This window comes from Lepidothrix coronata, unplaced genomic scaffold, assembly GCF_001604755.1.
Source record: "Lepidothrix coronata isolate B3197 unplaced genomic scaffold, Lepidothrix_coronata-1.0 Scaffold313, whole genome shotgun sequence".
Taxonomy (NCBI): Eukaryota; Metazoa; Chordata; class Aves; order Passeriformes; family Pipridae; genus Lepidothrix; species Lepidothrix coronata.
The window spans coordinates 1-132,745 of NW_016690493.1; the positions used below are offsets into that span (position 1 = coordinate 1).

At 40.6% G+C, this 132,745-nt stretch overlaps 4 protein-coding genes across 21 annotated transcripts; 1 reads left to right on the plus strand and 3 right to left on the minus strand.

Annotated features, from left to right (window-relative positions):
• Positions 1–8,322: 8,322 nt before the first annotated feature.
• LHCGR (luteinizing hormone/choriogonadotropin receptor) lies at positions 8,323–31,423 on the plus strand. The gene is given in 13 exon segments (XM_017837836.1): positions 8,323–8,504; positions 14,454–14,573; positions 17,156–17,230; positions 18,791–18,865; positions 19,415–19,489; positions 19,582–19,659; positions 22,336–22,404; positions 23,066–23,140; positions 24,350–24,535; positions 27,768–27,848; positions 30,113–30,451; positions 30,453–31,296; positions 31,298–31,423. Coding segments are annotated over 13 exon segments (2,325 nt in total).
• A 4,963-nt stretch (positions 31,424–36,386) lies between these two features.
• Positions 36,387–48,093, minus strand: GTF2A1L (general transcription factor IIA subunit 1 like). Of its 5 annotated transcripts, XM_017837864.1 has the most exons (10): positions 47,985–48,037; positions 47,183–47,245; positions 46,128–46,229; positions 45,699–45,822; positions 44,252–44,307; positions 43,145–43,238; positions 41,363–41,958; positions 39,571–39,843; positions 38,680–38,769; positions 36,387–37,296 (listed from the first exon to the last, which is right to left on the minus strand). In XM_017837864.1, the coding sequence occupies exons 3-10, from the start codon at positions 46,224–46,226 to the stop codon at positions 37,189–37,191; spliced, it is 1,440 nt and encodes a 479-aa protein (XP_017693353.1). In that variant the 5' UTR covers positions 46,227–46,229; positions 47,183–47,245; positions 47,985–48,037; the 3' UTR covers positions 36,387–37,188. The 5 variants fall into 5 exon arrangements, with proteins under 5 accessions (XP_017693353.1, XP_017693350.1, XP_017693352.1 ...); XM_017837861.1 differs by lacking the exon at positions 47,183–47,245 and having other exon boundaries at positions 47,985–48,093; XM_017837863.1 differs by lacking the exons at positions 47,183–47,245; positions 47,985–48,037 and adding an exon at positions 47,515–47,921.
• Positions 48,094–54,820: 6,727 nt separating this feature from the next.
• STON1 (stonin 1) lies at positions 54,821–82,284 on the minus strand. Of its 10 annotated transcripts, none has more exons than XM_017837852.1 (4): positions 82,200–82,284; positions 68,439–70,417; positions 59,368–59,570; positions 54,821–58,992 (listed from the first exon to the last, which is right to left on the minus strand). In XM_017837852.1, the coding sequence occupies exons 2-4, from the start codon at positions 70,366–70,368 to the stop codon at positions 58,918–58,920; spliced, it is 2,208 nt and encodes a 735-aa protein (XP_017693341.1). In that variant the 5' UTR covers positions 70,369–70,417; positions 82,200–82,284; the 3' UTR covers positions 54,821–58,917. The 10 variants fall into 10 exon arrangements, 8 of the variants coding, with proteins under 8 accessions (XP_017693341.1, XP_017693342.1, XP_017693345.1 ...); XM_017837853.1 differs by having other exon boundaries at positions 82,211–82,260; XM_017837856.1 differs by having other exon boundaries at positions 82,189–82,216.
• Positions 82,285–88,979: 6,695 nt separating this feature from the next.
• PPP1R21 (protein phosphatase 1 regulatory subunit 21) lies at positions 88,980–125,198 on the minus strand. Of its 5 annotated transcripts, none has more exons than XM_017837841.1 (22): positions 124,909–125,198; positions 122,174–122,242; positions 121,651–121,797; positions 119,636–119,737; positions 118,779–118,943; positions 118,620–118,678; positions 116,177–116,271; positions 113,835–113,887; positions 108,284–108,433; positions 105,076–105,177; positions 104,912–105,000; positions 103,921–104,057; positions 102,810–102,902; positions 100,820–100,947; positions 100,290–100,442; positions 99,422–99,514; positions 97,951–98,178; positions 96,542–96,577; positions 95,243–95,359; positions 94,212–94,310; positions 92,029–92,157; positions 88,980–90,220 (listed from the first exon to the last, which is right to left on the minus strand). In XM_017837841.1, the coding sequence occupies exons 1-22, from the start codon at positions 124,969–124,971 to the stop codon at positions 90,191–90,193; spliced, it is 2,337 nt and encodes a 778-aa protein (XP_017693330.1). In that variant the 5' UTR covers positions 124,972–125,198; the 3' UTR covers positions 88,980–90,190. The 5 variants fall into 5 exon arrangements, with proteins under 5 accessions (XP_017693330.1, XP_017693334.1, XP_017693333.1 ...); XM_017837845.1 differs by lacking the exon at positions 124,909–125,198 and adding an exon at positions 123,532–124,079; XM_017837844.1 differs by lacking the exon at positions 124,909–125,198 and adding an exon at positions 123,343–124,079.
• Positions 125,199–132,745: the final 7,547 nt, after the last annotated feature.

Consider the following 132,745-nt stretch of genomic DNA (forward strand, 5'->3'; position numbering starts at 1 on the left):
AGAAAAAAAATGTAGAAAAGTGTTCCAGTGGAATGCACATCTCAGGAGGACATTAGCAATAGTAATACATACAGAGAAAGGCAATAATGCCACACCAGCAAAGACCTCTCAGCTAATCTGAATTAGAAATCATAAAGAAAAAATAAGAGCAGGCAAAAGTCATAGCAAACTAAAGGACACAAGAAAAATTACCTCTTACCCTCCTTTTTGCAAGGCAGCAGTTTAGAGGTGCTCAGGCCCCAACCAAGAGCTGCACCACTCATCTGGAAGGTGGAAGGCACAAATCCAAAATCCCCTTAGAATAGGGAAGACACCAAACTCATGCTCCCATTTCCCTTACAGGAGGCAGCATTTTTTTCCCTTGTGGAAGCTCTTCAAAAGACAAGAATGACTTTTCAAGAGTTTCCTCCTCCCAAGTGATAGGTATGGGATTTGCAATTCTGGATTCTGAACAGATGCAGCTGTTTGCCTCCAGGAACACAGCTCTAATGGGAGCTGGGCTTCATATTCATGCCTCTGCCCAGAGCTCCCTGGCTTACTCTGGGTGGGTCTTTATACAATTTACATTATTTGGGATCACTTTTTTGGAGGTGTCTAATTCCTTCCATGAGCTTTACAAGAAGCTTACAGACCAAACTTTGGAGACAGGTGCTGCTGCTGCAGTGGTTCAATAGGTAAAGCTAGGCAGCAAATTTTTGTGTCAGCCCCTGTTCCTCAATCTCAGGTGATATTATTGACTTTTGCAAACACACATCACAGCTGAGCCCAGGTAAGACGTGAAGAATTGGGTTCAGTCACCTCCTGTTCCCAAGCATTACAGTAACTCCTTACACACAGCAGAAAAGCACTACTGAAAGAGAAAAAAGGAAAAAGAAAAAAGAGACATATGAGGTTAATCACGAATAAACCAAAAGTGCTTGTCATTTAGAACTTGGTTCCGATCTCAGTTCATAAATGTCTTTCATTTCTCTTGTATTTCTGCCAGCAATCATTAAAAGGTTTTACAAAATGGTCTTTCTTTAAGGCTACTAGGCACTGTATATTCAGGGAGATAATCTGCTTGTCAAGATGGTTGAAAACTTTCCCCTTTCTGGATTTTGGCCTCACAATACAACACACACATCTCCTCCAAAAACACAACATGTGCTCTAGCTCATTACCTAAACAGCTGACTAACTCCATTAATTTGACATTGACTTGGGAAAAAAAAAGAAAAGCTGTATACTTTGTAAGTCGTATGAGGGCAAGCAGAAATCATTCCCCCATGCTTTATCATTATTAATGCATTTTCTGACTGATGGTCAATTACACAACGTCCTGCACCCTTGGAGAGGATCACCCTTGGAAATATTGGCCTTGAAATAATGTAACCCTATTGGGTGTCAGTGGAAGAGGTAAGAAAGTGAACACGTTGAAGATGGCTAGCACTACTTCTTTTTGAAATGAACAGTAAGACTTGGAATAATTTCCCCTTCTAAAACGACATATATTTGTCTAATTCAAGAACATCTACTTTAATGAACCCTCAGAAAAAACAAATATTAACTACTTTCCAAACCACTTCATAATATTTACTAAAAAATTAGTATCTTCTAAATCAATATAGTATGGGCAGTTCTGATTTTTTATCAACAGATTGTGAGCTATTATTTTTATGTAATGAACTTGTATTAACTATTAAGCCAATATTTAATTATTGAAATTACTACAGTCAGTCTTTTAGACTCTCCCCTATCCATCTCTGCATTGTCAGAATCACACAAGCTGGCCTGCATTATGTAGCAAGTGAAGCTCAGCGTAATTGCAGCCCTTTTGAACCCAAAAGTCCATGAAATACTTGAACCGAAAATCTCAGGATCTAGGCAGCATGCCATTCTTTTCTCATGCAGTATCCAAATATCATGGAAATGGCAAAGGGTCGAAACTCAGTGGAATTTTACTAATCTGGCCACAACTACTGTTAGAGTAAAGCACACCCATTCTGACTAGGACCACTAAAAAGAGATCAAATGTGCCACGGGTATTTTTGTCCAGGGTGACATGCCACAGCACAGAGTTGGTAAGAGCATACACATAGAAAAAACTAACAAGATTGGGTGCAAAACTGCTTCTTACCTTATGAACTTCAGAAGTCACATTTTGGTCTCATTTGCAGCAATGTTAATCCACAGTTCAATCAAATTAAAATTTATGCCATTATAAACGTGAGCATAATTTGGCTCTTAAATTACAGCAGCCAAGCACAACAGATTTTGTTTCCCTTGGAGTGTTTTTAAGCTCCTGATACAGAGACAGCTTTTATGTCTTTAATAATCCCTTCTTCCTGAATTCAATGAGGTAAGCATCAAACACAATTCAGAAGTGCAGGGCTTCCTGCATTTCTCATGATGGCTTTAATTTATTTTAAAATAGTCTTTAAATCAGTGCGTAATACATACTAAAAGTGACAGTGGAATCAGGTTCAGACCTCATTGTGAATGGCTCAGACCTGATTGCAAATGGCTGTACCACCCTCTTTTGACATTTTGAGATAACAGACAAAAAATAAATAAGAATGTGAAAGAAAGTCTTCAGAAGGGGGAGAGAAAAACTACACTCTACTTAATTATTGGATTTATCATCCAACTGACATACGGATTACTGGATCAAAGACCAGGGGTTTTGTCATCTAGTGAATAAAGCTTACAACTCATCCTACTTCAAAGCTTACCCAGCCTTTAGGCTTTGCTGTGTAACTTTACATGTATAAATTCACAGCCTGCCTTTTCAGTTCTGTGCCCCTTTCAGGTACTCAGACATTCCTGCAAACAAGGTGCTCCACTAGCCTCACTTCACACCTGCAAGTGTGCTCTCACACAGAGTTATAAATAAGACTTAACTGGTGGATCAGTCAGTGAACCAGTACTATGGCCCAAGTGAGAAAAATCTCACTCCCTTGACTCCCCTAATTTGCCCTCCACTGCAGCACTGGTCCCATGGCAGAGACCCGAGGGTTAACTCCCCATTGCACTCACAGCCCCCACATAAGGATGTAAATGCCCACAAGATGGTCACAGTCCTCTAATTCATAAAGGCACGAGCAGTAACCATACGACATCACATTCATGAAGAACCAACAGCTCTAGCACTTCATTGAAAGCACACACAGTAAAGTGCTGGGGCACAGTTAGAAATGTACAGAGACCTGACCAGAGCCAGAGTCTTTTCCAACTGCTTATGGAGGAGCCACAGGCTTCCTTCCCTCTCAGCAGCCTTTCTTCAGGCCTTGCAGGAGGTAAACCACAGGTTTATATGACCTGGCCAAAGCCCTTCCCAAAAATTTAATTATTTTTTTTTGTCAGGACCTGCCACAGATCATAGTGTAAGGCTGCCAGATGAACTGGGAAGGAAGAATTGATCATTAAGTAATTGGCTAAATAACAGAGACACACTTTCCTTAAACAAACTCTCCTATGAATCAGTACACAGGAGGATGGATGTGGTCCAAAGTTACTTACTACTTGCTGCTTTGCAACTATAGTGACATATTTTTAAGAGTGTCTTTACAAATGCATTTCTTTTTGGAGTTCTGGGACTGGTTAAGGCAAAAGACAGTGAAATGTTAAAAATGTGACGATAAAAAAAATAAAGTAATGGAAAGGAGCTGAAGGTTTGTGGTAAATCTGAAGCAGTACTTGACTAAGGTGGATCAATCTCTAATTCAACTGTAATTAACAGAGCTCAGCATGTTGAACAGTACACTAGCAGGGCTATATCAACTATTCTGGAATGTTTTGGACAAGGCTAAGTTAATTTATAGGATAAAAATAATGAGCCACTTTAGATTTAGTTCACTAAACAGTACACAGAAAAGCACTTCATCTTTCCAATACCGCAGTGAAAAAAAAACTCACTCAGAAAGCAGCAGTTCATCTGGTTTATGTGGTAATTCAGTGAACAATGAGAAACACCTCAGAGCTGAGCACAAACTCCTGTGATGCCACACTGCCTGATACTTCTGGTCTGCTCTTGGTATGACACCTACCCTTAGGATGAAGTGTGCACTCAGGAACGAAGGAATCTGAATTTCCAGTGCATCATTGTAAGTCTGTCTGCATGAAGGAGTCTGAAGCCAAAAAAAAGCATAATTCCTCATGACAGATGTATGCAGCATCAGACATTTCTTACGGAGTTCGGGTGGAAGAAATCCTGGAGCATCTGCGGGCTGCTCTGCTCTTCAGGCAGAAAACACAATCCATGGCAGTGTACATGCCCACTGTTATCTTCTGGAAACTAGAAAAGCATATGTTACAGCAGATGCTTCAGCATGATTTCCCCCCTTGGACTCTGTTAAGGGCATTCAGCTAATTGTAGCACCGTAATTAGCTGTGTTCTGTATCTCAAAAGCAATTTTTTTTCTACACATGAGTATTCCACTGGCACTGCTTCTCTGAGGAACTGTAAAAAGGCATGTTAAGGTTAATAAATGGGGAAAGAGAAGGAAAGATAGTAAATTAGAACTGGCCTAAACTGAGACTACAATGACTGCAGGTTCTGAGTTGCCCTCAAGGAAAGCAGGTCATCAGGTTGCAGCCCTGAGTGAGAAACCTTGTACTAGCTCCTCCAATCCAGATCTCTCAGTCCTTGCTCCATCAACCCCACATTTCAGATCAGTGGAAGATCCAACAGAGTAAGGACTGCGGGGTTTTCCTGTTTGCATTTTTCGCCTGTGCAGAGCAAACCTACAACCCACAGCTGCAGCCCCGGCAGCTGTTATCACTCCTGACAATTCTGTGTGCAGAAGGGCTCACGTACACTTCTGCACAGCGGCCTTGAGGCAAGGATTCAGGAAAGCACTCCAACACGTGTAAAGTAATCCCTGCCTCTGCCAGCGCTTGAGCAGAAGAGTAACATCAGGCATATCTTTGATTCCCTGTGACTTCAGTGAAACCTATCAAAGTTAAGCTCCTGCTTAAGTACTGACAGAACAGAGATGGTTCCCTGAAGTGTTAAATATATGTGTTGCCATTCATCATGATTATATAGCGAGGTATGAATGTAGGTATAAGACTCTTTGTATGTGCAGTTACAAAGCCATATAAGGTTCCTCCATGTATGAACTGCAGTTACTCTTGAATCTGTTAATTTAGGTTAAACACCATGTGTTTATATGCCTCACTTATGGATAATTACTGCTTCATTTTGGATAGATATTAACTCAGGACCAGATGTGCAAGACAGCATGACTAATAATTGTGTGTTTCCATCAGAAATACAGGGTTTTTTTGCTTATAATTCTAATTTGATGATAGGGCATCAAAACATTTTTTTATATAGGGCTAACATTTCTAAATTTAAGGGGGCACGGGGTTTAGAGATAGGGACACTTTCGGCAGGAGAGGAAGGTTGTTAATTTTCTTCTCCCTATGTGTACAAGATTCCCCGCAACCTTAGATGAATTAGTGGGCTGAATGCAAATCAATGGGCTGAATGCAATTAAGGGTGTATGATTGTTACAGATCATTAATTGGCTTTTGCACTCAATCACAAGATATATATACTCTGTACACACATGAGCATAAAAATGCGTAAATAACAAACTGATTTATAATTTCATGGCCAATTGCGATGCTCTGCCAAACTTGCTGAAAGAGGGAAGGGGAGGCTCAGAGATCTGATATGTCTTTATATCCACACAAATCCAGCCCTCAGGGAGCCTTAAGTCACAAAACACCTCACAGCTACTGGCACGTTACTTAGAGGTCAAAATGCTCAAGGCAAAAGTCATTCAGGGAAGGAAAGATAAATGCCTGTGCTGTGTAGACTAGACTGCAGCTTGTACCCAAAAAAGCTTGAGCTAGCCGGCTCTCATACGACTGCAGCACACAGGACAGGCTGAATGATGCCCTGCAACCACCACTGCCTAGAAAACCCCCTTTACCCAAAATGGCTAGATCTTAGCTAGTTCACTCTGTCCCTACAATTCACCATCACAACCTGGCTGTTATGATGGCCCCAAAGGCCACAGGGGCTGTTCACAGCACCATGTCTCCCAAACATGACACAGGCAGAGCAGCGCCACCACTCCTGTGCTCCTGACAGGGACTGTGCTGAGAAAAGTAGTCGCGTCCTCAAACACCACACACTGCTCTAACACCCTTGTTAAAAATATCCTCAAAGGCATCTGAGCATCAGTGAAATCCTGCAAACCCACAAATGTTGCAGATAATGTGGGCAACCCATGACACCTGCCAGGAAAAGAGTGACAGCAGGTGTCACTCAGCAGTGCTGCTCCCCATGCTCTTCCAAGATGTCTTGTCAAAGAAATTTTTTTTTTTTTTTTTTTTTTTTTTTTTTTTTGACAATGCACCATTTTGCCTGATTTTGGGAGTATAGGCAACCTAGTGGACAGACAAGCTATCTGGCAGCAGGGAGTTTGCTTCTTGACATCAAGTACACATGCAGACAATTCAGAAAGCAAGTTGCTCCTTGGGAACTAGCGACTTGGCAAAAGAATTCTGGAGAAGGGACTTTCCTGCTTGCCCTCTGACTGTTTCCTTCCCAAATCAATGTATACGAGCACACGGAAATAATGCAAAAATATAACCAGACTTTTCCTCACTAATTGCTCCTCCTGTAGGAAACCAAGTTGCAGGATCCCAGAAACCTGTTACTGCTCAACACTGGCAGCTGAGTGTCGGAAAAGGGTCAGCAGTACCGTATGGACAGATTTCTAGGAAATCGCAGGTCCTCACAAGGGCACGATGTTATCCCACGTTTATCAGCTGACATGGTTCAGTTGGTCCCTCAGTTTCACAACCCCATCACTTTCCTTGATTTGAAAGGTGATGGGGAGGTGGAGAGGAGGAGAACAGATCAATATAAAGTCACATGCTAGCTGGAATTAGGTAGACCATCCATCAGATTAACAGTGATGTACTGGTGGATAAAAGGGTATCCCAAGCATAGCGGAATAAAGTGACGGACCACACCTCATAACCATTGCAAGTCAGAATAAAAGCTCACATCACTATCAAAGTGGAGCAGATGATGCCGAAGGAAGAAGGTTGGGTGGATGGTAGGGCTCATGGAAGTGACAACAGAGCAGGGCTTTGCCACCCTACCCTCCTGTGCAAGATTCAGTTCCAGTTCCTGATCCAGATGGACACAGGTCACACTATTGAGGCCAGTCCAGAGGAGTTGCTTAACACTTGCTAACTCTCTCCAGCACTCAGTGCTTGCTGAGAATACTGGGATGCCCCTGGGTCGCACACGTCTCATGCCTCAATCCTGTCTGACATCTTATTCCTAGTGAACAAAAGGTGTATAAGGCTATATTATTTGATATCATGATTTTAAAGCAACAGCTGGAAGTATTGTGTCAAGCAAATCCCATGTTTTGTTGTGCCATTCCCTCGACTCTGATTTTTTCCTGGGTACACCTGAAGAAAGGGATAGCTTTTGATGATATACCCATACCTTTATACTTGTTTTACAAAGCCTACTCTGGAGAGTAATTATCTTTTTTGGTGGCTTGCTCCATCACTTGCTCCATCACCATAAAAAAGGTCTGTATTTCTAACTATGGCTTCTAGAAACTATAGTTGTAGTAATAAACAATAATAACAACAACAACAGCAATAATTATAGTTACATGAAAACAGTCCCTTACAAAATGAATGGACCTTTGTGAAGATAAATAGTCTTTAGAATATGATTACTGCTTTCACACAAAGGGTATAATTGATCATAAAGTAACAAGTTACACACTCTGAAATGCCTGTCTCATCATTCAGTAGGCAAATTACAATCCTTCATCAGCAATACAGTGACAGTGCACGGAACCTTAAGAGAGCGTTTGACATGGACATTTGTATCCCAGCAATTTCCATCCTCTAATGAGGCTGCTATATCTGCACAATAAGCATTTACCCCCGTTAAGGGAGCTGGAACACATATTCCCCCAAAATATGTTAACTCTCAAAGCAGTTAACAGCCAGACGAATGAGTGTTTCCAGGGCCACAGCTCCACACCACCAGCTTTCACACTAGGAATGGGGAGCGTTGAGGAGCATTCCTGTAGGAACGGGAAACAGAACTTCTGAAAATCCGAGGAAACCTTCTGCCGGCCACCTGTAGGCTTCGCTGCCAACTTCACCCGCAAGCACACGCCACCGCAGGATGCTCCCCGGGCAGCCCTGGGGGCCGGGGTGGAGGGAGGGTGGAGGGCAGCGATCCCGCCCCGGGGCGGGGGGCGGGAGAAGGGCGGGGGCTGCGGGCGCGTCCCGCGGGCTGCGGGCGGGCGGAGGCGAGAGAGGCGGCGGAGGGGAGCGGCGGCCGGCCATGGTGCCCGCGCTGCTGCCGCCGCCGCCGCCGCTGCTGCTGCTGCTCCCGGTGCTCCCGCTGGCGCTGCTCCCGCTGCCCGCGGCGGCGGGCGGGCGCTGCCCGTCCCGCTGCGCCTGCAGCCAGGGCGCGCTGCGCTGCCCAACCCCGCCGCAGGGGGCGCTGCCCGCGCCCGCCCGCGCGTAAGTACCGCGGGACCCGCGGGGGGACCGGGAGGGACAGCGGTGCCTTTCCCGCCGGGCGTGCGGGGTGCTTGGAGCATCCCTCACCCCGCGGAGGAGGGGAGCTTGGGTGGGGAGCTTGGGGCTGAAGTTTTCAAACTGTCAAACTTTCAGACGAAACCCAGACGCGGAGTTTGGGTTCCCCCCCCCCCTTAGGAAGGATACGCACGTCCTCTCGGGGCCTCTTCTCGGTGGGCAAAATGTCCCGCTCTCCACTGGCCTCAGTGACAGAGGGAAGGGGTGCGGGTATCAGGGCTTTCTGTGTTCTCCCGCTGTGGCAGGAGGCATAAACTGCCTTTCCTGTTTGAAAATCAGCGCTTTGTAGTGGCATGGTTATCTTTTAAGAAATCTCATTAAAAGGTTGAGATATGGTCTTAAACCTTCCATCAGTTCTGGGGTTTGTTTTTTCTTTCACAAATCTGTTGGACTTCTTGCAACCTCTTCTCCCAAAGTTTGTGCAATTAATTGTCCTGCCTATACTGAAGCATGAAAATCCTCCTCACTGTGCTCGTTGCCTCTTTTTGAGGTCCAGCTCATTGACAAGTTATTGACTAATTTCTTTTCCCTCTCTGTTAGTTAAAAAGCTGCTGTGAGTCTTGACAGCTATTTGGATCCCTGCAGAGTGGTCCATCATATCTTTCTACCTAATTCTTCTCTGGGAATTAGTATTACATTATAGCAACAAGGAATCACGGGCATTCCCTTTCCCTGCTCCCACACCATACTCCAAGCTCATGGTCTAATAGACCACACCAAATAATTGATATATGTAGGTATTCAAGTGTTGTTTTGTTGTTTATGGGTTCAATTACAGCACTGATCTAAACAATCATGGCGTCAAAATATGGGATTAGAGGAGCAGCAGATAGGACAGTTGCCATTTCTAGGATCCATTGGTTATCTGTGGATTAATTGAGCTGCAGTTTTCTTATTGTGCCCCTTTTGGTAACAAAGCCTGTGTTTTCCATTTTCATCTGATTTGTTTGTAAATTTAACATGCTCTTGAAATTCCCCAGGGATGATACTAACCCTGATCTCCTCTTTCCTTTCTCCCTAGCTCAAGAGTTGATAGGAGGAAGAAAAGCTAATTTGTGTTAATCCAGAGCCATGTGAACCATTCCTCCAAAGTCAGAGGTTTTAGAAAAATCTCTGTCCTGAGTTTGTTTTCTCCGTATTTCCCTGTGTTACCTTAGTGTCAGAGAAAGCAGAGCCCCTAGTAGAAGCTGGATACACTTTCCATAGTTATTATAACAAGCACTTTTCTTCACCGGTATTTGTACCACACGCAGAGCCAGCAGTGGATCGATCAAATCCACTGCCTGCAGCAGCAGAAACAAATAGGGAGGATAGTTTTTGCAGGGATTTCACATGTTTATTAGGACAATGCAGGTCACAGCCCAGAGAGGTTATCAAAATCTCTAAACTTACATGATTTTATTTTCCTTTTTGGTTTACTCTTTTATTTCTCCTTTTTCCATCTGCCACCCCAAGAAGAAACCACATCTCAACCTTAGTGATCAGGTTAAGACAGATAATGGGTTTATGGCTGCTGCCAGTTATGTTTCACCCAGAGCCACAGGGCTAGGGAATGGATAAAAAAGAAGAAAAGAATTTTTCCTTTCAACCTTTAAAATCACCTTTAATCGTGATGATTGTACACAAATTCCAGCTATTAGGCTGGCTGTAGAAAACAACTTTATAGTCAGAAAACAGTTCAACGAAAATTCTGCTCAATACTCCTACAAAGAAAATATTTACACTTGGTAAAAAAATCCCTGTCTTTCAGTCTGCATTCACAGACATACCCAGCTCCTTCTACTTCCAAGTGACATCTAACCTGATTTATATTGAACCTGAAACTATATTATTAAATATCCATTTCTTTGTATTTGGGTTTTTTTTTTTAACAGAAAGCTTATGTTCATCATGCAATTACAAAGGTGTAAAGGTGAATGTAGTCACTAACCCTACAGGTGTACATGTATTCTTGCTCTTTTTTTTAGTTCTTGTTCAACCTCTTTTACTTTCCTTTCATCTCTTCCTTTGATTTTCATGCTAGTGTCCATTTAGCTGTTGTCTTCCCCTCTCTCTTATTCATACAGCTTTTTGAGCTTTGTTAGTACTGACTCCCTCTCTTTCTATACTTTACCAATCTTTCTAGCTCTCTTCTCCCCCTGCACAGCTCTGTGTATGAGAGACAAAACAAAAGAACGTTAATTTTGTCCCCTTATAGTCACACGTCCCTGGGTGCACTTTGGTGCTTGCAAGTGCACTAGTAATTTTGGGAAAAAATGCTATTGCAGGTTGTTCCAGCACAGTTCTTGGGGTGCCCATGTTCTTTCACTGGTGCAACTGTAACACAGAAACCAGGCCTTAGAAAAGTCCTTCTTAAAGGTATGGTCAGTAAAGAAAATAAACTCCAATATGTAACTCCAGTTATATCTGAGCAATTCAAGCCCTGGTGCTGTAATGAGCTGTGCTTCCAAGTGTACTTCTGATAATTTGTTATATTCCAAGTATATGTCCTGTAGGGAAATTTCAGCTATTTTTCTTTACCCAGGTTTTTCTTGCCATGTCATATTATTGCTGAAAAGGGCTTTCAAAATTATTAGAATTCTGTCAGGTTGCAGAATTATTTGTTTTATACAGTTCTTAATTGGCCATACTTTTCTCAAGCTCCTGTTTTTAATTTGGACATTACACAAACACTATAGAACTTCCATTATTCAGACATCTTTGTATGCCATTTTGGCTATAGCAGCTATGTGTCTTCTTAGTCTCAGCAGAAAAATAATCTTTAATACACCATTACATTTTGAAACAAAATAAGATTTTCCTTCTTTTGAAATCTCATATGTACTTTTGGGTTTTTAAGCAAAGTTTAGGTGGAAAGGCACCCAACTCCAGCTCTACAGCAATGGGCATTGGATACCTAAGACCTTTTTGCCCCTTCAAAAACTTCCTTTCATAGTGATGTTCACTTTCCTGTGCCTGTGTGTGCCCCTCTATGCAGAGCTTCTGCAGTAGGGTGAGTGGCACATGATTAGGCACCAAATTACAAGACATCAAATTCAAAAGTTTATAGCGAAAGCCTAAAGAACTCAGCAGTTCTACCATGTCTGCACTGGGGGCATATTTGGCTCTTTGGGATTGTCTAAAGAATTCAGTTTCAGGGCCAAAGTGTCTTTCATAGGAGATATTGTGTCACCCATCATCACCTCATAGAAGGTACTCTTTGGGTGGTTGTGTGATATATCCAACATCATAGTTCGCGTTTCAGGTAGGTAATGCCCAATATACAGGGCTTTAAAAATCAATACCAACCTTTTACACTGCCCCCCAGAAGCTGATGAAAATCCTAGGAAAACAGTGCATTTCCAGCTGTGGTTTCAATCAGTGTTCACAATCCTCCCAAGTTAAGTCTAAGGTCACCACAAAATAAAATGCTTGCCAACAAGAGTCTACCCTATGTGTTCACCTTTCGAGCATTAAAAATACAGGTAATCCTATAAAATAGAGACACTAAAATATAGCAGCCAACCCAGCTACAATAAGTCACTCATACCTATTGCTATTGGACTTGTGGGGTTTTTTAATTATTTTTATTATTATTTATTGTCAGTTCAACTAAACACTTTTTGCAAAAGGCCAGTTTTGTAACAGAGATTTCCTCCAGTGGTGTGAGTGGGCTTGGGCTTTGATTCCTGCTCAACAGGACTGGAAATAGTCCTGAGCTTTTGGGGCATCTAGGGCTCTCGAAAGCTTCTCTTGGAGCTTGAGCCTATGTGGTGGTAGCACAGGAGCAGAGGCTTATCTTTTAGCGCATAAAAATTGTTGTCAGGTTGAATCAAGTTGCCTCTGCTATATCCCAGAAGCAAAAAATTTACAAGAGTGATTTTATGCCACTGCTTCCTTGGGATAGACTGCCCCATGAATATTTTCTAAAGAGCTCTTACTGCTCTGTTTTGTGAGATGCTTAATGGGATGAGGTAATGTCAATGCATATAATTTCAGCTATCAAGGTGAAATCACAAGAATTAAAAAATGAAAACCAGTGAAGTTGAAATACAGAATGGATTAAGTGCCATCATGCAGTTTAACCTACATTACATATTAAAAGGGCTGGGTCATCCCACTTAAATTAAACCACATAGCTGAGGTGGCTAAGCTCAGATCACTGTTGCCAGAGGTTTTCTGCAGGCAGGAAGAGGGGACTGGCACTCTGGGGAAGCAGGTCACTCCCGAGCCATGCACTGTTACAACCAGCACACTGCTCACCAGCACATCACAGGGAGGTAGGAGGCTCATGGGCTGATATAATTAAAAGCCAAGACTTGGTTTTATTTTTTGCGCTTTCAGTCACATTTCTATTTCTTTTTTAAATGATAATACGTTTGCAAGCAGTTTCACAAAAGGTATGCTTTGTTTTCCAAGGAACCTGAGCTGATGGAGCAGTTATGAGAGGTTCCTGCTACCAGGGTTATAGAGTAGGAATTTCTCAGCTTCTACTTTTTACTTCTTCCTGAAGTTCTTTTCCTTTCAGCTCAGAGTGTCAAGCCCTACTGCAGGTTATCTCTACCTGTCTCTCCCTTCACGGAAAAAATACCTTCTTCAAGCTGCATGACAGTTTCATTTCTGATTTAACCAAATCTCACACACAACAAAACATGCCAGCATCGATCTAGACCCAATCACAATAGTGTGAAAAACATATATATCCTTACAACACTCCTTTTAGGTAGGGAAGCATTGTTATTCCCAGTTTACTGACAAGAAGACAAGGTGCAAGGGAACTAAATTATTTGCCTGAAATCATACAGACTGTTTGGAACATAGGTGGGAAGTGAGTGCCAGGCTCATTAGTGCATCTAGATTTGTAACCCCCAGACATATGTGAGTGTGAGAGCCTGCCATTATAATGTGTGGGTATGACATATATGTACATATAAAAAAAATACATACATACATACATATATAAAACTATAAAGATTTAACATAAACATTGATCAACATAAACATATGTCTTCATATAAAGGATTATGACAAGAACAACATAAAAAGCACATTATATGAATAGCATGGAAACATTTCAGTCAAAAAGCCTTGTGGGGGATTTTTAAGGATGGGAAACAAATGTCTCTGACTAGATATTTGTAATTATAATGCAAAATGGAGCAATTATCTGTTTGCACAGAGATAACGTCTTGAAATATGTTAAATATTTTCCTATGGCCATTATCAGGGAAAGTGTGGTCATTGCTAGATAAATTTGCTGGTAAAAATACTGTGTTTCAGATGTGGACTAGGGTGGTAAAATGCAAATCTGTCTCCCACATCATTATTAACTTCCTAGTCAGATTAACTAAAAATTAAAAAGAAAAGTATTCACTCGCTTTGAATTAACTAACCACACTGACGCAATTTATTAAAAAAAAATAAAAAAATACACTGTATCAGGCCTCATTTGGAGCTCTTCTGCACGTTGTACACAGCCAGAGCTTTGCCAGAGAATTTGGGATGCCATGTTGCAACATTACAGAGATACTGCTGGGCAGAGAACATGGTCCAGCAAATGCAAAGATACTGTTTTATAGAGAAAACTTTACATGAAACCCACTTCTGAGGATCTAACCTTAAATAGCCTATTGCTTCCTTTGACTGTGAATGTAGCAGCCCATTTTCATCAGGCTATAAATTTCCTTAGTAGGTTATGATTATTATTGATTTGATGGTGATTAGTCTCAAATTTATGCTGTTGAGGAACTGACCCAATATCCTTTGAATTCCATTTAACTGAGATCAATGACAAATGGATCAGGCCTCAGAGGTAAAGAGAACTGCAGGAAAAATGAAGTGGCATTATGCTTTATTGGTTTTCTCCCTACCCTAATGGTACAATCTATAAACAAGGAAACCCCATGCCTTACAATCCTTTCCTCTGTCTCTTCTTTTTTTCAGATCCTTTACTCATCTCCCTGTAAAAGTAATCCCATCACATGCCTTTGAAGGACTTAGAGATGCCTTCATCATGTAAGTTGTCAATATTTTCCATAGGTTTTTCCTTAATTTCTTGCTAAAAATTCTATCATAAACCCCCATCCCAAACAACATTCTTTTATAATAATATGAAAACGTGTAACTAAAACATACTATTGATGAAAAAAAACCAAACCACTGGAGAAGGATAAACATAGCATTTATTTCTTATAAATGTTATATAAAAGGTCCTTTGGAAAGGTGGGATTTTTGACAATTGTTTGACAGATCACATAATGAAATATTAATCTTGTCGGAGATAACTGGATACAGCTTAATAAGTGGTGAGAGGAGCTTTTGATTAGCAGAGGGAATAGATTTCTATCATCAAACATTACCACTGCAATGATAGCTTTGGCGTTATGTAATACCCAAATAAGATACTTCTTTGGCATTTTGCAGTGAAATATAAGCTTGGCAGAGCATCAGTAGATCTGCGCTTTTTCTTTGATCTTTCAGTTTGCAAGAGCTGTAATTTTACACACTGGGTCTCTGTTGCTTCCCGACCCTTGGCTTTGTATCTATTTAACATCAAGGACTCAGGCATAAGGCTCGTGTTACCCCTTTTGCCCCTTTTTCTGTTGTTACCCCAGCTGAAAGATGGCATGTTTGAGACTCCCTTATTTATTATTTTTTATTTTGTCTTCATTGAATGGCCTCTAAAGAACAAAGTTGATGACACACCAATGCAATGAAGAACAGGGGAATGACCTCCCCCAGAACCTAAGCAGCAGCACAAATGCTGCTGCTTTCTTTTCGAGATGCACTTTTTGTTCTTCTCTGCTGCATGTATTCCCCTGCAATACAGTGTTGTAGCAGAATCCAGTGGCACTGTATTGTTGCATCCACTTGCATCTGAATGATTAATGAGAACTTTACCATTTTCACGCAGGAGACCAAATTAAACCTACAAAATTTCTCCTACCTGTATGACTTGAGGCTAAACTTTCCCAAAATGTATGCATGTCCTATTCTCCACAGAGAATGGCTTGTTCATTGACACTTTCCCTTCCACAAAGAAAATTTAATTTGATTTCTTTGTGTCCCTTTAATGAATCTGTCCAAATGAACAGCGTAGAAATCAATGTGTTTTTTATGAAGTAAATCTATAGAACACTTCATAATTTTATTGAATTTAGTATTGAATTTGTATTGCTTTTTAGAATGCATATTTTTAAATTACAAACCTCTAAATCATCTGTTTGGCAGCACATCACCCCCTGCAAATGAGATGATAAATTATTCTCACTGCCATAAGTCATTCCAATATATGTAAATGGAAAACCAGTGGCAGACGGGGGGATATTATGGAAGACACAAGTTTCAGACACCAAACCCAAGTTCTTCAAGTTCTGTGAGCAGGCAGAACTTGCTCCCTCTCAGCCTGTGAGTCTCTGAGGACCAGATGCCCAGCAAGCCACTTATTCTACATCCATCTTTCATTTATAAGTAACTAGTGCAATACCAAAAATAACATTCTCACTGAATTTGATGATGAAAAAAATCATTAATATTTCTGTAAGAAATACAAACATATTTACTATATGATTTCTAGTGTGCATCCTCCTTTGCCCCTACAAGTGAAATACAGAACTCATTCTGATCGAAGGAGTTTTATATCAACAGCAAGAGAAGTTGTTTTCTCATAATTGTAATTGAAATAAGCTAACTCTTAGATCTGTGACAATACTGACTGATTTTGTAGATGCATTCCAGTTGTTCAGAAAATATTTTTTTCTTGACAGTGTATAATCTTAGGTTTGCTTTGTGTGCCCTTCTAGTCAATTCAGTCAAGAAAAACACTGTTTTGAAGATCTTTCCCATATATATGCACCAATATGTACTACTTACTTTCAGGCTCAATTTTGCATAGCCCCACAAATCTTAATCTAACAGACATTTAACAAGCATTTAATAAGTGGATTGCTTTTCTCTGTGTTCAGTATTGGTTACTCTTGAATACAAATGGAGAATAGGAGCATCTGTACATCAAAATCCAAGAGTGCCGACAAAAACAGTCATGTTGGTCACTGTAATAATGAAAAAGAGCCACTTCCTTTCAGTTTGCATGCACGTAATGAAAATGGCATTCAAATCCAAAAATTATTCATAAAATGTGCTGAATCCATATTTATGCATTTCTACATCTGTGGATTAGATGACCGTAATTCTGACTTGATAATAGCATATGAGCACCGTGAACATTATCTATATCCCTACCCACGGAAATAAATTCACTAAGCGGGACCAAAAGGCTCACAGGCTTGGGCTCACTCTATTTACATTAGTTCTGGCCCTTAGTCTCTACCTTACCTACAATTTACTGAGAAAATGGAGATTGGCTGTTACAGAGACACTTATTCCAAAGGGTTGGCATTCCCTTTTGCCAAGGCAGCAAAATGTTGGTCTGTCTCAAACCCCACTGGCATGGGCTCCCACGACGTCTGAGTGGAGGCACTGCTGCCAAACAAGAGGGGTTGAGCAACTGTGTATAAAAAAAGCAAATAGAGTGGAAAGCCCATTGCTGGTGGCTTTTCTGTTAATATGTTGCTTTGTGTCTCCCCTTTTCATTGTAGTGAAATCTCTCAGAGCGACTCCCTGGAGAGAATAGAAGCAAGTGCATTTGACAGCCTTCCCACCTTGTCTGAAATGTAAGCATCAGTTAAAAAAAGGCATCCATGTCCTGATTTAGGATCATCAAGGAGTAAACAGTCTGCAGAGAAGTATTCTTGGACCAAATCTGTCTCTACTACTTTGGTTGGCTTTAGTTGAGATCTATGATGAGAAACATTTCTCTCCAAAGTACCATATAAAATAGGGAGCACTCTGTAAGGCCTGGCCTTGGAGATCTAAAGCATGCAAAGACATCCATGCCCAGAAAATCCCTCTGCTTTCAGTGACTTCGATGACAGGAGTGCAGCTCTATGTCTACTTCTGCTGGCATTGTCAAGCTTTCTAAGCGGGGAAACAATTCGAGATGGCAACAGATGAGAAAAATCTTTCTTTCTGAAGATGCAGTTTTCAAAGCCCTACAGTATTTAAATTCAGCTGCTTAGTATGCATAGCTCTTCTTTCAAGCACTAAAATATTACTCAAACAGAACATGTACTGATTTTAAACTTGACCTGCATAGCACAGGCATATGAGAGAGTTAAAAGCAATGACTAGGAGAATGCTCTGAAATATTTAGTGAAATTGGAAACTATAAATCTGATTCAGTATCTCATTACTGCCTTTTTCGCACAGCATGACCAGTGAGTGGCTTAAAATTGTGCAACTGAGGACAAATCCATCTCTTTTTTTTTCTTTTTTTTTTTTTTTTTAATCTTGTATGTGAACATCCCTGAAGCCAGTTACTCACATAAGCAAGAGATACATATTTGTCCACCCCTGGTTGGGTCCAACTTCTACTAGAATCAATGGTGGGTTTAGGGAAGGAATAAAAGATCTGACCCCATGCGTTCACCTACAGTTTATGGATAGCTTGCCATATGCCTATCATCCAAGACTAAAAAGCTAAGGAAGACCATTAAAGAGCTTCAGGAGGCTAACAAGAAAACCTGTTTGAATCTCAAATGCTCTACAAGCCTCACATTGCAAGGGCTTGATGTCCCAAGCTGCACTCAAGTCAAAATTCAATGAGTGCTCTGGGTAGGTGGGTTCAATGGCATTCTTGAACTTCCAACTTTTCTTGCAATTTCATGTGCTAAAACCTTTGAATTTTGTAAGTCATGCATAGGGAGGGAGTTGAACTATAGTTACTGGACTTTAGGCAAACATAGATTTACCAGATAATGTAGGTGCAGAAAGTGCTCCTTGATAAAGAGATCTGCCTGGTTTTTGAGCGGCCACTGGCAAACAGGATTTGTCATACACTTCACTCCAGCTGCCAGTTTCTGCAGATCCATGCAGGCACCTGGTACTATGAACAACTATGAACAACTGCTCTAAGGAAGTCCATGGTCCACTTCCACCAGTGACCAGGATATCCAAACCAGATCATCTCAGCTCAGTGAACTGCAAGAATTCAGGCACTGTCTTTTTTTGACTGCCTGACAATTATGGGCCATTTTTAGTACCAACAGTGCTTCAAAATGCACCCAGTAGCATATTTGCAGACTGTTTTCTGAGAAAGCAAATCACAAGCAAAATTCAGTACCCTCCCAAATCTATAATGATTATAGCACTGAAATATTTTTCCCTTATTACAGATTGATCCTGAACACGAAAAATCTGCTGCACATTGAGCACGGAGCATTCAGAAATCTTTCAAGGCTAAAATACTTGTAAGAAAGAGCTGTATTCCTTTGCTTTTTGCTTTATTTATTCTTTTCTCTGAAGCAGACAAATCATTTAAAGGACTGTAAGGAAGAAAGAAGCTTTTCATGCATTATAGTATACTAGAAGTACATACATCATTTACAATAGCTTTAATGTATAGTTAACCAATAGTGATATCTTTCAATAGGCAAGAAAATAAAGTAAGCCAGGGCAGGGCAGGGCAGTGATGGACAAAACAGAAGTCTGCAAAGTAGTTCTGGTAAGTGCTTATTTCTAGAATAAAGCTTTCAGACTGACAGGGCACTATATAAAAGGGGTAACTAAAATCTGTTTCTCGTGCTTAATATAGAGAGAAAGTGCTTCTCCAGGGCACTGCTTGAGAATTCTACAAAACTTAATTTTTGTAGGTCTTACTAACACATTTGAAACATAATTAAAAATTATATTTGTCACCTTTTAACGCACTGTTACACTCAAACCTACTAGGTCAGCTTCTTGTTGCATCCACTCTGGTAATATTTCCTCCTATAAACAGGAATTATGCTTTTCTCTAGGAGCATTTGTAACACTGGAATAAGACAATTCCCAGACCTGACACAGATCTTCTCATTGGAAGCTCATTTTATTTTGTAAGTAGAGACACAACCTAGCCCAGCTGTGAGTCTTTTCCATCTTCTTCCCGGATTGCTGACAAAAATACCTCTTTTTCTTTCTTCCAAAGGGAGCTCTGTGATAACTTGCGTATGACAATTATACCACAAAATGCTTTCCAGGGGATGAACAATGAATCACTGACACTGTGAGTAAAACAATCCTAGCTCCAGTTCCTTCTGCGAGGATAACACTTCTCTTGAGAAAAGCAAGTTGACTTCATAAAAATTTTGACATTAAGCCCCATAAAATATATATCTCTATTGTGAGTTAAATTTGAAATGCTTAAGAAACATAGAGGTCTTCTTTAAGCTGAAGAACAGAGTTTTATGCAGAAGATAACTTCACATAGGAAAGAAAATAGAACAAGGGATCTAAATCTTCATCTTTGATGCAATGTTGCTTTTAAAAATACCGTCAACAGGATATAAACTCCAAAAGCTGCACTGGAGGCCAAAGTCTCTCTTCTTCCCTCAGGGGTGCAGTTTCATGAAATAGCATTTTCAGGGGCCAAGGAGACTGAGAGAGCTGATTTAATACTGCTGAGCTTCAGCTGCACGGGATCCCTCTGAAGAAGAGGGACAGAGAGAGAAAAAAAATTGGTTCAAAGTACTGATGCTGCTTCTTACCCTGATTTTTTTGACTCAGCTTACATTGATTCCTGTAACTCTCCACACTCAAGACTTTCCTTTTAGCCAACCATTGCTACAGCTACTTGTGAGATAGGTGGGTTTGATGCTGTGAGATGCCCCACCTGAGGAACACAGAAAGCAGCAGAAAGCCAAGGTGAGATGTCCTCTGCCAGCACAGCACAAACCATGTATGAATTTCACAGTGCCCTTGTCCTCACAAAAACTTCCATAAAATAGTGTTGAAATTGGAAAAAATCACAGACTGAGCCTCTTTTCAGGATGTGGCCAAAATTTGGGTCTCCCAAGGAAGGACCCGCTGAGCAATAGAGGGCAGCAGCAGGCCACCTACTTCGTGCTGTAACCACAAACACCAGTGTGGAGACCAGTAAAGCACCTTTGTGGACCAGACTGCAGTACACATCCAAAATGGGAGCTTTGCCTTGAGACAAGCACGTACCAAAAGCCCTGCACAAAATTCCATGAATATTTGCACCTGCAAATGAGCTGTGCACACCAGCAAGAACTGCAGTTGGTGGACCAGGCTCTTCATCAAGCTGATGTGTCAGCATGACAGTAATTTCAACACAGATTTTATGTATTGACCAATACCTTCTGAAACCAATAGAGGAAGTGGGCATAAATGTGACTGAATGCTGCTCCTACACGATGCTAAAGAGGAGCAATTGCTTAGATCAGTACATCATTTCATCTTATGACCCTCTTTCTTCCCAACAAGTTCTCAAAATAACTTCAGCAAAATTATGATTCTGCTAATGGTGCAGGAAAATGAACATAAAAGAGATGGAGAAAGGTGCTTAAAGTTTTTACTGTAACCCTAAAGTGTATTAAGTGGGAGTGAGTCTAAGTCATGGAAGAGCCAACAATCATTTTTTTTCTCCCATCCTTTTGTGATAGGGAGCTCATCAGAAGAAGAAAAGAATTATCTTAGCAGCGGTTTCCTAATTGTAGAGCTACATGTTAACTCCACCCCATGCAGTTAGCTGTAATTAGCTGAAGTAATTCCTCTTGTTACAGCATGGTCTGGTGAAACACAAGTAATCTATGAAGGTATAAAGTCAGCCTGCAGTAATACTTTGCACTACAAATAGCTAAATTAGCCTTTTCAATAGTTAATGTTTCATGTGGATGGGGAAATCGATCCTACATACGGTTGTGGCTTTTAAGGGAATCACTAATTTCAGCAATGTGCTTAGGTGCCCTCTCCTATCAAATGTAGCCAGGTGCTCCACACACTTCAGTTATTCTTGGGAGCAGGCTCCATAGGCCCACTTTGTGCTCTCCCAAAAGCAGGTGGAAAAGCAATAACAGAAATGTTGTTTAATTTATAAACTGTGCCAAGTTTTCTATTATGACTTAATAATAAATAAAAAATATTTATATACAAGTGACTATATTGAATTTGTATTGGAAACATGAACTTAATATCACAAATGCATATTGATAGACCCATAGGTTAGATCTCCCAGTGAAGGAAAAGAGCTGGACTTCAGGTGTAGGAGAGCCCAGCGTTTAGGTATCTGGCCCCAGGGTGGGGAATCAAGAACAAAGAAAGGCATCAAGGGTCCCTGTGCAGTGCAGGGGACAGCAAGGTTTCCACTGCACAAATCAAGCCTGGCAGCAGCACTTTGGAGAAGCTGGTAGCTCCCTGACTGCTGGATGATGCACAACTTGCCCCTGCCTCTCTACAAAGCTGCCTCTTGGGCTGCTGGAAGATTTGTGTGTCCACAGAGGATCTAAAATCCAGCAGCACCCTCCAGGCTTTAGAGTTGCTTTCCACCTGACACTTCTCTAGCCCTGGATTTGCACTTGCTGATACCACAAAATCCAGGTCTTCTGTCTCCAGGTTGTTGTCTGTGTGCCAGAAACAGCTTACCTGGAGTAATGTCTTATTTCTGGATCTCAGCCGCAGGTAGGCACAGACAAACTCCTCAGAGGGGGGAGGATCTGAACATCAGCAGAAGTTCAGCAGCTAAACAGGAAGGTGCTTAGGGAATTTAAACTGCAACTTTCTTAGAGTCAGCGTAAGTTGTGCTATAGTTACCTCTGTCCTTTATAAGCAAACCCTCTAAACATTAAAATGAATGCAGCATTAAGGTTTGAAACTTGCAATACATACCATAATCTCGCCTTTACCAAATCCTTTTTCCTTACGCACTTTTTTTAATCCCCAGCAAATTGTATAAAAATGGATTTGAAGATATCCACAGCCATGCCTTCAATGGGACAAAGCTGAATCAACTGTGAGTATGTTTTCCCTCCTCAGTAATAAACAGTTCGGTAAATAATAATTCAAACACAGTCAAAGATTCTTCCTTCAGCTTAACTGGCTGTGTCTTGTATTTCCTAATACTCATGAGAAAAATACATCTTTCAGTGTTAGTCCTGCAGCTCTTACTGCTTTGTCTGAAACACCATCCCTTAGAGTATAGCAGTTTTTATGAGAAAAGCTCATAATTTTTAATAAAATTTCATAAACTCTGAAATTTAGCAGTAACAGTGGAAAACTTGAAACCATAGCCAAAACTGAGGAATCTACAGTTTATGTCTGGAAACATCAGTAGTTTTTAAATCCCTCTCACATGCTCTGGGACTAGCCTCTTGGTTTGGGCAAAACTTCTGCTGCATTTTTGTACACTGCCACCACAATGAAAGAACTAGCCTGGTCATCCCTACTTTAAGTGAGGAAAATTTGGAATTTATCAGGTTTAACTGTAGATGATAACAATCTGATGGCATCAGCAGAGGGAGAGGTCACATGGGAATTACAAGTACTCCCCAGCCAGGTATTGCAAAAACCACCTGTGTGATGGGAGAAGGAATTGAAATAGGTGCGAGAAGGAAAACCAAAAAAGGGGTATTTTAAAAAACAGATGTAAAGAGAGTTCATGTTTGAATCCACAGAATTCTGAAGGACAATAAGAACCTCAGGCGGATACACAACGATGCTTTGAGAGGGGCCACAGGGCCAGATGTCCTGTAAGTATCCACTCTGTTACCTGAGTGTCCCATGGGAACTGTGCTGTGCCACATGGGCTGTGACATCCCAACAAACACAAGCTTTGAGTCTGGAAAGAGATTTGATCTCTTACCCTCTGTTTATGAAGTGAAAACATGTCAATGAGATGCCATGAAATTACAGGGCAAAAGGCTCAGTTTGCACTGTGACAGACACCTATCAGCCACTTCTAGTGTTGGGATTGACCTCCACCTCTTAGATATTTTGGGCTTTGCTTTATTTATGTCAGATTCTCGTGATCCTTTTCCTGTGTCTTATATTCTAACATTGCAAGGTAACTTGTTCTTCGGTAGCATGGATATTTTTTACAATGCATTATTTTAGAATTTAGTTATAAAAGTGAACTAGCTGATTGCATGCTATAAGGTTGTGCTGAATAAAACACATTATTATCATCTTCATGATTTATTAATCAAGTACTTATTGGAGGGCTGCACTGGCTGTAACTCCATGCAGTAAAACACAGCATGTTGTTCTGTAAATAGCACTCAGTGCTGCACGTGCCTTTTTTGTTCCTTTCATTGGTACTTTACGGTACACAGCATTACTAATATCATTTTCACAACTGTAGCCTTTTTTCCCTTGTTTAATGGCCTGACTCTGAAAATCCTTAGTCCTGTTGATGGCCTTTCCTCACACAAAGAGCCCCTCTGAAGTTACTCCAAGCCAAGCTGCTTAAGTTTGTGTTGGCAAGAATGATGGATTCTTTGGGGGCTTTAATTGGTAGCTGTTTAATTAAAACACCTAGAACAGCCCTTCAGAGCCAAGCAGAAAGCCAGGAGGGTGTCCTACCTGTTAGCTGGCTGGAGAGTCACATTTTCCCACTTTCTTCTCTCCGTGTCTGGCTTAGAGAGCCATCTCTCACTCTGTGCACAGTGAATTTCAAGAGAGAGGTCAGGGCACAGCACCTGGAGTGGTGGGCTTCAGTTTTTCCAGGACAAAGTGAGCTCCTTGCCTTGCTGGGGGCTCCTGAGCCACAGGCATACTCTTACCCCACTGCTCTGTAGTTTCACCGACCGTGTTTCTGAGCTGGGCATCAGGTGCTGAAGCGGCTTTGTAGATTTAGACCTTTGTGAAAAGTTGAGTTGCTGTTGCCTACTGTCCTTTGGTGCTTTGGTGGCATTTTTATAGGTGTGAAAAGAAAAGAGAATGCTCTCTTTGTTCCACAGAGATATTTCTTCAACAGCGCTGGAGTCCCTGCCTAGTTACGGGCTTGAGGCCATTCAAGTCTTAAATGCAACATCATCTTACTCGTTAAAGAGACTGCCACCACTGGATAAATTCAGCAGTCTCCTGGAAGCTGTTCTAACATATCCCAGCCACTGCTGTGCTTTTCGAAATCTGAGGACAGAAAAGTAAGTCCAAATAGCACATTATTGTACTGCGGTACTTCAGAAGCTCCAAAAGGCCAGTTCTTCTTTATTCAGCTCACAAGGTTTGATTATCTTTATTCCAGTAGCAGCGAAGCTGTGGTGTGTAGCAGGGCCTTGCATGAAACAACAGATCTCTGCTAAAGTCAGGAAAATGATGTCCGTTTATTCTAGAACAGAAATGGATCCCATCCTGTGCCCTGGATCTGCCAGCAGGAACATTAGTCTAAGTTTGCTTAAAGCTTAAATATTTTTCTTGGTATCTCAATTAAAAAGCTTACTGGCATGCAGAAGGTAGATCTTGATCAACAATATGTTGCCTTAAAAAAAAAAAAAAGAAACCCTGTAGCCTTTAGCTATATAGCTTAATTAATACAGGTGATATGATGACATAATAGAAAAGGCAGGCTTCCAATTACCCACCAAAATTAGGGCCTGACACAAGTTTATAGAAAGATATTACTTGGTTTAGTTCCAATCATTTCAGATACTAGACAGTATTGTTCTCCCCACAATTGGAAATCATGGCACAGAGAGAGTTTTGCATCAGCTAATTTGAAACAGCCAATCTGAGACAACTGGAGCTAATTTTTCAGCATTTATGTTTCAAAGAAACCAACCCTCTGTTGGCTTTAGGCAGCCAAAGCTACCCCAAATCAATTTAGTTTGAGCTGTGAGGATGCCTTGTTTCTCATCTGTCTCAAACGAATTCTACAGAAAAAACATACTGAGCAGTCAGTTGTGAGCAGCCTGATCTGTGTCACTTGGATGTCTTCACTTCAGGACTGTCTTGCAAGGGCAGAGTAGAATACAATTCTTTAGGCTAAAATTAGGGGTGATGCTATGCTTATTCTGCCTACCTCATTTTACTAAGGGGTCCTTGATTCTGCAAGAATAGAGCAAAGATTCTACTGTCAAGGGTTTCCGTTGCTACTGAACTCTGATTCAGTCCCAGATCAAGACTCTGAGTGTAATAAATGCAGAAGCAACTCTGGGACAGAAAGAAAAAAAAAAGTGTTATGATAAAGAAAACTACATTTCTGATGAATTTTCGAGTACCTGATTTTGCAACATGACCATGCTCTGTAAGAACAGGGGTGCTATAGAAAGTCACTTTCTTATATTAAGTGACTGCTTTCTTAGTGAAGTGGGGGTGGGGAAACTCCATGCATATCAGGAAACAACTGCTCCCCTACCTGTGGCATCAGCAGGGTTCAGAGCAGTGCTAATGCATTACCTGTCTGCACAGCACTGCCTGCTGGAAAAACCCTGTACAAGCAAGAGGCTGTTATCTCCTATATGACCAGCTACTACAAAGGAATAAGAGGCCTATCTCTGTCTGTTTTTCCTTGTCATCTATTGATGACAACAGAAGACCATGGAGACTGAGATCTCCCAAGACCTTGCCATGTTACACAGGGAAGAATCTGTGTGGTTTTGTATAATCATGGTCACAGAGCTGCAGCCTGTTTCTATCTCCTTGTACCTTCTTCTGTTGCCATGTACTCTACATACAGTCAACCCACCAGTTCTTACTCCCCATGTCCCAAAAAAATATATATAGCACCTAGAGACTGCACTCTCTAATCGGTGAAATATGGTGACAAGATAGGAGAATAAAGTCCTCAGACTAAATATTTTTGAGATTTGTGAGGTTCAGTTGTGGTGTACTTATTCCCTGAGCCATGTAAGGGAGGTGGAAGGTAGCATTCAGTTCCCTAGACTTTCTTATACTTGCCGTCCTGTTGTTATAACCATCACATAGGGGCTTAGATTGGTATCTTATTTCTCTCATTATACATAAAAGTTCCTATAAGTTTCCAGGTGTCTGATTCTCTTAAGAGTACACAAATGAGCTCAGTGTTTTTGCTGGTTCTTTCTACTGCTGTTGCAGCAGTGAGGTGAGACAAAGCCATTTTCATTCATACTGATAGAGTACCTGATCCATACTTTCAAAGCCCCAAAATCAGAGATTTTGCCAAATACGTCATCTTTCAACTTGTTCTTTTCAAACTGCTTTACTTGAAACATTAAAGTCTACATTCAGATCCCAGACAGTTTTTAAAATAGAGTATTCACCTGGGGAAGGATAACCCCATGCACCAGTATGGGCTTGGAGCTGACCTACTGGAAAGCAGCTCTGCAGAGAAGGACCTGGGGGTTCTGATGGACAACAGGCTGTCTATGAGCCATTAGTGTCTTTGTGGCCAAGAGGCCAATGGGATCCTGGGATGCCTTAGGAAAAGCATTGCCAGCAGGTGAAGGCAGGTGATCCTGCCCCTCTACTCAGCCCTAGTGAGGTGCATCTGGAGTGCTGTGTCCGGTTCTGGGCTCTTCAGTACAGGGGGGACATGGAGCTCCTGGAGTGGGTCCAGCAGAGGCTGAAAAAGATGATTAAGGACATCTCTGTTACCAGGAAAGACTGAGGGAGCTGGGCCTGTTCAGCCTAAAGAAGAGACAGCTCAGAGGCAACCCTCTCAATGTCTATAAGTATCTGAAGGGAGGATGCCAAGAGGATGGAGCCAGGCTCTTCCCAGTGGTGGTGAGTGATAGAACAAGAGGCAACAGGCAGAAACTGAGACACAGGAAGTTCCACCTGAATATGAGGAAAAACTTCTTTCCTATGCAGGGCACCATGCACTGGAACAGATTGACCAGAGAGGGTGTGGAGTCTCCCTCACTGGAAATGGTTCAAGAACTGTCTAGATGCAATCCTGTGCCATGTGCTCTAGGATGACCCTGCTTGAGCAGGGAGGTTGGACCAGGAGAGTCACTGTGGTCCCTTCCAACTAGGCCCATTCTGTGATTCTGTGTGATTCTGTATTGGGCCAGTTTCCCAGCAGCTGTTAACAGTCACTTCTCTAAAAGCCAGTGTGACTGCTACCATTCATACTGGTGGAGAATCTGGCCCACTTCAATACAATATTTCAAAACATACCTTTTAATTTCAGCTTGAGTTATTTCACTATAAAAGAATACATCATAAACAATAAACAAGCTGAAAGACCATCCTTACAGCCCTCAGTTTGGTCCTGCCTATTGTCACAGTATTTGGAGCCTTCTCCTTTCTGCTTCCAGATGTCTACGTGAATATTCGTGCTGCCATGACACCAAACTCTAGCTTGCCTTACATATCTGTGAAGATCACTTGCAGAGAAGACAGGATTTTGGCCAAAATTCAGCTTGAAACTTAACTTTCTTTTCATCCTTCTTGCAGACAAAATTCATTCCTTGCCATTTTTGACAACTTCTCCAAAGAGTGTGAAAACACCATGAGGAAACCAACTAATGAAATACTGTGAGTACCTCTCTGCATACAGATGCTGGAAGTAGCAAATACAGACTTCCCCCTGCTGCTGTTCATGAGTTTTTCTCAAACAGCATGTCTTTGGCAGCCAATTCAGTCACCCTTACAAGTTGCACAGTGGTAATTTTACTATCATTAAACCAAGATTTGTGATTTTGATGCTCAAAAGAAAAGGGAAAAAAACCCTTTGTGATGTCATGAGCTTTACTCACTCCAGTTTCTCTTCTGAATTCTTGAAAGGCTTTCAAAACAGTTATTAAATATTTTAAAAAGTTAATGGCCTACATGGAGACTTTCCATGCCCTGAGATAATTGCAGTTGTTAGTGTGATTCAAATAAGAGCTGCTACTGTTAATACTTTTATTTTTGCCTATTTAAAGGCTAATTAGAAGTCTGTATATCAGTAGTTTTCCATGGTAGAAATAGAGTCCCTGAGTTAGAAGTGTGATGACCCCATGCCAGTGGTTTACTCGGTCTAAACATGTCTTTTCATATCATAAGAGTTTTGTCTGAGAGTGTTCAGTGTGACAATGAGAAGGGCTAATATCAAAACTGTGGTGTTGACCATGCTGGATTACACAGGCTCTAACCCAGTATTCAAGGGAGAAGTTTAAGGATTTGCTATTATTCACCCCTCTACAGCTAAATGGGAGACCTTGGGACTTCCCAGCAGCCCTGATGTGGCGTCAAAGCATTGTAAAGTCTAGAAAAAACAAGGTTATGGTCACAAAATTTCAATGGCTAAATACAGCTGAAATGTGATTGATTCATTGGAGTAATGGCTTCCGTGGACATTATCTTGTTTGCTGGTTGATGAGGCCTCCTACACTTGCCATTTGGTTTTATCTGTCTGTTTGCTTTGGAATGGCATCTGTTGCACTCCTCCTGTGCATTAAATAGTCTGCCCAGCCTATTGGGACCTGAAGCTTTTTGCTTTGGTAAATCCCAATCCCAGCAATTCTCTGAGCAGACATTATACTAAGCAGATGGAAGTAAGCTCATGGTTCATGGTCTGAATGGCTGCAGAACCACAGCAGAAATCATCTGAAAGTCCTGAGTTCTTATTCTAAAAAAAAAAAAAAAAAAAAAAAAAAACCTGCTTGCTCATGGCAGCATGTTTACACTGCCTCTCAGAAAATCACAATCATTTTTTATTAATAAATAGAATCAAATGTATTCCCTGCTCTTCCAGTTTAAACAAGGCAAGTAATTGCAAGACATTGGCCAGTTTTTCATATACGAAGAGTTAGGATGACAAGATTTGGAAGTTATTTGCTCAACAGGAATAGCTGAAAAGCAGCTCTGCTTCATTTGCCAGTTAAGACCCTGCTCCAGAACTATCATTTAATGTACATGCTTCAGTAGATGTGGAAGCTTAAGCATGTATTTAAGTTATCCTAAAGCTACCAGTTTTCTCTAGAGTTGTCCCTCAGAGATGCTTTCCATGTCTCATGCTGCTGACTGAGTGTTTGACCACCAAACACTCACAGTCAGGATGATTGGGAAGTTGTGAAATAGGTACCTTTTATGGCAGGGAAATGCCATAAAAGACAGTGTTTCATTTAAAATATTTCTTCTTAGGCGGCCTTATCACCACACTCTTGATGACCCAGAGATTAAGGAGGTCTCTTTTAAAAACACCTAAAACGTTTATAATTAGGCACTGGGTACAGTCTAGATTTAATAAACTCCTAGCCATCAAAATTATTCAGTTAACATGCACTTCTGCTCCTTGCTTTATAATACTGCAAATATCAAATTCCTCAGCACTTCCCAAGTCATACATAGTCTCAGGAATTCATTTGCTAAGTGCCTTTCCTAAGGGAGGTAACTGCACACAATTATCTTAGGTTATTTCAGTGTGGCTTCTATAACTGTCTGATAAACCTATATGCTTCAAACTTGTAATCCATCAATTCAAGTGTAACTGTAGTTTGGACTACAGTCAACTGACAGCATGAGAACGATGGCTCACTTACAAAGCAATCACAATAAAGTACTTACAAATAAGTGAGTTGTATAAGAAAGCATTCCCATGGGTATGACTGTGACCTCTGCTGCTCTCCAAGGCTGCTACCCAAACACAAAGCATCCTTACAAGGCTTCATTATTTGTAAACACCCTGTAGAAACACGTGTAGGAAGTCACTGTTTTAAAACAACTGTTATCTGTTGTATTTTACAAAAGACTGCGAGCAGCATGAAACCAATAATTCACTTCTATTCGGGGGGGTTGTGTTTTTTTGATGGTTACAGATACGATTCTAACAACACATTGCTGTGGTCAGCAGGAAAGAACATACATTCCTTCACAGATGAAGAAAACTCTCCTTACAGCTACTCAGCCATTTTCGATGACAGCGAAATGACCGGCTTTGACTTTGAGTATGACTTTTGCCAGCCGAAGGTATTCACGTGCACTCCAGAACCAGATGCATTTAATCCCTGCGAGGACATCCTGGGATACAGCTTTCTCAGGGTCCTGATCTGGTTCATAAACATCCTTGCCATTGCCGGCAACTTCACCGTCCTCCTCGTTCTCATAACCAGCCATTATAAGCTCACTGTTCCTCGCTTCCTCATGTGCAACCTCTCCTTNCATGGGACTTTACCTGCTGCTCATCGCCTCTGTGGACGCCCAGACGAGCGGTCAGTACTACAACCACGCCATAGACTGGCAGACGGGCAGCGGCTGCAGCACCGCCGGCTTCTTCACGGTGTTTGCCAGCGAGCTATCGGTGTACACGCTCACGGTGATCACCGTGGAACGGTGGCACACCATCACCTATGCCATGCAGCTGGATCGGAAGCTGCGGCTGCGGCACGCCGTGCCCATCATGCTCGGGGGCTGGATATTCTCCATTGTGATAGCGGTGCTGCCTCTCTTAGGGGTCAGCAGTTACATGAAGGTCAGCATTTGTTTGCCCATGGATATTGAGACGGGTCTTTCCCAAGCCTACATACTGCTGATCTTGGTGCTGAATGTTGTTGCCTTCATTGTCATTTGCGCTTGCTACATTAAGATTTACGTCGCTGTTCAGAACCCAGAGCTGGTAGCTGCCAATAAAGATACCAAAGTGGCCAAGAGAATGGCAATACTGATATTCACGGACTTTACCTGCATGGCCCCCATCTCCTTTTTTGCCATATCCGCTGCCTTTAAAGTTCCTCTCATCACAGTGACCAACTCCAAGATCCTGCTGGTTTTATTTTACCCCGTCAACTCCTGTGCAAACCCATTTCTCTACGCAATTTTCACCAAAGCATTTCGAAGGGATTTCTTTCTGCTGATGAGCAAGCTCGGTTGCTGCAAGAGCCGAGCGGAGCTTTACAGGATGAACTATTTCTCTGCTTATGCCTCCAACTGCAAGAATGGCGGCTCAGCCACAGCCCCCAGCAAAGCCTCACAAGCGCTGCTGCTCCTGTCAGCATTAGAGAAGCCATATCCTGCAGTGCGAGACAAAATGTCTTACAAGGAAAATTAAACCAGAGTGCCAAGAGATGCAGCACTTTGCAAGGCCAGTTGTGATTATTCTAGTAACTAGGGATTATTTTCTAATGTCCTGAGCATTTCGCAATAAATAAAAATGCCAGTCAATAATTCTTAAGCAACATAACTGTTCTGATGTTCAAAGTGGTATTTTCCTTTTTCTTCCTTTGTAATGACAGGTGTAGAAGGTGATTATTAGGCAAAACTCTTCTTTAGTGGGGACCAGAGGAGCCCAGGAGTCATCAGGTTGCTCTTGATGTTAACAGCCACTGCAGTGATTGCAGTCTGGCTTCTTTTTCTCTAGATCTGCTTCACTGGAGTATTTAAAGCCTGTCTGCTACCTTTCATGCTGCCTTTTTCGATTCCTGTCAGCTGTGCTGGCATTGTTGGGTTAAAGAAAGGGGCACTAAACTAGATGCCTCCCTTCGTTTCATCAACAGAAGATTCCAATTACACAGCCACCTACACCCAGTTAAAGTGTTCAAGCAGTGGGTTGTAAAGATGTCACCAAGGAGAAAAGTTGATCTATTGAACCTTTGTTACTAGCAATTTTGCAGTTTATATTAGATCTCAGTCTGAGCTGGTAGGTAATTTACTTAAAATATTAACCCATACACAGCCATGTATGATCTGGAAATCACAGGAGATCCAATAGCTGTAAAACCCCACCTGCTGCACGCAGGACTCTATTTTGGGTATCATATGTGCACACACAAAAATCAGGTAAGCTGTAAAGGCTCTCTCTCAGCAGCAGAATAACTGCCCCCTGCACAGGCAAGTGCTGCTTTGTTTTCTTTCCAGGACAGTCTCATGAACCATTTTCATCTGTCCACTCTCTGACATCCCCTGTGCCAGAAGCATTCAGGAATGCACTGGGGCTCTTTAGCACCTACAGTCCAACTCCATTCCCACCTGATGAAGCAGAATAGTTCCTTTTTAGTGACTCTATTTTCCTATTAAACTCTCTCTTTTCTTTCACCATGCATTGCCTGACGCTAGGTGCTCATGCTAAATGCCTGATCCAGATTTGTGGCTTCATTCCTAGTTTAAGTAAGAACTGAGCATTCCTTCATTATTGCAGCATATTTACTCTGTTATCAGCGAATAAGCTGTCACCCTTACGCAGTTCACTTACCATGGGCCAACACCACACTGCACTGAAGTTACAGATTCATATGTGTGAGCTCTTACCTGCATCATATGGGCCAAACAATCTGTACTGGGCAACAAGCTGCAGATTGCATTGAATGCCAGGCAGGATCCCTGGGGGAGTCTGCCCCAGGCACATCCTAAAGAGGTTACGTTCTACACTGAAAATTAGGTGCTTAGCTACTAGAAAGTTCACCATGTCCTGCGAGCAAAAACATACAAAAACTGCAATCTCCAGATCAAGCCTCTTCTTATGTTGCTTATTCTTGACAGGTTGGTTCCATTGCCTCTGATGGGATGAACACACAAGTGCTTACATTTCATCAAACAATACAGTAGCATGTGACCTACATGTGACAGTTTAGAAGATAAACCAAATGGATTTTACATGGACTTGTAGTCACAGTTTTAGCATCTTAGATCACATTTTGTAAATGATACTCACAGTATCTGAAGACAGTTCTTCAGCTGGTATAATACTCACCTACCCTGAACTGAGTGGAACAGTGCAGCTGTCTGAGGTCTGTGCTGCCTCCAGAACAGGCACAGCCCAACAGTTCTTGATGGCCACCAAAAGTGCAGACTGATACATATGAAAATGGTATTATTTGCAATCACTTTAAACGTTTTACATTATCCTTTTCAACTGAGTCCATTGCTTTCAAGTCTGTGACAGCAATAGAGTTCCAAAACACATCTCTAGTTGCCCAAACACTGCACTGCAAACTAAATTTGGTTCACATTAATGCAAGCAATTCTTTGTACTAGTGACTGGTCTATCATTAGTTCATAATTGTAATAATTAGCAATAACATCTCTGACCCACTCTTACCTTCAGCTTAATGCCATTATTTCAATCAGTTCAAAAGCTCTATATGTAAGCACAGCTGTACTCACAAGCACTTTGCACAGGTGGGGAACAAAGCAAGATTGAGAACAGAGGAGACTGTTAAAACTCTTGGGTTTAGCAACCAGTAAAAATTCCATATGATGCACTGCTTTATACACACCAGCTCCTAAGCAAACAGGGCTACAAAAGGATATTTATCGATAATACAAACTAAAGACAGAGATGTAAAAAAGAAAACTACCTGGCCTATAGAGTCTCTATCACCTAACTCAAAATTGAGTTTTGAGACTCTTTTTTTCTGACATCACGTGGAAGAGTCCTGCACGCTATTTAGGACATGAGAAAACAATGTCTTGAGTGGGCAATAACTGATTTACCTGCATTATGTTTCAACAGGACAAGAACTTGCAAGCACACCCTCCCTACCATGTAACATTGTCAGGAAACCGCACTGTACATGCTGTAAGTTGAGTGAAATCCACCTCTTACAAAATTGAGGATTTAAGGAAAAAAATAAAAAGAAAAACCACAGACAAACAACAAAAGTAATTTATATACTTAAAATCTTTCTACACACAAAAGTAAGCAAAGAAGTAAAAGCAACACTTTAATAAGGGTTTTAGATTCATGCTAGAGTTTCTCATACAAGTTACACTTTTTATTCTGTCTCATTATTTTTGGTAAACTTACCTTCTTTCTTGTATAAAGTTTTAGACAGCCGTTTACTGAAGTATCTCATCCTGTCACATCTGCAGCAATATGTTTGCTAAACTGTAAGTAGCAGCAATCAAAAACATTAATTCATAAACTGTTCAGATCAAAAGCACTGATTACTGCTCAAGTCACAGACTACAGTAAATAGCTACATGAGCTTACATTTTAATAAGAAACATTTTTTTTCAGTATAAAAATTCCTGACTTCAGGTATATATAATTGTAAAGGTCTTATTCCAAGCTGTAATTCTTTACCAATGTTCATTCAAGAACACTGGAAGCAAAATGCAGGGGAATTCTTGTATGCTTAGACAGAAGAAAATGAAAGTCAGCCCTACTGCAGGAGTCCAAATAGACATTTCATAGCTCTAGACTGAGAAACCCACTGCAAGCACTCCTAAGGAATATCTGCAGTGTTATTAATTTAGTAGCCATTTTCTCAAATATGGCTACTAAAGGGGTTGAGATAGCGAGATCAAAACCCTATTCTAATTCTTAAAGCTTCTATATGTGCTCTAGAAGGCATGGATAGAGCCCATGCTAGAGTTCCTTCATATCAAGAAGGTACTGGGTTAGAAAATGCAATTAAATAAAAACCCAGGAGATGCTTGATGGTGTAGCTAAGTCGTCTTCAGCATCCCTTTTGAGGTAGGTCAGCTTTGACCAGCTCTGCATACTGCCAGCAAAGCTTCATGAGGAAAGGTGGCAAACAGTCCTTTGAGATTTTAATTGCTGACAGTACACATGATTTATGAAAAAGCAAAAGAGGATGAAAAATATCACCAATGCCCAAGCCATAAAACTTACAAGAGGCTTGAGATGTAAAAGACTGGTGTTTAAAAAATACTTCCAATCCCTGATGTGCAGCCTATATAACCAATATCATGCCTGGACTGCACAGAGGTTGGAACAAGCTATCATAAAAATTAAGTTGCAAAACTTCAAAGCATAGAAGCATTTCAAGAACGGAACAAAAGAAGCAGATGCAGCTAACAGGCAGAAGGCATGTAATAACGATGAATTGGTGAGGCTAAGAAGAGATGGGGCAAGAATTCCTACAGAAATACCTTTATCCCACACATCTCAGCATCCATTCACAGAGGAACAAGTTCTAGGAAGGGACAGGGATTGGCAGTTACAACAAAACTTAGAGCATGGACACCTCACCTTCATGTAGAGGCAGTCTTTTAACACCACAAGATGCAACAAAGAAAAAAGCTGCTCGTCTTAAAAACTAGCTACAAATTAAGTGCTCTTTAGCCACTTTATTTTATAGTGACTAGCAAAAACAAGTCAAATTCAGGAGCAACATTTGGAGACTGAGTGGTGCTTAGTGAATGGTGTATATCTGGCCCTGTCCCATGGATTCCTGTGCCACACTACCTCTGCTTCCATTCTTTAATGGAGTTGAAAATGGTCCCGCAGTTCATAACGTGCACATTTATAGAGCATGAACACCAGTGAGAGAGTGCTGAAATGTAAAAGCATCTATCACATAGTAAGAGCTGCATTTCCTGTGCATTTATGGATCTGAAACCTAGCACCAGAGCAGCTACAAGTCATCTGAATGAGGAAAAAGAAATCACACACTGTAATATTTTAACCATCTCCGAATACACATTCTTCACATCCCAGCAGCAATATCTATAAAAGACAAAAGAAATGCCACACTCAGATCAGATGCTCTAGTTCAGTGTCCTGATACTGTCTTTGATACTGGAGAGCAGCAGATATGTCAGCAAAAGCATGGAATAAATAGTTGTTAAAAACCTACCTCTTGAGGAAAGCATCTCTTCTGTTAATGCCATCAGCACAAGGGTTGGCACCATTATGAAAAAGGGCTGGGTTTTTTCCCCTCATGTCTTATATATACTCAGTCTCTCCCCCTCTTCCATTTCTTTTCCTTCCCTTCTCAAAGCCTCTGCATCCTCTCAGGGAGTAGATATAGCCAAAATGTCTCATGAAGTCTTCTCTCAGCAGACATGGGAGCAGCAGCCAGGAGGGAGGGTCACCATATGGTACTGCCCTTCCAGCAGGATTATCCTGTTCTGAGGCTTTACCATTTAGTTCCCAATATTGCCCTACAAGGAACAGGAGCTAGCCAGGAGAAAAGCTGCAGCTCTGAAGGGCTAGGACACAGAACTTCTTTCTGACCTTTGTTTCTAGACAAACTAACAAAAATCAGTGTTGAGGACTGGTGGGAATGCAGTTCTCATGGCAGGGTGAGCTACTGCCACATGCATGGCTAGTACACGTTTCTCTCAGCAAAGTTTATATTTAGGGAACACAAAAACAACTCTCTGCTAGAAATATATATGAGATGACATTTTATTATTATGCACAACTTTTGTCATTCACAGCTTACTGGTCTGTAGTCCTGAAATGAAGTGAGTATGTACAGTAGCAAACTTAAATGATTTTCCATTGACAATGAAAATAAATCACATTTTAGTGTTACATCACACTATTCATTGCATCTCAGTAAACACAGATGGTATAGAACAAGCAATAATAATTCTCATATATTGAGAACTCCAGGATCTTCCACCCCCATTTCCCTTATTCAAATCTAAAACGCCTGCCCTTTAAACTGATGTCAAAAAACCACAAAGCAACAAAAAAAGCAAAACAGGAAGGAAAGACAAGAGGTTTCAGACTTGCACAGATGTGGTTTTCCTTTTCTTTTTTTAACTCAGCAGTCTTTGAAAAGAAATACATGGTATCAACAACAACTGTGTAGTTTTATATTTCAAGTCATACTTTAGCTCTTAAGAAGTTGAAACAAACCCAACAGAACTAGAATTTACTTTGTAATTCAAGAAAGTAAAGAAATACTAACATATACAACATTTCAAACTTTAAAGCTAATCATTCCAATGATGTTTCTTGGTTGGAAAAGTGTTGAAATAGTCAGAAAAGAACCGCAAAGACAGCTGAGTAGCTAACAATACAGTGTTTTACTGTGTATGTATTAACTACACATATTTTGCATATTTTTATCACAGCTTTGTTGTTTTATTATTTGTTGGGAGGTTTTATGGCAAAACAATAGGAAGCCCAGTTGTTTCACAACAGAAGGTTCATAAGGGAATAATGCCACAGTCTTAAAGTCCATGCTTCAGTGAGGTTTCACCACTCTGCATCTCCAATGGCTTTTGCAAAAACATGGTCTTTACCCTCAAAGGACATCACTCCATCTTTTAAGAAGAACTTCCATTTGTTCTTAGTTCGATGTATCTGGTAAAAAGTAAAAATCAAAATCAGTGCCCCCACAAATATGTATTAGACCATCCATTTAATAAAAAAAAAAAAAAAGATTTCAGCACACCCTGGTTTACACACCCAGTTTTTCTTTGAAAATCCTGATAGCCCAAAATATTCAGTGGAAGCAGTATATTTCATTTGTCTACAATGAATTCCCTGCTCTCTCAAGAGAGCAACCTCATGAATCTTAGCACACCTTCTCCCACACTCCTTCCCCACCCTCCCAAGAAAATGTGAGCTACGTGACAACACCAGTAGGACAAGACAACAGTAATGGAGCAATTTCATGAGAGATCAGTCTGCCCCAAAACAAACTGCACCTTGAAAACAAGTACAGCTTAACTGAAATGCAGTGTTTTCCTTTTTCCATACACATGGCAAAGCAATGTTGCATGCACAGCAGTGTAAGAATAAGGCTAAAAGCATGAAAACTTTGCTTAGGAGCAAATACTGCCATAAAAAAAAAAATTATATTGTTTCTTTTTGGAGGCCTGCAAAATAATCCCTACTGCAGAAAACTTTGTTTGATACTAAAAGAAGGCATTTTAAACAACTCTAGAAAATTCCTTGGATTTTCAGCAGTCTAGTTTCATCTCTAGAAAGGAAAACAAACAGGACAGCAATTTTGCCAACAGCATTCTTTTATAGGTAACGAGGTAACAATAGAAAAATGTTTTTATCCACTTTTCACTATGCCTAGTTACTAATCACTTTTGAAAGAATAAAAGTCAAGGCACATTCTCAAGCAAACTATAGCCATATTGTTCCATATTTGTTTTAAAATAAAATATGTACTTTGTTTTGTTATCTTTTAAATTACTGATATATAAGCATCCAAAACCATACCAGAGTTAGTACTTAATCTGATCTTTGGAAGTTCAAAATAAGGTTGAATTTTAAACATTAAAATGAAGGACAAAATGGCCCTTGACAACCAGTTGGTTTTTCAGCCACAACAGAATTCTGGTATGAAAATCTCCCAGTAACCACTTCAAAGACAAAAAATGTTAAACACTTCTCTTTCTGTTACCCATTTCAAAAGTCTTAATTCATGGTTGAATATGCCTGTGTACATCCATGAAGATGTTGCTATTACTTAAAAGTTAAGGAAAAGCACCTTTACACATTTTAATTTTGCAGGACTTGTTCTCTTTTCCTTTAACAGGCCATTCTGATTATCCTCATTTCAGAAAACAGCAGGAAAGTTTTCAGACTATTGTCAGCTAAACACATAATATAAACACTCGATTATTACAGCATTAGATTTTCTTTAAAAAGTATTGACAGTAGAATAGACACAGATTTGCTGAAGATATTATTTGGAATGATTAAGGAACAAAGATAAAAACACTGTACCTTGTCGTACTGACAAACTATCACGTTGTCGGTGTCAAATAAGTCTGGAATGTCCTGTTCACTGACATCATCACCAGAGTTCAAGGGGTCCTAGAAATTAAAATTCTATTTTATACACTCTTTCATAATAGCATTGAATATACTTGGCATCAAACACACCTAGAACAATAAGGGTTACCACTGAAAAAAAAAAAATCAAGACCTAGAGGTTGTGAAGACCGCAGTACACAAACTTCGTTTATAAGCACCTTTACATGCTTGCATTCTCAAAAACAAGAACAACCTAAACAAAAACACAGGTCAAAAAGCAAGACTGCTAAAGGATAAAGTGATTCCAGTCACTGGAACACTGATCAACTTGTATTTATTTGAAGTCCAAATGTTACAAGTTGATTCTCTTGTGAACAAATCTCCAGGATACAAAAATCACACACCTTTAAGAAAAAGGTAAACCTCGGAAACATATGTACTTGTATCATATTGTTCTCTGTTAAATCCCCTGTGGTTCTTCAGAAGGAATGGAAATCTAGATTTGTATCCTGATCTTATTTAAATATATCTTATTTAAAATCTAAATTTTTTTAATTATATCTTATTTAAATAAAAAGCAGAACTCCATTCCTCTGAGGCCAGGGTTTTACAATAGATCTTTAATTCTGATAATTTAGCACTTTAATTAATCCAATAAACAAATGACTTTTCAACATTTCTTTCATTTGTCCACACTCTTCATAATGAGCTTTCTCAGCAGTACCTCCTATCTCCTGAGGCATGTAACTTCACTGTGCATGCTCTGCATTAAACTAACCAGGAATTGTTCTACGTCCAACAATTCAAGTCAAGATACACCTACTATTGTTATGTGCTTCACAAGGCTAAAAAGTAAATTACCTCCTCAACTATATCTATTTGGAGGTCTTCATTATCACCACCACTGCAGCTAGACTCCATATTTGAAGTACTGTCACATTCTTCATCATAGTCTTCCTCATCATCCAGAACTTTTAGATCCTCTGATTCAATAATTCCAATGAATTCATTCTCTTCCTTAACTTTTGCACGTGCTATTTCTTCCTTGGAAGAAACATCACCAGTACCATCCAGCTGGATTATGCCCTCAATGGCACTGCAGGTATCCTTCTCCGATCGGAAGTTATATTCTGTCTGCTCAGTAGGTTCCATGTGACAGGAATAAAAGAGACCAGAGACAGCTTGTGAATTAACACCACAACGAAAGCTATGTTCAGTACAAAGCCTGAGATTTTTGTTCATAAACCAGCGTGTTTGGGGCACTAAAATGAGAGTTTCAAGTCCTACTACTTGTAAACCCTGAGTACATTTGCAAACTGTCATTACATCTAACCTTAAATTAAACCCATGTCAAATATTCCTCAGCAATACAGGAAAAAAAAAAAAAGAATTCTCTGACTTTTCTTTAAGCACTCCTGTACTCAACTCTAAAAAAAAGGCAATTAAGTAGGCCTTTAGAATTTCTATTGCAAAAAACCTTCAAAGGAAAAAAAAACAAAACCCAAGCTACTCCTCTGACTCAAAAATAGCATTTGTCATTCTTTAAATAAAAGTCAAGATGAACTGATTCCTCTCTTTCAGCTCAATCAAAATGCTTTGTTTAAATAAGATATAAAAAGCTGGGAGAAACAGTAAACATTTCACTACTTCAAGTTACTGTTCATAAAGGTGCTAGAACTCCTAAACAGAGCATTCACAGGAGCATAAAAAGGCTTTAAGGTTTTGGCCATCTTCAGTTACTCATTAAATCCTTATTATAGCACTTAATTCCCATTCACATACACTTTCTAGTTCAACAAAATAACACTTTGCTTTGACCTTCCATTCTTACTGTGGACAGTCTTCATCATCCTGCCATCAACGTTCAGATGAGCAACATAACATGCTTTCTATTTTCAGACATTTGGCATTATTGTCATTAAATCTGCATTTAATAAATTTGCCTCAATCACACATAAGCACTACAACTCAAAGTGAGCAAGCCAGTCTGAACTTCAAACATCTGCAAACAATTTCTGGAACAAAAATTAGATGAGGTCAGGAAAGTGGCTTGTTAATAAGTCATTCAAGTTTTCCACACAGCTCTAGCTGAGTTCTAGTTTGTTCAGGACTTTTTCCCAAGGAAATACATTTTCTTCCAGCAGATTTTCACTTATCAAATCTGATTTTTCATCCTCAATGCAATTTAAATGCTCTTCATACATTATAAGCTCAAACTAATCCTAGCTGATACTGCAAGCACTTAGTCCACAGCTGACCAGTATCCATATGCTGATCAGTGTCAGAATGATATGGAACTTCTCAAGAGGTCATTCATGTCTGTTTAGTCACCAAAACAAAACAAAAAAAAAAACTATGATCCCCAAAAGTAATCAAGAAGTCTAATACATTATATCTATCTGTTATCCATTACACTTCATCTTTTTAGATTGACATTCTCACCCATCACAGTATTTTAGCAGTATTTTTGACAAATTCTTAATGTAAAAATAAGCAGTTAGCTACTGCTCTTCTAAACAAGCTCAAGAAAGAATTTTAAGATGAAAATAATTTTTATTCTTACAACTGAGGTGCTATTTGTCATTTATGGATGTGTTCAAACCACCATCTCCAACAGATATATTTTCACCAGCTGAGAGACAAAAGGCATTACCTCGTCAGAGGAAGCAATGCTGCCCTGACCTTTCAGGAATGCATTGTCATCCAAACTTTCACTCGAGATAATCAGGTCGATGATATCATCAGACACTTGCTGCTGCACCAGGTCCCGAGGCTCCATGTCCAACTGCCCCTCCACATCCAGCAGTACACTGCTCGAGCTGTTTGCCAAGGATTCATCGAGAAAAAGCCCAACAGAGGATTCTGGAGTAAACACAGCTGTGTGAAGATTGTCGTGCTGGGAGTTTTCTGCAGAGCCTGCACACCGATTCAACACTGCATTAGTTGCAAGTTCCTGCTGACTCGCAGGAGGCTGCTGGACCAATGAAGCAGAGTTCTCCAGGGGTTTTTTTTCCGCAATGTTTGGTTTAAATACCATAGTCTGTTGGACAACAGCCTCCTGGGGTTGCAATGTTTCACCAGCTGCCTGGAAAGAAGGTGCGTTCATCTGTGCAACACCGGCAACGCTGGCTTGCAGAACTGAAGGTTGCCCAAGGGGATGAATTATCTGCTGCACAGGAGGGTGTAGAATGCTGCTATCTGCTGAGGCCTGTGTAACCATAACAGGCACATTGACTTTATAAAGTTGCCCTACAGAGAGAAGAGTTGAAAACTGCTTCAGCAAGTTAAACTACAGGTTCATCCAGGCCACTGACCTCTCACCACTAAAAACCAATAGCAAACACTCAGGCAAACTACAAGAAAAGGGATGTTTACAAAGTAAAACTTTCCTCGAGCACAATTTCAGCCCTTGAAAATTAAGCATTCAAAAGCTTTCTGAATCATGGCTTTCAATCCAGTCCATCATGTTTTACACCCATTTTTAGTCTTGGCCTACACAGTACCCTGTGTAGTCTTGGCCTACACAGTAAGTTCAATAATTTAATTACGTACTAACTTTAAAACAATACATAAATAAAAATCCTGGTTTGATTTTTTTCTATGTTATTTCAGAAACTAACAAATACAAGAAGAAACAATAAATTATTCTATATCTACAGGGAGAGTTCAGGACCTTTAGGTATCCCCTCTAAAAAAACTACCCAATTAAGTTAAAAAAAAAAAGAAAAAAAAAGACCATTCCTAATTTCTGTATCTTCTCATTCTATGAAAACCACCTCAAATACTGAATTCTTAAAGTCATTATTATCAGTGTTAGAATTACAATGCCAGAGCCAAGTTCCAAATTCCATTTGACTTTTCTCCTCCACACACACATGCTCACACACACACAGCCACTGGTACCAATCTATAGGTCTCAAAACATCAGGAGTTATACCTGAAATAGATAACTAGTGACATTAGTTCACAAAGAACAGCTGTTTGAGGAAAGATTTAATGACTGAAATAAGCCTTCCACTGATCACACCTAAGCAGCACAAGCACGTTTTTGTACAAGCAGCATAGGCAATTTCATCAGCAAATGAATGTGAGCAAAAAGGTTAATGCTTGATTTTACTTTATTTGAATAAGAAATCAATTTGTTTCTGAACCAGTGGAGTGTCTTTACCTTTTTATAACATGGAAGATTGTCCCTCATATAAGAGAAGGAGATACCTTCTTGATCTTGCGAGTGTACACAACTGACACACTAACTAATCCATGCAATTACTTCCCCCACACGGCAATCATGGACACAAACTACAGAGGAAGAGAAGGGTAACTGGCTTTACCCACCTTTACTTTAACTTCACATCTGTTTTATCTCCTGCACTTGGGACCAACTTTCAATATCCACAGTGCACTGTAACATCTCACATGTCCTCTTTAACCTTACCTGGGGCTGTCTGTAGTGTCACTCCAGCTGGCAGGTGTATGGGATAAGCAACAGCCGAAGGGAGAGCAAGAGTTGTCCCTCCTTGTGAGAGCCCCTGGATACATGAGAGCTGGCTTTAGTAAGAAACAGTGCACACTTCATCCCCTGGGCCCTGACTGCCACACCTAACACACCCATATGGAACACCAATGAGGACCTTTCTGTGGTCATCTTCACTGAAAAGTTGCTTCATGCTTTTGAGATTCAGACAGATGAAGAGTATTCTGCATTAACAGGGTAATGATTTGCCCTAAGTGTTTCCTACTTCCCACCTATCACATTCCCTTTTTGTTAACAGAACACTTTTCCATACCCATACGTTTCTTCAACGTACCCACCATCCTGAAAGGTATTTATCCACTTAGAGTCACTTTTCCCTAAGTTTATGCATTACTCCACACAGCACAGACTCCTTTCCTAGGCCTATGAAGTCATTTCACATTCTCTTTTCCTCCTGGAACTCCTCCAAGAGTTGGATTTATGGCTCCCTTTCAAACTAGCTGTTTCAGGGAAATCCAAATTTTAAATCAGGAAACTCACACGTTGCAGAAACATCTTCCCAATATTATGTTCAACTTCACAAGCTAATTAGCTTGAGTGTCAGGAGGCTCTCAGTAAGTTCATCAAGCTCTGACAAAGAGTAGCCACTCCTCAAAGAAATTTTGCCATTCCCAAAGTTTAGAACTTGTCAACTCTAAAAACATCCATTTGCTTCTGGATGATTCCTACACCTCACAGATAATGCTGCTCCCAGCTTCACTAGTGCTAGTATTTCCCAACCATGCATTATTTTAACACCCAGTAATTTATTTTTTTTAAGTAACTGTAGATGTGCATTTCCACTACACTTCCATCCTATGGGCTAAATACATGCAGCCATGTCTTCCAACACACCTCTGGCTGCACTGCCTGCAAAACCAGCTGGTAGATCCCTATCCTTTTTCACTGCTCAAATAGAAGCAGAAGTGTTACAGTTCTCCCCCTTTAAAACTATTAATAACTGACAAACAACCCTTTAGGAGTTCAGGATAATCAAAACTGAAGTAAAATATCACTACAGCTACATACCAGTTCTGCAGCTGTGAAATGCTGAAAACCTCTGCCAGCTGGGATGACAAAAGAAGCTATAAACAAAACAAAAAAACCCACTACTTAACAAAAACCATTAATTTCTTGGACACAGTTATCTTTAAATAATTTACCACAGTTATCTTTCAATAATTTACAGCAAGTACACATGAAACTAAAGCAATATAACTTCAGCTCATACTCATTAGATCAACAACCAAGAGAGCACAAGTACTGCCTTGTCAACATGAGGAAAACATGCAAGTACTTTTCTGCACCAGAACAAATCCAGTGGTGCTAACAGTAGGAACAGTAGGATAAGATTTTTCAAAGCACTTAACACTGACTTCAGTGGGAGAAAAAAAAAAAAAAAGCCAAAGGGAAAACTTTCCCAGGCTTCAGGAAGCAAACAATTTAGGTAGTCCTAAATACTTTGAAAATCTCTGGCCATAAGGCAATTCAAATCCCATTTTTAAAAAGAAATAGATTCACTGGCTTCAACAGATTGTTTTGCCTTAGTATTGTCACTAAAAACTTAGGAGTAACAAGGTAATGCTCATTAAATATAAGACCACCAGTAGCATGCAAACCCAAAAATATATTCCCTTTCAGCACATGGAATAAATAAAACATCTGCCTCCAAAAGCAATTCATTCAACTATGAAGACTGTAAAAAAAAAAAAAAAAAAAAAAAAAAAAAAAAAAAAAACAGATGAAGAGAGCCTGCCCAACCTTGAAGTGCACTACAACACAGATTTAAATTAAACCATCTCATATGGGTTTTGTCCTTTATGGGCAAAGGTCCTAACGGCCTCACACTTTGTGATAAGTCTCAGCTGAGCATTACACTCCACCACAACAATACCACAGTGGTCAGCTGGACTTAATTGAGAAGAATAGGTCCTGATGTCAGAGGCCGTGTGAAAGTCAAGTACTTCTCTGCAACAGGAGCGCTGCTTTTAGAAAAACTAACTGAAAGAAAAACCAAAAAGCTCCCTCTCTTCTGTTTGAGCAAGAGATTACATTTCAGCATCTGGAGAACCAGATTAAACTCCAGCACGACAGCAGACCTGCATGGCACAAACGTGCCATATAACCTCTGCACACATCAGGACACACATTAAACGGGGAAGCAAAAGCTTAACCCTACAAGTAAAAGGTGCAGCTGAAGGGCTACACTTTTGGACTGCAGACAAGAACACTAAAATTCTCTGCATGTTTTGCTACTGGAAATAGGCAGCAGATCAAGAGCACATACAGAGAATTCCATTAGTTTATCAAAGTTTAATTCATCTTTTATTGGTCAAATTCTGCTTTCAAATAGTTACTGTTCCCCCTCGTGCTATTTACAGAAGGATCACAAACCAAGATTATTGCAAGTCTTCCAAAAATATCCCTGAATCACAGAGCTATTCTTAAATTGCTTCTGTTGTGTCCAACACCTGACCTGCTGAAGCCTGCAGAACACTGTGAAAATTGTGTGGCAGCTGCAGGGTGAACTGTGGAGAACAGTGGCCATGCCTGAAGAAGCCTTCTGTTGCTTTAGACTCTGTCACCTTGGTTTCCCAAAGCTGCAGAAAGATTATTATTAAGGTCAACAAACATCAGCTTTGAAAACAAACTACATCTAAAAAGATAATCAAGTAATCCGTTTTTTGAGAGTAAAGTGACTGATTCTAACCAATTAACATGGTAACAATAACTAATGGATTTTAACTGCCCGCAGCCAACATATCACTCACAGGATACCTGTAACTCTAAGTTAAGGTAAAAGTTTGTATGTTTTGGAGGGCAAAGAAATGAACAGGTACATCTTCTCAAACAACAACAACAAAAAATCCCACAGCTGGTATTAACACAGGGGAAGCAAACAAACCTGCTTCAAGTCTTTCAGAACCTGTTCCTCTACCCCCTCTTCTGCAAAAAGTTCCCGCACACCTTCAATCACATCTTCGATAATGGACTTGTACAGCATAGACTAAATTAAAAAATATATATTTTCAAGTTAAGATGAGCATTAAGTCATTTGAAAAGATAGCATAAATTCTAATCTCACTGCATAAACTATTGTTATGAACTGAACAGCAAGAACAGATCAGTTTAATAAACTGACTGTTAAACATGAAGGTCTGCAATTCCACTCATTCTTTTAAATCTGACATCCCTAGAAAAATACTGGATTTGAGCAGCAAACTATTAGTTAGGCTACAGAAACGTTCAAGAAAATCACAGAAACGTTACAAAAACAATTGCTGTGCTTATTTTCAAACAAGCAAGTCCAACCACTTTGTATTATTCTATAATCATTGCCCCTAACTTAAAGGCCAACCAACAGTACAAGCTACTAAAAATGAGATGTGCCTATTCCATCAGAATCGGAATGTAAGGAACCTGCAAAAAATAACAAAGATTTTTTTTTGTGTGTGTGGAAACAGTTTTATGCTGTATAATGGATTAGCTAAGGAAATTTTAACGTTATCATTATCAATACATATCATTATCTTATATTACAATAGGACTTCAACAGAACATTTTATTTCTTCTTCTGCCCATATAAGTGATTAAATTCTAATGCTCCAGTTAGACCTGGACAGCAGACACACATGAGCTTCAACGTTCATACACTCCAATGTAAGATAATTAGCTTGTAGCAATTTAAACCTTATTAATCTTGATTATCATCGTCGCCAGAATAGCCTACACAAGGTGAAAGATGAAGCTAAGATATTTTAGGAAACACAGGAGTCTGAGTTATTAATTTTCATTTTTTTTAACATCAAATTAATATTTTACTCCTCTAAAGTTATTCTAAAGTGCAGATGAAAAGTAATTTCATTTTTTTAAAAAAAATAGAAGTTATTAAGAAGTAACACATTACACTTTTTGAAAAAGCAATCAACACAATATAGCACTACTTTAAAATAACCGTACTCATGTATAATTTTTTATCTGGGATTAGTGATCGCCAAAAATTCTCCACCACATTTCAGGATACTAGGAAGATGAGGAGGAAAAAAAAGTTTACTCTTGTGCCACTGCACTAAAAGCTGTTGATCAGCCCATATGTCAAATGCTCTGCCTTCACTGTTAATCCAGAAAAGAAACTGAATGTAAATCTTTCAACGGGCCTATTCCTCTCCCCAGGATTGCCAGACTAGAGTGAGTACAAACACTTATTATGCTACGTAAAAACTGAACATAGCGACTGTAAAATTCAAACACCGCATGCTTCCAAATTAGAGAAAAATGGTTACAGTGCAGACATTGTTGTACTCCAGCTTTATCCCTTCACACAGGCACTCTTTTGCCGGAACCAGGCCATCCATATCGGGAACCGTCAAACTCCAGTTTTCCTTGCATACAGCGAGGCGGCAGGAAGGGATTGCGGCAAAGCCCCAAGTGAGTCTAAAAGGGAAGCCTCCAAGGCTCCCCTGGGATTACTGTCCCCTGAGGGACCACCTGAAGCCCACGTACGGAGAGACAGGAGCAGATGAAACCCAGGGCGGGGGCAAAAGCCGCCGCTTCCCTCCCTGGCACTGCCGGGCTCGCACAGCGCCTCGCTGGAGCTGCCCAGCGCCTCACGCCAAGCCCGGACACGACCCTTCCCCCCGCGCTGCCCACGACGTGTCATTTTCAACAACGACGACGACTACGACAAAAAGGGGGAAGGCAGGGAGAGGGAGGCGATTTCCCCATCCCGCAGGGAAGGGCAGCCCCCGGCCCGGCCCCTCACCACGGGGCTGCCGTGATCCATGCCCGCGGCCGCGCCGCCGCCGCTCCCGCCCGCCTTTAAGGCGCCGTTGCCATGGGGACAGCCCGGCCCCGCCCGGCTGTCCCGGGCGGGCTCCTTGCCCTCCCACATCCCTGAAAATCCTGGGGCCCTGGGAGCGCTGGGTGCTACACCCACACACCGAAAGCAAGACCCGAAAAGAGGGACGGGCCGAAACGAGGTGTGGGATCCAAGCTCTGGCCTGGAGCTTACCCTCATGAGCGCAGGGGAAAGGAGGATTTCTCTGGAGAACCACAGCTGCTCCACGGTGCGAGAAGGCACCGAGGAAAGCTGGATACAAAGGCATATCATTTTGCTCTAATAAACCCCGAAGTCGTGATTACCTCCTAAACAGGGGGATAGCTGAAGCTACTAGTTAAGTAGCAGCAATCTGGCACAACTACTCAAATTATTGCTTACATTTGCAGCAATCTGTTCATATGTTAATACAGAGATTTACCAATTTAGCAGTTACTCATCTGGAAAAATGTTCATTAATCCCATATATGTAGTAGAATATATACTTCGGTCTTTCTGCACCTTCAGTCAGTGTTGCCCTGGTGATTCTGAGAACCTAGAAACATAATCTTCTTTTTTTTCCTTTCTTTTTCATTTTTTAGGTAGCTATGTAGTTACAATGCTGTCTGGCTTGTGAAGAGGAGACTCACCCATTAAGCTTCCATTTTTAAGGCTAACTTACACATCCTGAAAAACGAAAATATTTTAATGAAAGTACTGACAGACCCTTAATTATACAGCCACACTAACACCTACAAAAAAAAGAAGCAACATCCATAACCGTATTCTAAGCTGCATTTTCACAAGTGAGACAAATACAATTTCCTATTGAAGTAATTTTGTTCCACCAGAAAATATGTTTAATGACACTGTCTGGGTCTTGAATTAAACAGCAGTTACAAATGCAGCTGTTCTGTATGCCCTGCATCTTCACAAGGAAAGGAAGAGCCATGTTGCTTTTATTTAAATAATAAAACATGTTTTTTTAAACCACAGTGCTCATTTGAAACTGTCTGGGATAGTGCATACCAAGAGTGTCCTTATTCTTCTCCTGTTTTTTCCCTTCAAGTTAGCAGAGATAGCAGGAAGGAGCTGCAGCCTTGAGGATCTTGCTGGGCCCTGAAGGTCGCAGATGGTGATCCTGCAGCTGGATTCTGCCTTCCTCATCAGACAGATAGACCTTATGCAGAGCCTTCTCCCTGCCAGCATACTGTACAGTACTTCTAGAAAGGTGGAAGTGCAGAAAAAAGATCTATAAATGAGCTCCCTTCTTTCTGCCTCTGTTTATCTAGGGATTACGAAGTGCCTTGAAATTGTAACAGTTTGTATGCCTAACTTCAAAAAGAAGGAGAACTGGGGAGCTTGATATCAAAGGACTTCCCAGCTGTCTCAGATAGTGGTCAGATTACTTTGCCTATGTCCACATGTTGCAGACCAAAGCAAATTATCTTCACCTGCACTTCAGGTGGAGAGCATGTCTCTGTATTTGTACTCCCACAAGGCGTGTGGGCATACCCCATCTGTTCTAAATTATACCCTTTACATGGCAAACAACAAAGATCCTGTCACCAAGGTCAACATGTGAGTTCCCTTCATGCAGGGGACAGCAGATAAGCCTACTTATAGTACACTGCTATTGCTGAGGATAAAGTAGAAACTGGGAGAGGGAATACAACTTTCCAAACTGCACAGGGAGTTTGTAGAGGGCACTTCCTGCTAACCAAGGTGCTTATGCTTTCATCTGAGGTCTAGCAACATACCTTATATACTTTCTTTTACAAATGCCTAGGGAAGTTGTTTTTTCACCTAAGCACTGCAAATAGTATCAGCTGAACAGCATGAGAAAGCCCGGTATGCACTGAAAAAATTCAATCATCTCTCAACAAAGAAAAAAATATTAAAATATCTGTGAACAGCATTATCCATACTGACTGCCTAGCTTTGATATGGTGATCTTAACCTACTATCAGTGTCCTGCAGTCATTTTCATGCTTATGGACTTTTCTAACACTTAAACTCTACTTTCAAGAGAAGAAACTAAGGCACAGACACAGCAAATATCTTGTCCAAGCTCACAAACAGCAGTAGGGAACAGTATCCAGGTTTCATCAGTCTTGGTTCAGGTTCCATCCCAGCTCTCCCCATTGCAGTCTCTAAGATCTCACAAGAGTTTTAGAAATGAGACTATCAAAAAGATTAGCATGCTGTTCAAACCCTCCTGATTTTTCAGGGATTTTGTCAGCATTTGGGATAGTGCTGCTTAAGGACACCTCAAACATTCGTTTTCTAGACAGGTTTTAATTTGTAATTATTTATACTACTCTTGATACATGATGTCTAGAGAAGATTTATTTTTGGATGATGAAGCTTTATTAATCATTTAAAAAAAATGTACCTTTTTCAAATATCTTCCGTCTAGAAAGAGAAATCCCTCAGTATGCTCGGATGCTTGGTCATGACTGCCCTCTCCTGTTTAAATCCAGCATTGCTGCTGTAGAGGAACACAGCCACTCAACCGCAGGACTGCAGAATTCTATCTCAAGGCATATTTTACAAATATCATCTTGCCTTTTCTTTCCAAGTAAAAGCAATCATTCTTAGGAGGAACCAGTTGCAGAATCCAGACAGTCCTCATGGAGATACTGTGACATGAGCAAAAGTGTAATTTCATTTTAAAGATATTCTCTAACATGCTCCCTTTGTTTTTAGCTGTTGACTCATAGATATACAGCACTCCAGTCTCATAACCAATTTTATTAACAGCATGATTTTGTTACAAGCTCCATCATCTCCCTCAGAGTTCTGAGACAGATAATACCGGGACCTGTGATTTGTTCCTTTTTCATTTATCATGTGTGACTCCTGTTTCTTCAAGAGCCTCTCTTTTTTTTTTTATTACCTGATTTAAACCACTTTATCAGAAGAACTATAGAAAGACCTGTCTCTTAATTCAATTTAATGACAAATTTTCAGGACATTGGGTGGCTTATGAAGGGCTCTGACCTGTACAAACTGCTATATAAAAATGGCAGTCTGATGGATTGAATATACTGAATGGTACTGTATATCTCAGCTCCTCGGCAAGCCCAGAGACTTGTATAGTATGAGTAAGCCTAATTAAGGATGAAATAAGCCTTGCCTCTCCTAAATACTCACTCTGATACATATGCCTTATGTGGAGAGAAATTCTCAAAGGGAAAGAGCAGCCACCAGTCATTTCACTGTCCTTATTCTTGTCCCTGCTTTCTATCACACTCCTGCTGCTGTACAGCTCAGTGCTCATCCCCTGTTCCCACACCTCCTTTGCTGTCTGCCTTGTTTCCCTGGGTGTGACATACAGATGTTTTTACCACCCTTTTCTCCCACAGAGACCCCAAACTCCTGCCCTGTGTCCCCAAGAAAGCCGCAGTCCAGCTCCCTCTTTTGTCCACTGTCTTCGCCTTCTCTCCCTCTAAGGCCCTTCCCTGCCATCTAGTTTTGCCCCTTTCATCAGTGATTGAAATCCCACTCCTTCCTCACCTGCCTGTGATTGCCACTTACCTGCTCCTGGGCTCCTTGACTCCACTGGGGAGGGACGAGCTAACAGAAACGTGCAGAACCACTCAGAGACAGGGTGCAGTGGGAGAGTAAATGCCAGAAACATCGTTTCTCCTTATTTGAGTTAGCTGATGGAAGTTCAGAGTGGAGCAGACTATTGAAAAAGTCCGGCAGTTTTAGTGCGAATTTAAATAAGAGCAGAGCAGCATGTTTAGGGCAAGGCCAATTTGCTCTGTCTAACTTTGCGTTTGGTAATTTCAAGAGGAATAAAGCTGAGTGATGACATCAGCCCCTTTCACCAGCATTGGGGTTTACAACACCAACCAAACCACTAAAATCATCCAGCAAGTGACTGAGAAACAGGCTGAAGCACATCTTAGCCGTCAGGCTCTCCTTTTTACTGCCTAATTGATACCAATATAACTCCATTAAAGAACAACTCTGATGTATGGAAACTAACCTGCATTGCTATATTGGGTGTGAGAAGCATTGACGGAGGACCCCAACATTTGCTCAAGATCGTATTCCTGATCTTCCTTTTCTGAGCAAATGTGGATGGGCTCCTGCTGTCCTAATTCTTAACTTCATTCTTCTTTGGTTTTTTATCTCTTTCCCCTGCTCTACTTTTGTGTAAATCTGCCCGAAGCAGATCTTTTGCAGCCCCCTTTTGACACTATAATCACACAATTAACAGCAAAGATATTCAGTAATGGTTTTCCACAAAGGGGGCTAAACAGCCTTTCCCTTTTTCTCTCCAAGTAGTGGATGGCTCCCTCCATTTCAGATGAACTGTCGTCTAAATCCTGGTATCATTTAGACAGTAAAATCTACTCCATATTACAGATTACTTGACAGGTGAAGGTCCCTTCCTAGATAGCAGTCTAAGAAAGTTACAGTGGTAGCTTACCTCTGGGTATCACCAGGATAAAGTCTAAGTTCTTGCTGTATATCCTCCCTGTTTCACTTCTGGGTTTTGTTTGATATTTTCATTGCATCGCTTTCAGCATGACTATCTCATTCCCCTTGCCTGAGCAAGATTGCCCTGTGCAGGAAGACGGGTCACCATTACCAACAGCTGTGCAGAGATGACACGGGGATGCTCTAGGGGCAGCAAGTTCTGCTTGGTGCACGATGGCAGCACGTAGTGGATGAGAGCAGGGCCAGCTGCATGGCATGGTGCTGCCTTGAGCTGCAGCGCGCCACAAGCAGGTACGAGCTTGGCTTGTTCGGTGAGGACACCTCTCACTGTGCTCCATCAGTTTCACAACCACCTGCTGTGTCTTCAGTGGCTCTGCCCCTGCCTCCCACCCACCCCTTCTTCAGCTGCTTCAGCTCCTCCTCCCCACCCCAGGAGATCACCCAGTTCATTTTGCTTCACCCCCCGCAGCTACTCACAACTTTGTTCTCAACTCCTTCCCTTGACAGCACTTCTCTACATGGTTTCCTCACCACTGTTCTGTTTCAGTCCTTCTTATAGTTAAGCTTTTCAACTTGACTTAGAGAGGCATCAGTTCTCCTTATCCCCTGCAAACAAGCTCTGCCTGTTGCCCTTTCCTTCTTGCCAACTCCCTGCTCACTCCCTGTTTCCTCTGTCTTATCTCCACTGCTGGTCACTCTTCACAGGTCTCTTCTACTCCCAACCCATCCCCACTTCTGATTTTCCCCCCTTGGACTTTTCTTGTTGAAAATGGAAATGGAAGTGAAAGTTCTTCCATATTAAACTGAAAAGGTCATCATAGTGCAAAGTAACATTAGACTGTATTCACCCACAATCAGAAACACCTAATCACAATAGGGTTTGGGATGGCAAAACAGAATTTAAGTGAGTGCTTTTTTATCAGTAAGGCTTCAGCAGGGAGTGTGAGCACCACTTACAACATGTTATGATTGTTATTGTAAAAAATTACAGGTTGTTTTTGCTAAGGAAAGAGCAGCGCTATAAAATAGCGCATACTAGGCATAACAGAATCTAGGAAGCTGTCCCAAAATAAATGTTTTTATGTTTTTACTTATACTCTAGTAATTTGTCATCTCACTTTTCATGTACCTGAATCATTTTGTGCACTGATACTTTTAAACATTGCAAAATGTTTAAACTCTGTAAGGGAACTGTACTTTTGCTAGACACCTGCTTTCCATTTGCAGGTGCTCACTGAAGGATAGAACACCACTGAAGTGAGAATAGATGTTAACTCTATTTCCCAGTGTTTCCCAGAATAGCTGACAGCTTTGCTACAGACGCAGCAGCATAGGACAAGTGGCATAGTTATTTTATTCTTTAAACCCATTCTTTGAATGCTGCCTCACAAACCTCTCGCCTTATTCCCATATTTCCCCACAGAGGTTTCACTGTTTCCCTAGTAACAGCTCATTTCAAGAACAGGCTTTGAAATTTGTGAAAGTCTTAAACAGTTGTCGCTACATTATATTCGAATACCCCAGAGAGATTAGAGGGAGAAAAACCAGGGTATTCTCTGGGTTACTGTTATGCAAATAAGGCAGGAAAAGGGTCTGTCATAAATGATCATCATGAGACCTCCACCTGGAGTACTGCATCCAGCTCTGGGGCCCCCAACAAAAGAAGGACATGGACCTCCTGGAACAAGTTCAGAGGAGGGCCACAGAGAGGCTTGTAGTGCTGGAGGACCTCTCCTATGAAGAGAGAGAGCTGGGTTTGTTCAGCCTGGAAAAGAGAAGGCTCCAGGGAGACCTTATAGCACCTTCCAGTACCTAAAGTGGACTACAAGAAGGATGGAGAGGGACTTGTTACAAGGGCATGTAGTGATAGGACAATGAGGAATGGCTTTAAAGTGAAAGAGGGTAGGTTTGGATTAGATATTAGTAAGAAATTCTTTACCATGAGGGTGGTGAGGCACTGGAACAGGTTGCCCAAAGATGCTGTGGATGCCTCATCCCTGAAAGTGTCCAAGGTCAGGTTGGATGAGGCTTTGAGCAACCTGGTCTAGTAGAAGGTATTCCTGCCCATGGCAGGGAGCCTGGAACTGGATAATCTTCAAGGTCCCTTCCAACCCAAACCATTCTATGATCAATGGAATATACTGCATCATTGAGCTTCCTGCAACTAGGTTTATCTAGTATGAGGAGTGGTGTTACCCACTCACAGAGAAGAACAGTTCTTTCTAATAAACTGCAATACCTGATGATTGAGATCAACCAGTTAATTATAGTAAATGTAAAACTAGCTTGATAAATTTCTAGTGAGGGGACAAGAAACTGCTAGTTTGAAATACAACTTTATTTTTTTAATCAATATGCAATCTACAAAATGTTATTACAAGATTATCAGCATGATCTGTTTGTACTTATACTGACAAAGAGACCCAAATAAAATTATAGTTTCCATTAACAGTAACAACACTGCTTCAGAGTTATCAGAATTATTGCTAAGAACTACTAACTGCAGCAATTAGTTAGTGTGTTTAGTTAACAAAAAGACAAATAAATGCAAAATAGAAGTATGGACACCAATACTGCAGCTAAGAAGCCTGTCAAGTAAAATAAACACAACCAAAAGTAATATGTGAAAATATGTTTTCAGATGTAAAGTACTTTTGGACAATTAATACAGAATCTGGGAAAAAAAACAAGGAGCATAAGGATGACAGTGGCTTGGCACCAAGTTCAATGGAATGCATCATCATCCTCATTTCTCAGGAGCTGCTACACAAGGCCAACTGGACCATTGTTTCCAATCACTGTAAAGCTTCAGCTTTGACACCCAGCAACACCTCTTTTCCTATCTTTTATGCTCTTTTCTGGTTGGAATAAGCACACACTGCAGGTTGCTTACTAACATCAAAAATCTTCTACAGCCCATTACCACGATTTCTTTCTTCTTTTTTTTTTTTCCTCCCCTTAGAGATTTTGATGCAGATCCCATTTTGTCAGTTAAAAGACTTCCATTGACTTCAATGGGTGTTTGAATCCAAAATTACATCAAGTACCATTTACCTACAGTAATACAATTAGTTTGAGAAAGATGAACGCGAAGATAAGGTCTGTCGGTTTCAGCTAATAGACGCTTTGTAAGGCAAACACACTATAAAAATAGCTGTTCTCATTGATTTATGTTTTAAACACAAAATATCCCAAACCCTGCTGGTCCTCTCTGAAGGAAACACAGATAGTATCTAAACACTGCCTTGTAGTAAACGTTAGCAAAATGTCAGCATCTTAAGTGACCCAAACAGTTGGAAGCATTGCAGTGACTGCAGGCACTCGCTGCGGGAAGCAGAGATCAGATACGTGTGAAACCTGGTTCCTCACATGATGCCAGTGTAGCTCATGGGTTATTTAAAGATCCAATCCTTCTGCTAGCTGGACACTGAGCATCACAACAGCTTATTGCAACTGTTCTTCCTCTCCATTCCCCCTCCCCCCCCCAAAAAAAAACCCTACAATTAGACTACTTACAGCCCAGATTTTTAAAGAATCAAAGCCGGTATGTTTACTCACTATCGGCTGCTGTCGTGTTCATGGAAAATGTTAGCAAATGAGTAGTAAACATTGAGAATATTTGCTCAGTAGGTTATACTCAAGGTCACCAGACAGTGCAGAAAAAAGGGGAAGCCAGGGTGTTTCTGCTTAGGCATGTTGCAATAGAATAGGAAGTTAGAATTTGAGGGGGAAAAAAAGTCAGACAACCCAAACTTTCCTTCATTAAACTGCAGCCTATTTTTAAATATTCTGACACTAAGGCATATAAACATCAGTTTGAGACTGAACAGGGCAATTATTCAACCTTAGGCTGCACTAATTGTCAGGTTTAAACAGAAAGCCATGTATTAAACAGAGTAACTTTCAGTGTGGCAATATTTCTATGGAATTAATTCCCTGTGATCCTGATCCAATTCCTATTAAAGTTAATAGCAAGACTTGCAAACCTCAGATGGAAATCCAAGATTTTGCAACATATATAAAGCTGTAGCTTGACCTTTTTATGTTAATGAGTTCAGTAAGTCTGAATGACCATTTGCACCATACCAGATACAATACAGATTCACCAGGAGGAATGATGACTTGTAAGCTGGTTGTTCATCATTTAGGCCACTCACTCAAAACAGCAGCTCATATCTTGAAGGGTCAACACTAGACAACCTTCTTAAACACATCCTGAAACAAAGCAGACACCTGAGAGAAGAAAAGCAGCCACTGCTTCTGTAACACCACCGGCTACTAAATGCCCAGGAGATGAGTGCTGTGAATGGAGGCACTAAGGTGAAAGAGTTCCTCCTTCTCAAGAAACAGAAAAATGGGGGCCAGGTGTGCAAGACAGGCTTTGGAGAGTAACCACTGTTAATAGGTTTACTAAATTAGATGTATTAATGCAAGTCAAAACAAATCAGCCTCAGACAAGGGTTTGCAACACGTATTTTGCTTCCTCTACCTCATGGAGCAAAGAGATACATAGATATTGTAGCTCTAGTATAACCATGGACTTCAGCAAACTGCAGAACTTGTCATGGTGCCAAGTACAAACACTTTGCCCCTTAGTTCAGCCGAGCAGTATATAAACCAAAATTAAATATTAATAAAACAAAACAAACATGATTTGAAGGTGCTAATGGTTTCTCAATTCAAAACACGGATGGAGGATGGAAGAGCTGAGACACATTTGGATCACTACTATACTCCAATGCTTGCTTAGATTTATAACAATATAATCTGCTAATAAAAAGGGATATATAGAGAAGCCCAAATACCATAATAGTCTATTTGGAGCTTTGACAATGCAATACCCATAAAAAACCTGCCCTCAGGACTTACTGTAGAATCTATTACCCATTTCATTCTCAGCTTCCAAATGGGGGGAAAAGTTTATTGTGATGAACTAGGTTCATATTATGGCCTTCTGTTTCCTCAGACTGGTAATTTTCTCAGTGCATATCCCACATATTTCTACTTTTGGGGAATAACATTTATCTGTATTTTTACACAGTGTTCATATAAACAGTTACAAGCTGTACAAAATATAAAGTGAGGCAGTGCATTACTATATTTTTGTTATCCACTAATTTCAGTTTGAAGTAAGGATAGTTTTAGGAAAACTGCAGCCAAAAAAAAGTATCAGGAGCATTTTTTCAATTTATAAGATTTTTTTCAGACCTGGAATTACAGCCTGCAGAAAATGATCAAGGGGATAGAGGCTGAGGGGAAGTATTAGAGCCTTTCCCTAAAAGACGATTGTTTGTTGAAAACATATTTAACACACTGATGTGATTAGTAGCTCAGGCTGCCTGATGAAGCATCACAGCTTCATGTCTCTTGTGACAGTCCATTTCTGCACTATTTCCCCATGGAAAATGCCTTTAAAGCCAGTAGCATGAAAACATCTCCATTCCCATGTATGAAAAGACTGTCTTAAAAGTTACTCAAAGCCACAACTTCTGCAATTTCCAAACCAACATCTGGAATTTGCATCCTAAAGGAGACCCAAAGCAAACAGCAGCCATCAGCCTTTTCCTCAGCTTGTGGGGGAAAACCTCCTCTGGCGTATATTCTCAAAGCCTCATCAAATGAAATGGGCCTGGACTGATTTACACTTGCTGAGGATCCACCCCTTACCTCACTTGCTACAGTAGTGAAAAAGAATTGTCTAATGCTGGCACAGAAATTACAATCACGTGTGCCATATGTTTTTTTTCCCCTCGAGATTACTTTGAGCGAACCTATAAAGTGCTGGGGAGGAGACAGTCACAGCCACAGAAAAATGAAGAGTGTTATTGCAGAGGAACTTTTCCCCTTTTTACCAATGAAATCACCCAGTTTCCAAGTCATTAATTAAGGCTCTTGTCAAGAATAGTGTTTTGACTTCTTCTGTTCACATACATCAAGGGGAGGAGAAACATGAGGGACTTGAGTTTTCAAACAGCACTAAGAAATATAATTGGTCCTGTTGGACCTTACACAGATGCTGGTCTGCATATAAGCAGTCTGGAAGTTTTTATTACCAAATATTACATGTCCAAGTGACATGAATTCTTTAAGTAGTGCCACTAGGTTTCAACATGGAGTATGAGATCATTCCCAAGTCATAGATACACAACAGGAAAAGAATATATTACAATCAGTCAATTAAGTGCTCACATCTTGCAGCTCTTTATAAGGAGAGCTTACTCATACCAGTATTCCCATGACAGGAAGCTTACTTGAATGCAGGCCAGTCAAATGAGTACTGATTTGCAGAATCAAACCCATAAGCATTAAAAAAAAATTCAATGACCATGTTTATCCTAAACTAGGTCACTGCGCTTCTTCTAACAATAGAATTTCCTATGTAAATTGATTCCTACTAATATCCTATGATGATGCCTCTTCTCTTTCACTGCATTAGGCAGTTGCCAGCCTTATCTGGGTCTTCTCCATCAAGCCTAATCCACTTCTTTTCAATTTCAACCTGTAGTTAGAAAACAAAAAGAACCAGGTAGAATTAGCAAATAATTGGACACTGAAAATGTGAACTGCAGCAATGACATGAAAACAAGATTTGACAAGAACCAAAACATTTCCAGACCCAACAGATTTCAAAACCACTACTCCCAAAAATAGCTCAGCTGAGGAAAAACAAGGCTGCATTCACAGTTCTGTTTTTCAGCACCATCTTTGATCAGACAAGGAATTATTATTTAATGATTCTTTTGCTCAAAATCATTATCAAAAGTACATGCAAGATATGTTTAGAATATAGAGTACAATTGCTTTTCAAACACTGTATGGGGGAGTAGGGAAGAAGAAGAGGAGGAAAATATGGAAAGCATAGCCCTTAAAGTACCTGGCAATTATAAAAAGCTTTCTGAACCACGTGTTTCTGGGGCTGCAGATCACTCTCTATGCCCAGGGACTTGACTTCTGTTCCTGAGGCACAGGTATCATGAACAACAAACTGGACAGTAGCAAATGGATACCAGTCAGATGGTATTTCCTGGTCTGATCCAAGTTCCAACTTATAAGACAGGCTGTGTGGATGATCTGAATCTTGAAAACAAAAAGAAAACCACCACATCATCAGTGAATTATCTTTTCTTTGTTTACAATATAAGATTCATCTCCTAGCAAGAGAGCACAGCTCTATTTTTTTATAAATACAGAGCAGTTGTTATGATACAAGATTATTCTATCTATAACATTTTGCTACTTGGACATAAGGTGCCCCTTTACTCATTTTTTTTCTGCTTCAACACACTTTTCACAATCATTGCAGTTTTACAAATTAATTTACGCAAGATTTATCAAATCCTTCCAGCTTCTAGTTGAGAGAAGAATGTTACAAACTTAGGGCTTCATTGCTATATTCATACTGTTTGGAAGAATCTAAGTTTTCTCTTAAAAATGCACTTCTTATGCTCATAGAAAAATAAAAACTGAAAGGAACCAGTGTAGCTAAGGCAGAGATGCTGCCCTGTGTGCAACAAGCCCCCTTTCCAGAGATCTCCACTGTAGGAATTTTACTGGAGTGTTTATTTCAAGTACTACAGCTATCTTGTGTAACATCATTTATTACAGTATGTCTACAGCAGAAAGATAAAGGCACAGCTCAGAGTGCTGCTCAAACAAGATATATCCCAGCTGCCAGGCTAAGGGCTACCTGGACTCCCTTTCTAGCTTGGTTTGTTACAGGAAAAGAACATAACCCCATGTCTTCAGAAAAAAAAAGTATTGCTAAAATAACTGCCATGTTATAAAGCAGAGTCATGAAGCCCATGTGCAGGATATTCTGGAGCAGTGTAATCCAAGCTTAGATCCTAGGGATCAGTTGCTTTAGCATTTCTTACATGTGGCAGTGATATGGGAAAGCACTTTTGGCACAGAGGAACACCAAGGTGAAAGCCTGCTTTCCAAAGCAACTGAAGTCAGTAGGCTCACTGTGTGCATGAAAGCAGTACAATATAACATAACAAAAAGAATCCTCTCCAAATTCTTTAGGGCAAAACGTCGTAATTCTGTGTTTCTCCTTCTCTCCAGGATTTTAATCATCAGCACAGACAACTAACTATGCTTTGGCTGCAGGCAGGAAAAAAAAGCAGAGAAAGGATTGGCTGTATTTTGTCAAAGGCAAACCTGGCAGTGCATATTTGGTTTTCATCTATTACAATGAATGGCATCTCAAAGTTCAGGCAAAAACGTTCCATTCTTTATGTACTGGCTTCCTCTGGTGACAGGAATCAATTTCATATCAGAATGAAGGAAATACTGAAGATGGAGTTAACACACACTGAGCTTTATCCATCCCATGGGAAAAGTCATGGTAATATTCCACATCCACAGGCTCACAGGCATTTTGTAAGGCAAAAATAAATAAAAAAAGCTACATCTCCATTGCTCCTAGGAGTCTTGGATCATCCTCTGCTCTGTGCTGCAGGTTTTCCTGGAATCTGCCTCACAGCCTGCCCAAGAGTTTAGGAAATAATTTACATTTGAGCAGTTTGATGGGCAGAGTTCTGTCACACATATCTCTGACTGCATTGGAGCAAAGTCTAATTCAATAAACCATCCTCCACATTTCATTTCAAGGCTGGCATAAATCAAAAGGCCCCCAAAAATCAAGACTTGAAGAGCATGAAATTCATGTTCTTTATTCTTAATCATACTAAAACAATTCATATTTTTTTACTAATTACATAATTAGCATAATTAATAATTCCCCTCCCTCTTCTTTGCTGTTTTGCACAATTAAAACTCAACTGCCTGGAATAAAAGGTGAGGGAAAGGGAGGAAGGAATAGGCAGAGTCCTTTGTATTATCAGCCCCTAAATTTCAGAGGGGGAGGCCTCTGACTCTTTACTCTTTTTCTCCACCCTTCTTTTTAACACGTTTAATAACAGCAAAAATCAACAGTAGCTTACAAAGCTGTTTGCTGACTGCAAGTGTTCGATGCCCCAAAGACACACACACACAGGAACACAGCAGCATTTACAGCCACCACTTCAGAGAAGAGACTTGTCACTGGACAAGTGCAGTCCTTCACCAGCTGGACTCCATATGTGGCTGATTTACAAGCATCCCCTGCAGACTTGCTCCCAGCAGTACATCGCATTCCATCCTTATCCTAAATGCTGATTCTTTACATGGATTTCAGAAAATAGTGCTATATGCACACCAGCTCGGATCCTGCACCATGGAAGAGTATCAAACTCTGGCCATGAAGTCTCCCAGGCGCCTCTGAAGAAACATGTATCACAATGGAGAGCCAGCAACCACTCCCCATGTGGGAGCAGATGCTTCTTTCTATCAAAGCACAGATCTATTACATGCTCATAAGGAAATGGTGACAGAAATTGAGGGAAGATGTCATGCAACTCACACATAAATGCAAGGGCAGGTCCATAAAAGGGACTGGTAGGGATCACTGCAACAAAAAATGTGTAGGTCCCAAGTTCTGGGAACAAAGCTCCCCTAGATATGTCCAATATAATAGCACCTTTAAGGTGAGCGAGTAGGCACCCAGCAATGGCCAATGCCAGCACAGAGGGAGGGAAGCCAAAGCAAGCAGGACAGGCTGGAGAGATCAGATGGAAGAACTTCACCCCTCCTTGCAGACCTTGCAACCCACCCACCTCATCAGTCAAGGCACAATGCTTTACAACCCACCTGCACTTAAAAAATGATAACCATCACCCAAACCATGGCCCATGACCAAAAGGAGCAGCACTATCATTTCCCTTTCATACAAGAGCCTGCTGTTTAGTGCACTTGTGCATGAACTGGGCTCAGTCACACACAACTAGATAGCAAGGCTGGTGTGGGGGTGGAGTAAGAGGGACTGACTGCAATTTGAGCTAAATTAGGGCTCTCGGCATGTGTGAGACATTGCTCACACCTCTGAGCACACCACAAGACAGGGTCCTTCAGGGCACTAAAGCGAAGAGTGCCATGCCAGGGGCATGCAGCATGTGGCTGAAGTCTCAGGACAATAACACAAAACACAGAGACCAGTAAAACTATAACATTAGGGATTTTATTTCAGAAATAGAGGGAACAAAGTCAGAAATAAGGGTTAGAGACACCCGCCAACCCCTTCAGAATGAAGCTGCAGCACTGAACAAGTGTGAGGAGGTGGCGTTTCATCACTCATGTACCCACGGATGGGCAGATCTCTGTATCTGTGATGTGAGCCTTGTCCGTGATCTGCTGCTGCTCCTCTCTTGCTGTGTCCAAGCCCATTTCTCCTGCACTAACACTCTCTTGGTCCACAGTCCCTCTTCCAGACATCCTGGATGTGGTGGAATGAGCCCCTGTCGAGGTGTGCCTCTCCATCCTTGAATCCTCCATCATCCCAGCAACAGCTGTGGTGACAGCAGCATCAGCAGTGAAGGAGGCCACAAGGAGCACACCAGTTTCAGAGCCAAACCACGAGATGTCATCCCATGTGTGCTGTCACAGCACCACAACCCACCTGAGCTGTACTCCTTTTGGCTCCCTGGGCCTGGTCCATTCTCCTGTGGTGGTGCCAGGATGCAGCTTGGCAACACACTTTGTTGTCCTGGTCTTTGTGCTGTTTGCTGGGTTGGGCTGTGCAGACTGCACATCAGACACAACTGAAGCATCCTGAGGAAGATAGCAGGGGTTGCAGCACCAAGATGGCATGTCATGTCTTGGCTAGGGAAGCAGCACTCTCTGCCTGTGGGTCTATGGTTAATCAAGGATCTGTTGTTTGGAGTCCATTTGTGGTAGAAGGAAACCAGTACAGATCTAAGGGCTTTTGGAGATCAAATTCAGCATCTTCCAGCTGGAGGGGGGGGAGGTCTTTGAAGAAACAAACAGCAATGGGAGTTGTCTGGATAAGTATTTTGTCTTCCCAGAAATGGAATCCAGAAATAATCACTGCTTGGAATTTTCCTAGGCAGAGCTGATGGCAAATGTTGGATGATAGGTGTCCACTTGAGTCCAGGCATAAATGGTCCACAGTCCACAGCCTAGACCATTCCTCTTGGTCTGCTGATGTTAGTTGTGATTCAGTACCATACAGCCCTTAAAGAAACCTCTGCGTTTATATTCCAGCTGACCCACACCCATGAGGTGGTCTTGATGTTGGGATGCAGTGAGTTCTGGGATGCTTCCTTTTCCTTAGGTGGTAACCTGCAAAGGTAGAGACAATAGTTTTGGGATCTCGGTAAGGCTACTGCCTCGGGTCCTCTGGAGCAGCCTCCATTAGACATTTTTGCATGCTCCTAAAATACAGGGTTCCTCCCAGCCCATCTATCCCTTGTACCAATGTCAATGTCAGAAGGAGGTACTCACCGCTTCACTTGTGGAGAAGTCCTGAACTCCTAGCAATGCTGAACTGTGTTAGGAGCGTAGAGCAACTTCTTCCCATAAGATGTCAGATGACAAAGTGACCAGCATTGGTTGACCAAACATTGCCTTAGTTTCCACCTAAAATTGGCCAGTCCTTATCATTTCTCCTCCATGAAACTACTGCTTCCCAGGCCTTGTATTACACTGGAGTTAGAATAACAAAGAGAGGCTGCATGTACAGGATCCTTTTGCAAAACAAACTGCAATGCTCTAATGGCCAGAAGGAGAGAGAAGGTAGTTCTGTGGAAAGACAAGTGGGTTGGAGTAGGCACAGTGTAATCTGCATACCATGAGACAACATAGCCAGATGCAAGCCCAGCTATCCAAAATGTGGCCCAACAGGCATCATGGAGAAATGAGCACCTGGCACGATGAAACTGAATCACTCCTGAAAGGCAACCAGATAATTTGGGGAGATAATTGAGCTTTCACTAGCTGATTTAGGAGACAGAAATCCTACAGTTTAGGTGCCTGTGCAACTTGTTAAGACTTCTGTGAATTGAGAGACTTTAGTCTGTCTTGATTCTTCAAGTCTGGCTCTTGTATCCTAAAAAACATTCCAAATTCTTGCTCTCTTTCTCTGAAGAATACCAACAAGAAAGCCAAAACAAACAAACAAAAGATCAGTAAAACTATGAAACTAGATTCAAAATATCATTTAACACTCATATGGCATTTCAAAAGCAATTAATAATCTAACTTTGCATCTATTCACAGTGTTTAGACCTTATTTATCTCTATAAGTAACATTCAAGCAACCTTGATCTGAGAAAGGTTCCTGAAGCCAGGCAATTTAAGCCAAAAAAATGTACTGGTTATTTCATTTAAGTGGTAATTCTATTTTTGCCAAAATTGGTCCAATTATAAAAGTCTTATTTTGAACACGAAAACACCAACAATTACTAAGACACAGATTTATAATAGGATTGTTAAAAGTTAATAACTCCTGTAGCTATGTCTAAATGGCTGCATTTACCCAACCTGCTGGGAGAAATCCACAGAAAGTAGGGGAGTGGGAATGGTACCACCACCAAGGAGCAGCTTGCAGTGGTGCCAGTGCCAGAAGGAGGTGGCTGGGCAGGGATGGAGCCCACCTGACAAAGTCACGGCTTGGGGTTTCCGCCTAGGCAATTTAGAAAATAAGAAAAGCAGCTGCAGTTGCTGGGAACTGCATCACCTCCCACACTCCAGAGTCCATGCTCAGATGCTAAAGGCAGTAAAGGGCTCCCAGCAGCCACAAGCTCCCCTGGCTCTAATTTGCTGTGTTGTTTAATCACTGCTTCCTCAGTGTGGCTCCAGGATGCAGAATAAAAGAAGAAATAATCAGCTGAAGAGCTGTTGCTTTACACAACGGCCCAAGGAAGGAGGTGTCCTAGCAGGAAACACCACAGGACTCAAATTTACACAGCAAGCAATTAAAACAGAGCATTTCAAAGTCTCTCCCAGTCCCTGGGCAAGACAGGTGCACACAATTTCTCCACTGCAAAGACTGGCCCCAGCACTGTGCTAAAATCGTAATATGTTTTGCATTTCCTTACAAGTACCCTGACTTCAGAAATACAGAATCAATTTGCAGAAATTTCATTGGATCAGGCCTTCAAAGTCTGTGGCTTTTTTACTTTTTTTTTTACTTTTTTTTTTTAAATAATGCTAACATTCTGACTCCAAGCTCTACAAACTCTACCTATGTATATCTGAATAAGCATAGGCAGCTTTTAAAAATCTAGAGTATCTCACAGCTCATATCAACTTCACTTGACCACTTTTCCAAGGAAGTGCTTTAGTAGAATCCAGTGGATAATAACATATTTCAATGTCTATTATCGAAGCCACAATATAACTACAGGCAACCTTCCCTTTTCTTCTTTTTTTTTTTTTTTTAAGAAGCCTTGGGCAAAGGCTTTTTGACAGCAAAAGCCTCAGCATATTTTTCCCACTGCGATAAACATATTATGAAAGTTTACATATTTCTATTAGTCTGACTGTTTCCAGATTTTTGGCACGGCCTGGGACAACTCTATTTTTAAACTCTTAACTGTGTACGGAGCACTTGATAAAGAGGTTTAAAATTTGACCAGGCAGCATTACTACTAAAATGGTTTTTCAAACACATGAACATTTCAAGGATACAAATGATTTTGCAGGTCTCAGCCAGAGGAATTATTCAAATGTCAATAGTTTAAGCTACTGGTAGAAAATAACGTAAAGCTGTAGAATGCCACAAAAAAACCCAGTTTTTACTTTCAAATAACATAACTTTAAAGTTAATTGTGCACACCAAATCTTAAGGTGAAAGAACTGTAGGGAACTAAAAACTTTGGAAGACTTAAAATCTTTAAAATTTCCTAAATTGTTGACTTGGTTTTGCAGAACCAAACCTACCTTAAATAGCAAAGAATACTAAAAGCTTCCCAAACAGTTAGTCCAGTAAGCCTTGAAAAAATACATGGGTCATAGCAGCATTTCAAGGTGCAAACCCTTGAAACCTGGAGCACAGGACACCCATATCTACAGATCTGGAAGACCTGAAGAATCTTTTTCTGCCTACTAATTCTCCAACACCTCTTCATCAAATCCTCTGCCCTCCCTGTCCATTTTCTACTCTCCCCAACCCCTCCTTTACTGCCTCCCCTTATCTTCCTTCTCTCTATCATTTCTCTCCCCCCACCATTACTTCTGGCTTGGCTCCCTGCCTTGTGTTGGCACGTCTGCTGATGCTGCATCTCCTCCTCTCTCCCACTGCCTTGGCAGCCACCAGCATCCTCTCCGAGCAGAGCAGCAGAAACCCAGCATGTAAAAGGGAGGGCTCAGCCAGTTCAGGGGGAACTATATATGCCATTAGCCACAGGTCCAAGCCAACCACAGCTTCCTCCAAAGCAAAAGAAAGGGAAAAACAGAGGTGGCATTAACACAACATAATTTCTGATTGTGACCTCAGCGGGGCTTGGGCTGTTCCTCCCACCGAGCGTATCATGGGGAAGTGAAAGGCACAATCACTCAAGCCTTGAGAGACCTCAGCACCTGAGCAAGTCCCAGTAGACACGCAAAGGGGACAAGCATTTCCATGCAGCCTTGTTAGTAAACATACCACCTCTCATCTCTTGATGCAGGATGATTACAAATGCTGTTCTAATCCACAGGCAATTTAGTTCACACACAGGCTCAGGATAATATTCTCTTTTCATTTGCTCCTGCCTCAGTCAATCTGTTACTTTTGTCACTGAAATATCAATCTTAACTCAAATATCAAATTGTAAAATAATAAAATAAAGTCATAAGTACCTAAACAACAGGTCAGATTAACTATAACTTAAAATTAGTTAAAAATGAGGGGGAAAAAAATCCTTGGGAATTTTTTTACCTTTACCCTTCTTTTTTTTTTTTTTTTAATACTTTTGAATGTTAACTCTCATGCATTTAGCTGTCAGAACCTGGGAGCTTATTACTAACATATCTGAATACAGGACTTAAGAAGATGAAATCTTTTCTGGACATTTTAAAGAGGTAGTTAGGATAATACAAGACTAGGACAATCCATTTGTTAGTAACACACACTTACCCCCTTTTTAAAAGTACAGATTATACAGATATTTTAGGCAAAATGCTTTAACAGGTGCCCTTGTCTTACACAAATTCCCAAAGCCCAAAGTACGTATAATGCATATTCAAGCAAAGGATCAAATGCCTTCACTCTACAGAACTTAAAGCAGGATATTGTATTCCTCAAGAATTTTTATGCCTTTAGAAAAGTATTATGCCTTTAAAAAAGTACTGGTAACATGACTGAAAATTGGAATTTTAAAACCAAATATTTATATTTTTCTTCTCCGAAAAGTCATATTTTTTCTGGTAAATTAACTACTTCCATGTATGCAACTATAAACACAGCTGGTTTTATTGCTGCAAGTTTTCAGTGAGGTACCACCACCAGAAAAAATTGAGAATAAAGTGGGAGGCATTTTTCATCAGTGCAGCTATTGCCAAGAATGTACAGTCTCAATGCACAAACTAATGAAAGAGGTACTAGATATCAACCTTTGCAAAAGCACAGTCACCTTCCTATGGGAAATTTGACCATAGAATTTTCTAATTATGTATCATACTTACCATTTCTTAAACAATGCTGGAAAGCCACACCCAACAGTGACCTTTCCTATTAACTGTGTGATATCGGGTGGACGAATCATTTTACCAAAAGACTTTTTCTTCCCATCCCACCCATTGCCCAGCTGATATACAGAAAGAACAAACCCTTTCCTCTGTCTTACTGCAGACTTGATGTTTACTCAGAATGATGAGATCCACTTCCATGATGCTGCTCACTTAAAATGATTGACAATAATACATCTGTCTCCATCAAATAAATTAGGAAAATATCCTTTAAAAAAAAAAAGGCTATATTCTCTTTTTCCTAAAAGATTACTCCAGCTTCTACCAATAGCAGCACACAGATAAAAACCCAAAACAGGCAGATAATGGAGGTACACAAGCACAAAAACACTGAAGACACACACCCAATCCCATAACTTTATAGTGCAAATTATTTACTTGAATTTTTATCTGGAAGCCTGTCAATCTTCCACACCACAGCCCTGTAGGCACTCTCGTATTTTGCTGTTCCAACTGAGACTTGTATTACAGGATCAGATTCAACCTCGTGCAAAGCGCCAAGGCATGCTCTCCTATTCATTTTTGCTTTTAGGGACTTCTGCCTTTGGAGGTTCATGGTCCAAAGTGCTTTGATCCACTGTGTGGGAACAGGAAAGCGTATCATAACATTTTCACAGTATTTCACAGAGGGTAAACATGTTGGGATCGGAGCAGTTGAAGACATATTTATAAAAGCCTGAAGTTCAATGTATGCCCCCTGAACCACTACCGCAGCCTTCACGGAAAAGGGAAGGTCTTGCCCATTATACCGTGTCCTGAAACGCATCAGTTCCAGCCTACAGGCATCCGGAGGTGTAAACTTAATAATCCGTGACTGCTCGAATTCCTGCGCTTTGACACAGTTATGGAAATGGCAATCGAGAATATCGATCCACTTCTTCTCCTCCTCCTTGTCGAAGTAACGGTCGTCCCTCTTCTGGAGCTCCAGGTCATTCAGGGTTAGAAAACAGTCGGCACCTCCATTCACAAAACAGAGGCAGTAAATGTGCGTGATGACGGCACTTTCTACGAGTTTTCCTTCTGCCTTAGTGACTTTCCCCCAGAAGTTATCCACTATTTCCAGAGTCATTTCTTGCTCTTCATAATTCCTCTTTTGTCTAGAAAGAGTAGGAAGTTTCATAAGCTCTTCCTCAACTGTTACGAGGAAATCAGTGAAGTCATTATAATCTGTGGTGCCCAGTTTTAACATCTGCTCAGCCTCTGGCTCATGGATCACTTCTACTTTGGGATGATACCTCCTTTTCTCTGTGTATGACACACACTCGATCTTCACGGTATGGATTTTTCCCGAGACATTGTAGCTCTCTAATTTGGGTTCGGATAGCTTACATTGTGGCTGCAGCTGGAATTCCTTGAAAGGTTTCTCCAGGCCCTTTTCGTAATACATCTGCAACACACCTCCGGGTAGGACGCTCAGGTAAATAGGGCCCCATTGCCGAGATGACATCATGTTCTTCTTTTCAGGAATCCTCAGCATGAATGGCCACCCATCTGCTTTCCGGCTCCTGAAGAGGCTGTGTGGGATAGTGGGGGAGAGCTTGTGCCATGCGTGAGTGCTCGAGACGGGTGGGTTTTCCACGGTGTCACAGCTATCAACCTGCAGGTGTTCAAGCCTCTGACAGATGTAACTGAAGGAGCCCTGGTTAAGGCTTTTCTGATCGTGACAAGTTTCTTCGTCTTTAGGATGATAGATGCTCCTGTCGAGTACTCTGTCCTTCTTGTGCATGCTAACATTAGCTGGTGACATGCTGAGCGAGCACCCTTCCTTCCAAAAAGGACTGGAAAAAGCACAGTCGCTCTGGATGTATGGGAAGCGCCCTGGAGCTAACTCCTCACAGCTTCCTGGTGAGTTAGGGCTTCCTTTGTCTGCTGATTTGGAGACTGAAATCTTAACTGGATGGTCATTAGGTGAGGTGTTCAAAGGAAGGCTACTCGGTTTCTGTGAGGCTAGGGATGAGCAAATCCCGGGTGATGGAAGAAGGTTAACGTTTGAAGGCCATTCAGGGATGGGATAAAGCATGTGAATCCCAGACTTTGGGATACACGGGTTTCCTGGGTACTCTCTGGTAGGTGTAGTAAGTGGAGAGTTGCTGGGAGGTCCCGGACTTAGGTAGAAATCAACTACAGGAGATGAGAGTGGAGTGCTGCCTGTAGAAGATGACCTACTTGAAGACTCATGCAGACTAGACAGATTGAGTTTAAGGCCATTTGCTTTACAGCTACTCTGAGTATCAACTGATTTCTGAGGTGACTGGAAGAGCGGCTCATCATCAAAGGTGACCCAATTTGCTGGATTTGTGGAACACATCTTGCAGGAGAAGCTTGAGGCACTTGCACACACATCACCCGCACATCATCTATGAAGAAACAACAAACACGAGCAGAAATAAATTCTCTTGAAAGACAAAACAAACCTAGCCCTTATAAAATTCAAATCACACAAAGCTCAAATTTGCAAGCAGTTCACAAATCCAGTGTACTTTGTGTTTTACATGTATAATCTGGCATAGCTGTGTCGAAACAGATAAGCTGCCCAGGAATCCTCACTGCTCTCTCATGTTGGGAGTTCTAAGCTCTGTGAGTTGCTCAGAGCATCTGATCAACGCAGCCTCTCAGTCAGAGAGCAGAAAGCCCCAGAGTGGTGTAGGACTGCTTGCATAATACTTTCAGCTTAATACTATACAGCATAATACTATACAGCTTACGTGTATTTTGCAGTATGGACAGAGATTTTCCATACTAGGGATCTGCTCCCCTCCTTCCCCTCATGAAACAAAACAGCACTTTACTAAGAATGGTGCAACTGTTTCCAAAAAGAAAATCGGGAAGGTGAGAAGGGATTATTTTTTTCATGAAAAGCTGTAGCAACTAGGTGCTGATGGTAAAGGTACGCATACTACTGCTATCAAGGGCAACCAGCCCACCAAGATAACACACACACTGAGCAATCAAGGCAGGCATTCTCCTTCTGCAATGGACATGAGCAAACAGAGCAGTTCGTGAGCATCCACAGGTGAGAGGCAGCAGGAGCATGTTGTGGCCACCAGAACAGACCTGGGACTCATCACCCACTCCATGCTGACATCTGAGGTGCCTCCTGTCAGGAACAGCATGGGTAGACTGGCCCCAGATGCCTTCTGGACCTGGACAGGAATCTCTTTACATCAGTTCCTTCAACCCAGACTTATGCTCTCAAGGACTGGACATGTTAGAAAGAAGGGTGGAAAGGCATAAACTTATAAACAAGAAATTAGCCCTAAGAATGAGCGATACGTTCCCGTTAAAGGGTAGACTATGAGCATTCACTGCAGATAAAACACTGGTGAAACAGAAGTCAAGGCCAAGTAACAACATATCTGCTAAGCACTGAATTGGCTGATGGCCTGGAAAAAGGACAGGTCTTTAATCCAATTAATAAACTACACTCCATCAAACAAAGTGTCTTTGGTAAAGGGCTCAGCTGGATGTCCTCAGAGCAGGACTATAACCAGTAAATAATTAATCTTGCCTTCGTGGTTTTAAATCATGCACTGAACTTTAAATATGTTCACTGCATCCTTATGCAGAGTATGCTGTCCCCAAAGTTTTTCCTCCCCACTGCTCCCGACTGATGAGGGAGTGAGCAATAAATTGCTAATGCCTCAGGAGGAATCGAGTACAATGGAGCACCACGGGGCACATATGAACATCGCTCATTTGATAAAAAGTTATTCTTGTTGTGTCAGAACACATTCACATTTGCCTGAAAGCACAAAGAAGGCAAAGTTCATATAGACAAAAACCACCTGCACATACATTACTCCGTTAATTAAGGTCAGCTAACGATGACTTAAAGCTATTCCCCTTCATGCATAGAAAGCCACAGTTAGGCCATTTATTAATTGCACAGCGCTACAGCACACAATCACGTAACCATAAAAGCCATTCTTTATCTGTAACATTTAGAGAACAGTTAATTTCTAGACATGCCACAGTTCAGCCAAGTGAAATCTTACGCTACGAGTCATTATTTTACCATTTCTCCATTATTTCTTGGCCAGTTTATGGCCGTTAAGAAAGTACCATAAACCATGGCACAGCCCACTCTCTCTGCAGCTGAGCAACTGAGGGCTTGCAGTGGAGGAGGACTCTGGTCCTTCATTAGTTTTTGAACTCTCGACCTTTTAGTTCAGAAAAATATTTGCACTATGCTAGTTATTTTATAAGCACTCTCCTCTCCACTTACAGAAAGAGAGAGAGAAAAGGAACAAACAAGTTACAAATTACTATCATAGCTCAGACACACACAAGTACCAGTGTATCATTCACCCACACAATCACATCATCAAAATAAAGTGCAACAATGGAAAGAAAAATCACAGCTATTTGTTCTTGGACTTGGTCATCATTTTTGTCTCCCGTTCCACACCCTTCTCCTCCTCTCCCTCTGGTTGCCACCATGCCTCCTTCAGCAGTATATATTGATTATTTCTAGATTAGGAAATTTCAAAGTTTTCAGCCCTTGTTTCATCTTTAACAAGTGTCATTTGTTAACAGCAGCTTACGTGACGCTGTCTCGGGTAGTGGATTTTTTTGTAACAGCCAGGACCGTGGGGCAGCCTGGTAGACAAAGAGCATAATAGAAACAGCCTCAAAGGCTGCCACTAAAAACTCCTCTGGAATTTACAAGAGATAAGCATCTGCCAGTGAGAGAAAAAAACCACACTGTGGATGGGAGAGGGAGCCTTTCTCTCCAGAGGGGTTCCAGGGATGATCCTGGAGTACTGGGTGAAGCTCAGTGGAACTGATGGTGAGCTCGGCAGCCTGACAAGGCACAGACCTATGGTGTGACCACAGCCACACTCAGGGGGCAAATCACACAACACTGAGATGTGCCAGTAAAAGAGAAATCATAAAATGGGAATGTAAGTAAATAGAAATGTGGCTTACAATAAAGAACAAATTTTGCAGCCTGTTTCCCTTTCTTGTTAGAAATGAAGCTTTTCATTGTCTTTTATTATTTCGAGATGTTTGGGGTTTTTTTTTCACAATGTTACTATTCACTTTTTAAAATGTGATGTTACAGATTATTTGGCAGGTTTTTTCCTGTTACAAAACAGGAAGACATTTGAAATCCACCTGCCAAATATTTAATTTCAGTCAATAAGTGTCAATGAAGAAAACCACTTTCCCAGATGGAGCTCTCCTCTGCAGTCACAATACCCTCAATTGTACCTGTCTGAAGCTGAAGCTTTGACCTTTTGTTACTGTTCCAGATACATGTGAGGTTTTTTTAAAGGAAAAAGGTACTGATGATAGCAAAAACACACAGGCAAGAAGTAAGTGTTGCAATTGATAGCAGTTCCCCTATTGTTGCTCTGCTGATCCCCAAAACTGACTACTAGGAATGGAGGAAAAAAGTCCAAATGGATTTCTACAAGCTGTTTGAATAGTGTCATGGTAATAAAAGGAAATAAACCCTTCATCTAGTATTTAAAAAAATACAAAATAAGTCTTATGCTACATCACTTGTTCTCTGATGCTTTTACATCTGCACAACACAATAAAGGAATGCTTTCAAGTTCTATTTTGTCCTAAACGGTTCTCCGGATTCCTCCTTATGAATTGGGATGTTCTTCCTTGAAATTGCAGTAAATCTGGGTTTCAGGATGGATGTGTTTTGCCTCCAAATAGCAAAGGGTCCCCATGGGATCCCCATAAATGTAACCCAAATGCTTTGGCTAAGAGGAAAATGATACAAGATGCCATTGATCTCCATTACCATATAAGTTATGTGGCCCATAACATTTAAATTACAAGCACGTGTGGTATCTCCTTCAGATATGTGACAGGAAATACCATTTTTATAATATTGAAACTGCCAATAAAAAAAAGCTGGCTGAAATAAAGAGTTGCTCCTAAATGCATTAATGCCAGTGAACCCAAAAGTTATGACTCATCTCAGTTCATCCTCTTTTGCTGAAAATGGTCTTCCCATTTATTAGATTAACACAGTCCCTCAGCATTTAATGAACAGTAGTTGCAGCTTAATTTCTTCATTTTAATACCTCAAGGAAGGAAGGAAAAGAAATTCTACCCTATTATTGAAAGATTTCATAGGCTGTAGCTATTACTGGGTCCTTTGTTGCTTCAGAAATCCCAGATCAAATCTACAGCAAAAATACTCAACTTTTGTGCCTTGCTGGGGAATACTGTAAACTCTTCCTACACTGAACACTAATAATAACTTCCTACTCACTCCACAGTGCAATTCAAGGTATTGACTTTGCTACTTTTAATCCTTTTAACACCTCAGTCCTCAGCAAGCTGAGGATGCTCAGTTGTCATCAGCAATATCCCCACCACCCTGATAGTGCAGCCTTGCACCACCTCCTTCACAACAGGGAAGGAGCAGAATCTGAACCAGCATAGTGTATGATTGAACCCTCTGTGCATCTCACTCCCAGGGTCTTCCCTAAAATTTGGCACCAGTTAAAACCCTCAAGCATGTCCCTTCTGACTTAAACACAAAGGTCCTCTTTAAAAATATTGGAGGAGCATGGGGTCAACGAATGGGGAATGATGGGGAAACACTTCCCTTCTGCAAAGCATAAAGCAAGTAAACACAAAGTTTAATACACAGTACTCACATTCCCAAACACAGAGGAAAGCATAATTTTATGAATACATTTCTTCTTGCCTCTCTAGCTCCAGAGGCCATCGCGGCTTCAAAACTGTTAAGCCATACATCCTCTAAACAAATTGTCTTTTTAACACCTGAGCACATATCTTATGAGAGCCACTTGCACAGTGGGGTTTTATTGGGCAAATATCAGCCTAACTAATTGTTTCAAGCTCAAAAAAACCCCTCAGATTTATATACACTCAGTGTGACAAAACAGCTAAATAAATCCTTCAAAACAAGCTGAGCTCTTCTCATGAGCTACTCTGTGGACAATGCCTGGACATTTTATTTCCACTCTTCCAGAAAAACTATGGACTCCATACACTACTACGTGCCAATTATATTTCCAGGAACAAGGTCATCTGTTGCATACAGGCTATATAGAAACTTAATGCAAAACTCTGCATACTGTGCAGGCTATGGTGAAGCTGTCCCATAACGATACCATACGAGTTGTTACTGCTTCTTGAACACATATGTAGACAATTCCTCATGCATTTTGCCATAAAGTGTAGTAGTCTTGCAGGGAAGTACAAATTCTCTGCGGATTAAGCAATAAAGAACATATGGTATATAAAATACCCTAAACGTTTCTAAGCCCTTGTGATATCCAAGTATAATATGGCAGATTTATCTCTGTATTTTACAGCCATATTCTTTGTATCACTGTTTCAGTTATTACTTAACTCCAGAAAAAAACTTGAAGCACACCTTCTACATAAAATAATGCTTGATTTATGATGATTTGCCTCAAATTTTATTTTGATACTACATATGGCTGCACTTTTATTTAACTCTGCTCTGCCTCTCCTAGACACACCCAAAAAAACTTCTCCAACATATAACTCTGAAATAAACATAAGCAAAAGAGACACAACTGACGGGACACAGGAATTTCTTGGCTCTCACTGGTATTTGGGATATATACATGGATTAAGCCTCCCACTGCATTACTCATTTTAGAAAAAGGAATTGGTGTAATAGTCAAAAATATACAACTTCAAAGTGCAGTGTGACCTTATATTTACATTGCCTGCTCTCTGGGGCATAGGCACAGCTGGGAGAATTTTGGAGCTCACAGCTAATCTGTTTAATTTGGAATTCCTTACTCTTGGCCCTGAGAGCTGGAGGAATTAAAGCTTTCAGCTTTTGACAGTGAGCACGTCCCCAGAGCAAAGGCAGGCGCAGCTCTTGCAAACACCTCTCGCCATTACCTGTTTCTGCCCCGAGTCAAAGGGGAGGTTACAAACAAGGTGGTTGGTAGATGCACACACAGGCTTGAGAAAACTGACATTTTTAGGGGCATCAACACAAACACCACAGTATGTTCACAAGTGGAGACAACTTCCCTTGATAGGAAAAGGGTATGGCAGAGACTGAAACAGTCCCTAGTGAGGATGATGTCACAGTTTGGGATGTGGGGGACGCCCCACCACGAGGACAAGTACTGACAGCTACAGCACTGACAGTCTCTGCACGCCGGGAAAGCATCCAGCATCCAGCTCGGGAGGGATGCTACACACAGGAACTGGACAAGGGAGGCCTGAAGAATTGCCGACTCCTCTGCCTCAGTCACGTCTCATGCTTTAAAGGCTGTAAACAGGTATGAGGTTCACATGGGAGGGAAAACCTACGGGACGCTCTCAAATGAAAAATGAAAAAAAGCAGCAGATTCACATCCCTGCTAACTATCCAAGCCTGCTCAGCTGGGGCTGAAGTGGGTCTTCCCCAAAGAAGTAGCTCTTCCTGCTCCCAGCAGGAGGAGGTTAGATGGTGAGGACCTTCCAGTTTATATGAAAATTTAGCATAGCTATTTAGAACAGTTCTCATCTTTGCCATGAATAATCACCCAAACCTCAGCTGCTATGCACTGTAAGTAAACTCCTTTTCATGTCCAGATCCATTCTAGGAGACCTTCCCTAACACTCAGATGTGAAGTCATTCCAAAGCTGCCTCAAAAAGACAACAAAACATCATGCATGACTGGTCTTGTGTGTAACACCATCAGCTTCAACCAATCTTCCCATTCAGAGTAAGCTCCAATTCCCACACCCTCCCTCACCCCACTCCAGCAGCCACACCACCACGGGTGAGTCAGATCAGCTTTGTCCTTCAGTGTTTTCTTAGTGAGGAATAACAATTAAGGCAGCAAAGCATAGAGACAACATTTTACTGAAAGTTTTCATATGATTTTATGGAGACAAGCCAAAGGTATTTTCTATAGGAGCTGAGAAATTTTTAAAAATCATGGCAACACAGTCACCTGGGATCTGCACTGCCATTCCTCTCAAGAGTTTTGCAGAGCTTGCTATCAGGAACATAACTTTCAGAATGGAATAAGGTAAACTAAATAGAATAAACTAAAAATAAATTTAAAATACCATAAATAAACTAAAATAGAAATAAACTAAAATAGAAGTCTAATTTATTTGTCATTGGGAAAGATCCCGGAATGGAGACCTGAAGCCACTCTTGGAAGTCACTCAAGAACTTCTCCATCAACACACGCAGCCAAGCATTGAGCTGCAAAAAACAATAGCAGTCCTCTTACCCTTCAGGCCACCTCTCTCTCCTGAGGGGAACTATAAGGTTATTTGCAGAAGTTCCTACACTACTTGCTGTGACTTAGTAAGTAAGTAATGGCCAGTCTTCACGAGCGAAGATTTGGGAAAGGTCATTAACCCTTCGAGCCTGCGCAGTGGATTTTTTAGGTGAGACACAGCGTGCGCTGAACTGAGCCCACCCTTTAATCCTGAGGTTCATCTGCCGGGGCCGAGCAAGCTTGGACAGTGGCAGTGAGGGTCTCAGGACGTAGGTTTGTTTAGAGTGACCTTCTCTTAGATGGATTGCCTTACAGGGCTGACGAGCTCCATCTGCCCGGGGGGCTGGGAATCGAACCCAGGTCACAGCGGTGAAAGTGCTGCACCTTAACCACTAGACCACCTGTGACTTAGCCCATATGCAAACACATTACAAAACACGAGTCAGTGAATGTGACAGCACAGAGAAGTCAATTAAAAGCCAATCTCCAGCTACAAAACATTCAAAGATCCCAGGTTTGCAACGAGCACTTTCTAACATGAAAGAAAAAAAGTTTTCCCGATCCACAGCTGCACGTAACTATTTTGGTTCAGGAAGATTCAACCACATCTTACAACACAGCACCAACTCCAGATAATTCTGGCACATAAGAAAGAGCCGGATACAGGTACACTTATAACCTGTTTCGTGGTTTTTTTCCATGCAATCAAAGTGACTAAAACCACACATCTCTGGCATATCTCTTACTACAAAAATAGCAAACACCATTACTCGACACAAGTCTAAGCATCTCTGTTGGGTACCTCAGTTCTAATTTCTCAGTCATTTCTTCCAGATGACACTCAGGAGTTCCATCTCGGATGTCCCGCATTTTCCTGTTTACAGGGTGGATTTCCTATCTCAGAAGGTGACAGACTGTTCCAGTTCCAAGTAACATATGTCTAGTAGCATGTGGTTCTGTGCATCTTTGGACTCCAGGCTGGTAACGGAGAAGGCAAGACAGGGTGTACCCGTGTTTGTGCCCCATTTGCTGGCAAACGGGATGGTCACGAAAACCCTCAAGAGGACACAGTCTGCTATCAAAGACAGTGGGAACATTTTTACTAGCTTGAATGAGAACATGACTAAATCCTAAAAACCAAAAAAGAGTTCTCTATGTTTTACTGAACACCTTTAACAGAGGAAAACTCACTTTTCCTAGAAGAAATAACAAAAAGGCTAATCAAATGAATATTGACTACTCAGTGTTGTTAATCTCTTCCTATCTGGATATCTAAGACACATTATTTGTGTGAAGACGCGATTGCAAGTTGTTACACAAGATGCAACTGCATCTCCTGAAAACAAAATAGTTACATGCGACTGTGCGTTGGTAAAACTTTCTTCTTTTCTTTTTTTGTGTTATAAAGAGCCATTGCAAGATTGCGATCCTTAAATGGTTTTTAGCTGGAAACTGGCTTTTGACTGACTACTCCGTGCCGCTGCACTTAATTTCTTCCTATCATCAAGTTAGACAAGATATTTAAAAAATTCTCTTCACTGCGTGTATGTGTTTCTCTCATTTATACAACACAATCCCTCCATGGGGCCTTTCTTCTTTCTGCAAGTAAAACCCCCTGTTAGAAGAGGGATGGGGAGAAGGCAGAGGTTGCTGGTCAAGCTGTGGGGAGCAGTGTGGGCTCACTCCTGAAAGGTGCTTCTGTTCCCACTCCCATTCAGTTTCCTGGCCCAGTCCTGCTTTATCCTCTCTGAATCACACTCCTCTTCAGCATCACCATAGTGACTGCATAACTTACACTCTGTAGGCAGATTTCAGAGAGCCAAGGGACAATTGCAGTAGAGTCTCATGTAAACTGTTTATTGACATTAGCTGACATTTTACTGTAGGGAAGGTTTGTTGGGTTACTGTAATTAAAAAAAAAAAAAAGCCAACCAACCTTCAACACAGTGCTCTGGCCTGTGTTGCTCTGACAGGAAAATAAGACTATTTTTATTTACAGCACTTCTGCAGGTCACTAAGTTAATGGATTGTTACTGCATCTACTGAAGCAATTTTTAGCTGTGTTTAGGAAACATGTTATTATTAGGGATGCACGCACATCCCACAAAAGAGCTCTGGTCACGGCAGCTCTGCAGAGTGCTCTGGCAAGTAGTTTAACATCCCAAACCTCCCCCTCTCCTTTCCCCCCACGAGCAGAATCAGAGATTTATAATAGGCTACCAAACATCAGAAATGCAGTTATGGGTGGCTGTCCCACTTCTGTAATATCAAAAGCCTTTTTTTTTTTTTTTTTAGGATTAAGCAGCCCTCTGGATTAAAAAAAAAAAAATCTGGAGTGCTTTGGCACACAGATCACACATCAAAATACTAAGCTGTCTGTAGTTAGACACAAATTTAAACCTGGTCCTCTACTAGTGTTTGCAGTGTCCAAGGAAAGGGATGGATGAAATGCCACAAAGAATACATGACATAGAAGCGCACTTCAAAACCTTTGCCACTAATCTCAGAGTGAATATTAAAAGGTAAGGAAGCTGACAGAAATACTATATTTAGCATATTCACTGAACAACATAATATTCTCCTTTTTTAAAAATTTATTTTTGATTCAGAGTCAGTTTTTATATCTGCATTTAAAACTACCTCATGCTTTAGTGCCCAATACACAAGTATTAATACTTTCCTGGAGATGACCTAAGCTTTGCAGAAGTCTCTAAACATGAAAAGTACTGCCAGACAGCTATTAGTAACATTTTCTCACAAATCAATTCTCACCTTCATTGCAGGATACTCCCCTTCTCCCTGCCTTAGGAATACTAACACTAACGAGAAGGAGCGTCCCAGCTGAATCCTTGTTTATTTGGATAGAGGTATTTTTTAAGAGCAACTGATGACAGTCATGTCAGAAAGTATAATTCATAATGCAGACACCAAAAAAAGCCTCTTTTGGGTTCCTCTCCAAAAGCCTTTTAAGACAGACATGTGGGTAGCCTGGTTTCCTGAAGCAAAAGACATCAACTTATATTTATAACAATCAAAAACATAAAAAAAGGAGTGGTGGACTAGAGGGACCTTGTTTACCAAAACACAAAGTAAAACACTGTCCATAAGAGTGCATCTCTATTTGTGTAGTTGTGTGCGTTCCATGTTGGAGTTAATATTCACACACAGACTAATTTAAAAGCTTACATCAATTTGCTATTCAGAGATCAACAAGCTGGGCCATTAAGCTCATAAATCCCAATAACTTTTAAAGTGATAGAAAATAACATTTATTATATACTCATTAGGAAGAAGGAAAACAATCACACTGAGCATGAAGCAAGCACCTCGTACCTGCCTTCGGGCATGTTTTCCCACAGGTGTGACTTACAACTCCAACATCAGTTAAGTATAATCTCCAGCCACACTTCCTGTTGTACAAACTACTTCTATGCTTGACCACAAGTAGTTACAGAGTGCAGTGCTAAGTTCTCCTCGACTCAAACATGTAGTCAAGAAAGCAGTTAATCTTTCCTCACAGCATTTTCTCCCTGCAGATGCTTCCAGTGCATGAAACCAGGCAACAAGTGTTGCCTTCAGCTACTGCTTTTTCTTCTTTTACAGATAGAGAAGAATCTCAGTCCCCAGACAGGCAAAAGTGAGTTAACAGCAAAATAAACAGTTCATATTTAAGAGCCTCAGGCTCCAAAACTTCTGTCCCCTCCTCCCCAGACCGTCATTACCACTCTCCCAAAAAAAACTAAGTCCGGTTTGCAGAGAAATCTGTCAGGGTTTCTATTCCACTCCACCTCACAGAAAAAACACTGGGGAAGCACAGAACTGTGCAATTTAACTTTCGCTTGGCTCCCTAAAATACCTTAGTCAGCAGTTTTCTCAGCACACTTATTTACAACAAATGTCAGGACATCTACATCTTTAAAAAAAAAACTCACTGCACAGTCTCCCTTCAGTGAGTACTTACCTAAAGCCAGAAAACGAACACTTTCTGTATTTTTTCCCATCTACGGTACGTTTGAAACACCATCTCTGGGATTTGCACTACGGGTATATATGGTAAGTGCAGTCTAATCATTTCAACCCCATGTAGCACATCATTCTGCATCCGCTCCGGTTGTTTTCCCAAAGCCCCGGCTGGATTTACGGGAGAGATTTCTGCAGCAATGATTTCAAACACCATGAGCCTACGTGCATAGTTTAACATCATCAGCTGAACCACTAGGAAATATGAGAAAGGCTCCAGGAATTCACTTAACTTCGAGTATTAAATAAAAAACACTCCTCAGCTGCCCCAGACTCCTCCCTAACAAGGCAAAAGTCATGGGAATGTGATCCAGCAGGATGCCCGGCACCCAAACGCTACCGATTTCCGCTGCGATTCAAAGCTCCGGGCAAAGCCATCCCCCTTTCACCACTTCTACTTTAGAAAGAAAAGGAAAAGGGGAGGAGGGGAAAAGGAAAGGGGAAAAGGGGAGAGAAAACGAGAAAGGGGAAAGGAAAAAAGGGAGAAAGAAAAGGGGAAAAGGGAGAAGGAAAAGGGGGAAAGGAGGGGGAAAAGAAAACGGAAAAGAAAAGAAAAGAAAAGAAAAGAAAAGAAAAGAAAAGAAAAGAAAAGAAAAGAAAAGAAAAGAAAAGAAAAGAAAAGAAAAACAGAGAAAAAAAAAGGAAAGTGGAAAAAAAAAAGAAAAAGGAACCAAATATTTTTGTTATATGTATCATGTTCTTTAACTAAAACAAAGCAGCTCCATCCACCGGCCCGTTTCAAGTCAGAAGAACTTCGGGGCTGCGCCGCAACTACCGGGAAAATTCCACCTCGGACGGAGCCCCCACGGGCCCCGCTCCCCCGCCCCGGTCCCCAGGAGCGGCTGCCCCCGAGGCAGAGCCGCCCCGGCCCGTTCTGTACCCGCTCCTTACCAGTTCCTTACCAGTTCCTTACCAGTTCCTTACCCGCTCCTTACTCTCTCCCTGCCCGTCCCGGTCCCGGTCCCGGCGCCGGCACGACCCGCCCGCCGCCGGCAGAGGCAGCAGCGGCACCGGGCGGGGGGAGGTGGCAGGACAAGCCCCGCCCGGCCACATCCCGGGGGAGCATCCCCCAGAAAGGGGCAGAAGCTGCTGAAAGATGGGAGACTCCGAGGTGGACCAGCACCGTCAAAGTTCCCCTGGGAACAGGAGTTCCTCCAGAGACATACAAGGCTTGGAAAATGTCTTTATAACCAACAGGATAATATAGTTGTATTATCTTGAGTAACAGAAAGTCCTTTTTATACGGTGCCCTGTGCATCTCTAGAGTGCACCTCCCAGAGGCGACAAGGTACCATGCAGAGAGAGTTCTTTCCTAAAAGGAAAGAACACACAGATAGAATAGAACGGGTAGGATGAAGAGGGGGAAAACACCTATAAAACCCTCTCGAGCGTTCCCAGGGACATGGAGCAGAGTTGCCAGGGACGGCAGACACCCAAATTGCCCATATGAAAAGCTATCAATAGCTCACTTACAGAAGTGAGCTCATTTCTTGTGTAATTCATCCAAAATTGTTTGTAAAGCATCATCCATCCATTTTAGCTCCACTGCTTTTCAGTGTTGTTGAAATTTCCCTTGTGTTTTAATACAGAGGGATGTCCTTCTGTAAATAGTTTTCTTTTGTCCTATTTATCTTCTCTGAAAAGTTTTCTTATGTCTTCTCTGAAAATTAAGCAATACTACTGCTTTCCTCTATGCATGGGTAATACTATTCAGGCTCTGTCCATCTCCATTTGCAATAGAAGTGTTCAGTATGGTTTTCCCCACAAATAAATTTTTCTGTAAGCTTAATGCCATTATAAAAATTGCACTAGGATAAACATTGGCCATCCATGGTTTAAAAAAATCTGGGTTTATTGTCTTAATTTAAAAAAAATCCAGTGTCAAATATAGTTAGACAGTTCATGAGTATTTATAATGTCAAACCAAGTAAGATACTGGTTGTTAAAATTATGCTTCAAATTAATTTTACTTTGGTAATACAGAATTTCACCTGGGGGCTTTTTGCCTACCTGTTTGTGGCAGAATCATGCTGTTGTTCATATTTCCATCTCAATATCAAGAAAGGGAAAGGGTTTAAGGATTTTCTACACAGACAGATAGTGGCCTTTTCTTCGAATCCTGGTTTGGGTTGGAAGTGACCTTAAAGATCATCCAGTTTCAACCCTGGGCAGGGACACCTTCCACTTGACCAGGTTGCTCAAAGCCCCAACCCCGAGAGCCTGAAATTTTTTGACCATAATGTAACCTGTAACTTGCAAGCCAGTGAACTGTAACCTTTACATTTTTCTCTCCTTAAAGGTTTTTCTTGAGTATTGCCAGCCTGAGGCCTCCAGGCTCAGACTGCAGTACTGCAGCTCTGGCTAGCATGGGATTAGGCAGCTCCACCTGCCATCCTCAGCCCAGCATACAGCCCTGGAAGTCTCAGAACCTGATCCCAACCTCTTTCCTCTGGAATTCCATCCCACTAAAGTCTTCTGCCTTGGAAATTCAGGCCTGATGTCAAAATTGTATTTATAGTCTCCCATAAAACACAGTCTTTTGCCTCCTCCCAGGACACACCCAACTTCTTAGCAGAGGGGACCAGAGGATCAAAACCTCTTGTTTTGCCAAAAAATGCCGGGAAATTATAAATACTTTCTAATTTCTATATTTTCTACATACTCCCAAATGAGTCCTTCAGACTCTCACATACTCCTGCACAACAGTCAATAAAACCTTTTCCCTGTTTAGCTTCCACATTAGCCCTTTCTAATGGGTTTCAAGTGGGAAGGGTATTTATTTCTCATATCTCCTTATCAAAGTCAGCATGTCCAAAAAGAGATCAGATTTTTCCTTTGTTAAGTGTATACATTTTCAAGACAAGACTTTGCTATCACTTTCTCTTCCTCCAAAATAATTCCGTGCAATAGAACTCAAGCATTAGTGAAAGAAACCCTGAAACTGAGATTTAAAAGTCCTTAATAAAATTTTACTTTAATGAATAGCATATACAGAATGGATTAGAACTATTAAAATTATTTGTACTGTAAATACAATTTGAAGAGCACATACAGTATTATATATTGCCACACACAGTTATTAAACTCATTCAACCTTTTACAATGCTAACAAATTCAGTTTACATTGCTGACTATATTTAAGTTGATCTTAACATGATTTGCAATGTATTATCCTTTTTATAAAATGTTTACTGTATGTGACTATTTTGTCAAAAGTGAAACCTGTCAGTTCATATCTGGCTAAAACCAAATATAACTGGAGACAGAAGAATACTTGTTTCTAGACTTATATTAACTCTTTGCTCTACTAGTTCACCTTTTATTTTAGCAAGAAATTTCTGCAGAAGTTCATCTTAACTGAGAATTACTTTTGTGTTTTGGTTTGAAACAGCAAATTCTTCTCCTCCTCCTATTTAATAAATTCATCTTTCACTTAGCACAACTGCTATTTAAAATTTACAAGCCTTGTATATTCTCTATTTAAGTAATATATATTTACTACACATAAATTGGTTATAGAAATGTAGCATACTAATGTCCTTCCTGTGAGAAATTGAATGCTGGTTGGATTCAGGTGCTCTTGACCTCCTGGGCTAGATCGATAATCCAGGAGAAACTTTTCTTGTCTACTTCTTTGGACTAAAAATAAACCAGATTTTCAAGACTTCAAAAGAAACCTTTGGTAGAGTTGATTTGCCCCTCCCAAGGTTTATATTTTCTGTCCAGCCCTGCTTATACTATATACAATTTGAAAGTCACTAAATAGAAGTATATTACAGGTGTTCCTTATGACAAAGGCTGCAGTTAATGAAACTGCACTGAAGTTCTCAGTTCAGACTTCTTCAATCTCCTAACTTCATTAAAATAATCTTTCTTGGATAAAATGTTCTGCATTTACAATTTCAGCACAAACTGAAGTCTTTTAAGTTCGAGAGAAAAGAAATTTGAAGTTTCAGTGGGAGGGCAGACAAGGATGAAGACTCTCTTTGTAGTAGAAAGGGAAGTGTGTGGAGATTTAAGGTGTTCTCATATTCATTTAAGAAGCAAAGAACTTTATACAGAGAAAGTCTGCAAGAAGCTACATGCCACCACAGACTGGCTTCCAAGTCAATTCATGAAAGAATCCACAGTGCTTAAAATAACTGGAAATTACCTAGACTCTTAAATTTTGTGGGTTTAACTCTTCTCAGGACCAAGCTGTGTTGTTTATGGGAGAACACCAAGACAATTTTGACACCAGGCCTGGATTTCAAAGGCTTCTTCATTAGTTAAGACCTTATCAGCTTATAAGGCTTCAAACTCCCAGGGTGAATTAGATTTAAACCCAGTACAGGTAAATCATGATCTCTTCTGCACCTCTGCTATTTCACATATAAGAAGTTTTTAACTAGAATTCTTTTAGGGCTCTTAGCATAGTAGCTTGTCATGCAAATTAGGCCCAACGAGAATCACATTTCTCCTGTTGCAGCTCAGCTGCAAAACCCCAGCATTGCAGCAATGCAAGTGTTTGCCTCTGCAAGAAGCTGAGTGATTCTGAATTAGCATTGACATGTCTAAAGCTGCCTACACACAGAGCAGAGGCAGATAATGAAAACTGCCCCGGGCAAGTTTCCGTGTGGTTTAGTTCACAGCCCCAGTCAAACGGTAAACCTGGTTTACAAAGGTCCCCAAAAGCTCTTCTCTGTCCCCCTCTGTAACCAAGCCAGCAGTTCTGCACACACAATTACAGTTAAAGCAAGTTTCTGACTCTCTGATTAAAAGAAATATTCAGGAATTCAGGCAAATGTGTCCCCTTCTAAACAAACATGGTTTTAATTCATAGCTGAGCAATTCTGCAAGTAATAACAGAGGCAGAAAATGCAGAATAAGACAGAACAAGCATTCTTAATCGAGCAGCATCCAGCCTTTGTGGGAGGAAGTAATCAGACCTCTGGCAACAATTACCATTTTTTACTGCACTAAGCTTTATTTTTATTATGACCCCGCTGTTGCTAAGATAGTGCTCTCAAATTACCTTACATACAGACTGTATTAAATAACAGGTTTGCCCAGGTTACAGGGCCAGATGGTTCTCCAAAGTTTAATATATCAGTGGATTTATATTATTAAAAAATCCCACAGCTTTCACATTGGTCACCCAATCCAGTAAATAACTTCTCCAGTCTAGGTAATATGTGGATACAAAATTTATTTCCTTTCCTGTTTGCAACTGATGCTTTATATATGTCCAAACAAATCTGTTCTTTGGAGTCCTAGTGAACACTGTTAAACAGTGTGATCACTGTGTCCAAAGTCAGCATCCAGGAAACATGCTGGGCCAAAGACCTTCACACCAAAACTTCAACTCATCTGTCAGTGAGGGAAGGCAGAGTACGTGGAGCAGCATCATCACAAGTACAAGAAATGGAGCTGGCTTAGGAAAAAGAGAAAATAATCCACAAAAACAGCCAAAGTATTTCAACAAAGATGGGAAAACCAGGTGCTTCAATCTCAATACTGATCCTGCTTGGAGTGCTGCTAGATCACATCCATCGTGAAGATCCAGCCTCCACTATTACTGAAATGTTGAGCTGGTTCAGAATTAATCTGAAGGAACTAACACAAGACATGACAAACACCACCATTTTTAAACCGACATTTCAGATGATCGTTGTTTAAATTACAGATGAATAATTATGTAACAAAATAAGCACATGATCGTTTAAACAGCAGTGAGATGAGACCCTTGCACAGCTTACAACATCAGCCTAAGATTCCTGTTTTAGAATTTAATCTCTCAGGCAGGGAAACCTCTGACCTGTAAGAGCTTAAGGTCTGTTAAAATAGCCAATGTATTTGGTGCTTCTTGGGTATTTTCATGACTCATGAAGCAGTAGCTCTTAAAAGGGCAGTTCTGAAGTTGAACTCATTCGTGATTACAGCAAATATTTATTTTGAGCACACAGAATAGTTACTGGGGATGTGTTTTCAGAAATCTAGGATAGCTGAACATTTTAAAATCCTTACATATGCTATTATAGCTTCAAAAACAAAGTTCAGAGAGAACTTCTGAAAATCCAGTTATTAAAATCATTAAAATAGTGATGTTTCCTGAGTTATTCACTTATGCATGAGTGTGAGAGACTACTCACGAGGTGCCAACATTATGGAGACATGAATTAAACACTCTAAAAATGCTTTAAAAACTTGTGTATTACAGTGAACTGTCCATTCAAAAAGTTAACTGTCATTAGGGTTTTTCTTTAAACTTGGTTTTACACAGTAATGTTCTAAATTTTTTTCCAGTTCGCAACATTTTGTCATTAGTTTCCCCAATTAATCAACCAGTAAGACAAGCATTCACACTGTACACTTCTGAGGATTAATTTCAGTATTAGTAACATTTCTTTGCCCAAATTTTGTACACTCCATGATAATCTGCACATACTATTTCATATGCACAAAGTAGTTCGATTTCTATTTCTGGACAACTTTGCCTCAAAGATGAATTCTTCACTGCCATGTTGAAGTCAGCCTTCAGTTGCATAGCCTTATGCAGTAGCAATTTAAACATTTAACAGCATTTGAGATATTCAGAAACAGATTCAGAATCACCTGGTTAGCAGATAATAAGCACAAGCTAGTTGGGCATTTCTACTTGATCCAGCTTCTAATGCCACTAAGTTAAATGTAACGTACTATGCCCCTTTACAACATTACTACAGCAGTATCCAAAATACTGTTTTAAATGTTTTTCCAGATTCTATTTTCGAGTATTGGTAGTTTACAGTTTTCTAAAGCTTAATTCAAAACATTTTCCTGAAAAACTGAAGGGAGCTTGAGTGATCAAAATTGTCTCTCCCTAAGCATGTTTACTGCTGATTGGTGAGAGGGACACACAAACACACTCCCAAATAATACTGCAAAGAAAAAATGCTGATAAACTAATGTACATTGGAATTGTACCTAAATGCCTGTACATTCTGTATGAATTCCAGTTTGGATGTTGAGATATATTCTGTTGTAAAACCAGTTTGAGATAACATTTTATGCAAGCTCTAAACACACTCTCTTCAAAGCATATGTTTTAATTAGACATGTCAAAAATGCCTAAGCAAAACCTTTTTCTGAATGCAGCTACCTATGAAAAGTAGCATCAGTAACACGTCTAGTAATTTGATTCAGAGAATTAAAATAACTGAATTAGCACCTCCACTGCAAGATAAAAGTCTTCAGAGAAGGTAGCTTCAAAAGAATTGGAAGAAAGCACCTTCCACGCTAACTGAAACAGGTGAAGCTGTATCTGCTTCCATAAAATGGTTTGAGAGAAAGCAAAGACTTCCCAACTCAGATTAGCACCAGCACCCAGTTTTAAATTCAACACCGTGCTCATAAGAAACCCTGCAGGCTCTCCCCATCTCCTCTCCCTTTTCTAACCACATCTATTTTGCATTTCTAAAAGGAAAAAACAACAGAACAGTTCCACAGTGGTGATCAAGCAGACCAGGTGAGAAATGCTAATGTGGGCTCGATGTACTTTGCACAGAGCAGCATTAGGTACAGAAATGCAGCCTGGCTCAAAGAAAAGCACTATTAAGAGTAACTAGACCGATGTAATTACCTCAGCTCACCTCACCAGCAACAGCTGTTAACACCCCACCACAATATCACACCATGCAACCTGGGCACAGCCAGAATTAAGAAAAAAGTCAGGCTGGTTTCATGTAGTTGATTTTATTATTACATACTGATAATACATATCAACACTTTCGATATCGGAGTAAACCCTTACGGGACAAGTAAGTGCCATAATGCAAATTATGGAACAGAAGATCAGTGTAAAGTGTGGAGCAGCACAGCACCTGATTTTAAAAAAAACAAAACAAAAAACCCCAACCAACAAACCAATGCTGTGAAAACTCGTGGTATTAAACTTCACTTAAAAAAAAAAAAAAGTCTTAGGAGAGGCCTAAAGTTCACAAACTTCTGAAAACACAGGAAAAGCCATGTGCATCCCCTCAGTGAATCCATTAGGACTTAATTCCATTAACACCTTTTGCAAATTCAGTGTTTAAATCTTTCACATATTTTGTATTCTTCTTTGCTGTAAGAGAGCACAGTAAGGTGATCTATTCTACACATATTGTTTCACTCTTTTGGGGTAAATGACAATCACAGTTTCCTCTAGCTTTAAACAGCTGTTTCAACCAATATATATATACATATACGTGTAAACAAAATGTTACTGTAAGGGTTTAAAGCAGTTTCATAGAAGTATCCCAGTTCAGCTGTTTGTGCTCTTTACTTCAATATCCAAAGTGCCAAATGCAAGCAGAAAAAGTTTCCACTGTTGTAGTCTAAAATAATGATCCCGTTTACTTGTGTGAATTTGTAAAAATCCTTTCAAGCCACAACTCCAATTAATTCAAAAGGGCTGAGAATAGGAATAATACACTTACAGTAACTGCACAGCTTGCATGGCCAAAAAAAGTCTCAAAACTTAATTTTTAAACTGTTATTACCAAGTAATGGAATGTACACATATTGACAATGAAATGTGTAACTCAAAAATAGACAACTACTGCACGGATCCAAATTTGTTAATACATACATATATTTGAAAATATACAAAATCTGAAGTTATTACATGAAATCAAAACCTGGTTTTAAAAAGTGCACAGTAAAAACTGAAGGTAATTACTATATAAATTATCCACAGAGTGTGTATTTCCTGGTTTAGAGCCAGCATTAAGTTCTGTTTTATCTGTTACAAGTTCTAAATATTTTAAAGCCATTTACAGCACCAATTCAGTTTTTACTAGACCCAATACCAGCCTCTGCTTCCTGGAACAAACAGGTACTGGGTAATGAATGGTCACTATCTGCATCCTGTGCAGCAGCAGCTTCCAAAGACTCAGCCGTAAACTATCGACTTTTGTTCTTTTTAGAATTTCCCTGCAACAAGAAACAAGTGAACAGAACATGTAACTCAGATAAGAAAATTTTGACAGGTAACACACAAAACCTGATGTCTGATAATTTGTGCCTACAGCAAAGAAAGTACAGTCAAACTGAAAACAGACTACAGACTTTTAATAATGGCAGCTTGTAGCTGCTTGCTCTGAAAATCCCACTATTTCTATAAGTATAACAGAGGCAAATACCAGATATTTCAAATGAAGTAAGGTACTTCAACTGAAACCTGTGAAAGAGACATGTGAGGTATGTCCCAAGACACTCAGCTGTATTAACACCAATATTGTAAGGGCAGTGAAGGCAAGTCAAATCACAATTCACCTTTAAGTGTTATTTCAAATATATCCTATAAGAATAATTGCCTCAAATAGAAAAATCAATCCCCCATCCTACAGCTTTTCTCCAAAACATATTTTAATTTGGTCTGTGCAGATTACTCGTGGTTTAAGAAAGAAATTGTTCCACAGCTAACCAACTCACATTTGACTTGCAATAGTTCCACAAAGCAAACATGTAGCTTAAAATAAACTTTATTGCAATAGTTACTTGCTGGCAATTCTTCACCTTTCTATTTCCTTAAGATAAAATTTGTTTTTAATCTAACCAACAACTCTCTCCAAGTGATAAAGGTTTTAACTGCATCATTTTGATTTCAACTGAATCGCCTTCTACATTGGGTAACATCTGAAAACCCGTGCGGCTTCTGTTGTGAGATTCTGAGGTACTTCCTTACAGACAGAGTACCACTTCAAGTCCTAAAAGTATGGCAAGTGAAAAATTCCAGAAAACGTTCTATAAAAACATGAAGTGCTACGGTCAGTGTGCAGCCAAGAGCTTTCTTCGAAAAACACAAGAGCTTATACACCCAGAAGTAATTTTAAAGAATACAGTGCCAAGTTAAAACACTTAGATATCTGAAGAAAAACATTTCTGTAAAAGGAGGGGGAAGAGCTTACTCTAAAAAAACAAAAATCGCCATCTTGGGATCTTTAACCAAAACACAGATTTTTTTAATTAATTTTTTTAACCCTTCAGTAAAACCTGCTTCCATGCATTCCATGATTAAGGAGAATAATGGTAATTTATTCATTTCACAGCCAGACGAGTGAAGGGCAAAGGCCTTCACAACACCTGCCCATCCCTAGAAGCACCAGAGTAAGATATACCATGGTTTAATCACTGACTGCTCAAAACAACAGACTTCTATATTTTTCATCATTAAGATAAGTCAGAAATTTATTTCTGAGAAGTGGGCAGACTCCTTGCTTGGAAAAGGACTTAAGTGTGCACTTCAAGCTCACAGAAGAATGTAAGTAGTAACTTTCTCATTCCTCCATGAGAGACAGACAAGCTGGAATATGGAAATAAAACAGAGAAAGAGATCAGCTGCCGAGAACAGAGTGTGCTGTGACCAACAGGGGTGCAGAAGGGCTGCTCCTACCCAGAAGTTAATCATAACCACCTGATATCACCAGCTGGATTTACAAATAGTTCTATTTTCACCACATTTAAACAAAAAAAGGTGCTGATCTGCCATCGGAGGGTACACTTTGAAAGCCTAATGTGAAGCAGTGACACAAAGAGTTTGTTCTTTCCCACATGTATGTTTTGCAAGAATTTTTTCTTCACTGCAAAGTGCAGGAGCAGGTTTGGAGTTTCCTTTCCACTTGGCTGAGAGTGAGAACTATAGCTTGAGAACTGGATAGTTAAAAGGGCAGCACTGCAGGAACACCAAATGCAACCTCCAAAATGCAACCAGTGCCTAAGGCCAGCACCTGCCAACTTACCTTACTAGCCATCTTTAGAGTATCAATTTCTTCCCTTTGTTTAGTTAAGGTTTCATTCATGCTGCAGAGATGGTCACTCATCATACTTAACTGATCCTCATAACTTCTCTTTGTCGTCATCAATTCATCCTAAGGGAAAAATAACACAACCAGAAGCCTTTGCTCAATATTAGTGACAACTGGCAAAGCAGCCAACTTCTACCTCCACTTGTGATGCTGAATGTGTGCAATTCAGCTAAAAAAACAATTGCTTTATCAAAGAAAGTCAATAACTATTTTTCTTTTACCTGAAGTCTCATGCATGGTTTATTCCCCTTATTTTTGTGCCGTTTCTGTTAGATTTTCCCCCCCGTTTTTTATGGCTTACATAAAAGAGTAACAGCCAAGTTTTCCAACATTGCCTCCAGCCAGGAAACAAGTAACATTTATAGGGTTAAAGCACGGCCTGGACATGAACACACATGGCATACAAAGCTGAAGGAATCCACATGCAGTTACAGAGCTATGATCTCCCTTGGATTAGAGAGACGTGGGGGATGGTGTGCATGACTAGAACACAGCAGTGACGGGATACACACACTTTAGGGAAGACAGGATAGGATGGAAGAAATCATGCTTTATGTGAAGGAGTGTCTTGAAGACAATTAAGATCTCAGAAGTAGGGATTACAGGATAACAACAGGGTGATATGGCAGGCATCTGCTACAAGCAGATAAAAACCTCTCATCCACAGCCCCTGATCCTCATTAGGGATTTTAACTACTCTGACATCTCCTGGAAGGGCAGCAAGGTGGAACACAAGCAACTCAGGAGTTGTCTTGAGTGTGGCAAAGAACTTCTTGATACCAGTGATCAACAGGACTAAGATATGATCTCTGCTGGACCTGTTACTCACAAATAAGGAAAAGCTGGTCAGGGATGTGAAAGCCAATGGTGGCCTTGGCTGCAGCAACCATGAGTTAGTGGAATTTAAGATCCTGAGGGAAGCAAGCAAGATGAATAGCAGAATTACAGCAACTCTAGATTTAAGAAGAGTAGATTTGGGCTTTTTTCAATGTCTGCTTGATAAGTTCCCAGGTAAAACTGCCCTGGAAGTTACAAGGGCCCAGGAAAGCTGAATGATCAAGGACAGAGCAAGGAACAGTCCAACGCTTAAGAAATGGAATGACTGCGGCACAAGGCCAGCATGGCTGTACAGGAAATATCCCATTCAACAGCTTGACCTGAACTCTCTCTGCTCTGACCAAAGGAGGGGACCAAGTGACCTTCAGAGAACTCTTCCAACCTAAACAGGTCTATGATTCAATACTATGCAGACTACTAAACATACAAACACCATGCCTGCTATCTTTTTTTAGGAAGTTTAATATGTACTCGGAGATTAACATCCCATGCCCAGTTGGATTTTGATTGTGGAATTTCTTGGAGGAAGAAATCACAAGAGTGTTTAAAGGAATTGTTCATGGATACAACTGTTCAAAGTTTATAACATTATGTTCACTGCCTGTATGGAGCAATTTCAATACCCACCATCACAGACAGGTGAGCAATAAAGTTATGAACTATATGTAAAGAAAACATGAAGGAATTTAGGAACCGAGTATTTATATATATACTTTATTTAATATTGGCTCCTTTCTCAGCTGTGTGGAGGGGAAGGACAAACGGACAGGACATCCACAAGATCTGGCATAAAAGTCAACTATTGTTAACAACAGCTTCTTAAAAATTAGCCCAAAGTTATCATTGCTTAAGATATCTATCTATCTCAAAAAGAAAAAAAAAATTCAACCTGGCATCTTTTAAAACTTTCAGGCCCAGGTGCAAGAAAGGATTAAGAATTCCTTGTATAATCTGAAAGTTGTCACACAACCACAGCTTTTGACATTAAAACTCCCTCATTTTCATGAAAATCCTTTACATCAAATGCGCTAAAACACGGGCCTGGCTACTACAGCCTTTTCCTTGCAAGGATGTTCCACTTCAACTTTATATCTGGGATTTAAAATGTATCACTTAAGGCTCTTCTCTACATACCATTAGAGATTTTACATCCCATAACTAAGAACCTACTAATGGCATGGCCATGCTAGATGGCTGTAATTTTTCTCCTCCAACTTCAGCTCACACATGATTACAAAAAGCATCTATTGCATTATTACATTATATAACAATACACTTGCCTGTAATCTGCTGATGTTTTGACTGGCTGCCTTCAACTCTTCCGTGAGCGATTCCTTGGACTTCTCTGCTAAGGACAGTCTTTTGGCAAGTGCTCGACACTATCAAGAGGAACAGGATAGGGATGGGAGAGGGAAGGAAACTTAGTTCCAGAGTATTGGAAATACTGCGCCTTGTGGCATTTTTAGGTGACTACTTCGATTTTTCCATCTTTCTGTAACATTTAGATTTCAAGAAACTTAATCAGAGCTTCTGCACATTTTTAAATGCAAAGGTAGTGTAATAGTTAACATGAAATGTTTCACTTTACAGAATTACCATATTGCCAATCCTCTAAATATCATATTTTTCCCATAATTGCTAGGAAATTTTTCATAAGTAAAAATGCAACACAAACAACTCACTTCATACCTTGATCAAATATGACAGGAAAGATGGCTCCTCCACTCTACCATTAAAAAATATTTTAGATGATTTGTTCTGTTAACCTGGAGTCTTGTTATATTCCACATCAGTTAATTACACAAATCAAAACAGCCACTGCTTTCAAAAAAAGTTACCTTACAATTCTAAATGAAAACAGGAAACTATGGATACAATGAATAATTTTGTTAATTCTTGAAGTATAACTTATGTCTAAGAACCAATTTTCTCTGAAGAGAGTTGCTTTCATCACTTCATGATACACTCATACATTTTTGAATGACATCACCATCACCTTAAAATTAAGTCCAAACTATCTAGGTAACTAAAACCAGCTACTTCAGCTTACATGAACAAATCTATACATGATACACATTATACTTCTTAATACCCCCAAGACAAGGCTACCAAAGAATTTATTTTAAAAAAGTCGCTCTACAGTATCCATTTTCATGCATACTAGCCCACAGTCAAAAAATAAAATACTCCAGGAACAGATTTTTAAAAACACTATGCTCCATATATTTAAACTCACTATCGTAGCACTTGCCTGGGGAAAGCTGAAAAAGAGATTTACTGTTTTCAGCAGAGCCACTGCCTGCATGCTCACCTCAGCATGAAAGTGCACTGATTTGCTGTCAGCAAGCTGCAGATGAGAGGTAAGTTCTGCTATCCTTGCCATATAGTGGGTTTTTATCAGGTCTTCACGAGACTCAACATCTGGAGCCTGGCAAAGCAAAAATTTAAGCAGACAGTATTTAAGTTTAACAGACTGAACACTTGCATCACAACATTGCCTCTATACAGACTTCTCCCCTCCTGAGGCCTGGCTGCCCTACCCGAAAGTATTAAATTGCCCAAACACAAGAGACAGATAACAGCAGGTCACACTGCAACTTGCCACTCTGATGGTGACTCTTAACATCAAACTTCCCTGAAGGACAAAGAGCTGACTGGAGAGGTAAGAATTTAGCTTGATTTAACATGTCTGATGAAGACGAAAATCCACTGCAGAAGTGCTTTCACCCACGTAAAAACATTCTATCTTTTCCCGACAAGGAAGAATTCCTTGACATCACTAAATTTCAGCAGCTCACAAAAGTCAAAACTATTTCTAATGCTGCATGTTCCCGAAGTTTCTTTAGACATGTGAATTTTAAAAAGAAAAGAAAAAATAAAGAAGCCAAACAACTTGCTAGTTAACTATAAGTTAACTGTATAAGTAGCCCGCTGGAGGCAGCTTTCACATGATCTGTCATTACCTTCAAGTCTGGCACTATGCTGAAGCTTTTAAGAGCTTGTATGAGTTATTCCCTGGCCCCCTAACCCTTTTTAATCACAGCTTCAGAAGAAAAGGAAGCATAAACTGAAACACATATCACTTCCTTCAGCATCAGAAAAGGGAAAGCACTGAATCTTATTCTGCGGAGTTCCTGTTGGGACAAGTGTTACATTATAGCAGTGCTAAATAAAGTGAGAGCAGGTTCCAAGTTTCTTTCAGTATGACCGCTGGTTTGGGATAGCCTGTACACTAAGCACTACAGTCAGGGACTTATTAGCAGCTTGAGCCCTTCCTCAAGAGATAAGAATGGAGGCTTGGAATGCATTGTGGGCTACTGAAGCACAAACAGACCAATGCTTTCCTCAAATTACAGATAACAGACCTGGATCACAGCTCTCACTGCTTCAAAATGCTTAAATGGGTAAAATAAGAGTTCACTAACAGAAGAAAAAAATTAAGAAATACATGGATTTCAGAAATTTGACTATATAATATATAGAGACTACCCAGGTGACTCGTGCCATTATATGACACTATTCTTGGTAATTAGACCTCTGGAGTAAGTTTAACAGCATCAGAATTGAAGTACTTAGCAGATGTACTTTGATAATGCTTAAAACAGATTACCTTTTCATTATCAGTAGTTATAGTCAACATTCCAATCTAGAACAAGGAAGAAAATACACTTAATGAGGACTGCAAAAATAGATACCATAACTGCAAGTCATTATGGTTTCAGTCAAAGAAGAACTTTAAATTTAAAAATCCTTGCAGCAGTTCAAACTGAAACAAATTTAAGTATTTCCACCTGTAACATAAACAAGAGTGATTACATGGATGCCTTGAACAGAATTAAAGCTGACACCAACTCTCCAAATATATCCCCTGCCTTGCTGTGCACAGAGGAAAAGGCAATAAAAGCAACAAGATGCAGCTGGGCTTGTATGATTATGCAACTGCTTGATCATATGAAACTAATTCAGAGGTACTTTAGTGCTTTGAAACGTTACTTGTCTTATTTAAGAGCAAGGAAAGACGACTTGGATTTACTGAGTACCTTCCGAATTCCTTCCTTTCCACTTAGACAAAACTCTACAAGAGGGGTGTATGCCAATAACTAGTTTCATGGAAGAATATCTTCACAGAGAATCAAAGGGTTTTTTTCCTCTCCATCTCAACAGGACTAGAGATTGAGGTTTATGGGAAATATTTATACGATATGTTGACCCATAATTTATGTTAAGCATTGTGCCTGGAAAAATTCTCCTCAAACTCCTAACGATTCAAATAGAGGATCAAAAAGTTAAGGTGCCAGTTTACTTCAAAACTGAGGACTTCAAAACAATCCACTGATTATTTCTTCCTGGAGTGGGACAGTGGGGAGTTAAAAAAAAAAAAAAAATTCTGTTGAATGCTGAGCTGAGTAGTTTGATTATTTCTTACAGATGACATTCCTGCTAATACCACTTCAGAAGTGGTAATTCAAGGGAACAGCCAACCCATTTTAAATACTTGTAGTAAACAGGAAAAAGCCATTTCCCAACACAGAAGAGCAAGGACCGAATCCATGCTACATCCAAAAGCAATTGCTGAACCCCAACTGACATGTAGTAAATCTTATAACCCATTTACAAACACTAGTTACCTACTTTCATTTGCTTTAACATACCTAGAGATGAATAAAAGTATTGGAAACTCAGAGCCAACCTGAGATATGTACCAATTGCAAGGCTTCCCAGCTACTGAGTCAGAAAAATCTAGAGGTTAAGCACCTAATATTTCCCCCTCAGTCACACAAGTACAGAGCTACAAAAATATCTCTATGACAGTTATAACAGCGAACAAAGTCTCAAAATGCAAGAAGTTCCAAACTCTGCAGAAAGTATTCACAGGCAGCTCTGCAAACACAAGGACCCCAAGCATGAATGCTCTTCAACACAATCAAAAGGCTTTCATTATTAGTGTTCCACTGATCAAAGAGCACTACTCCTAAAGAAAGTGGATTTTTCTCTACTGAAGTAAAAAAGGTCACTTACCAGACTAGTACTCTTAATGGGTTCCCTCTTTTCTGTGGTTTCCTTCTTTTGTTCTGTTACATTTGGCAAAGTGGAATGCTCCTGCATAGTTTCAGTTAAATTTCCACTAAGAGAGTTCTTCAGTTTCTGGTTTTCTTTCTCTAGCTTTATTTTAGCTAGCTGGGCCTCCAACATCCAGTGCTCTTTTTCTTGTTCAAGTTTTGCAATTTTCTCCAAACTCTGTTGAACCTTTAGGAGGGAAAGTTTACAGTCCAGGTTATTGAACCCAAGGGGAAAAAAGCCACACACAGGAAATGTTTGAGGACAGTATTATTTTAAACCATTACATAAGTGAGCTAACAAAGAGTGCAGCAGGTAAACAACTACTGTTTCGAGCTGTACAAGTAACTACGGTCCACTGTCAAAAATGACCATGTTTTTAATTAGTTTGAAACTTGTGTCACAAAGTTATAGCTCATAAAACTGGCAGCATTGTATGAGGTGAAAAAATCAAAGCAGGGAAGAATTTTATAAAAACTTGAAAGATGTGTACCTGGCACCAGCATTATAATTTTCTACTCTAGAAAGACAAACTCTCCCCTCCAGCTGCACCACCTCACCCAGACAGAACCACCCACTTTGTCTAGTTAAGAAAACAACCGTGGAACAGAACATATCCAATCACTCCACACATTTGTGCTGAAATTTATTTCACCCCTACTAACACAGTTTGAGTACTAGCCACTACAAAAACAAACTCACAAAAAAACCCAAACCAAACTAACTAACAAACAAGAAAACAACTCCAACAAAACACAGAAAAGAAAAACCAAAACAACAAAAAAACCCACATACACACCAAAGTATTTTTCTTAAAGTTCAATGACAATGAGTCAAGCACAGTCTGAGCATTCAAGCTAATAAAGAAGTTTCAGTATTAATCAGTCAGTCTCATTCATATGAGGAGATGGGCAAACTGTGTAGGCCTTTTAAATACCATGTAACCTTCCCCTGTTTCAGCTTCCAGAAAAAAAATAAAAATATATATATATATGCACACTGGAAGACAGAAACTGGATTCTATTACTCTAACTGAATAGAAAAATCATTGTTCTTAACCAGTACTAATAAATCCTGCACAGTCCAAAAAAAAGGACTCAAAACAAATTAATCCTTCAGTACGCCTTATTTTTGTCTTTATTTTGCATTTATTTGAATAACTAAAGATTGTTTGACTTCTTGTACTTACAAATAAAGCTATCAATGGCATAATCCTGTCTTTTATAACTACATGTACATTCTGCAGGTACAGGAGATAATCCAGCCTGACAAGGGTAAGCTTTACTTTCAAAACTCTACAATACATCTACAGGCTAATTTTAAGCTTCAATACATGCATGACCACAGACATAAAATATGTGGAGACTATTTGATATTACTTTTCTCCTACAAAATACATTATCATACATTAGTAAAATTTATACCAGAATACCTGTTGTGCAAGACCTTCTCTACTTTCCGTAGAACTCAGGAGAACTCTGCGATTGGCTAAAGCCTCTTCATAAGGCACTGAATCTGCACAAGGCTGTAGAAGAACAAAAGAAACCTCAAAACATGTTACACAGTAGATCAGAATACATATTCTACATTTATTTTCTTACTGCCTTCTTTACTTCATAGTAAAGGGAAGAAAAACCATGTTCCAAGTGCTTACCAGCCATTGGGAAAAAATGGTTTGAGCTCACAAGAAATACTGCCCCAAAAGGTGCAGTTGTTTAAAGCACTCAGAAAACTCAAAGTGTTTAATTAATCATCAAATACATCTTTACAGACATTGCAGTAAAGTGATTTACTAACAACTGTTAAGCACACCATCACTTAATTGTTAATTTTAACAGAGACAACAGAGAGATCTGGCAGCATTCAATCCTTTGGTTCAGCACATTTTTTCCAGTGCTCCTCCTTTTCAGCTGCCTTTTTTTTCTCCCTGTTGCTCTCCACTCTGTTCCAGTGAATGCAAGTGTAAGAATATGATATCATTTGCTCCACATTCGTGGTGGATACGGGAGGAAAATTAAATAAGCAGCTACCCTCTTCTCCTTGGAGTCTTGGCATAGAAATAATTAGTGGAAATGGGTAATGGCAGAATTGGCACATACCCTCTGTTGTGAGGGCAACTATGCTCTCTAGTTTTCAACAGCATTATTGCTCTAAGCATTCCATTCCCTTAGCCAAAAATTCTCATTCAGAGAATCTAATCCATTCCAAATACTGAAAATCCTTAGTTTGTATTCTCTGTGGCATAACCAAGTATCAACAGAACTGCACTTTCTCTGTGCAAGCACAGTAGCTGAACAAACCTTCTTCAAAGACTTCATGTAAGCAGCTGCCTTTTTCTTGTACTGCAGCATACACTCAGCTGAGAGAGGGCTGATGAACTCTGTTCCTCCTTTAGGGCCATAGCTCAATGAAGCAGTGAAGTGATCCAAGTTGTTGCTGAAGAACGAGGCGATCTACACAGATCAAGAGAAGTCACTTTTTGAATTAAGTTGACCAGAAAGATTCATCAGAGCAATTACTCTTTCAAAAGACAAGTATTCAGTCAAACTGGATTTCACAACAAGAATTTGAAACAAGCCACAGGCCCTTCCACATAACCTAGACCTTACTAACACAAAGCATCCTCTTCACAGTACCCACTCTTAACCCTCATTTATGAGGGGGTTTTTAACTCATAGCCTGAAAATACCTTAAGAACAAACCTGATACTATAGATTATTAATATCAGAGGCACACACAGATTTTTCAAATCATTCAACTAAAGATTACTTCTTTTTCTTAAAAATCTGCACAACTTAGGGCATTACACTGAAATCATAATATCCAGTACCTTGCCTGCTCCATTTGTTAAAGCCGCAACAGAGGATAAAATACAGTCATTTGTAGTTATGAGTTTCTGTGTGGCAGTTGGAACATCTTGTTCTAAAGTAGCTTTCTGACTGTAGTGTTTGGAAATATCTGGAAAAGGAAAAAAAAAAAATCACATTTATGTCAAATTACAATTCTGGTTTATTTCAGCAACCATTTTCAAATTCAGCTTTCGACCTCAGGCTTCAAACACTTCTCCCCTCTCTAAGTTGTATAAAAGTTTAGTCTGGCTACTCTTAGTTCTTCAGTATGGTGCCTTAGACAACTGTCTGTGATCATAAGGAACAGACATTATGGCTGTTACACAAGGCAGAATAAAGGTGTATATTTAAGTGTACTCTGTGTTCCAAAACTCAGAGCTATACAGGGGATTCAAGCTCACACTGACCTAGTGTTTCATCTCACAAATACACTTTTCATTTCCATGTGTTTACATCAGGACACTCAAAAGGAGAATTTTTTGTCACGCTCAATATCCAGGTGTTAAGCTCACATAATTTCTAAAGGAAGAGTATTTTAATTCTGTCAGAGCAAATCTAAAAGACTATCAGAAGTTTAGAATGTTACTTTCTAATATTCTTTCAGGTAAAATTAACAGAACAGTCTTCAAGGGGGAGCCAGGTGCGGGAGCACAGGGAGGAACACACAGAACCTTTTTGAAGTCATTCACAATAACATCTAGGTATGTTGTTTGATTTCAACAGCACCAAAATTTAAAAAGAATCAAGTCTTTATTACACAAGAGCAAACATTCCCTACTTGCCCTAATTAAAAAAAAAAAAAAAAAAAAGTAATTGTTTGATAGATGAACATTTTGCAGCTATTTTACAATGAAGTACTACTGGTACAGAACGAAGAAGTCCCAGCTCATCAACACCACAAGTTATAATCTTAGGCAAGCTTAAGCAGTTGGAAATTAGTTTGGATCAAGAAAGAAGAGAGAAGTGACAAATCAAGCATTCTGGAGTGTGGGAGTGCAAAATGTTAAGCACAACATTTCTGTGGACAGCTAATGAATTCTACTGACAGTTTTCTTCAGTACTTCTATTTTCCTTATTTCTTTTAAAGTGTAAGTTGGGTTGATTTTACATTGCAGTAAACATACTAAGAAGTAGAAAGTATTTATCAATAAACTTATCTATTCTCTAAAACTCTTGGTTTGAGGTATAATCTTTAATATAATTTTTTTTTAACAAGGACTCTGCAGAATGGAGCCATGCTATTGATGTTATTATTAAAAAAAATTTGCTTAAAATTACAAAAGCTTAATGTTTAAACAGCTGACTAGGAATAAAACAGCTCATCTGTAGGGATTATTTTCTCCCTGGGAACAGTTACATGGTACAGAAATTCTAGGACATACAGAAACATCAGTTTTTTAAAACTGTGAGTTTTAACCAAACATCACTTCACTGAAAACATATCTATGTTCTTCTGATAAAAGGAAGGTAAGCCATTTTTCAAGAGGAAATTAAGTTTCAAAAAGAACCCAGACTTCTTTGTAAGCTTTGGTAATATATTCATGTTAAAAATAGTAACCAACCTAAAAATAGTAAGGAAAAATTCCACTTTGAAGACAGGTACTAGGTCAACGGTATGTAAGCAGGGGAAAATATGTACCTTTAATAGCATTCCAATCTGTATGCTTGTTTCAATAGAGCAATGAAATTCAGAAAGTAAAGTGATACTGCTCAGAAAGATGTGGTGAGCCACAATTAAATAATCCAGCAACTTCAACTAACAAAGCTAACAGAACGGAGGAATGAAAACCACACATGAATGTTTGAAACAAGTGGTTAGTAGGTTTAGTTTCTCATCTTCACTTTTAAAGGCAAAACAAACCAGATTTATCACATATTATACATTCAATATTGTTACAGAGAGAGTACATCTGTGCTATGTTAAACAGAAAGAAGTAGAGCTGAAACATAACAACATTCCTGTACTCTCACCTTTTAAAACGTCATGAAATCCATGAAGACTTGCAGCAATGTTTGTAAACACAAAGTTATAATTTGTCCTAAGTAGTCCTTCTGGTTTTGTACCTAAGAGTGCCACATAAAAAGGAAAAGAAAACCACAACACCAAGATTTGACGATGAATGAAAAGAGCCACCTCTGAACATAATTCCATTTCCACCTACTAGAACCATTTGCATAGAGCGTGAGTCATAACAGATTCATTTACTTAAATTTCCCCTTCATTATCAAATGTATATATACATATATATATAAAATTTTGCCAGAGTAGACAGGTAAAAGACTTTCCAGTTCCCTAAGTTTTATTCATATTTTACAAATATCAATTGGTTTGGTCTCAAAAACCACTTACACATGCAGAAATACTTACATGTTCACTGCTGTAGGAAGGAGCATCTGGGCTCTTCTAAAGAGTGCAGACTGAAACAACCTGAAGCTACACAATAACCATTTCCTCTTGTTATTTACAGGATGCATTTGGAGATAGTTTCCCCATATATATAGAAGTTTTATCTGATTTTATTTAGTCATTACCATGACAGTTGTAATAATCTTATGAACAGGAGGGCTTGGAAGTGATGATTAGTAATAAAATGTAGTTTATTAACAATTTCCTAATTAAAGGATGACAAAAGACACACTGTCAATCACACTATAAAAACCCAGAGTCATTTCTTCTCCTCTACAGCTAACTATGACTATCTAAAATCTGGTACGTGTGACTGCTTGGTAATTTCCAGGCCTGCACCATGCCCACGTCTGTCCAGAAGGAGGAGTGTGGAGCATGAAACACTCTACTGCACACTCAGTTTCCCAGCCTGGATAAAAGAGGCTCATGACAGAGCACACTGCAGAACTCACTGGCCCAGAGTTCAGACTGCACCAAACGAGCAGCATTCATATTGTTTTCTTCTATCATAGACGTGGCATTTGGTGTCTGTGTGTACGGCTCAAAAAAAACTCAAACCAAACAAAAACAAAACAAGAAAAAACAAAACCAAAACAAACCCACCCAATACTGGTCCAAAAATAAAACCAGTACCTTCCAGTCAGTGTAACCAACCAAGCCAAAACTGACACTTACTCGGTAAGGCCAGAAGACTGACATACGTATGTAGCTTCTCAAAGACTGCAGTCAACCTTTTCATGTCTCTGTGTAGCTCCATATTTCTAGCTCTTAAAGCAGCTGTGCAAAGAGAAGACTCACACTCTTCTTCCAAACTAGGAATATATGAATTATTTTTTTTAAAAAACAAGCAATTATCTTAAAAAACAAGTTCACGAGTTTTGGAATAGATAAGTGTTCTCTACGTCCCCAGTCCAAAAGAACAAGAGACTAGGAATTTACTTTAGAATGGTTAACATAGCAGAGTGACTTAGCAATACATGAAAATTACTGTGTGCACCCCCACTCTTAGGCATTTTAGTCACAAGCCAGGAATGGTTTACGCTCACGGCAAGGAATTGACCGCATCTGTTTAAAGACTTTTTCCTCCACTAGATAAATTATTTTATCTTTTGCTTCCTAAGGAGCATGAGAACAGGTGTAAAGAAGACATAAATAAAGCTTTTTCTTCTTCTGTAGTCCAAACCCACTTTTTAAGCAGTTTTTTACATCTATAATTCACCTCCCTTCGACCAACTCAGGAACAAAGATTTTTCAAAGCAGAAGGGATGTGCATCTGGCCAAGTTCTACTGCATGTACTGAATGATAAATAATCCTCAGACAGGCTCAAGGCATTAACAATTTCAGTGTACCATACCTGAATAATATCAACGCTACTGAATAACATTAAGAAACACTAATGAAAGCTGCACAGATTTTTTAAAGTCTCATCTGGAAGGGGGGGAAAAGAGCCTTAAAATACATAGGTTTAGCTCTAGCACCTTAAAAGAAAGATGCCTAACCTCAAGGCTCAGAAACCAGCATTTAAAAAAAAGAAAAAAAAAGTTCTGCCCTTTAAGCCAGAGTGTTTTTTAAGGGTTGACTTAAATATTAAGTTGTAGGTGTTGACAATGCTGCATACCTGACACTTACTGCACCTTTAAATGAGATCTATCAAATCAAAAGTACCTTTTTAACTGATAAGGAAGAATCTTTCTTAAAAAGCACAAGTAGGAAGCTAAATGTTCTGAGAAGGCCTTCAATTTCACTGTTGTTTCCTGAAAGGAAAAACAACATATAAGTGGTTTTGCTCTGTAAAAATATTTTTCAATACTAAAAGTAAGAAATCTTACCAGGACTGTCACAGTATCCTCCGTGATGCTCTCGAACAAGTGCAGCATTCCTTCCTCCAGAGGGCGAACGTACGAAGCGTTTTCATGGAGGTATTGTGAGAACTGAGAACAGAGAGATTTTAAAATGGTGCTTGTTGAAGGCTCTTGTAAAATCTTTCCAAGTTAACAACTGAACGGTCCATTTTAGCAAAGCACCTGTCATCTTAAACGATGCCCAAGATGTCATTAATAAGATATAACAATCATGTGATGTACAGCAACCACTTCTACAGGACACACAAACATACCCTGAGGGAAAGTGAGAAGTAGTGGCAGTCCAGGCAAAACCACATCTAGGGCTTTGCCACTGCACCCTATCCCATTTTAATTGCCATGCACAGCACACCAAGCCCTTACTTTTTAAGTTTAAACATTCTTGCATTCCTTCCTCAAACCCATCAAATTAAGGCTAGATCAATGCACCATTAAGCCACCAGAATAAACTATCCCACCTTCCTCCCAGCTGTTGTTTGCCTCTCAGCCCTGTGTGAAGTACTGAAGAACTAAACTGAGTTAAAACTGAGAGCAAGAGATGTGGTTTTATCTTTAGATGTGGTTTTATCTTTATCTGTGTCCGCTGCAGTTTTCAAAATGACTCAAAGCATGCTTATACCAATGCAAAGGATGGAGCACTAACTAATCAAAGGAGAATTCTTACTTCCAAAAACTATGACAGCTCTGAGCAATGATGAAACTTCAACCTCGTGGAACTGCCTGACTTTGCTGAAAATTGCTTAAGTAAATTCTTTGGTTAATTTTGCCTCAAAAAAGCATACCTGAGAATGAAGCTGTGTACTCTTACACACAATCAAAACATACCAACACCATCATCTTTCCCTTTTGTTACCTCAGTATTGTAAAAACCTTCTTCCACTGATTGGAAGATAATTCCACAGATGAGCTATCACACAGATACAGGTAGCGAAAAGCGATCTTGGTTTTTATTTTACCCCACAGAAAGACACCTTCACCTTTGGTTATTTAAACCACAATAGCAGCTAAAGATCCCAGGCAAATAGGGTACAAGAGATTTTAATTATTTCTTGTATTATTATAGTGCAGTAACACAGTGTTAACAAGAAGAGTGAGATGCCAAGCCCTCATTCATGCATGCACAAATCTGGACAGAATTAGGGAAAATTCCTAAATATAAGGAGGAAGAAATGACACATGCAGAATGCTCCTGGCTTGTGCTGCAAGAGAGAGGACTTGAGTTATCTGGCATGATGCTGAAGACCCAGCAGAACCCAGCAATTCAATACTTAAAGAGAAAAGGAATACTTGAACCTGGAAGGGAATTGTCCACATCTATTTTGAGTGTTTGGTGGGGAAAATAGCTCGAAAGCACCAGACAAGACCTGGAGTTGGGGAAAAATAAATCAGTGCAAATCTGCTAAGCCACTACCTGACATTTGTCTCATTTTCTCTACCATATTAATGGGGAGGTTTTGACCCGTTCAGTAGAGTAGCTAAAAATCACACTGAGAACACTTGCCAAGCAAACAGGTAAATTAATCAAAAATATAGTAGCAACTACAGCTTCAGTCAGTTATAAAAGATGCTTCACTGCTGGAAAGTCACAGCAAAATATCTGAGAAGTAGCATGCGCTGAGGGAATTAGGTCATAAATACAGAATAGGGCAGACTAAAAGAGACATAATTACAAAAACAAAGCCTGAACTACTGAATCAGAGTAAATTATCAGAAAAGAAGAATCAAATTATGGTTCTGATTAAAGTGCATATATCAGCTGTGCTGAAAAGCAACAAAGAAATGTTAACAAAGGATGTTAGGGGGGAAAAGAATTCAGCGAGAAGTGATGTCTAAGCAACTTGACTTTATTCCTTAGTGTGAACTGCACTAGTGTCTGTAGAATCCAGTCACCACACTGGGTCATAGAAACAAAGAGACACAGTTCCTGCCCCAAAGCATTTGGAAGATGACAAAGCCACACAGTTTTCCCAGGAAGGATATGCCATTTTGAGTGCATTTGTGGCAGAAGCAAGAAAATGTTCTCAAGCTTATATCTATGCTGACTCTCTGTAAAAGTGTATTCTTGACTGACAGAGCTCAACAACTGAGAAGGCAGATAGAATGGGGTTTCTCTAGTGGATAAACACCTTCATAAGCATATTTGTTACCTGCAAAGAGATAAAAAGGAGGTTTTCCCAAGAGCAAGAAAGTTCTGTGATAGTTAACATTGACACTACATGCACTGCAGCCACTTGGTCAATGCAAACCACATCCATCTCAGTAGCTTAAGTCTGAGCCCTACCAACTACTAAACAGAAATTAAAATCTGAATCACAAAATACTGCCATCCAGCAACTTAAATCCACATAGGTCCACTTACACTACGAAGTCAGCTCTGATGTTAATGCAATTTTGTTCCAAAGCATACATATATGCATCTCCACACAAATCCTTGTGCACAAAGCTCTATTCCACACTTCATGGCATAGAAAATGCAGCTGATAGCTCTGAATGACTCTCAAAAAGCCTTCCCACAGAGTTGAGTCGAAACAGATGGGTCAGATTTCTCGTACTGATTTCAACATGCTTTATAGACTTGCAGCTTCAGCAAGAAGATCTTATATGAAAGATCTTTTTGCAAGTAGCCCAAAATCAGATTATAAAGTTGGTTTTTTGATAAGGGAACAGAGTCTAGGATTTCTCCTTCAGAAGTCTACCTTCCATCCAGTTTATTTAATGTTACAGTTAAACACTTTATATAGAAAACCAGATTCTGTCTCAACATCTCCCATGCCCCGATGCATTGACTAAAACAAGCTCCATTTAGCAGTGCAGTATTTGAGTATTATTATTTTAAAACAAGTCAGCTGAACTTTTAACAAATGCACTTCAGTTTAGCAATTAAAAAGGAAAGCTTTGATTTGATTATCATATTGTTCTTGTTGCAGAGGCACAGGAGAAAAAGATTCTCTGCAACTGTACCTTTGGCCACATTCACAGAATTCACCCAACAGAAAAGACTTCTCATGCAGGAGGGAGAGGTTGGCTCTCAGGAACACACTCACAGCATTCCAGTGAAGTGTTAGAAGTTTGCAATTAATCTTGATTGTACTTGTAATTAATCTTGACTAAGATTAATCACTCATGAAAGTCTACATAACTGAATATACTTGTAGCTGAAATTTGTAAGCTTTACCTTCTGATTCAACGGTGATATAGTGTCTGTTGCAGAATCAATGGGAAAGATCTGTACCTTCTGCTCAGTGTATGTGTGGAAGTTCAAGAGAGCTGTTACGAGTTCTTGAACAAAAGCCAGTGCCTTGCCAGCAAGGTCTCGCAACTTCAGCTGTAAAGACAGTTAAAAAATTATCTTATTTGACATGTATCTATTTAAATATAAAAAACCCCCCTACATTTGGATACAAAAAACTGTTATCAGTGATTTCTTTCTTGTTACTATTTCAGCCTAAAAACATAGCAGCAATTATTTTAACTTAATTTTTAAAATTTATCCACATTAAAATTTAAACTTTAAAATTTAAAATTTAAACTACAATGCCACACAGAAGGGCACATTGTTCTGTGACAACAAAGGATGCTTTAATTTCACACAACTGGTGATGCTTTGCCTCTACCTCATTTTTCAAACTGCAGGCCACAAGAACACTCAGAAGTCAATACAGTTACAGAAATCATCTCTGAAATTTCCAGAGACCAACAGACTAATTGCTGACAAGAGCAACCTGGTTGCAAGGAAACCTAAATTTACTTAGTAAAAACCAATGAGGTTTTCTCCCAGAATTAAAGGTGTCTGCTTTCTAACCAGTAACACTCAATTCTTATTCTCCCAACCTTGACAGAACTGAGCTGTTGCTCATGAATAAGGCTGTTCTGTGGCTTTAGTACAGTAGGAAGGTATCCCAGAAATTAATCCAAAATGGAACACGGTCAAAAGAGAAGAAAACCACACTCTGTTGTGACTTATGGAGGAGATAATAAGGTTAGAGTGACATTTCAGCCAAGAATGACTTATCCTTCAGAGATGTATTCCAATGCTTCAATGAACTGTTAAATCAAGTCAATCCTGATTATGGATCTGGGATGGTGGTGAGTAATTAATGTATTCATTAAACTCAGTTTCTGTATGTTAATTAGCTACGCAAAGAAGGAAAACAGACACTATTGCTGTTTCGCTGTCCTTTACACTGCATCCTGTGCTAATACATCAGCATTTTACCTTCACTGGCAAAGCCAGGCATAAAAATCTGTCCTGGAACATTTTCAAGACTGCAGATCTTGAAGTATGAGGCTGACATAGTTCTAGCAAAAAACAGTAAAGGGAGAAATTCTCCATGCAGTTATTCAGATTTTTCTTAGAACTCAGCAGCAGCAACCTGAAATTTAAGGCTACTTTCATCACAAAACTGAACAGCAGGACACCTGTTCTCACAGCAGATGTATTAGGAACAACATCTCTTTATAGGCACTTCTGAAGAATGGAGAAAGCAACTATTTGAAATCTTTCTGCAGTGGCATCTGAATGCACTCACTTGAAGGTTCAAGACATCTCATACAAGCAAACAGAAAAACCACACTGCTGTGGAGCCCATCCTCAGTGGAAGCAACAGAGGAAAATTTTGCCTGCATCCAAGTATCTGATTTGCTACTGTAAAAACCCTTAATATATTTAGCTATTCGCAGAAAACTAATGCTCATTTTTGAATAGTGAGTAAATAACATTCCCAAGGAAACTCACAAAATTACAGTAGTGAACAGAAACTTACTTTTTTTTTCCAAATAAAAATATTTAAATTTATAAGGGTTATTTTGCTGCAAGTAAGAGATGTTTTGGCAAGAGGTATCCCATAAAATGCAAATGAACCATGCAGAGATCTCAAAAAGACATGATTTATTCCTCAAGATTATGATTAGCAACAAGTAATGTTAACTAACATGGCATTCTAGTGTACACACCAAAGTGTAGTTTACAAATGCAAACATTCTTCAGATATCAAGTGAAGTGATCAAAAAAGCTCAGTTTAAGGGAAAAGGAATTTAAGATACCAAACCTATTTTTTTCCCCTCAACAAAAGACCTCTAAAATAACAGTTTTAATCAACTTCAAAAATTAAATGTTCAAGTTCTAGCTCACTGCTGGTTGACTGTTGATAGTACAGGTTGGCAGTGATGAGATCAATAAAAGAGGTACCAGGGCAATTAAAAAGGACTTTAAGGCTTTGGGTTGATTAGTTGATAGGGCAGGAACACAGGGGGTGTTCGCCTCAATTCCTGCAGTAGCACGGATGAACGAGGAGTAGGAAAACCCATTTTACCAATAGGTGGCTAAAGGACTGGTGCCACCAGCGGAATTTTGGGTTTTTTTGATCATGGGGCAATTTTTATGGTACCAAGCCTGCTAAAGGTGGATAGGCTTCACCTATCTAGCAAGGGCAAAAGAGCCCGAGCATATAAGTTGGCAGTGCTGATTCAGAGGGCTTTAAACTAGGTTTGAAGGGGGAAAGGGTTGAAACCAGGTTCTCCAGAGAAGAGCCCAAGGGTGGAAAGCCTGAGTTAGAAGTGAAATCAGCAGCCCAGCTGAAGTGCAGGCAGCTTGGGAAACAAACAATAGGAGCTGGAAGCCATCGTGCAGCAGGAAAGCTATGATACAGTCACCATCACGGAAACGTGGTGGGATGATTCGCATGACTGGAGTGCTACCATGGGTGGCTACAAGCTCTTCAGAAGGGATAGGCAAGGCAGGAGAGGGGGGCTCTATATGTTAGAGAGACTCTTGACTCTGTAGAACTTGAAGGCAGTAACAATCAGGTTGAGTGCCTGTGGACCAGAATCAGGGGGAAGGCCAACAAGGCTGATATCCTGGTGGGAGTCTGTTACAGACCACCCAACCAGGATGAAGAGGGTGATGAATTATTCTACAAGCAGCTGGCGGAGGTTACAAAATCACCAGCCCTTGTTCTTGTGGGCGTATTTAACCTGCTGGATGTCTGCTGGAAACTCAACACAGTGGAGAAGAGGCAGTCCAGGAGGATAATTTCTTGTTGCAGCTGATAAATGAACCTACCAGGGCTGGGGCCCCATTAGCCCTGATGTTTATAAACAGAGAAGGGCTGGTGGGTGGTGGTCAGAGGCCATCTGGGGCACAGTGACCACAAAATTTTAGAGTTTTCAATACTTGGTGAAGTAAGGAAGGGCATCAACAAAACCTCTACCCTAGACTTCCAGAGGGCAGACTTTGGCCTATTCAGGAGGCTGGTTTGGAGAGTATCTTGGGAAACAGCCCTTAAAAACAAAGGGGTCCAGGAAGGATGGGCATACTTCAAGAAAGAGATCTTGAAGGCACAGCAGCAGGCTGTCCCTATGTGCCAAAAGGCAAGCTGGTGGGGATGATGACTGGCCTGGCTGAACAAGGAGATTTTGCAGGAAAATAGGAGAAAAAGGAGAGTTTATCGCCTTTGCCAAAAGGGCAGGCAACTCATTAAGTGTTTAGGGATGTAGTTAGGTCATGTAGAAAGAAAATTAGAGAGGCAAAAGCACAATTTGAACTTAATCTGGCCACTTCTGTTAAGGACAAAAAAAAGTGGTTTTATAAACACATCAATAGCAAAAGGAAGGGCAAGGAAACCCTCCATTCTTTGTTGGACAGGGAGCAGAATGGAGGGAAACATAGTTACCAAAGACAAGGATAAGGCTGAGGTAATTAACACCTCCTTTGCCTCAGTTTTTACAAGACAGGTTATTCTCGGGACAACTGACTTCCTGGGCTGATAGATAGTGATGGGGAGCTGAATAGCCCCCGTTATCCAGGAGAAAGAAGTTAGTGACCTGCTAGACTTGGATCCTTACAAGTCTATGGGACCAGATGGGATCCATCCTAGAGTGATGACGGAACTGGCAGAAGAGCTCACCAAAAGCTTCTCCATCATCTACCAACAGTTCTGGCTCACTGGGGAGGTCCCAGATGATTGGAAGCTGGCTAATGTGACAACCATCCACAAGGGTGGAAAGGAAGACCAGGGAAACTACAGGCCCGTCAGCCTGACCTCAGTGCCTGGCAAGGATATGGAGTGGATCATCCTAAGTGCAATCACACAGCACCTACAGGATGGACAAGGGATCAGACCCAGCCAACACAGCTTTAGGAGGGGCAGGTCTTGTCTGACCAACCTGATCTCCTTTTATGATCAGGTGATCCGCCTGGTGGATGAGGGGAAGGCTGTGGACGTGTCTACCCGGACTTCAGTAAAGCCTTTGGCACCATCTCCCACAGCATAACTCCTGGAAAAGCTGCAGCCCACGGCTTGGACAGAGGCACCCTGTGCTGGGTTAGGAACCGGCTGGAAGGCCAAGCCCAGAGAGTGGTGGTGAACGGGGCTGCATCCAGTTGGCAAACAGTCACTAGTGGTGTCCCCCTGGGATCAGTGTTGGGCCCAGTCTTGTTTAATATCTTTACTGATGATCTGGACGAGGGGATTGAGTGTACCATCAGCAAATTTGCAGATGACACCAAGTTGGGGGGGAGTGTCAATCTGCTGCAGGGTAGGAGGGCTCTGCAGAGGGACCTGGACAGGCTGGATAAATGGGCTGAATCCAATGGTATGATGTTTAACAAGATCAAGTGCCGGGTCCTGCACTTTGGCCAACAACCAAAGTGCAACCCCCTGCAGGGCTACAGGCTGGGCACAGAGTGGCTGGAGAGCAGCCAGGCAGAAAGGGACCTGGGAGTTTGGATTGACAGGAAGCTGAACATGAGCCAACAGGGTGCCCAGGTGGCCAAGAAGGCCAATGGCATCCTGGCCTGGATCAGGAACAGTGTGGCCAGCAAGACCAGGGAAGTGATTCTTCCCCTGCACTCGGCACTATTTAGACTGCACCTTGAGTGCTGTGTCCAGTTCTGGGCCCCTCAGTTTAGGAAGGACATTGAGGTGCTGGAGAGTGTTCAGAGAAGGGCGACAAGGCTGGTGAAGGGACTGGAGCACAGGCCCTATGAGGAGCGGCTGAGGGAGCTGGGGTTGTTCAGCCTGGAGAAGAGGAGGCTCAGGGGAGACCTCATCACTCTCTACAACTACCTGAAAGGAGGCTGGAGTGAGGTGGGGGTCAGTCTCTTTTCCCAGGCAACCAGCAGTAGGACAAGAGGGCACAGTCTTAAGCTGTGCCAGGGGAGGTTTAGGTTAGACATCAGAATTAAATTCTTTACAGAGAGAGTGATCAGACATTGGAATGGGCTGCCCAGGGAGGTGGTGGAGTCACCACCCCTGGAGGTATTTAAGAAGAGACTGGATGTGGCACTTAGTGCCGTGGTCTTGTTGACAGCATGGTGTTGGGTCATAAGTTGGATTCGATGATCTCAGAGGTCTTTTTCAACCTGGTTGATTCTGTGATTCTGTGACATAGTAAAAGATATTTCATATAACTTTAGTAAGACATGGGTATTAGACCTTTTTGCCATTCTTTTTAGAAAGGGGTATCTGAATTAATACCTACAGTGATCATGAGCCAAAAATCAATGGATTAGCTCTAGTGAGGTAAGCAGACAACTTGACTCCTTGACATAAGAACAATATCCACTACCTTTGGAAAAGTGCAGAGGCTCTGTGAACAGAAATGCCCTTAGAATGTCATTATAGCTGTAAGGTAGGCTATCTTCTTTTGTTTCAATCACTAAAATGACTGGTTTTATTTCAGTATCTGTGTAGAAAGTTGAATATGAAACCACGAAAAGTGCTTACCTGATATCTTCTGTTGTGTAACGGTACATTCAGAGCATTGTATCGATTAGATCCTACAGGACAAAAATTGAGTTTGCACTTATTAAATTGTGGGGGGTTTTGAGAGACACTTATTGGTAAACAGTGATTTTTTTAAAAAAATAAAATTTCATTGCAGTAATCTTACAGTTCATGTAAGCAATATTAACTAAAGAGATACAAACAATTGACTTCAATAAGGTAGGCCTAAATATTCCCACTTAAGAACTGTTTCTGTGACTAAGTGGAGAGAAAGTAGTAAGTCAAATTTAATCATCTGAACGTCCTGAATTTGACAGCTAAGAGCAGAATCCTCTTGCCCAAAGAACAGTAGTCATGACAAACAAGAGTGAAAAAATCTTTTAAAAGAAATTACACTTAAGGAATTCAAGGTTATCTTCACATCTCAATTACATTCCAGGGAGTGCCAAGTAAGACTAATTTTTTAATGGTTTGAACATTTTTTTAAAAAAGCTTCTGTATATACTTGATGTGTTGATAATTCAGACTAAGATGTACTCTCCATGTATTTCAGCATTCTGCTCCAGTCATGAAGTAACCAGACTGATTATTCGACTACAAGCAGGCACAATTTTTAAAGAGAGAGGGATATTTGTACCTAGAGAAAAGCTTACAAAGTCTTATAGATTTTAAAAGGGATCACATTCATCCTCAATTAAATTGAACAACTACTTCAGTTTAAAATTTGCACTCAAAGGAAACTTGCAGCTTTTTATTCCTTTTCTGTCATTCACATGGGAAGAGGTAGTTATATTCAGAGGGCAAAAAAACTCTGTCTAAAATTACCAAATCTTTCTACTCTGGAAATCATGCTTAGCAGTCAAGAAGTCATTTGATTGTTACTGAAACTAGTCAGCTGGTAGTTACACTTAAAGCCAACTACAGAGCCTATAGGAAGACAGCTGGAATCCACAGCAAACAAACATCTCCCAACTTCCATCACTAAAGATCTGTTCACTATTTGTAGTGTTTTCTACACAAGCAAAAACATTATGCTATAGCAGCTCAGTGACCAGATAAATTATTTGCATCAAAGTTATTATTTGCTACAATGATAACTACCTACTTAAAAAAAAAAATGGAGCTAAAGAAGCCAGAGAAATAGAAACAGGCAGCAGATGCCAGGCAAGGTGACCTTTGTGAGAGGAAAGAAGTGAAAAGGATATCAATTCAAGGCACCAACACCTCAGCATGACGTGCTCTATGGGTGTCAATATTTCCTAAAGAGAAGATGATCTGGTGTTCCTAAGCCAAGACTCACTGGATTGCCAATCCAGTGGAGAACTTGGAAGGCTCACCCCTGTAGCACCTGCCAGATCAGCTTTTAGAGAACCCAAGGCTATTTAAAACATCAAGTTTTATACTGAATGAAAAATGCAAAAGCTACCAGTATACAGGAAACTCAAAAGCCTGTTTTCACTTCTCTGCTCCTTCTTCGCTACTTTCAGCTTTTTCCACTATTCCAGGTCTTCCTGGTGTCTCTGCCAGAAGAGTGCAAGTAGTGCCTGCCTGACCTTGCACTCAGCTATTTAGAAAGCACACAGTGCACAGCACTGATCTGGCATATACTAACCCATCCTTGCACCACAGCAATGCAAAGGCTGAGCATTCCTAAATTCATGGTATCCTCTGCACTTCAGTTTTTCTACCAGCAGTTGGAAAGGAAGCACTGCTTCAGGTAAAAATCCCCAAATTCAAAGGGCTTTTTTTCCTTGAAAAGACAAACAAGTCTGAGACAAACTACAGATAAGAACTAGTCTGGGTGTTCCCTGATCAAACATGAGACACACTGACAAACTTCCCACTAAGTACAGATCACTGTTGATCCAATGCCTCTAAGTCAACACCTCTGCAACCACCAGTTTATCCCCACCTTACTCCAACTTGAGAATATACCCTGCCAAAAATAGTTACTCGTCTCAAAGAGTATTATTTTTTACAGAGAAACCATTAAATTGACAGTGTTCCTTTATCTTCTGCAATATTCTATTAACTCTAAGCAAGACAAGTGGCAAATTACTCAAAAGCCTTCAAAAGTTTTAATTTCCATTGTTATCTATATATTAGATACTGTTATTTCCATTGTTATATATATTTCCATTGTTATATATAAAAGCTTAACATTTTCGGATTACTAAGCAAGACTGTGATAAGTATTGTGAATACTTACTAAAGTTACCTCCAAGTGTCTGTTCAGATGTCCAACATTTCTTACAGCTAATACAGTTTAATTCATAAGGTGTACTTCCTCCAGATGGATACCCAAAAATCAAACAAGAAACCCAGACCAAGGCAATACGTACTTGTGTCATTAAAAGGTACTTTTTCATTAATTATGCATAGTGATTCTTCCAGTCTACTGCCCAAAGCTGCTTGAAGATTCTTTAGCTGTTGCTGGCTAAATAACAAAGAGACAAACGAAAAACCACACACACACACACAGTAAACCTTTAAAATTTAATCTGTTCACCAACACCATATCTCACCATAAGCATCCCTTGAGTGTATAGGTATCTGTCTCCTTCTAGACATTAGACAGAAATAATAAAGTAGGAATTATTTGTCCTCCTTTCTGTCATATATAATAAATGACATTCTATTCTAATCCCTAACAAATGCAGTGAAAGATGCAATAAACTTGTAAATCAGAAGTTCCATTCTTGAGAAGCTCAACTTACTTCAGAGTTAAAATTTACCTTGTTTTCCTATTCTGCAAATATTATATAAACTATATGAAGGCATTCTTTTCTACTAGAATTTGAGTGGGAACATAAAAGGGCCTTCAAATTAAGTTACTATGTATCAAATGTGGTATTCTGATACGCAGGCAATGAGTTGTCAATAATTCAGTTAACTATGTCACATCACTATTTGAAATACATAACAAGCTCTTTAAAATCCCATATTTAAACACTGCCACGACACAGCCTCTTCTGACAAGACTTGGCAATTACGCTTCTTATGCATTCTAAAGTGATTTTTCTCTAGATCTGCTTCACTTGCATTTGACTTTGTATATAGATGTGAACCTAAGTAATTAAGATTACTAATATAATTAGATTCCTGAGAGGAAGAGTAACATATCCCAGCATTATACACATATGTCAACAAAGATCACTGCATATTGATTCCAAATTCCACACCTTACCCAACTTAGGTCCCCAAATTCTTCACTGTTTTGCTTCCCATTTGACATCTACAACTCCTGCACATATAGTGGAGGGTGGGGGGGAAGGTGTCAAAGTGACAGTTTTTTCCTTTTTTACAACATTTGATACACAGAAATTTATCAGGACTAACATGGAAAAATAATCCAAAATAGACAAGCAAGATATGAAGAAACTAGCCAATAAGTAGCTCATGCACATTAAGAAAAAAATTGCAGAGAAACGGTACAGCATGTACTGCAGTAGCATTGGGCATGATAGAAAATAAAGACAAACTGCAAATGTACAGATATTTCCTTTTTGTACTATAAAGGAACGATAAACAAGTAGTTTGATATGTTTTGTTTTACATTCTGCCCTTAAATTTTCAAGGCATGCAGGCTGTCAAGCCTCATATCCCCTGGCTTTTCTGAAGAAAGAGTGGGTGTCAGAGGCAAATGGATCCCTTCCCCTGAAAGAGTGGGGAAAACAGAAGAGCAGTATTCTCAGAGACATATTCTGTCATGTGCTCAACAGATACTGATTTCAGTGTTTAAAATTAAGAAGTGTCAGGTTTTATTATTTTTAAAAGCCTCGCTTCTTAAATAGTAGGGACAATTTCTTACAATGATATTAACTATCCAGTCATCACAGAATGTGATAGACAAGGTCTGAGCTGAATAGTAGCAGATTAAGACTACAGTTTTTCAAACACCACAAAAAAGCAAACAGCAGCAAAACACAGCTTTCATCCTCTTTCACAAGTGATTTTTAGTGAAACCCTGACCTGTATTAGAGGAGAGTTATTGGATTCAAGTATCTTCAGATCTATCAAAATAATTAAAATACATACTTCAAGGTTACCAGGTGAAAGAAGGAACTCTGCATCTGAAAATTCACTATGCATCTTACTCATTACGTTAAAAAACTATACTGCACATATAAAATGCACCTTAAAAATGAACTTCAGAGAAATGCACCCTAATTTGATTTGGCCCACAGTCCTCAACTTCCCATTTTCTACAACTTGCTTTCAAGACAATGAAAGAATTCCAAAACTAACAATATAATTCTTCAACAAAAACTCTGAAGTATTCTAGCTGAGAATGTTATGTCTGAAGCAAAAACAATTGTTCAAGAAGCTTTTGCAGTGGAGGGGGATTTTTTAAATCATTTCAGTCGGTTACCTGAGCGTACCTTAACCAAGCTTTGTTTTTAGAAGCAGTTTTTACAAACTCACAGATCTTTGTTTCATTCAAGTTCTTTAATTTCTATAGCTTTCCATTACAAATAAATTTTTCAAGCCTTCATCAACAGCACTGCTATTTAAAATAGCCTGGAGACAAAACTGCTACTACTGAAAGCAAAATTTGTGGAATTGTCTCATTCCATACACAGCTAAAGAAAGAGGGGTTTGACCTGCACAGGTCAGGCTTGTCTTCATACTATCATTTGAGTTTTATCAAAGTCTTTTTTTCTCCCCCTTTTTTAAAAGGTATTATTAAAATGATTAAAAATAATTACTAAAAATAAGCCAGTTAATGTTTTACAGCAGTTATTTTTTAATCATATTTTCATTATATTAAATAAAAACACTTACCATTCTTCAGTTCGAAGCCTGCAGTCCTTAGCTTCTCTTTCTAGTGTCTGAGACTTGATCTTTATGCAAGAAGATAACCTCACAATTTAAGTACTGACACAGCAAGACATTGCATTTCAAAATTTTTCAAACTTGCAAGTAAGAGGAAAAGCTCCTTACTTCTAATTTGGCTTTATCATTCTGCAGCTTTTCTATGGCATCTGTGTATTTCTTCGTTAAACTGTCCACCACAGCTTGGTGCTGGGCAGCATCAGTTTCCAAAACCTCAAGTCTAGTTCTCAGCTCCGCTTCCAAACGTTTGTGCTGCTCATCTGCTTCAAAGAACTAAAGGAAGAAAAGCAAAGCTCTTAGGAAAGCTTCATTTTACTGTTGAAACCAGTCCTGTGAGTTACACTGATCTCATTAGTCAGTTTAGGTTAATAATTGCTAGTTCTCAGACAAATAGAAATTTCATTTTATTTACAGAGAAATGATTCAGGAACAAAGTAGTTTAATAAAAACAAAGTTTTGTAGTACTACCAAGTACTCCTTAAATATATTGCTGACTAATAGCAGACACCTGAAAAACTGAACTTGAGCCATAAGTTTTTTTTCACGTTTTCTAAAGTGAAATGCATTCCATTTTGGTAAAGTAATTCCTGACTTAATTACAGCAACTTGCAGAAAACATCTTCAACTTTAAAGCAATTCTGAAACAGTGAATTAATAATGAATTTCCACCCAGTACCAGCCTACTTTCAGTACAGTAGCTGTCGCCAAAAAGTTAAAAATCTAAATGAGAAAATATGTATTATGTGAATGACTCCACATACAGTCTTAAGAATCTGAAGTCAAAATATTTTTTTATTTGCCCAGTGAACATCTTTATAAACAAGTTATCTGATCTAATCTACTGTTTTGCATAGAACTAAGCCTCTGAAACCACTAGTTTTCAGACAGCATTTTATTTTCCCTAACTTTCTTTGTGTGACCAGTTTTCCGATGGGAAAAAAAAGGCTAAAAAAAGCTTCACTCACCAGTATATGTAGTCGTTCATTCTCTTCTATTTTCTTCTGAAGATCTTCATTGAAGACACTTTTCTGTTCTTGACTCAACTGAGATGAGGATTCTACACTTTTCTAGAAGAAAGAAAATGCCCTCATTGTCTCTGGGGACATCCCAAAGCCCATCCCCAGGTATGTGAGAACATTCCCACAGCTAATTCCCAAAAGAGCCACATGAGCATATACCCTGCTTACATTGACTAATATAGCAAAAGGTAGGCATATTGGACACAGCACAAGCCTAAAAGCAGCACTCTTCCCTTCACACCATTGTTACTGTACAGTGGTACAACACTGACTGGGGAAAGCCCCTACTCAGGTGTCACATTCAACACAAGGAAACCAGTCCTACGGGCAGCTGCCCATCTGAATTCATTGGAATACCCATGCAGTCAGTAACACAAAACCCTATGCACACAGACTCATTTGGTTTGGCAGCTGTGTGTGAGGCACATCTGCCTCCAGCAAGTGTCCAGGTGTGAGCCAGGCTAGTCTCAGCAGGCTACAGCACAAAGTGGCACTGGAAAGCACAAGGTCTTCCCTGCCCACCAACTACCCTGAGAATACAGACATCTCTCTGCCAACTGTCTCCTTATTTTTTACCCATTTAATCCAAAAGACTCAGAGACCACCAAGTGAGTCCCATGGTGCTGCTCTGCTTTACCACACTGGTGAAGAATGGCAGTATCATCACCAAAAAAAAGGGAGGCTCTTCACATTTAAACTTAACACCAAACTTCAAGTGCTCAGGACAGACAGGTCAGCTAAGCCACATCTGCATTTGGTGCCAGCCTGTGAACTACACCTGAGATATGGGCACATGTTCTCCTCCTTCTACAAGCAGTGCACTCTGACACAGATTATCTATCTGAATCTTAATCTAATTAATTTTAGATGTGATTTACATGGTTCCTGATGACAAGTCACCAAAATAAGAGTGACACGGAATTTAGTGTGTACGTATTTGTGACAACCTATAGGTAAAACTAAAGGGAAAATATTTAAAAGATAGTATACTTCTTAAAAAAAAAAGAAATAAAGCTGTGCATTCTGACAGTTGAACAGGAAAGAAACTCAGTGGCAATGGTTTGCAAAGCTGCTCAAGATAGGCTGATGCTCTTCAAAATTTGGAAACACTTCTAGCGAAACAATGATTTACATAATATGAAATAAAAGAACTGAAGGGTCAAACTGCATTTAGAAGAACGACCTACTATGGTGCATGAATAATGCAGTCAGAAGTACTACGCCTGTCAAGGAATTGGAGAGCAGAAAACTGGACAAGAGTTTAGGGAAAAAGTAACAACGATGACTGTATTACTAATAAGTTGAATGATTTCTTTAATGTCAGGTTTGATAGCTACAGCATATTGAGAACTAACCAAAAAGAAAAGACGACTAATTAAGAGGGGTTTCCTCATAAAGAAGGTAACAAGAGGTGCTTGAGAACTAGTTAGGTCCAAGCACACCACACCTGGAATTGTGCTGTTACCTACAGAAGGCACAGCTGATCTTAGAATATGGTATTAGCAGGTTTAATCAGCAAGCATTTTAGCAGAGAATGATCGCAGTACTGAAATTGCTCTGTCATTTTGAAATAACATAAGGAATACTAGCTAAAAAGTGAGATTTCAGAGCACCTGACAAGATTCACAAACTACAATCACAGACTGAAGAGTTAATCACCAAGAGTTAATCAAAATTAGAAAGCAAGGAGGTAGGAATATGAAATGAGTGATCAGCTTTCTTCATAGCAGCTGACTGATCACAGCTCCAAGATATTTCCCAGCTGTTTGAACACTTAATAAATATCCAAAAAGGGATATAGCAATTCAGTGTCAGATGACAGACTAGAAGAACAGAGAACTACTTAGCATATATTATATGTATCAATACCTGTTTTATGGATATTTTCACTAAAGGATAAAGCATTGACAAGTGAGGAGCAGACACCCGCTAAGCAAGTTTTTTTTGCCTTTAGCACATACCTTGCTCTTTTTGCCCCTGGCTTCACTTAATGCAAGTTCATCTTGAAGTAACTCCACCCGTTTGGCAAGCTGCTGATTTCTAAACGTTAAGCTGTCCATTTCTTGTTGTAGCTTTCTCAGTGATTGATCCTTCATCTTCAATTGCTCCTGAATGACCAAAAAATTTAATTTTAAAACTTTCACACTGGCTTTTAATAAGTAGTATCACATTAAAAAAGAGAACAAATTAGGCAAAAAAGTATCATTTTTAAACTAAAAAACAGATTTCACTTCCTTGAGCTGCCCACAGATCACATTCAAGTAGGTACTTCATTCTATAGGTTAATCAAGAAGCAACCTTCCACTTTTACAAAGTCAGCATTTACAGAGAACAATAAAGACTAGCTGCTAAACAGAAATTCTTCTAGTAAATCAAGTTCCTTCTTTATTCTCTTAATTACAATAATTTTGAGTAAAAAGTACTCCTCTTTACCTATTTTGTCACAGCTTCATACATCTGACATGAGCAGGTTTTAGAGATTACCTTCAGTGAAGCAGAGTTTGCTTGCTCATCTACAACTCCTTTTTTCAGTACTTGGTTCTGAGCTCGAAGCTGAAAAATAAGAGATGCCAGTAACTATGTAAGACAATGGAATAAATAAGAGGCATTCATAGAGCATCTGAGTATTCTCTCAGGAGAGCATCAGATATGAATGCTTTTTCAAGTATTCTTTTCAGGTAGATACTAGTGGTATCAGGTTGGAAAAAAATTATCCAATTCATATCCTTAATTGCCAAAAAACAGGAAGTTACTTTACCACTTGAATATTTTGGTCAAATAGATCATAATTCTTACTCAATAAATACCTTTGAGGATAATTTAACTTAAATATAGTGAAGGCTTGAAGAATAGTGAATACATATGGAAAATCTGCAACTTCTTCCTTGACTACTCAAGTTCTTGGTCATATTCAGTGTTATTCCTGTCTCTCCCCTCTTCTCCCCAGAACTGCTCAGAACCAGTTCTGGAATGTAAGCAGGGCTCACAAAGTCAATATCTGTATCAATTCAAGAGGAGCTTAACTATACTCTAATGCAAAAGTACTTATTACCTGTGGCAGCAGTTCATCCAGAGATGATCTGCCTGACAGATCACAAGCCTGACATGAAAATGCATAAAAAGCATAGAAAGAAAAGCCCTCTAAGACTTATTTATATAGTCCACAAATCTGAGCTAAAATCACTACAGTGAAAAGTGATACTCAAGAAATCTATTTCCTGGTCACTTCACAGAGCACCTCTACCCTGCAGCAATGAGAATACCCACAGTTCCATCTTCCTATTCCTTGATAATTGCTTGAATCTTGGTATCTTCAATGACAGTTTGTATTCATTTGACATGTCTGAGTCCAGCTGTTGCAGATATTAATTAAAAGGGTTTGTACAGTGTTTGGGAATATCCCTGTCAGATGCATAACAGGCAGGATTCAATGCAAAACAGCAACAGCTAATGGTTCCAGTCTGATGACTGACTGTATTTGAAGGTCAGAAGTCAGCTGTCATTGCCAAGCACAGGCCTTTCCCCTGTAGTACTCCCACTGTGCTGCTCAGGCATCACAAAGGCAAGAGAAGAAACTGCCAAGAGCACCACAGAAAGGCTTCCAAGCACAGGGTTTCCCCAGCAAGAAAAAGCAGTGCAGTAGTTTTCCACACCTGTTTTTCTGCCACAGTTACTACTGCAGGACCATGTCAGGTGCAGTGGATGAACCCCTCATGGATACCCAAGCTGTGCCCCCCCACAGGCTGCCACAAACTGAAAGAGCCTTTTCACTGCTCCTTCATGAGAGCTGCAGGAGAGAGCCAGAAGCTGCAACTTGTGTGTTTTCTGAGTCTCTTCTTCACCTCATCCTTCTCCTGGACTGCTCTGCGAACCAGGAGGGAAAGCAATCCAACGGCAGGTACTTTCCCAGGCACTCCTTGAGTCTGTCAAGCTCTTCCCAAGTGAACAGGCAAACAGCTTCCCAAGGCTACTCTCTGTTTCCACCTGCACACAACAAGCAGCCAACTGAACAACTGACCATGTACACACAGAGAAGAGGTGTCTGCAGAGGGGACTCCCACGACGATTCATGTGGCACAAGAAATGGGATGACATGAAAAAAGCAGTTCCCGCAAAGAACCAGTGAAACATCCCAGGCTGAGAAGAGCATAATGAAGGTCAAAGAAAGCTTTTGGATGCTATGGTACTAAAAGAAAGAGGATCCAGCAGCTAGAACATTTATATAATCAGAAGTCCACATTTTGAAGTTTCATTCAGGAATCAAGCAGCAAAAGCCCTCAATTACTTTATCCTCAGCCACCATTAATTTCCAAGGCATAGCAGAGCCACTGTATAAAGCAACAAGAAATAGGAACTCTGTGACCTACAAAGCCCATAGTGAATTCAGTTTTCTTAAAATGATTTTGTGGAAACATTAGAAAAATAAGTACCTGTGAGCAATTTAGATTGGATACAGGGGTTTTTAACAGCATTTTCAAGAAGAATAGTATTTAAAGACACATGGTTCTGCAGCATATACAGTCAAGTGTCTTGTGCCAACCACCCTGATGCTGGACTACCCAATGATGCTTTCCTCCCCAAGGCTGTTGAAGGACCGTGCCATTCAAAACCATCTCCTCTTCCTTTTAGCGAAGAAGAAAGAATGAAGAGCTCTGCTATTTTAAAAAGCAGGCACCTTGGAAAGGGAAGGCATTCTCCACCATGAGCTGTAAATCTGTGCAAACACTGTGTTAAACAGCACCAGAAACAGGAGGCAAAGTCACCTGGGGCAGAGGAATGGGAACAGACACGCAAGCGTGGAATCCAGTGCCCTCGCTTCCAAGACACTGCAAACACCACTGACACCGCTGAACTCCCACTTCCATCACAACCAACTCACACGGCTGAGATACAAGACCAAGACCGAGTCTCGCCCCCAACTGGAAAGTGCAGAACAATGGAAAACACCGCCAGTTTCGCTTCCCTGGCACAGCCGAGCCCGCTATTTGTATTCCAGGATGTTTTGCAGCCGAAGCCACTCCGCTCCTCGCCGTGTTCCCTCGGTACCTGCAAACCCAAACCCGCACCTGCCCCGCCCGGGTCCGCCCGAGCCCCATTCCCGGGAGGCACCTCCGAGCCCCAAATCCCCCGTGCTGCCACAGGAACCAGCGCCGAGGGCTCCGGGCCCCGCGGGGCGGCACCGCCAGGACAGCCCCGGTCCGGGCTCTGCTGCCTCCTACCTTGGAGTACTCCTGGGCCAGCTTCTGGTACTTGCCCTGCAGCTCCGCCGCGCCCGCCGCCATCTCCGCCCGGCGTGAGTGGACTGGGCTCGGACAAGCTTGGCTAGACTCGGCTCGGCCCGGCCCGGCTCTGTTCGGCTCGGGTGGGCTCGGCCAGGCTGGACTCGGCTCAGGCGGACTTGGCCAAGCTCGCCTGAGCTCGAATCGGGTGGACTCAGCTCAGCTGGGCCGGACTGGGCACACTTCAGCCGGGCTCAGCAGGGCCGACCCCGCACGCCCGCGAATGGGCAGACGCACTTCCGGGTTCAGGCAGTGGGAGAGAGATGACGTCATCGCGCCGAGAGGCGGGGGGCGGAGCTTTCACCTGCCGGCGCCGCCATCTTGACGCAACTTCCAAGATGGCGGCGCGGAGGAAGGTGGGGCCGCGCGGGGCTGAATCACGTGACACCGGCGAGGCGCTCGCTGACGCCCCCTGTTGCCATGGCAACGGGCTACGGGGCGCCGCCCCGCCCAAAAAGCTTCGCCCTGAGGCTGGAATGGGGCTGGGGGGTTATGTTGCGATTATTGGGGCGCGGGGATCGGCGGACAGTGCTCCAGTGCTGCCCCGCCGTCCCTGCCCGGGCACCGTGCCGGGGCTGGTCCCGCGAGTCCCCAGCCCGGGCAGCGCTGTCGCCAGGGGGAGCCCCGGGCTGGGCACCGCGGGCACGGAGCAGAGACGCTCGCGGACGCGGGAAACGCGGGTTTTGCGGATCCATGGGGGAAGAAATGAGACAAAAGGCGGTCGAGACGCCGCTCATGGCTTGCAGTGCGTGTTAGTGCAGCGCTTTGCTCTTCCTACACCGTTCAGCCCTCACATCCATATTGGAGGAGATACTGCACATATCCGTTTTATCCCAGTGAAGGGGACTAGGGCAGTCCCATGTCACTGCAGTGCCCTCGGTTTGCTCCCAAGGTGCAGGAACTCGAACTCCACAGTCTCAGGGATCATTGAGAGCGGATCTCATAAACACATTTAAATACCTCAAAGGCAGGTGTTAGACTCTCGGTGGTCCCCAGTGACAGGTGGAGGAGCAATGGCCATAGACTAAAACACAAGGAGTTCCACCTCAGCATAAGGAAGAACTTCTTAAATTGAGGGTGGCAGAGCACTGGGACAGGCTGCCCAGGGAGGTCGTGGAGTCTCCCTCTCTGGAGACATTCAGAACCCACCTGGACGCGTTCCCGTGTCACCTGCTCCAGGTGACCCTGCCTTGGCAGGGGCTTGGGCTGGATGATCTCCAGCGGCCCCTTCCAACCCTAAGGATTCTGTGATTTGGAGTATCTGCACCCTGTGTTTTCCGGAGGGGGGGGGATGGGTGTCTTTCTCTGATGCCTCCAGCGTGCAGGTCTTTGTTTCAGAGCCGCCTTTGATGGCTCCAGCATTCAGCCATCCTCCTTTAGAGATTGCTGAGGCTCTGCTAATTATCTCCTATTTGCTTCTTCTTTATCCTCAGATTTGCCAAACATTTAAATGTGTATATGCCATCAGCACTCCTTGAGCAGAAAGTGAAAATATCATAATAGGTGTGTTTGGTCCTGCCAGATACTCAGCCAATGCAGGATTTTCTTTCTGAAAATGACTGGAAACAGATGTGTAAGGAAAATAATAAGGCAAAAATGTGATGAGATTTCACCAGCTGAGCATCTGGTGATTTGCAGGTTAAGGGCTTCCTGGTCTAGGATAGAGATGTAACAGCAAATTATTATTTTTGTTCAGTTTCCATGGTATCATTTTTTCCACTTGATTTCAGCACAGTGTCTTCGTAGCCCTTCCTCAGTAGTGGGTTGTGCTAGAGGTGCTAAATCATCATTTTCTTACCTCCTTTGGTCTTTGTTCCCCTTTAAGTAGGAGTAGATAGTAGGTGCCTGTAATGGAAGCTAATCTTTTTCCTTAGTCTTGAGGCTTTGATGGTGTGTGTGCTATTCTTCTGCTTATCACAGTAGTGGAGTTGGCAAGCCCTAAATATGATACGGTGGCCAGATTAGTAATTATGTTTGTATCTCCACAGGAAGTCTTACCATTGGAGGACACGTTGCTGACCCATATTGCCAACAACAGAACTGCGCATTTTTAGGAAGTCTGAAAGGGGAAATAAGCAAAACACATATTGTCATTACTCATCTGCTTGACCAGAAGAGCTTAAATAGCAATACTGGAATAAGAAATGAGGAAGCTCTAGTTTTTAACAATTAGAGCCATGATATATTACACCTTCCACTCCATTTTGCATTCCCTACAGAAGTTCTTACCAAAGTAAATGGAGTTCGGAATTGTCGTTCAGCACATCAGGGCTAGCAGCAGCATGCCTTGCATGGTATGTCCTTATATGTCAGTGCAGTAAATTTTATAGTGGACAATTATTAAAAGCCTTTACAATTGATTCCAACCTGTATTTTTAGGTTTGCGTTTTCTAGGGTGTGTCTTTCATGAAATGTCACACCGAAATACTTTGAACACACTTTGCAAGACACCACACTCCCGTTTCTACTGCACTCAAAGATGCTTTTGTGATACAATTTTATCCTTCTGTGTGGTGCAGTGGAGGCTGGCAGAGAGGTTTCGCAGCTGAAAGCTGGAAGAGGGAGCTCAGAGAATTACAGTGCCTAGTTGTAGCAGAATGAATTGCTTTCCCACTGACAACAACAGTGTTTCTGACTGGGCAGCGAGCATTCAGAGTGAAGGAGCACAGAATTTATTTGCCTGCATCCATCCAGAGTGGCAAGATCCAAGTGTACATTATATAGGGCGTTTATCATAGGAGGTAGTGCCAGTTTCTTAAAACACAAGTGAATGGAGTGAATCAAAAACTGTGTGCTTTTGCTGCTTTAAGACTGAGAGCTGACTGTGGGATTTTTAGGCTCATCAGAACAGCTCTACCTCAGTGCCTTTAAGCATCAGGCCAGCCTCTGGTATTTTAAAGTGGTACTGCCTCTTGCCCAGTTTCTCATGGATCCTGGAGTCCCTATAATGTTAGGAACATGCAGTGTTGTAATTTATCACTGCTCCATGGTGGTATTTGGTGAATAGCTTCAGACAAAGCTCCCCAGACATACCCGTGACAGAAGTTATGTGGCTTGTTTGTTGGTGGGGTTTTTTTTTAACTTTCTCACAGGAAATTCTCAGATTCATCCTTTTGATTTGATGTTGCAGCTGCAATGGTACTTCCCCAAACTTCAGCTGTGAAAAAATGTCTTTCTTGCTCTGTTTCCTCGCAAGCATGTTCTTAATTCTCCTCTCTCCCTGGAGATCAAAGTTGTCCAGGCACTGCCCCCCAGAGCCGCATGGCACATGTGGCAGCAGCCAATGTATGGCCAATGTGGCAGCAGCGGAATGACTCACTGATTGCAAAGGACTGACCCCGTTGGCAGAAGTTCAGAGCGGGAGAGGTCATGGGAGTGGAATGCCAGGCAGTGTCGGGTGGTGGCCACAGGATCCCCAGAACATCACCTTCTGCAAACCCACCCACATAAATATAAGTACAGGTTATGGCAGCAGAACTTAATGCAAGCTAAAACATGATGTGTCAAGCAAAGAAATCCCTTTCACAAGGGTCATGGCATTTTTGTTTTTCCTGTTGGTTTTCATGAGGGAGAACAGAGAGCAAAGGGTAGGCAGCGTAACAGAGGCTGTGCTTTCCTTCTGTCTGTGCTCAGCAGCTACTATAATGGGTGTTGAATTTTAGATGCTGTCTCAAGACAGTTAATTTATTTAAGAATTACAGGGATTGTTTCCAAATGTCCTATTTTCAAGCTCGTTTATCCTCCCTTCCCTGCTCAAACAGTGCCTCCCCCTCTGTCCAATTAGTCAGAACTTGTACTCACAGACGCTGTGAATAGGTGCAGGTAAAGAAATAAACAAAGAATATATTTCAAATTATCCAGAATGTTTTCTGTGCTTTGGGAAAATAAAATCCATTGTCATCACTTACATGCTTACAAGTATTCACAACAAAAGGGTTTCTAAGAGACAGACAAAGATTCAAAAATTATTGGAAGGGAGCCATCTTCAGTCATCCGACTATCACAAGCAGCACATAAACCACATCCTCGGAAGCTGCAAACACCCTAAACTGGTGTTTTGTTTCTGTTATCGTAGCAACGGCAAGTACGAACAGCAGGATATGTGCTCACAATACCGGCTCGTTATTACTTGTGGTGACTCTGTAACAAACTGCTTGTTATATATAACCTTTCACCTCTTCAAAGCCTGATTGTGCTGATAAAATTAAAAAAAAAAATAAATCAAGTACTAAAGAAAAAAAGTATATGCATGTACAGATATGCACTTCACAGAAGAGTTTACTTTAATAATTATTATGTTCATTATCATAATTTTAGTATTTCCATAGCAGTTAAAAATAGAAATGAGAACAAGTCTTTCTCTCTCACGTCCCTTCCCAGCCCATAGGATAAATAGCTTGAGTCATCTATAGGGTGTGTGCAAGGCCGAGGGAGCGGTGCCTTTGTACAGAAAGAAATTGCTGAGAACGAGAAGATGGAAAAACTGAGCCGGCAGCTGCCTGTGATAAGTCAGAGCTGAATTTTGCAGCTCACATTCCACTTGGGCACAACGCATTCTGGCCCTGGGTGCAACAGCAGGAGCGTCTGTACCTGCACAGCAAATCCTCACTGACACTCGCTCCCTAAAACAGCAGAACCCAGTAACAGCTGAAAAAGTTTGATTCTTAATTTTTTTTTTTTGAATGCGGAATTACCCCTCTTCCAGGGAAATGAAACCTCTCCCCTAGCTCTGCCATCTTTTGTTGAAGGTCTGCACATCTTCTACAGCCTCATTCCTTGATTTTCTTCACACTTGCAGGAGCCTTGGCTAAGAAACCTTGGCCCAGCTCAAACTATCTGCACTCAAATTCCACAGTCTTGCACGTTTGCTGGAGAAAGAAAAATAAAAGCCATATACATTAAATTCTGAGAGACAAATTGCCTGATTTCACAGAGAAAGATAGAAGACTGAACTGAGGAGCACTGTGAAGATTGTACAGTGAGAAGTGGATGCTCTTTCACATACACCAGTTGTGGACACAGACCTGCAGGCCTTCAAAAGAAGTCCCAAGTCACCCATGAGAGTAACATCCACAAAAACCAGGAGCTGTTACCTGAAGTAAAGATGACATGGGTTTGTCTTGGTTTTCTCATCTGAAAGAGAGATCTGAAAGATTTACCAGTAGTTCAGGAAACATTTTTATCAGAACTATTCCTATTCATGTGGGTTTTTTGGGGGTTTTTTTGTTGTTTTTTTTTTTAATTTTTAAAATTATCGTGGCGCCTCTGGAAATAATTTGGACTTTCAGGAAGAGCTAAAGGCAGGTCTTTGATGTGTATAAAGATTGTCAAGGAAAAAGAAGAGGGATGGAGGAGACGTGGGCAGGGTTCCTCACTGACAGAGCAGAGGGAGAAGGCACACCACCACACAGAAGGAGAGAGAGATAAATAGTTATTTGTACAGCACAAGCTCGATGGGAAAGGGAACTGGAAGCAGTGGAAGGGGAAATGCCTCAGGAGGATTGAAAGGCAGAAGGGGGGTATTCCAATCAAACTGCTGGAAAAAGTGCCTTGTTGGAGACAGGTTTGTCTTAGTGGATTAGTATGAATTGGGAAGGAGAAACAGCATGAGGAGCAACACAGTGTTGGTTTTGAATCCTAACAATGAGAGGAGAAAGAATCTTAGGGAGGATTATGAGGCTGAAATCAACTATCTTAACATTTTTAAAACTATGAATAATTTTTTTTTATTATACTGTATTTAGGGGGCAGGGGGGTTGTGCAGTTCTCAGTGTTTTTTCTTTTTTCTTTTTTTTTGTGGTTATGATACTGACCACTAAAAGCAGAGTTATTTCAACTGAGTGAGGTATCACATACCTTTAAGAAGATAGCACTTGAATGCACTTACAGGGATGTGCGTAGTAATTAATCACAGAGTGACACAGTTGGTCAGAAGTATTTTCCTTTTTTTTTTGGTAAAATACAGGAATAGGCTTCCAGGCTTCTACATTTTAGAAATAAATGAAATGTAGATAACTATAAAAAACCTGAGCACAACAAACAAAACAACAAAAAAAAAACCACAAACTAAACACCAAAGAACCTCCTGAAAAAAAAACACAAACAAAAAAACCCCTCTCCAGGACTTCATCATTATCTAAAAATACTCTATGTAATAATTTAAAAGAGTTAAAGTTTTGGGGTGTTAAAAAACCCTTAAATTTCAAAATTACATCTGTTTTTCTCAGTGGCCATAGATAATTCGACAAGCTTCTTAACCAAGATGAAATTCAGCAAGAAACAAGAGGACACATAATATTACTAAAAATTGAAGCTTAATTGTTATTGCCAGCTTCCCATCCACGAGCATTCATTCACTTGAAATCCAGCATTCCTTAGAAGGAAAGCAGGGATGAGCCACTTGCACAAGCCAGGAAAGAAAGGAAGATTCACAGAACAATGCACGATTGTCACCTCTAGTTGCATCCCATATTTCTGTGTATGGGTCAGTGCTAAAAGGAAATTTGGCATTGAGCTCTACCTGGGGCACTTGGGCTTCTCCTCTTTTTATGAGACATTATGTGTGATAAACAAAACAGCAACACTGTGAGGATCAGGGTATTTGTGAAGTTGGGACACCAACAAGTAGGGATTAACAACCACATTGGAAATAATGAACCTTGACAGATCTAGGGTTAAATACTTTAAAATTAGATCCTGCTGAAAGCCGAATCTTGTCGCTTAGCAACGGCTGCATGGGATGCTGCTGTCACTCAGTGGATGCTTCTCTGGGGAGTTAACATCATGCTCACAGAAACTGGGTTATGATTGGGTCAAGGTGACATCATGCAGCACGACAGCATCATTTTTTAAGGTAGCATCCACCACAATCACACCCAGAATTGTGTAGCCACTCGGAGATTTAAGGGAACATCTTTTGTTTTGGAAGGGCTCAGCTCTGCCTACACCTTACCTGGCCCACAAAAGGGCTCGCAGAGTCCGTGTGAAAGGGCAGGTCGTGTCAGCCACCACAGCACAGCCAAACTCAACAGGTGGATTTGTCATCTTTTCAAATTCCTCAGCACCAAAAGCAAAGCAAAATACAGGCTGCAATTTGGGGAGCTCTGACTGTACTCAGAGCATGGAAACCTCCACCAGCAGTTCAGAAAACACGCACAAAGCTTATGAGAGAGAATAAAATGTACTCTTACCGAAAATAACTGGAAATTTAGTTTGCTGAGCTAATTTTAGCATTTAAAACAACTGGGAACCTACTGGATCTTAGCAAGAAACCAAGATACCAAGTTAATTAAATAAAAAAACCTTTGAGGCAAAAAATCTTTTTTTCAAAGTGATGCTGTGTTAAGGTTGGTACGGGCACCCACAGAATTTTTCTGAGTGCCTGCCTGCCAACTTCAAAGCATGTAAGTGTGAGTGTTTCTGGTCTGATAGAGACCAACCTGCATTTCTAGGCATGAAAATACCCAAATGCTTAACTGCTACCAGTGTCTTTGGATACAGAAACTGGGTCTTCAGTCCAATCTAGTATGCTGACCATTAAGAGCATTGGAAAGCCAAGATACCATGGAAATGGAGATTATGGCAACCAGCATAAAATCAACACAAGGTAGACATACCTAGTTTTAAGATACAGATGTCCTTCTCTGATCATTGAAAGAGCACAGACCTTCCTTTTTGGGGACAGGCTGTGTCAAAAAGGAGCTCCTGGTGAGCAGGAAGGTTACCAGGAGGGATCACAGTCAGGATCATGACAGATCTCATTAAATCAACTTCCAGT

What these genes read in the sequence shown, in the direction of transcription:
- STON1 (XM_017837852.1), bottom strand. Translation starts at nt 70,368, where the DNA reads ATGTGTTCCACAAATCCAGCAAATTGGGTCACCTTTGATGATGAGCCG. An exon ending in GCTTCCAGATAAAAATTCAA is followed by an intron (nt 59,571 to 68,438) that starts GTAAATAATTTG and finishes TTTGTTTTCAAG; the next exon opens with ATTCAGATCATCCACACAGC. An exon ending in AAGCTTTTTATAATTGCCAG is followed by an intron (nt 58,993 to 59,367) that starts GTACTTTAAGGG and finishes TTCTAACTACAG; the next exon opens with GTTGAAATTGAAAAGAAGTG.
- GTF2A1L (XM_017837862.1), bottom strand. Translation starts at nt 47,577, where the DNA reads ATGGATGGCCTGGTTCCGGCAAAAGAGTGCCTGTGTGAAGGGATAAAG. An exon ending in GACACTACAGACAGCCCCAG is followed by an intron (nt 41,959 to 43,144) that starts GTAAGGTTAAAG and finishes TTCTCTCTGTAG; the next exon opens with GGCAACTTTATAAAGTCAAT. An exon ending in AAATAGATATAGTTGAGGAG is followed by an intron (nt 38,770 to 39,570) that starts GTAATTTACTTT and finishes TTTAATTTCTAG; the next exon opens with GACCCCTTGAACTCTGGTGA.
- PPP1R21 (XM_017837841.1), bottom strand. Translation starts at nt 124,971, where the DNA reads ATGGCGGCGGGCGCGGCGGAGCTGCAGGGCAAGTACCAGAAGCTGGCC. An exon ending in CAGTCTTCTGGCCTTACCGA is followed by an intron (nt 102,903 to 103,920) that starts GTAAGTGTCAGT and finishes TGGCACTCTTAG; the next exon opens with GTACAAAACCAGAAGGACTA. An exon ending in TAACAAATGGAGCAGGCAAG is followed by an intron (nt 100,443 to 100,819) that starts GTACTGGATATT and finishes TGATCTGTGTAG; the next exon opens with ATCGCCTCGTTCTTCAGCAA.